Below are 123,926 nucleotides of genomic sequence, written 5' to 3'. Positions count from 1 at the left end.
ATGCCCCAGCTGTGAAACTAATGCAACCAGTATTTACTGTAAACTTACAGTCAAACATTTTACAGTGTACAGGAGGCACTTTAAACTTGATATTCCTGCTGAGGTGTCCTGCTAAACAGCTGAGCTGGGGCTGCTGCTGCAGGTATCATATTATCTCATTCTAACCCCAAATTAAAAATATTGATTTATTTGCTATACGCCAGCCTCCCACCATCTCTACGGAGAGGCTAAACTGGGAGAGTAGGTGTGATTGATGAACTGGTGCACCTCACCCTATGGTGAGGATGCATATGGCCGTCAGTTTGGAAACATGCAGCCTGGTCCCGCTGACTACCAGCTGGACCAACGCCTGTCCCTCAGTCGGGGCTGCAAGCATAGAAATCCAGAGCAGAGCAGCGGGGAAAGAAAAACAGATGGTTGAAGAAGGATGTATAGAGCGCGAGGGTGTCCGGCTGATGATGGGTGAGATGGTGACGAAGCATTATGGAGAAGGATAGAGTCATTTGTAATGGTGGCATCCAGTGACACTGATTCTCAACAAGACTTGACCTTGACCTCATGGAGCCTGTTGGACTATTTAGAAAGGCAGGCTGCTGTTTGACTTATGTTGAAGCGCTTCCTCTTCTACAGCATTCATCAGTGTCGAGAGGTACCAATCAGAGTCTGTGTTTGGGTTGTAGGAAGACACTCCTTATGACACTTTATCTGTAAGACAACCTTAAAATACGGCCTTCTTGTTTTTGTTAGATTAGAATTGTGCACCAATATTATTACAACATACACCCAAACAAACCTGTACTCACAGGCAAAAACAAAGCCTACAAGATGAACACTGCGCCCTCAATCTCTCCCCCTGGGGACAAGGGCTGCTCTGTCTTGCAGTCGTCACAAGTGATTAAGGGATTAGCTAAGGAAAAGAGGGGGAAATATTCCTGTAGGGAGTATAAACAGGCCCAGGGCAAAACAAACACATTACGGGAGCACAAGTGTTTACTCCCTCTGACTGATTACCTGCTACGTCCTCACCATGGCGGAGCATAATGAATTTGCTGTTTGCTCTTTAGGTGTAAACAGGCAACGCTCCCAAATAAAAACATCTTTTTTTTGGTTTTAGAGGTGAAGTCTAAAGGGGCAGTTGAGGGCTCTGGTAAATGGATGACAAGGAATCATTCAGCATGCGTGCAGTGTTTGCTCCTTTTATCTCTACATTTCAAAAATAAAGTCTAAATATTTGCCATCTCTGATGAATGTATTTTTCGGCTTTCATTTCCTATTCGGTTTCTTCTGTTGGTGACAATGATTTTTTGAGCTTATAATTTAAAACGCATGGGTTTTCTCATTTAAACCACATTTTGTTTAACTAATGCTTGCATATTTTACTTGACAAGTGTCCAAACTCTTCTTTGTTGAACTCGTCAGTATGAGCCTATGCGTTTCAAAATGAGTATTTGCAGCTGGTTAGCTTAGCTCAGCACAAAGACTGGAAAGAGGGGGAAACAGCTCGCCAAGCTCTGTCTAAAGGTCACAAAATCTGCCTACCAGCACCTCTACAGCTCACTAATTAACACATTATATCTTGTTTGTTTCATTTAATCCATATAAAAAAAGGGTAAAAAAGTAAGTAGAAATCACAACTTTTTGCAACAAGCTAGCTGTTTACACCTGTTTCCTGTTTGTATGCCAAGCTAAGCTAACTGGCTGCTGGCTGTAGCCTTGTATTTAGTGGATAGATATGAGAGTAGCGTCAGTAGTAGGGAAGCACATTTTCACCTTGCGTTTTTTACTCTAATTTGGACGGTTTGTGGAGTTCTAGTTGAGACAGCCAATGTCCCAACTGTACAGACGTTATCTGTAAGTTAGCAACTAGCCATCACTGGACACCGACCATGTCTGTCAGAACTCACCAGAAACTCTGGTTATTTCCTTTTTCCTCTCATCTCTGTATGTTTATGAAACAGATTCATAAAGGCCTGGGATATTAAACTATTAGGCTACTGTTAGCATCATTATGTATTGCATAGAACTGTCTAATGGTATGGTTTAATGTGCTATTTCTTGTGCTTTTTGTTTCACATATCCAATTCAAGAGACAAAAGACAAAACTGATCATCAGGACAATCTTTTCCAACCGCTCCCCTTTAAAGAAAATACAAAGCGAGTAATGGTAATTTCCTCATGCTATTTACTCCGGAACCACTGCTTCTTCACCCCAGCAGATAAACATCACACAGGAAACAGATAATCACAGCTGGAGGGACTGTGAACCGGCCCTGCCTTCACAGAAATAGCACACTCATGGTATTAATATCAACATTGAAGCCCAGCAACCTAAAATCCGGAGACATCACACACCAAATCAAATCCACCCTGGTTTGTGGAACATCCGCAAGGGTGTCACATCCTCATTCTGCTCAGGAAGATCAGAAATATAACTCTAAATAAAAGCTTGATGATTGTTTGGGTTTGTCGCTGAATTAAGATGGAAGATAATGAGGGTTTGTTATGTTATGGTTCCTGTTAAACCACACACACAATAATTACTGTAAAATGGCTTGAATAGTGGTTAAAAGGGTCAGTGGATTGCATTGTTTTAGAAAGGAAAACACAGATTGTGAAAATTGTAGAAGGAAAATAAAAGTCTAACTAGTTAAATGACCTTAGAGGCTTTTCTACTGATGCTACTCCCTAAAATAAATTCTATTTATACAACTCAAAGCATTTTCTTACCTGAGAAAAGTCTTTAAACTTCTTCTGATTCTTAATCTGAATTGTTCTACTTCAGTTTGCTTCCGTCACATCTATTAAACTTTGGGCCAACGTGATGTAAACACGATGACAGGAAATGTATTTTACACCATGTAATGTATGTTATCTAATTTGCAAACAAAGCAGTTTGATGTTTTTATCATGCAACATCATATTAAGACGGGGGTAAACAAATAATTATATTTGTTTTGTAATTAGTTGGTTGAAGCTGTAGAACTATAGAGTGCTACTTTCTGCAAGACACATAATTGTGTTTCTAGTTTTCTCTGACTGTTTTCTATGACTTGGCAGATGTTTTATATTGATTTAACTTGACATTAATCTGGATAACATAACAAAAGAATGGGCAAGATTAATGGAAAATATGAATCAGAGGGACAAGTATTGTTATTGGAAATATGTGATGACTGTGTTTCACATTGAAAACAGCAGTTGACGGTCCTCCGGCAAGTGTTTCTTGAGGGTGACATTGTTTGAGGCTCAGAGTCCAACATGCCTGTTTACACGTCCACAGATACATCTCTGACAGGTGTGAAATTCGTTTTTGTCCATGTGGCTCAACAGAGAATAAATCTGCAGTGACGTGAGGTGATAACAGCGATTTTAATCTAAAACAAGCAGTGTGTGCCCAGCTCAACGTCCAGCCAAATCCTCTCTTTCTCACAAGCAGGGAATCTGGCAGAGAAATGTAGTCTGTTCGTCACTGGAAGGGCATGATGATGGCAGCCAGGGCCACTTCCTGGCACCCTTCTCCCTGATGGCTATCTGCCCAGGACAAAAAAAAATCCCATTTTGTGCTTGGGACAGTTAAAACAGGACACCATGATGGTTATGCTCAGATGGAAGACATTAGGATAGAGTGTATGAGAGTGTTTTCATAGAGTGCATGTGATGCTGTAACAGGCCTTGAAATGGCTTTTCTACCATCGCCATTCTTCCTGACACTTCAACTAGCCCATTTCTTTCAATCTCACTCCTTTTCCTAATTTTTAAGTTGTGTTGATGCTTGATAAAGCCTGCCACTTCCCTTCCAAATGTTATCCTTTGATTCTGTGGGGTTTGTTAATTAAGAACCAGTCTCCCCATTCACAAGAAAGTCCAAAACATAACATTCACCAGCGAAGAACTATGTAGACAAACTGCAAATGTAGGTTCCTTCCGGTTAATGAAGTTGGAGGAACCCTGAGATGATTTTTCAAATCGAGGAGGGTAGCAGGAACTTGATTCACATCCAAACACCACCGTGAGAAACAGTGATCAGAGCAAAGGGCTCAAGTGTTTGACGCACTCCCCTCACTTCCTCTCATTCCTACCTTGCAATAAAAAGTCATCTGAGGTGGGATTGCCTACGCAGACTATTTCTGTCTTCCAGCCTTCATGACATCCTGTATCCCTTTTCCTCGCTGATTTTCCCCCTACAGGTTTGCATGTTTGTTTGTGTGTATTGGAAGCAGGCCTTTAATCATGTCATTTTTCTTGTCGTCTATGTGGGCACATGAAAGAGACTGTGCCAGGGTGTGTTTATATATATATACATGTGCGAAAACGTGCGTGCAAGCATCGAGGATGGGACAGGTCGACAGGACGTGACTCACTCGGCCACAACAAAACCCAGCAACATTTATATCCCAAAACAAGCCTCGTTCACATCTTGAATTGCTTGCATTCGTGTCAGTCCGGTTTGGCCACTAGAGCAGGCTGTCAGGGCGAAACACGGCGCTGCATCCAAACATGGTCCAGACGCAGCAGAGAGCCTCACCATCTGTCAAATAAAGCTCTGGGACACGGTTTCACCACGGCGACGTGCACAGACCTATGGATGGCCTACAGATGTGCAGGCTGCTGCAGCTGCAGTGACAAATAATAGAGGCAGTGGAAGACGTGTTAGGAGGAAGTGCTTTGTACCAATACTGTGGGAAAGTGTATCATGTTACCTTTGTTTCAGGTGAATTATGTTCCAGATAGTCTCTATCATTTTGTAAAATGGATGTTCCTACAGAGCTTTAATCAACACTGTTCACATGCACAGCTGCCATGATCATTACTGACTCAGTGGTGGGCGGGTACTGTGAGACACACTGGGAACATTACAACAGAATTAATGTTCATTATGAAAGAGATAAAACCACAAAGCCAGTGGTTCCCAACCATACCGACAGCCCAGCGAGATGAACTCAATATGTGGAGATATTTTCCTCATCAAATCATAATTTCTAGTTTTTCAAATTTGTTGATCTTTCTGCTTACCCCCTGGCAACTGCAGGAGAAGCCCTGGTTGGTAATCACTGACCTAAGCCATCTCCATCAAGAGAAGAGTAAGTTAATTAAAAAGTTGTCACTTACAGTATTTTAAATAGTTAAGTTAATATTATATTACTGTGAAATTATTTGATATTTTCAGTCCCCTAAATGCTCCATTTCCCACCTGACCTCTTGTGTCTGCTTTACCAGCTTTAGTGTTATTCACACTACTATAATTCATGTGTGTAATGACATTTGTTATCAAACATGTAAGAAGAGTGTGATTTATTAAATGACAAAGGACAAAGCAAAACAGAAGTAAAACAGGGTCAAGGGTGCCTCTTGCCCTTTCTATCGTTTCCCCTACCTCCTCTGGTTTGGGAGCCTAGAAATGGGGTTTCCAGACCTGTCAACAGATGGGATCCAAGCCTCCCTAAATCCCGCAATGCCCCATGGCTCCCTGAACAGTCCTTAAAAACAAGTGTTTTCTCAAGAGTCACCAAAACATAAAGACAAAAGCCTGAGACGGATACAATTCAATCAAAAAGGCCCGACAGCTTTTCCAGGTGTTTTGAGCATGTGTTTTCATGTGGAGCACAAGGTCAAGGACTAAACGCTAAAGATTTATTTTTCATCAAAAACAGTGAAGCATTTAAACAAAACAAGATGTTACTGAAAGTGATAGAGAGGCAGCATAACTCAATGACAAAATGTTGATTAAATCATACATGTAATTAAAACAAGCAGGAGAGAATACATACATGTTACAATCACTCCTCAAGTATGATTGCTGATATGATTGCGTATAATTATGACCAACGTATTATAATCATGTGCATATGTAGAAGTTCATCAGCAAGAGATTCTGTCTTCATAACTCTTCAGGCCAACGACAGCGTAACATCTTGGTGACAGCAGGGGATCAAAGAGTTGCACCAGCGCAGAGAACGATAAATCCTTCTGCAGGACACGAAGACACACACCCAAAAACAATAAGAGACATTACAGCTGAATAAAAAACACATGGATGTAAAAATCTTGATTCTCTTCCCAGTTTGTGACCCCTGGCATCCTCTGCTGTATGTTCTCACTATGAAAGATTTCTCTATTGAATCTCCAGAGAAGAAACATCTGTGCAAATATTGTGTCAGGTGGACTCCTGTTCATGAGTAAAACAAGTTTGTCTTCCTTGATGGCTAGCTGTTTAGATTTACTGTAGGTCTGTAAGTCTTCAGTACGGCTGCATTCATACAATCTCTGCAGAATGGGAAGAACGGGAAACCCTCCCATTATTCCGACTGTTCACGCATTATTCCATGCTAATCAATTCAAATACACCATGAGCTCCTTAGCTAGGGAGGAGCTAGGAGTTCCTTAACAAGTGAAACCAGATACAAAGAGTGTTTAGCTGCTTGTAAATGAATTAGTGTTTATATTGATTTTCTGAACAATAATATGTTAATGCAGTTAATACAATGACGATACTAACATGCTGATGTTTAGCAGGTATGTTTATAATGTTCACCAATCTTTTTTTTTCTAACTTCTTCAACTATTGCTAATTAGCAGTTAGTACAGCAAGTACAGCTGAGGCTGATGGGAATGTCACACATGTTGACCTGATGATGGCGCTATATGGCAAGTTAAGGGGTTACCAAAGTTATGATTCACCCTCTGGAAACCATGAATGTCTGTACAAATCTGTCTTGGAAATCCATCCAATAGTTGCTTAGATATTTCAGTTTGGGCCAAAGTCGTGGACCGACTTACAGACCAACATCCTATCCCTAAAATCAGCATACACAACACTATTTTCCTTTATTGTTTGAGGAATAAAAACCTTTTGGTCCTTTGACCTTTCAGCAGACATCACGTCCACACAGAGACACAGTGGATGCATACATTGCTTAATAAGTGCATTATTGTTTGACTATATTAACACTGGAGCAAAGGACTCTACGGAAACATGCAGGGATCTACCGTATGTTTCTGGATAATAATCACAGCTCCTGCTCAGAACTTTAACAACCTGATCTGCATGTGTTTATATCCTGAACCTGCTTCAGCACACTTATCATCATATAGATCATATTCACACACATTCATCACCTCCTCTTGGTCCTCCTCTGCTCCTCCTCGAGGGAGATCCCTCAAAGCTGACCAGCGCTCTTGACGTTATACAGTTTGATTACATGACCCTATTAAGGAAGTCCATCTGACACACAGCCACACATGTAATCACAACTTCAAAGCTTTCGGCTTGTTCAAATCTCATCACAATGACTCAGGCTACAGATCAGCATGTTGTGTTTGGCTGCAGAAGCAAAAGACTTTAAATTGCAGGCTGGCTTTAATTTAGCCGACACCTATATTATTGTCAGTGGTCTGAATCAAAAAAAGGTTTCCAGATTTCAGCTGAGAGTTCTGCGTTCTTTGCTTTCATCATCTGGGAAGCAAATTCCAAATCCCAATCAACAAGCTGTACAAGCAAATTATAAAAGACGAGTCTGGCTGAAAAAGGAGAATAAGTGTGTCACACGGCTGCTGGTTAAAATCACTGTGAGTTACGGCTGCACTTGTTTCAGTGTTTGTACAGTTTGTGTGTTTCATTTTTATTTACTAGTTACTAGTTTACTGGTTTCAGCTGCTGAAATGTGAATATTTGCTGTTTTTCTTAGTTTCCTGTAATAGAAAATAGATTATCTTTGGTTTTGTACTGTTGGTCAGATAAAACCTGCAATTTGAAGACATCACCATGGACTCTGGGACTCTCTAATGGGCATTTTTACTATTTGCTGACATTCTATTGACCAAACGATTTATCTATTAATTGAGAAAATAAACTGCAGGTTACTAGGTCCTAAAAAAATCCGTAGTTGCAGCCCAAATTGAAAATGTTTGCCTAATATAGATTAATTTTGAGTATTCCGGGTTCGGCCAAAGGGGGTTTATGAGTTCACGGACAAGTCTGAGTCACATTTGAGTCGGTATGTTCTGAAGCATCGCGGGAGCAGAGCCACACCTCCACAATAAATGCATATTATTTTTACGATGAATGATTGATGAGACTGAAATGACTTTACCTGTTCTTTCAGGTAGCAGAGGCGATCGAGGAGAATTAGACCTTCAATACACGGAGCCAAGGCCACCTTCAGCTACACAAAGATGATGACATGAGAGAGGAAGGCTCTTTGCATTTATTTCATTTCATGTAAGTGTTTCCCACAGGGACCTTTCCATCTATCTGATACGAAACAGAACTTTTCTTGTAAGTTGTCCCATTTAGGCTACTCCCAAAACAACATCCTAAAACCCACCATGACTAGTGTCTCCCCAGTAGCTGGTGGTCGATCCCCAAAAACCATTTTACTGCTTTATGTCATGAAAGAAAATTGGTATGTTAGTTGACACCACAATTAGTGGCCTGAGCTGAAACCAGAGGCTGGTTTTCTTCCCAGTCTGTACAATCATTCCTGTATTACTTCCCCCCGCAGACGGTGATGATCTCACTTAATGGTCTATTTATTGGCATTATACATGTCACTTTACAGGAATGAAAATGTTTTACACAAAGTAAGGGTTTAAACAGGTTGTTGTGGCTGTAAAGTGTAGGATAAGGATTTAACACAAAGATGCTGTGAGGACATACCATATTAAAGGCATGCATCTCGCCCATTCGCGGTCTGTATGTGTCGTGGTAATCCTGGATGTCACTGTCAGAGAGCTGAAGAGAAAGAGGTTTCGTGCATGTGAGTCAGAATATGGCGGCTTTGAATGTGAATCCAGGGGAATAAACACGAGATGGAGCGAGATGGAGCAAGAAGGAGCGTGTGAAGACGAGTTGAAGCGGGAGAAGTGGAAGAAAAAGAGGTTTATGTCTCTTGGAGTTGTGAAGGACATAACACAGACAGAAATACGTAATCCTTATTCCCATGGATACACAGGGCAACCAGATGACAAAACCTCAACATCCTGGTGCCTGGCAACATCCTGAACCAAGAGATCAAGTATCTCAAGCACCTGTATAGTTTACTAACCTGACATGAACTGGAATAATTTCTAAATAAACACCAGCGAGGAAACATTTCCCCTCTAATTGTGCCAGAATCATGAGCATTTCTCCTACGGTTCTTTGTTTTTTTCTGTGTACTTTCCACAGTTTGTTTCTGGAAGGTGTAAGATGACTGTAATATTCTGGTCCTGACCTTTGATTCATCCAGCTCCAGTCTGCGTAGAGCTCGGCGAACATAGTCCACGAAAGATTTAGTCTTGGAGTAGACATTCCCGACTCGCTTCTCACTGCGGAGCGAACACACACACATTACATCATTTACTCAGAACATCTCATTTCTGCCCAATGAAATAAACAAGATTCACTCCTTTAGTTTCATGTTGTGTCTCCTGTTTTTTGTTTCACGTCTTAGCAACCAGAGCCAAACTGTTAAACGCTTCTAAAGGACTAAACAGTGATGAATAGGTGCTGCTTAGGGAAAAGTAATGGACATTCGATCCTGATCTGATGTTAGTCATTAAGCTGAAGGTCACGGAGCAGAGGGGACCAGGCAATGCTTTGATGGCGTCTGCACCGAGCACATTTGATAAAGGCTCTGCAGTATTTACTTCTATGATTCAGTTTATTTAGAGTGAGGAGAGCAATGACCCTCATCCGCCAGAGATCAGAAAATTCTGAGGAATTAGGAATGCAAAATAACAACAGTTACTCATGCTTGGAAAGTAAAGCATAACAAAGTGGACCAAGGCCAAACTGCAGTCTATTCTGCCTTTTCTGCATGTTCTTCACAGGGCTATATGAACAGAAAAGGTTCATTTCTACAGTACATTACGGGTATGATTGTTTATTTTTCTTATAACTATTTGGTTCAAAACTATCAAGAATCCACAAAAAACACTGAAAAAGGAAGCAGAAAAGCTGAATGCAGAAAAGTGACACACCAAGCCTTCAGTATCCTCTATGCCATTAAGTACCTGTATCTGTGCACATATTCAACATATTCCTTTTTTCACTTTTCGACATGCAACAACTCCCCTCCTTTTTTTCCAAATATAAGAAAAAAGTGAAAAATGCAACACAAAATTTCCTACAGCCCCAAATGACGTCTACAAATCGCTTGTTTAGTCCGACTTAATGTCCAAGACTCAGAGATATTGTATTTAGAATCACATTAACACATTTGAGAAGCTGGAACTCTGCAAATGTTTGTAATTTCTGCTTGAAATAAATTGATCAAATCAAAATTGTTCTTGATCATAATCGACCACTTTGTTTCAGCACTAAAGCTAAAACCTGGTCTACTGCAGAGTGCATGTGACTTTTGTTTGCAAGTCTTGGTTCGTTTGTAACATAAATAAACCAGAAACAAAAACTTTTTCTTGTTGAGAGAAAAGAAAAGAGCAGTAAGCGAGTTTTAATCCATCGACCTGCTACTGAAACATGGAGCTCTACCTCTTTTTCCGCAAAGCACGTGTGTTACTGTATGTGGACACTGAGAAAAATATTTAAGGTGCTAGAAGCTTGCTGTAATTTCTCATATTAAAGTGCTGCCAGATGTAAACTGCTGTTACCTTTTAAAGGAGCTGTAGTGATCCCTCAGAATAACATGAAGGACCGCCCGGTAAAACAGAGACTCCATCTGAATCTGTAGAAAAGGTCAAACTTCATTCAACAGAAAGCAGTTTACTGTGTTCTCCGTGTAAGAAGTTTGTTCCTCCCTTGTGATTCATCCAGCATGTGTGCGAATACTTGATGAATATTTCTGACTCTTTCAAAGCCTGATGCAGAACTAGCAAGCAATCAAGCCAGCCCCAGTTCCAACGAGTAATCAATCTTACCGTGATTGCATTAATATTTATAAACATTCCGTATTAATGGTGGTGTCGTGTATCAGCTGTGGCCCGCAGCACCGAGCTCTACTTTTCAAATAAACACGCTGTAGTCAATCACAAGACTTAAAACAATAGCAGAATTAATGGGCTGATTGTTTGAATGCATGCAGAAGATCTATGAGGAAGATAACGCAGACTTCAGTGATTATTTCTGGTTTGACATAATTTAAGGATTTGTTTTGATGGGTGTAAAGTTTAAAGACATTTAACTCCCATTCTTGTGCAATGATGACAATTCATTTATGATACAGATTACAATTAGCATGCATGCCTTTACTTACCCCTTGGCCGAGTGAAACTCTCTCAAGAGCCTGTTTTTTTTAGACAAAAGGTAAAACGTTAAGACAAAGTATTTCTTGGAAAACACACTCATTAAAGTATCACATGGCCTGCTTATAACCTACTGTAAATATCTTTTGTTACAGACTGACTGATCCTTGACAACAGCCACTACAGTCTGAGGATCTGAAGATGTTTATGTAGGAAAGATGCTGCTGTGCACATTTTTCGTGGTGTCCTCCGAACTCACCAAACAAGCAGACATCCGGGCGTTTCTGCCGCAGAACCAGGACTGGTCGCGGAGGTACTGACTCAGAGGGAAACCGCACGCACCGCGCAAACACTCTGTGAGGGAACACACAGAGATAATGAGGGTAAACTGACTGGGGGCTTTGCAAACAAGTGCAATCAGTGGGTACGAATTTTAAATATTTGCCAGGGAAATTGCAAGATAGCAGGAGAAGGAAACATTTGAGTTTTGATTTATCAAAGACAGAGAATTCCACCCTCTTCTTTTTAGTGACTGTCTAAGATCATCTAAACTGGACTTGAATGATTATTCAAATAATTTACGAGCAAGTTTATGTGTTCAACCAGGATCATAGCTTAGCATCAAGACTAAAAGTAGGGGATAACAGCTAGCCTGGCTCCGGAAAAAGGTGACAAATCACCTACCAGCACATTATATCTCTTTTCTTTAATCCATAGAAAAACCAAAGCGAATACACACACACACACACACACACACACACACACACAGATTCCCAGTGGGAGGGTACCGAGTGTGACTACTTGACAGCCTGCCATCCTTTTCGTGTCATTTCTAAAAGGGTCAGTGACTGAGGCCAAGGCCCAGTGAATCCAGAGGGAGACAGTCAAAAGAAGCAGTAATAATAACATGCGCAGCTGCGGCCGGCCGGGTTCTCACAAACCGCTCTCTGGACACGCTAACTCGTTAGCAATCAGGTTAGCTTCCCTTCTGCTCGGCACATGGCATGCTGACACAGGCCCCCCCGGAGGCAACTGAAGTGGACAAGCCTTTCCTCCTGTCCTCCTGAAGGGTAGATTACAGTACGTACACAGAGCTGTTTATAGTAGCTGGCCTCATGTTGGCCATAGAGTTCACATCTGAAGTGGCCACGTACACGCTCTGCCATTCAGAAGGACAAATATTTCTAATGTCCTGGTGTGCTGGTGTACACTTACAAATATTCTGTGAAGAGACACGCTGGCTCCAGACCACAGACGCCTGAATGTACTCATCTTAGAGCGGCCATCGTTGTGAGTAAACAGCATGAGATTGGAGTGCTGATTCCACATAAGGTACCAGACATGGATGATGCATTTAAGGAATTACTTCATTCCCAAATGAGCTGCTTACATAAATGTATAACTGCCTTCTATAATGAAGCTTTTCAGCTCTTTAGCTCTTTTTTAGGGTGAGGTAGGCCACCACAGGAGCTGGCCTGCATCCCAGACTACACTGTAAGGCCAACAGTGGATAGAAAGTGTGTGTGTGTATGAGCGCCTTTGTTCACTTCTCTGAAAGATCAAGCATGGAAAGGAGTGTTTTCAATCAGATGTCGTGATATCATTTTCCGCTCTTGGCTGAAGCTACGACGGGGCCCTGATGACGTGAGGGTCGAAGGTCATGCTGTTAACAAGAGATGACGCGATACTGTATCGACTGTAGCGAGGGCTCTTTCTTATAAATATGCAGAGGCTACAGTCACAGCATGAGGACACATGTAGACGATTTCATACCTCATAAACGAAGCAGTGAAGGAGCACGAAACGAGGATGATATCAGTCTATTATCCCGCATTTTGGCGCCTGAATCAACCTCCAAGGTGAGGCGGTTGTGGAGGATGATTCAGTGTGGAAGTCCAGGATAACTAAATAACAGCAAGCCCTACTAAACCAAGATTAAATACTACACACTAGTTGCACAATAAATCACATCAAATTGAGTCCCTGCTCAATTAAAAGGTCAAAAAACTTTCATTTTCAGCCGTCTTAAAATCCATAAATCCACTCTAATGGCTCAAACAGCGGCTTTCTGAGCTCAACTCAATCTCCAGAAGTGTAACTTGGCGGAGTCTCCAGACTCTCAGCGGAACATTTGACTTGTTTACTATAAAATATGAGTATAAGTGTTTATGTGGCTTTATGTGGGAAGATGATGTTTCATTTCAGATTGGATCAGAGTGATGAAGTGAACGCTGCAGGTGTCTGAGGTGGGATTAATGGAGAGAAAAAATGGAAGATCTGCATACAACGGAAACCATATGTTTTCAAAAGTGGGTGGAGTGTGTGTGTGTGTGTGTGTGTGTGTGGTTTACCCTGTCCAGGGTCAAACTCCTCAGACAGCAGGTGATAGCAGCAGCCCACGCTGCAGACTGCAGCCAGCTCCGGTTTAGCCACAAACATCCTCAGGGTGCTGGGAGCCAAGTCGCCACACGTGTGCAGGCCAACCATGACCGCGTCCTGGGATGCAGGGAAAGCACGCAGAGAGAACAGAAGAAGAGGAAGAGGAGGGGAGGGGTTGAGATCGATGGTGAAATTTATTGATGATGACGCGCTGCAGATTTGGCTCCTCAATAACATCCCACACTTGCTCCAGTAATGCAAACTCCAGCTGCTGTGACAGACGTGTAATTTCAGGAGCCGCTGTGGGAATCATGCTCTGCTACTATGCTGCACCAAAACCAAATCTATTTCCAACATTCACTTTTGGCTTCTTTTGACTTGTGGATTTGCTCACCTCCAGCTCGTTGATGAGCTCTCGGAGCTCTGTTTCCGCAGTAACGTAAGACGTGAGGGGTGAAAACACGGTGCTGGCGCCATCGGTTCTGTTCTGAGCTTTCCTCTCCAGGTTCTCCCTCTTCCTCCTCTCCCTCTCCTCTGCACTCAGTTGGTTGGGGGGAACTCTGGGGGATGTAGTGTGTATCACATCCACTGACAGGGCACTGAGGAAGAGCTCCTCTGTTTCTGGGTTTGGCCCTGCAGGGTTGACATCTGATAAGCCGATTAACACCTTCTCCTGCTCGTCCTCCCGTGACACAGCTCCAGCCCCATCACCATATAAAACCTCATCGTCTCCATTCATTCCAGGCTTTATTTCGATTAACTCCTGCTGAGGTGAATGTGTGGCCTCGCCCTGTGCCTTCACTGCCTTGCTGTGTTTCTGGTACGCCCTGGAGAACTTCTTTAGCTTCCTGTTCCTCTCCTGGGCTCCGTGGGTGTTGGTGGTGGAGGAGTCGATGCCGTAGACCCGGAGGCTGTACTGCAGAGACAGGAAGGAGCTCAGGTAGCCTTTTCCCGAGCCTACATCTATCACCTGGGCGGGAGAGAAAAGACGGAGGGAGAAATAAAATACAAAATGAGGTTACTTCGATAAAACTTCACGGTTCTATCAGAAATGCTTCTCTACCTGTTTGACTCCACAGCGCTGGGCCAGACAGGCCACCACCTCAGACATGGACTGGACCTCATGAGATTTCTTAGAATTCATGAACTCATCTGGCTCCAGCTCAGCGCCTGGGTTAGACAGAACAAAAAAAAGCATGTCATATCCATATTCATCAATTCCATAACAGCATCCGTTAAGGTTACGATTTACGCTGGACATTCCTGGACTATCCTTGGCTAGTTTCCTTCTCTCAGCATGAAACAATGTGCTCAGACCATCCATTTGTCCGCACCTATCTCTTCCCTGTTCTCTCTGAAGGTCTGCAGAAGCTCATCCCTGCTCATACTGACTCCAAGGCCTGGGAGAGAGTGGGCCTTGGCCGCCTGCAGCAGTTCACAGGTATCAACCAGCCGGTTTGTAACATTGCAAAACCCAAAGGTGGTCCTGGATTGCTCTGTTTAGGGAGACAGACACAGAAATAATGGTAAAGTTGCAAAAAGGATTTTCATGTAAATAGCAATTGTTTTATGTTGTTTCTCTGTGGTAGTGCTTTGTATTTAGTTCTGTGTGTATGGTAGATATTACAAATGTACACACTCATTCAAATTTTGCATATGTTGCATATGTGCTGGAGCTGATATCACTTAAAGTGTAAGGTCATCCAAAACTAACATTTTGTCTTGCTAACCCTTAGTGGTATCCAGCCATCCAGATAGTTTTGGTTTTATGCTGCATGCTGCCACCACAGTACAAAGGAGGGGAGTGCAATTTTGTTTGTGGCACTTTCAGCACTGAAAAATTACGTTTTAAAAATTCCACAGCAAGATGGATAAGCCACAGACCTCACTGTGAACAGTTTCCATTGAAACTACTTTCTGTTGAAGAAATAGTCCCCATGAAATTAAAGTGGCCTATCTCAAAAACTGGGCAAAGAGATTTTCTTTTCTTTTTGTATTTTGGGCGACTCTTTAAATAAGACACTTTCCCAAGCAATGCATTAAAAAAGATCTGACTAGAAAATAAGATAATCAATTAACTAACTGGAACAACTCCAGTTGCTGGGTTTTGAAAATGTCTTTTGGCTGCTGTTTATACTTTCCATTTGGTAATAATGCAATAATGAATGTTGTTAATCCATCTTACATCTTATAAACCTTTTATACAGTATATCTTATTAGAAAGTGGCACCCACGATGCTCCTCTACAAAGTTTCATATTTCTAAGGCATCTGTGTTCTTATTCCCCCAGACTGAATGTATTTACCTTCAGCCTTGGGTTCTGGCTCCCTCTGCTGGTCATTGCATGATGAGCTAATGGTTGACAAGACCTCCTGAGGTGGCACGGCAATGAACCGGTTCCACACGTCGTGAGTGTAAAACTCCACAGTGTGAGCATTGGCGATGCTCAGAGTGATAGACAGAAACCGCTTGACTTCATCTATTTGACGTTGGATTTCTGTGAGGCTGCATGAGGACGATATCATGTTAAAAAGCTCTCTAAAGAGGACCTGAGTGAAGCACGTAAGAAGTCGTCCACTGCTGATGTACGCCTAGGCATTAGCAGTCGCAAACACTGTTCGATGATTTGACAATTTATGCTGCAATTTTTTAAATAAAATATACGTTAGCGTATATACACCTCTTTCAGTGTGTACAAAAGACACACCCTAAATGCGTCTGTGTTAAATGAACCGATTCAGAAATTTACATTTTTTAAGACATTGGATGCTGCGTAATCGATTTTTCATGTCTGCCTGATGCCGTGTATACGTAATCACCCAGCGTCTGTACGGAAATGCCATGCAGCCCGAATCCCGCATGAGTGTTGTAAACATTTAACCTTTCCTGGTAAGATTTAGCTGAAATGGCACCGACAGATCAAAAAATGAAGAATAAGAAGTTTACAGCGAAAGATGGTAACTGGAAGAAATCAAAAAATAACCCACAGAGTATCAAGAAAAAGAGGAAATGGGTTCCCGAGCATAAAGTATTCGAAGGCAGTGTTAAAGAAGGTAAGTTTATGCTTAACACAGCTAATAGTTAGATTCTTGACGGTAGTTTGGTTAATTCACCCAGCTGTATTTAAAGAGAAAGACAGCCAACAATGGGGCACAGTCTATCGACACATCTATGAAATTCTATCTCTAGATAAACATGATGCCAAACTCAACTAAGAAATCCCTCAATTTAAAATTATATTTTGACGTGACGAATATTGATCGTAGTTTAAGCCTTTTTAAAGTTATTTTACAAAGTATCTGGGTCATCTAATAAATTCAGCATATGATGGTCCACCAAGCAACTCTCCATCTAAATAAAATATTGACTTAATATTTCATGGAATGCCTTTGTCTTCTATTTTCAGGTCAAGGGTTTGCTTTAAAGAGGAAGCAAAAAGTCCAACATGAGTACAACAAGCTGCTGCGGAAGGAGAAGAAGAACCCTGTGTCCAAACCGTTGTACACAGACAAGTACCCAGAACACCTCAGGCATCTGTACTTGGCCGAGGCAAAGCAACTGAAGGAGGAGGCCTGGAACAATAGAATGAACAGGAGCAGGCTAAGAATGAAAGTGCAGGAGAAAGGAGAAGAGATGGGCGAAAATGATGCTGCTGCACACCAGAGTGAAGCTGCTGATCCAGATCCAGAGGTTACTGGTGGATCTGAGCTGACAGATTCTGCCATGGGGAACCCTGAACCTACAGCAGCCTCAGAGAAAGAAAGGTGAGAAAACGTCTAGACTCGCAGCTCTAAAACATAATTCTCACATGAGGTGAGCAGTTTAGCCTGAATTTGTCAGATTTTTAGTGACTTAAAGTGATTGTATAAAGAAAAATACAAAAGATAACAATGTTACAGGAGTGCAATGCTAAATCAATGGAGTACTCTGACTAGTGGCGAGTGCAACATCTATTTATTCATCAGGTTATTGCCATATATTTTTAATTTTGATGTGCTGAAACTCCAAAATGTAAACTCTTTCAGAAACCACAGAACAAACCTTTTTAAGCTTGACAGCAATGCATTTTTATATCATCCACTGAGTTTTTAAGGTGTCATAAGTGGCTGTTTTCAATCTACAGACAGAAATCTATCAGTTTAAGTGGAAACATTAAAATAGCCTAAATTGGAGTGTAGTTTCATTATTTGTTTTATTCTTCTACTGTCAATTTTCAAGCAGATTGGGAAACACAGAGTAATACTGCCTTTTATAATATTTTCCAGTCTTCCAATGAGCAACCGCATGAGGAAAAAAATGCAAAAGAAGACGTCCTACCAGAAGACAAAAGAGGAATTTGAGAAAATCAAAGAAAAACGGAGAAATAAGAAAGAGGTTAAGTGTTTCTCTTTATTGTTAATAATTATTCTTGAAAAAATAAGGTCACCAATTTATTAATTTGTGACTGCAAATCAAATCTCAGTCTCAACTATCTACTGACAGGTTGTCTTATTCTTTTGTATTTTTTGTTTAATCCCAGGAATATGAGAAGAACAAGAAGCAGAGAGAAGAGGCCGTTCAGAAGTACAAACAGAAAAAGACTGAGACGTTTCAGATGCTGAGCAAAAAGACCAAGAAAGGACAACCCAATCTGAACCTCCAAATGGAGTATTTGCTTCAAAAGATCCAAGGAACTGGGAAATGACTCTCAAGTCATAGCGGATACCAGAAAATTCATGGGAAAATGGACCTTGACTGAATTTGACTGTGGTATTTATTATGTATTACGATTACCTGAGGACCATCAGGATTGTGCTTTTCACCCAAAAAACACTCTTTTCAGTGGTGTTTTATATGTAGAGTGGTAATCTAAAACCAGATTGCCTTTTTACTTCTGCATTGTGTTTTTCTTTCAGTATTTTGTGTATGAAAACCTATTGCTGTGGCCCATTTTAATCTCAGGCCACAAGAGGGCATTGTAAGATATGAAGAGATGGGAAAACATGCTCATATAAGACATTTTTAATCAATAAATATTAGAGTTTCCTGAACAGTCAACTAGTTTTGCTTTTATTAACCCTTAAAGATGACTCCAAAGTCTGTAATGTTCTGATTCAACTTTTAATGCTCAGCTGCAAGTAGCTACTTTTAAATTCCTGATAAAACTCCTGTCAGTAACGCATTAACATTCAAGATACAAGTGGTCTTGAGTCTGCCGTCGCCATAGTTACAGGCGATGTTAACACACATGTAGCCTGCATAAAGAGAGTTCAGGCTGCAACCCCCTCTCTCTCTCAGTGAGGGAGCAGCGTGTGGACGCAAGCTGCAAAGCCTCCGGCAGCTTCCTCATGACATCACATGGTTGCAGAGTGACTTCTCTAACATTCATCTGTGAGGCAAGACTTCCTAAACACAGAGCGCAATCACCGCTGAGAGCGGAAAAAAAGACTTCAGTTTCTTGTGCCTATCATTTGTAAAAGGTAAGACCTTTTCCTTCTGTTTCTGGTTTGTTTCAAGAAGGGATTTGTAGTTCTCTGCAAAGCATGTTAAAGCTGTGTATCTGGTTAAGATGGGAGCCAAGGTTGGTAGCAGAAGTTTTCCTATCCTTCATACTTAATATTTAGAATAGTGTAAGAGTTTATGACAGTAATGTTATACTACAGAGGAATTTATTTGTGTTCAAAAAGTCTTTTGAGGATACTAAGAGGAGCACAATGTATTTAATGTCCAATTTTCAGCCTTTAAGCATTTAAGCACTTTTGTTTGCTGAAAAGCTGAAACTCAACGAATAAAACCAACTTTTCCATCACAAGAGGTTAGTTGACTCATCTTGACTTCAAAATCCTGTATCTGCATCTCGAATTTCACTTGATGTTTGCCACTTATTTAGAATCTGACAAGGGTCATGAAGTTGTGATGAAAACAAGAAATGGCTGTGAGAGCACAGAGGTGGATACGTTGCAGCTCAGCTTCAGTTCAGCTGTGATTCTGCTTCTTACAGTCTTGCAGGCATTATGCTGTCATGTGTTCTGTACGACGGGGTATTAAGATAATCCTTTACACTGTGTTTACATACCTTTTGTGAGTCGCTTGTTCCTGGCTTATTAGAAAAGGGAAGTACTGTATAGTGGTAGCAAGTGTGGTACTGTTGCATTAATGTTCTGATCGCTTATGTAACGCAACATTTTCTGAAAAATGTCACCTTTCCCAATGCTTTGGTAAGAAGTACTGTATTTGTACTGTTTCCCTCCATCTCACAGGAGTCTGCAACCACTTTTGAGTGTATGCGTAGGCCACAAAGTTATCAGCGATCTCATCATCTGATGCTCCTTCCTGTCTATGTCGTCATGGCGACTGTGAGAGCCCCAGAGCACTGGATACAGGGCCAGTGAGGAGGCCTGATGTCTGATTCCACCCCTGACTGCCAGTGAAATACATGCTACTTACACGCCGTGCTGCTCAAGTGTCCTCAGACAGAGTCCCAGACATGGAGGAGGAGGGCAGGGTGAATGGCTTTGGACTGAACCCAGGGAGGAGGGGCTCAGACTGGGGTCGGATCGCCCTGCTGGACAAGACCAAGGAGTTCTTCCGGACCTGCGATGTGGAGGGCAAAGGCTTCATCACCCGCACAGATATGAGGGTTAGAGAAGGAGGCCGTGTGTGTGTGCGTGTTGTTGAAGTGTGTGTATTAGGCTGAAGCTGGGATGGAGTGACTAAGGTTAAGAGCTCATTTGGAAAGTCTGCACTCTATTGGAGATTTAAGCTGTCAAGTTTATCGGGAGAGATATTAATGACATGATTCTAGAGGTGCAACTAAGGATTATTTTTAAGATTAATCTGCTGGATACATTAGCAATTAATCTGTGAGAAATTTGTGAAAAATGCCAATCACAAGGTCTTGGAGCTCAAAGTGATGTCTTGAAAATGCTTTTATTTTGTAAACCCAAAGATATTAAAGTAATTGTCATATAAGACGACAAAAAGTAGAAATTATTCACATTTAGAGGCTGGAAGCAGCAAAGTTTTGGCATTTTTTCCTAATCAAAATGGTTGCCGTTGATTTTTCTGTCAATCAACTAATTGTTTCAACTCTACATGTTTTAGAGAGGTTTATTTCTCGCAGACAAAATCATTCTTTAATGTGTCACATTCTGTCTTTTAAAATGCATGCATGCCCTGCGGATGCATTAAGCCTCCATCAAGAAGAACAGCAGGTGAAGAGGACACACTCATACCTGTGGCATAATTTAGCATCCAGTGGTGCTGTAATGACAGTGAATGGCAAGCAGGAAACACTTAGTGTCATGGTTGCCGTTTTTGCTTTGAATCTTTTTTTTTTTTTTCATGTTATATCACCATTGTTAAAGAAGCCCTTCACCCACTCAACACACTCGAACAGCCGGTGAAGTGGCAGAGTAGCACCATTGATGGAAATGTTTATGAGTATAGGTTCAGGGTCACACACACACACACACATAAAATTTCACTGGCTGAAATGAAGAACACAGGCAGGACCAATACACACAAGCCTCTTCAAAGCGCTTACAATGTCGGAGCTGTGTTGTCAGTTAATTAGGATGGGGCCCTTGAGCATCACGCCTTTTGTTGCTGTTGTTTGTGTTGAGGGTTTCCAAGAAATCTCTGTACGGTGACGCATAAATCAGCCACTTTGTGCCAGTGTTTATTCTGCACTAGGTGTGCTTGAGTTATAACAATACATTGTGTGACCTTTATTGATTTAGATACTAGTTATACTGTCATAAAAGTTGCTTCATATTTACTTAAAGTTTCCAATTTAACTCCAAAACACGTCTATAGTCAACTGTCTATCTTGTTTCGTATTGCTGCTAATTCCTGTTCAGCTCAGCTCAGAATAACAGCATTTAAATGTCCTGTGTGTTTATGTTTTCCCGGCAGAGGCTCCACAGAGAGCTGCCTCTGTCTGCAGAGGAGCTGGAGGATGTGTTTGACTCTCTGGATAAAGATCGCACTGGTTACCTCACACTGGAGGCATTCTCCTCTGGATTCAGTAGGTTTCCTGCTGTCAGAGGCCTTTAGCTTGCTTCATACAGCTAATTCTGATCTGAGGTTTAAACAGCATTCTGTAAATCAAACCTGGAGAATGTAGCATGTATTAATAGAGATGAGTCATAAAGTCAGTGAACTGACTCAATAATGTCTATCTAAAGTTTGCTAACGTTAGCCACCTTAAGCTACTGGTCATACCTGACCAAGTAAGGCTGTTGCTGCAAAACCCCTGAGTGTATTGAGTGTGCTAAGTAGCTTAATTCCCTCACAAGTACAAGTGCTAAACAAGAAAGATGACAGACGATATGTTTTGGAAATATAAACCATAAAGCTAAAGCTAATATTCAGAGGCTGATCAGGTGTTGATCTAAAACTGCTGCTGCCACCCATTAATACATCCATGCTGCCACCCTGTGTGGGTTTATCTCAGGTCAGTTCCTGCATGGCCGGAGGATCTCTGTGGCTGATGACCAAAGTCAGACCCCCAGCCCTGTCTTTAGGGCCAAGGAAGCCCTTTATCAGAGCCAATGGGAAGCCAAGCTGTCAGGAGTTGAAGACGAGGAGGAGGGGCACTTCTGTATGCTGCTGGAAAGCCTGGGGGCCAGTAATGTGTTTGAGGAGTGAGTGGAATCACTGCAAAACCTTATACATATATACGTGTGCATGAAAACCAAAATCCATACCGAGAAAACCCTCAGTCATGGTTTAAATGTCCCTCTTTGTGTCTCCTCCTTTTCCCTCCCTCCAGTCCAGGCGAGGTGCGCAGTCTTTGGGCCCAGCTCAGGCGGGATGAGCCTCACCTCCTGTCCAACTTCGAGGAGTTCCTGGCCAGGGTCACCCACCAGATCAAAGAGGCCCACCAGGAGAAGAAGGAGATGGAGAGCGCCCTCCAGAGGTAGTAGGACAGGATACACATGTACTCATGGTTTAAAAAAAAAAAAAAAAGACTGAATTCCCTTCCAGGTGTAGTGTTTTACTCTTTTTATAAGCTTTTTCTTGCCTTTCGGTGTGAAAGATGAGGCCACATTCCTCAATTGGTTCCCACACAAGCGTCTAAGTACTGTACTTCATGTACCACGTAAAGCGAACTTTCATCTCTCTCATTAGCCACCTAAAGAATCAGTGACATAACGGTGGGCTTGTGTGTTTATGTTACTGCCCCATGCCGGGCCCACAGCCTGAGAGTGTTTGCATGGATTTTCCTTGAATTCTCTATAGAACAACCCCTTTATCCGTGTCAAATGACCACTAATCTGGAGGCACACTCTGAAGTTTGACCGCTTTCTGCTGGTGTGGAAATCCATTAATACTATGCCTGATGGGGACATGAAAAGCAGTAAGAAATATAGTATATTTTGGTCGATATATTTTTTATAGATTTACTGCCATGATATGCAGAGCAACATGTTTGAAGGTAACTTAAAATTGTAGGTGTCCGTGTACACAGAATATCAGTGTGATTTAGGCTGGATGGTAGTTTCCCCGTGGCACTGCATGGTACTGTGTAACAGCTTGTTATTCCTCTAGACTTTACTAATTGGCTGTTTGGGTCTTAGCAATTGTCAGAGGGAATGTAAATACCACTCAGTATTCTTTTGAAATTGAAGCTCAGTTGCTGTGTAAGTATTTACATGTAATTACAGATACAGAGGGAATAATACAACCTTAAGCTCAATCAGACAACAATGCCAATCTGTTCCTAGATATTATATTATCTGATTTACCATTAACCTTAATAATTGTAATGTCTCTAATATTAGGTGCTGTCCCTCTTTGCAGGAAGGCTGCAACACATGACAGTGAGATCCGTCACTTATATGAGGAGATGGAGGCGCAGATCAAAAACGAGAAAGACAGGCTGCTTCTAAAGGTACAAGAGCTCCAACACAAACCGGCCAAAGCAACAAAATGTCCTTTACAAAATGTTGACATTGTTTTGGCAAGATATTTAAACCAAAAGTGTGTTTTGCTGATTGTTACTTCACTTGGATGTTTGACCTTCACTGTGCAGAATGATGAATGAGCATTCAACATGAGTTTTCACATTCAAAAAGGTTTCTGTGTGCTCATCTTAAATCGGAGTTCATCACAACCAGTTTGGAAGCCGGTCGCGGCCCAGTATGCAACTTATACCAGTGTGGTGTGAAAATGACATTTGCATATTCATACAGTCTGGATTTTTTAATGAGGGATTTTAAGAATTTGTAACAGGGTAGATTGTTTATGAGACAAACTATATCAGACATGACCTATTATTCAAAGCAGAGTATATTTATATGTCTTGAAACATGTCTGGAGGGGATCTTTAATCATCAGCTCCTTCACCGTTTGACTCTTTAACCTTTTCTTCTTCTGACCATGCAGGACTCTGGGCGTCTGCAGTTGCGCAGCCAGGACCTGGAGCACCAACTGTTTTCAAAGGAGAAAGAGCTGGAACACCTTTTCCAGAAGCAGAAAAGGGTGAGTGCACATGTACAACAGTTACATTACAACAACATCCTTACACACACAACATTTAGAAATTAAACATTCCTATTTTAAGATATTAAGATGGAACATGAAAAGATAGATCCAAGACAGAATGCATGTGACCATGGTAAAGTGTAATTCTTATAGGGAGGGGTTTAAACAGCAGCCACACAGTCCTGTTCCCACTGTAGATATACTTTAAGTACACACACCTAGCATTAGTGCATTTCATTCCTGTGAGTACCGCCCCCCCCCCCTCCAGTTAGAGCTCCAGTGCAGTGAGCTGAGCAGTGAGAAGCAGGAGAGCCACGTGGAGAACGTCAAGCTGAAGATGACCAACGACGAGCTGTCCCGAGCGCTGGAGGGCACCAGCCAGGAGCTGGCGCTGGCCCAGGAGCAGCTGGCCATGCTGCAGGAGCAGGCCGCCCGGCTGCACCAGGAGAAAGAGATGTGGGTATACACACCTATTACACAAATTTAAGTAACAATCATTTAAGAGCGTTTTCTTACTACAGTTAATTCCCAACTATGTCCAAGATATGCCTAACCCTTACTTAGTCTAACATTAAGCTCTAACTTGAAAATAAGCTCATAAAGTGAGGAGGTCTCTAAGACAAACACCATGTTCTCACTTGTGCTTTTACTGATTGCTGAGTTTGTCATTCTGTCTTGTTTTTCAGGGAAATGTACAGAGTGACCGAGGGACTGCAGAGAGAGAAGCAAAGTCTCATGAAGCAGCTTGACCTCCTCAGGTGCTTGCATCTTTTTTTGGCTCCTGGTTCAATCCTAATTGGCAAATCTCACAAATTAATTATAAAAGGATTTAAGACTCAGGTGCTTTTCAGTGCATTCTTCTTCCACAGCAGATTCCATCTTTCTCACTCACTTCTCTTTTCAATCTTCCCAGAGAGATGAACAAACATTTAAAAGACGAGCGAGACATATGCTGCGGCGTAGTGAGTATACATTTTGATCTAACTGCATTGCAGCAGCTACCTACTCATGGCATTACCTGACTGACGAAAAACCTCTAACACAAACATACGTCCCCTTTGTTTAAATAAGCCTCGAACCTCACTCAGAAAGAAGCAGAAGCAGAGAGCTGGCCTCGCCAACATATTTGATGACACCAGCCAGCCGGCAAAAAGGTGATTCATTTGTCTTCCAAGTACTCTCTTTAACACAAATCATCTCTGTCAGACTGTGCCCTGTGTGGCGAATTTTAGTGTGATGTGAAAATCATGCATCAAAGGAGGAAAAACAGAGGATATCTGATTCTTTACACTTACAACAATCAACTAAATTAACATTTTAGACTAAAATCAGAAACATTTGAGTGCTTTGGCCTCCAGATTTTCATCAGTCAAGTGAATTGATCCGGTATATCCTCTGTTTCTCCTCTGTTTTTTAAAGAGCCCCACTGTTGGTGGACGGGTCCTACCAGTCTCTGGAGGCCTTGCCTATAGAGCACCTTCAAATCGTGTTTGTTGCTTCCTCCTCCTGTAGTGAGGATGACACCACCACCACCACCACCACCACCCCCACCCCCTCCGCCACCACCGTTACCACCCCTGCATGCCAACAACGGCCTGCAGCGAAGAAAAACTCTGGCTTAGCCAATGGTTACGCCAACCCTGCTCCACCCAAAGTGCACGATGTGAAGGCAAAGGCCAAAAAATCATCCGGCAAGATGGCTGCCAGCAAGAGAGCGACGGGGAAAGACAGAGAAAGAGCAAAGAAAGTTGAAACTGAGAAGAAGAGAGGGGTAGAAGACGAGGTCTTGGACGCCCCTCCCGATGGGTGGCCCCTCCGTCGAGTCATCTCCATTGAGGAGGACCACCTGCCCCACCTCCTCCATGGAGGGCCTCAACCTTTACTGCATCAGCTCAGTGAGGAGGAAGACGAGGTGGACGATGAGGAGGAAGAGGAAGCTCAGAGTGACATTGAAACAAGTGTTGTCATGGCAGTTGACCTCTCTGCCCCGCCCTCCAGTCAGCGTCTAGTCGCTGTGTCGGCAGGAGCTTCCCCGGCAAGGAAATCCGGCTTTACCCGCACGAAAAAGATGTCCATGTCTCCAAGAGGACAGCCTGTTGGGAAGGAGACCCAGCTAGTACGTCCACAGCTCTGAAGCTGCAAATATGTTTTTCAACAAAAATATGTTATTACCTGCGGAGAGGTTACTACAGTCAATGAACCAGATAAAACGAACCAGATTACCATTCATTTCTTTGCCTGTGTTTCATCTTCTTCAGAGGGTAAAAGAAGGAGCCCTGCTGGCCCCAGACCGCCTCTTTAAAGTGGTCCTGGTTGGCAACTCGAGTGTAGGCAAGACGTCCCTGCTACGCTCTTTCTGTGAAGGCCGTTTCCACCCTTCTACAACGGCTACTGTGGGTGAGAAGACAAACACTGTAGTAATGTTGTATCGTATGTACAAAAGTGTCCGAGGCTGTTTTGAAGGAATTCAAATGGCACGTGTGTGTGTGTGTGTGTGCTTGTGGATGCTAACACAGAAGATCGGAGGCTTAGCATCACATGAAAGGGCTTGTGAAGTCACACTGCCTGTCTAAGAGCCCTGGCACACATTGTACTGCAGATTTATGTCACTTCTGATGAATATTTCTCCATGCTTTCATCTTTCACAACCCTCAATCCAGCCTTGTTGTCTCCACTTTGTTCCCCCCTCTCTCCTCACAGTCAGTATCACACCTCGCTACGCCCCCTAGTGGTTGTTGCTCTGTCAGAAAACAATGAATATATTCAAATTTAAATTCAGTATGAGAAATACAGCCACATACTTTATCATTCAAACAATGAAACAAAAATATTAAAAATGATTGATATATCCTGGTTATATTAAGTTGATCTTTGTTGTGTCTCGTGTCTCAGGTATTGACTACAGTGTGAAGACACTAACGCTGGACAACATGCAGGTAGCCATGCAGCTTTGGGACACAGCAGGTCAAGAGAGGTGAGTTTATATTTATTTTTTTAGATACTGAACAACCTAAAAGAAATAATATATAAGAAAGTGAAGTCAAAATCAACATATAATCAATAAATGTAATATTTTAATTATCATTAATTATTGTTTACCAATACATACATAGAATGTAATGTCTAGACAGTGTTTTTGGACATAGTTTTGCAGTATTATGCCAGTACCTTAAAGTATTTATGTAATTCCAGGTAAAACTGAAGTACACTGTAATAGACACTGTAATATTAATAAGTACATTTGAAGCGCATCATTATTTTTGGTGCTAAATTAAGTGCTTGAAAATATATTAAAAATATGTTTCACTGTACTACTTTAAAGGGTAGTCCTCTAGCAGTACTAATATACTAATAAACACTACAAAGCAACACATAATATTATTTATTTAATTATTATTTAATGTGTATTGTTTAAAATTTGATTAGTTGAAATACAAGCACAATTAAAGGGGGAAAAGTATGCTGAATGGATTGAATGGAGAAAATCACTTTTGTGGTCTTTTCAACACAATATTACAGTAGTAGTATTTAGGTGGCCTTCAAATACATAATACTAGTTGTGGTGTATAGTAGGTCAATGTGGTGAACAGTCAAACTCTGTCATTGACACAGGTATCGCAGCATAACCAAGCAGTTCTTTCGCAAGGCAGACGGTGTGGTGGTGATGTACGACGTCACAGTGGAGGAGAGCTTCAAGGCTGTGCAGCCTTGGCTCACCAATGTCCAGGTCTGACCTTTGACCCCAGGAAGTCCTCTGCGATTCTTGCTGTCTTCATGTGTAGAGTTGGGAGATTATAGCGATTTATTTATCAAACACTGACCCCTTGTTTTATTTTACTTGATGCTTTTCAATATTTTCAGGTTGATATAATATGTAGTCTTCCTTACTCCACTACTCCTATGAGCCTTAAAGGAGTTTTAAATGTATTATTTTTCAAAACGTAAATGTTATGATTTACATCTGTGGTTTTCCTACTGTGACATGTCAGAATGTCTATACTAAATCAATGGGCTACTCTTTGTCAGGAAGCAGCCGGAGAAGGGATCCCCGTCCTCCTTTTGGGCAACAAAATGGACATGGATGGAGACAGAGAGGTGTCATTCAAAGAGGCTGAGCAACTGGCTTATGTGAGTTAAATTCAATTTTATGTGATCAATGAGGCAGTTCCATATTCATTCTAGTAAAGAAATGTCTGCAACGCCTCTGAAACTACTCGTGTTGTTGATTCTAGACATCTTTTCAGTGTTGACAGTTAAAGTTCTGGTCATGACTTGGATTTGTTGAATTTCTTGACTCTCTGTGCATAACCCTGAGCAGGAGAACAAGGTGATGTTCTTCGAGGTCAGTGCCTACACTGCCAAGAATGTGACAGAGTCCCTGACTCACCTGGCCAGGTAAGATCAAGGCTGTGAATCAAAAGTGTGTAATATAATAATGGCTGTCAAGGAGCGAACCGTGCAGACACCAGTCATCGGATGCATGATGAAATTACTGGGCCTTTTGTTCTTATTACCTTTTGTCAGGAAATTGGTCATGCAGTGTCCTCTCTCTGTCTCTGTCTTTACTCAGAGTGTTAATGGAACAGGAAGACAGGGTGAGAGACACAACAGTCATCCTCAGTGCTCAGCCCATAAAGAAGAAAGCCTGCTGCAAGTGAAGTGCATACTCAATTTACTGAGTTCTTTCTGGACATTGGATTTGCAGTGTTTTAAAACAATGCAATGAAATAATTCTTGGACCTTTTATCATAGAATGAAAATGTGTCTTCATTTTGACCCAGAAATGCGTGTTCAAGTGGACATGAAGGAGTGTGTCGCCCGTGTGAACGTGAAACCTACTGTCAAGCTTAAATGATGTGGCTCAGAGGAAGAGCTTGTCTAAAGTAAAAAAAACAATAAGGTGCTGCATCATTTCCTGCCAAATCAGAGTAGTGCTGTGTGTAAGATTTAAAATAGAAACATATTCTGTATTATAATTACTTTCAATAACATACCGTAGCTTTTTCATAACTGAATATTAGCTTTCGAGTCTTAATTTCTAGTGTAGCATATGATGTTGTAGTTGTATGTTGAAGCTAAAACTGAAATAAATGATTTGGAATTCAGTAAAATAGTTGTTTTAAATGAAAATCATGAGAGAAAATCCGACTTGGTTCTTTGACATTTTATTCGTCATCGTGTTCATCTTTTCTTTTTTCCCATATTCTTTGTTTGTCTGATCTCCAAAACAAAGTGGTACATGACATATTGCATCTGTGTTTGTTACTGTTCTGAGGCATTGTTCTGTTTTATTCCGGCACCAAAGTACAGTTGCTCTGAATTATCCTCAATTAAAGAAATAAACGAATTACATTTCACATCTTTCTGAAATCAATTAAGCAAAAAACGTCCACATGCAAATAATAAATAATAAAATAAAATACAATTGATTACTGTACCCTCTATACAATTATACAGTGCATAATAAATCTTAACAAATGACTAAAGGAAAAACAGATAATGACTGTCCTGTAACCCTCTTAACATCACGCAGATCAAAGCTTTTCAATTAGCTGCACTAACAATATAAAGACTCATAAATGCTTTTCTTTTTATACTCAAAGTGATAACATTTCCAGAAACTAGTGAGAGAAAAAAAAAATCAAGTTCGTTTAGGATGTTACATTCAACGACGTGCCCCAGTCGATCAAGTTGGTACAGGTGATGGCACTATTGCTGATCGAAACCTATTCTGATGACATCACTTAGGTGCTGGCATGATGGCATCCTCTCAGATGCGTCTGGTCGCCCTCGCTGGCCAACTGGAATGCTTGTTGGAGAGCCTGTGCCCACCCCCTCCTCTCCAAGTGGGTCCCGAAGGGCTGAGGGTAGTTGGTTGGTTGGTTGTTGCTCCTAACGCATTTTATAGTCGTGGGAGATGGCGGCCTCACAGAGTTGTCCTTTAAAGTCTAGCTCCAGGGTGAACTCCAGGTCACGCTACAAAAGATATAACCAAGGAATTAATAGCAGAAATATCCAAAATCCACTTTGTATAACAGTAGCCGATCAGAAGCTTCACACAAAATAAACATTGCACTTAGGTATTTAAATGCAGTGGTGGAATTTAACTTTAACTTTATTTTTAAATACATTTACTGGCATGCTGAACTTATAAACAAAATTGAGGTACTTTTACTTGAGTATTTTCATTTCATAATACTTAATACTTCTACTCCACTCATCTTCAGAGACAGATACTGTAATTTTTATTTTCTATTATATTTGTCTGAGAGCTGTAGGTACTAGTTACTTTAAAAATAAAGATGTTACATGTAAAACACATAACAAGCTTATAAAACAGTTTTGTAAATTAAACTGTTCCCAGTCTTTGTGCTAAGCTAAGCTGACCGGTTGCTGGCCTTATATTTAATGGACAGATATGAGGGTGGTATGAGTCTTTTCATCTAAATCTCTGCCAGCAAGCAAATAAGGCTATTTCCCAAAAAGTCGAACTTCTCCATGACTGTTTAGATCTAAACTATTGAGAACTTCGAGGTGTGGAGTCTTACCACATTCTTCTCATTGGGCCTGACAGCAACACTGCCAAAGATCTCCTCTCCCTTCTTGACAGTTAAGTAGTCCTCTAAGTAAAACACTGTCTGTTTCCAGTGTGTGCTGGCAGCATCTGGAGCTGAGGTAGAGGAAAGGAGGGGTGGAAGGGAGGAATATATGTGACATGAGTAAGAGGGAGACAGGAAAAGGAATGAAAAGGAACATGATAGAGTAGAAAGAAGATAAGGTGTGAGGAGGTAAAAGAGGTAAAGCAGAAAAGAGAGGGAATGCAGAAAGACAGGAAGGAAAGTGTGAGAAATTATGACATTTACAAAAAAGTACAGGTTCCAATGGGCACTGTGCTCCCTTGGGCATGTTAACATGGGAGAAATTTAATAGCAAAGCGGCTGAAAGTTACCCAGTGGGAGAAATACAGAGGCTGATATGAGAGAACTCCTTCAGTGATGCTCAGCCTCAGGCCCAACAGACTCAGCCAAACATAGAACCTCCTCTACACAATATTATGTAAGCACTGGATGCATGATGCATTAACATAAGCTTACATAACAGCTTAGCTACTCTCTTTATACTAGGCATCCTCAATGCCACATTACCAGAAGTGCTAGGTGAGTCCTTCGGCGCAAACACCGGGTCGGCTCATGTAACACCAGCAGAGTGTAGCCAAGAGCTAAGACGCTGAAGAGTAGTAGCTTCTTTTTTTAATGGACATCGATTTACTGCTCAAAAATGATTGAGCTCAACAATTTCAAAAGAATCTTGGAATACTTGCTGGATATTTCTCTGTAGGGTTGGCTGTAGTATAAAAACTGAACCTTTTTTCCCCTTTCCTTCTTTTTTATTATATGTGTATGTATGTGACTTAATGTCTGAGTGAACATATAATGAAAATTTGATTCAAATATTTGAATAATAAAACTTAAGTATAAAAATAAAATAAAAGTAATTTTTAAATGTTTCCTTTGCCTCCATTGTATCAGGGTGGAGGCAGAAATCTCAGAGACAGATGGGTGAACAGACACTCGAAGGTTGGCACAGTAAAAAATAAACAAAAAAGTATGAAGAAATTACTAACCAGTGGAGAAACCAGTCTTCTTGTGACACTTGGTGAACTCGATGTTGAAGTAGGTGACCAAGGCGTGGACGTAATCGTTGCGCTGGATCTGCAGACAGAAGGCTGAGGTGAAGGACAGGTCCTCTGGCTTCACAGTGTAGATGTCCACTTCCTGAAAAAAAGGTAAAGGATCATTTATTTTGTTTTATTTTATAAAGATATGCATTCAAGAGATGTGATTTTTTGATTCATGAAATGTCACATCACAGTAAAACGGCACACCACATGTACAAGCACAGACACACACAAGTTGTCACCCCCACTTGCCATCCCTCACACACATGCGGCACATGTATATGTCAGTCCCTCTTGATTATTCACCATGATTATTGTGTATGTGTGTGTGAAAGCCCACAGGTTGAATCACGGCTGGCAAACGAAGCCTGCTCACAGTACACATGCTGTGTGGGTGTCCTCCCTCAAGTCTACAAGGGAGGGAGGCTGTGTGTGTGTGTGTGTGTGTGTGTGTGTGTGTGTGTGTGTGTGTGTGTGAGCGAACACAGCGTCTGTGTGATTGCTCGCGTCTATATCAAGCACTGCCTTATTAATGTGGCCACAAATTTAAGCTTCACATTTTGTTACCTGGCAGGCATCACAGCGGGTCCAAAATAGGAGCGGAGCAGGTGTGTCTCTGCTTTGCATGTAGATGATGTTGTATTTAGGAGGACGGGGGGTGGTTTTGCACTGCAACCTGTTCATCTTGCCCAGCCTATTGGGCTATGGATCGCTCGGCCATGTGGCGTCAGCATGACAGATTGTGATTTAACACCTCTGTCCTTTCCAATGATACAAGGCCAGTATCATATACAGCAAATTGTAGGAGGAGAGAAAAAAAAGTCCCTGGGAGCGACTTTGTAATTTTAGCGTGTGAGGAATGAGTGGCAGTTTGAATTAAGACGGGGTGAAGTGCCTGGCAGTGGGGTGGGGGGGGGGGGGGGGGGGGGGGTAAGCCCTGAATACATACATGTGAAAGAGATACAGACAGTGAGAATTAAGTTTTAGACCAACATGTCTCTAACTATGTAGTAACCACCCTGCCACCTAACACATAAATCACCTTTTTGAACACAAAAGGAGAGTTGGTGCTTATTTGAGTGATGGGGAGCCCATTTCATTCCCACTGGTGACTCAGTGCCTGCTCTTGTGTGACATTTCACCATCACACAAGCGGGAGAGACGGAGTGAAACCTCCCTATTTGCTCTATAACTAGTGAGGCCTGACATTGTTTAAATCTAGAGAATGTGACAGAGGATGAATGAGGATGATATGAGACAAAAAAAGAAGAAAGAGGAATAGAGATATCGGATAGAAAAAAACACTCAAAATAGACAAAAAAAAACATGATACGCTGCAGAGAGAGGGGACCGTGGAAGAGGAAAAGCAATGAATAGAAAGGTAGAGGCAGAGGGGACAAACAAAAAAGCTATCACCTCCCTGAATGCTCTTATCCTCTGTTCATTTGTGAGATGAAAGACAAGCCACTGTTGTATCTTCAAGCAAGACAACAGAGCTGCAGACTATTACAGCTCTTCAGAAACCTCTATAATGTACTAGAAAATCGTCTGAGCAGACAGGGAATGTTCAGAGGCTCTGATCGGATTGACAGCTGGCTCTGACTTTTATTTAGGAATTCACATAGAACCGTAGATGAAAAACCTTGCAAGGTATAAAACAATATGGCATGAAAGACAAATGCTGGAGATATGTTTACACTCACTTCATCATGCATGTGTTCGTATACAAGGACGTAGACTGACCTTTAGGAGGCAGGCGTTAGTCACCACCTGCTTGGGATCTACCACATCCACCAGAGGCTCCTTGATGGCCACATTGCGAATGCAGCTCATGTCAAACCCATACACGTTTTCCCACCCTGAGCATACACAGACATAAACGTCTAAAGTACATATGTATACACATGCACACAGTATGTTTTTCAGAATTTTAACTTCTTGAATTTTCATACACTTGCGGAGCTCCGTTCCTGCCAAGCTCTCAGCGCACTCACACACACACACACACACACACACACACACACACACAAAGAAAAGTAGCAGAGAAAATAAAACAAACGCTTAACCCTGCCAGGAAAAATAGTCCCGTGCTCATGCTGTCTTTCTGTCTATCCAGCCCCTATGTGGAGAAAGACAAGCCCTCCTGAAAATAGACTCCGGCCTCCTCCGCCTCCTCCACTATGTCTGGCAGGCTTTTTTATTATAATTTGGGCTGAAAACACACCAAGCTGGCTTTCCCTCCCCCATTCCCTCTGTCCCTCCACTCCACCTTGCTTTGTCAGGGAGCCAAACACTAAGTCTGAACGATGAGAAGGTGGAATATGCCACCGACGCAGAGGGAAACTAAAAATAAGAGCGCGAGGGTTTGGGTAGACGGAATTCTTTTGGGATTTATGTGAAAGTATGTACTTTTATCTGCATGTCTAGATGCAATAGAACAGCGAAGGCCACCTGTGCAGTAAAAAGAAACTCAGTAGGAGTTATTAACCCAGATTCTGTGTCTAAGTACAAGTGTGAATGGCACCTTTAATATTGGTGCCTTGATCTGGATCACAATGTTAAGCTCAGCACTCCTGCTGTGATAGCTATTTGAACACAAATACAACAGAAACTGTAGGACAAAGGCACCTCACTGGAATACTTTGGTACTACTTTCTAATAAGGCATATGTTACACAGGGTTTCTATGTTTGAACTAATGGCTTTATTAATGGTTAAGAAATACTTTTTATTCGTTTATACGTCAGTAACAAGCCATTTGTACATATCATTTGGGTTGCCAGGATGTAAAAAAAACAACATTTTGGCTGTTTTTCGACCACTCCTACAAAAGGACTGCTGACCAAAATCCTTTTATAAATATGTTATTAACACTTCAAACCCACACCTGGTGGGTTATTGTGGTAGAGATACTCTTTATTATTGATTTACTAACATTATTAACTGCAGACCTGATGGCTCATTAAACTGTGACAAATCCATGACCTTTTATTAATGACTTACTCATTTCTCACTGCAGTAATACATCAGCCAAACAGATTTTTAACAACCTGGCAACCCAAATGTTAATGGGTTTATGCTGGTCAGTAATCCTTAAAGCTGCTCTAATTAATATTTTTATATTAACAATGGATTAAATGACCTTGTGTAACATAAAATGGTCACTCATAATGATGAACCCACCTGACTCTGCAGTCCGCCTCAGCTCTCAGAGCGTTTTAGAGTCTTTCAGCTCATTGTTTTGGTTTTACTGCCCGCAACTTTTTACCTAACCCTAACCCGTTTTAAATTAGTCTTACTGATAATATGTCAGCTGTCCCCAAGTGGCCACAATATCAATTAATGCAAGTTTAATAAAATATCTGTTAATACTGATAAATCTTGTAGCTACAGTTTTTTTGAAGAATGCCTTATTAGAAATGTCTAACTTGAGTTTTATTTTACTTCATCGGCACAGTGGTCATTAATTATGCACTGCACAGCTGAAAGGGAAACAGAGAGAGACAGAGACAGAAGAAAGCAATGGCTTAGCAAAAACCTGAGAGAAAAAGCTAACAAATGTGCCATAATTACTCACAATGTATCTTGAAGTCCTTGTACTGCCTGTCTTCGATGGCTACCACATAGAGAGCTGCTCTGTCAGGGAACATCAGGCCTCCAGGTTTCTGAATACAAGAAAAGCTTCAGGAATCATCTCACACACACGCAAAGGCCATCCATCACCTTTATTGTTCGCACACCTGGCGTGTAATATAAGATCACATGTGCCGAGTTTAAAGCCAGCAGGCAGCTACTGAGGTTGGAAACCAGATCATTCATGTATGACCTCAGCAGCTGAGCAGCAGACGCAAGCACACAAGCGTACTGTACAGTAAATCCTCTACTTTGTCACTGTCTGGTGTGTTTATGTGTCAAAGCCTTATTTGTCCAGCCAGCTACGCACACACACTAAGCCCAGCCCTCCCCAAGCCTCCAGCAGCACCATCATACCAGCCACTTGTCCCTGGCGAAGATGACGGTGTTGAGCATGGACTCGTAGAAGAGGCAATAGCCCATCCACTCTGAGATGATAATGTCCACCTTCTCCACAGGCAGCTCCACCTCCTCCACTTTGCCCTTGAAGATGGTAATGACTGTGGTGTGGAGAGCCACAAAACAGCAGGCAACAAATTACTTCACGGCATCTTCATCACATTAATGTAAATCGGACAATGACTCTATTCTCAGATGACATTGTTTTTATGCCTTGGGATTGCTGTAAATTAGTACAGCTTAATTACTACGCTCATCGCATGACTCACTGTTTTGTGCATGAATTTGGTTTGTCTTGTTTTCTGTTTTCCATTCTGGCTCTTTGACCCACGATATGGAGATACTAGGAGATGGATTTTAAAAAGGAAAACACTGCCTCAGAACTATCAAAGTGAAATAGATGTAATACGATAGGGAGTTCAGTATTATCATACACAAAAATAAACTGGATTTTTACTTGATTGTGTAGAGTAAGTGGAAACTAGCTTAAAAAGGAAAAATGTGCAATATGCTCTACAGGTCTCTGGAGGGTCCTGTTATCTATGATTGCTTCTGCCTGTACTCCTTTTCAGGCCAACTTGATTAGACCCATGAAAAAAATGTATGTATGTATACTGCAGAATTATCTATATTACTAAAAAGAGAAAAACCTTATAAAAAAAACATATTGTCTCTGCACGGGTGTTCGTACATACAGTCACAGGTAATGCATATAGTGTGCAGATACTTTCTTTGTAATCTAGCTCATTCTTAACCTTCGACACCTTAAAGGTGCAGGAATTGCATTTAGCTAATGCAATTACAGGTAATATCACTGTGTTTTTGTACTTTTTTTATTCCTAATTAATAACCAGTATTGCATCTAATTTGCTTGGATGATTATTATTTGCTGTGAATATAAAGGATGAAACAAAAACCAGCCTAACATCAAATGTGCAGGTTATGAAACCCACCATCTGTTGCCAGTCCATCTGTGAACTTCAGGGTGGCATTTTACAATGGTAATCAGCACCACTGAGGGGATTCTGATTGATGGCACAGATTATGGTTATTTGACATCAGAGGCGAGCTGCCAGTTAACCATCAGAACTGTGACTAATATTGTCGGGTGTGACGGTAATGATGGAAATATGCAGATTTTTCATGCTACTTCTAATCCAGATGTCATCGCACTGTTCTCCATTCAGACAGATGGATATAAGATATATGGTAGTAATGGAAAACCACTTCAGCTTACCATTGTGTAGGTGATTTGACTTGATGATCTTCTCTGAATATTCGGATATACTTGAACATTCAATCTGTAGACACAAGGACAAAACCACAGATGTTCTCTCAACATGAAACTGGTGAATGTTTGTTGCAATATCTACATTGTTTATAGGTCATCTTTTCATAACAAACACTTTTCATTATTTTAATAATTCATACAAATATCTTATATTTCTTAGTTGAAAAAAAACTATTATTTCCTCGTCAATGACCAGCAATGGTGTTAGCTACCGTTTTCCCTTCCCATGCACAGTAGGTTAACCTTTGGAGTAATATCGTAAGGACAAATTTAATCAAACCCTTCTAATCCATCTAAACAGTAATGTCCCTGACCGCTCATCTCAGACCCTGTGCAGCAAGAAAACTAATACATCATTCTGCTCTCCCATCCATGAGTGTAATACAGTATATGAATCATACATAACTGTGGGAGACACCGCCAGTAATGTATAACCTGTGACTTACAGCCCTGCTCTAAGCGGGGCCAGATGTCTCTTATTGCCCCTGTGCGTAAGATTGTCTGAGAGAGATTACCAATTTCTGGATCGAACACAAGAAACTGGCCCTTAAGATGAATTTTTAAAAAGTACTGGGTATGTGTGTGCATGATTTGGGGAAGGACAGGCTACGGGTGAGAGATAACGTGGCAGCAGAGCCAGATCCAGATACCATATTAATTTGGACACTGAAAGGGTGTGAGAGTATTTGTCTGGGGTCAAAGGGTGTATCTATCCATCTCACCCCATACACGTGTTTGGCACCGGCATTGGCAGCAAACATGGAGAGGATTCCCGTGCCACTACCAACGTCCAGGACGATTTTGTCTTTGAACACATGCTTGTTGTGGTACATGGCGTTCCGGTAGGTCAGCGTCCGCACCTCGTCTTTCAGCATCTCCTGTTTAAATTAGAGATTAAACTGAGAGTTCATAGCTGCGACACAAAATTATTTTTGCAGTCTTGAATAACATGCAAACCACTGCAGTTTCTAACTGTTTTTAACAGTGTGATTCATAAAAATGCTCAAAGGAATACATAATACACATAATGTTACATAATGAACATACAAATGTGTATACATTATGCTAAACGCAGGCAGTGGCATATCCTCCTCAGCCTGTGAATACATTATTTATTCATGTCTAATGAGGTAGATATGGCAGTATTTAGGCCAAAAGCCTCTGTGACAGTGGCAGAGCTTCTTGAAATAGACAGGAGTACAACACAAAGCCTTTGGGGAGCGCCTGATATCCATCTCCCGGAGCCCATTCACACATCCCACTTTCCGTCCTTCTTGCCTTGCACTCCTCTAATCAGGACACTCTCTTTGTCTGCAAGCAGACAAAAACCTGACCCACATGCTAAATATGGACACTATTTAAAAAGGTCTATATGTCCCCAAACTTTTCCACCACCACTCCTTCACAGATCAAGGTCATTAGCTAGGGTACAGCTCTACAGTCTTATTTAGCAGTTCACTGTAGATGACTACTATGACAACTTTCTGTTTCCACACAAGATATCATTCTTAAAACAAAGTTTGGTTGTTTGTAGGTGGACTGTTGCATCTGAGATGTTTTGGAGAATTTGGGGGAATAATTAGGTTACAATTTGATATTGAATAAAGTGCCTCCTTTTTCTTTTTTTATAAGAGGTGCTTTTAGCAGTGTTTTAATCATGTTTGATTTCATACTTTGTTAAAACTCTTGTTGTTGCTTGGGTTTAAACTCAGTCATAAATAAAATATCATCTATGCCAGAAGATTTGGATCACTACCAAAATCAATCTGTCCATGGAAAGTGTTAAATCAGCCACAGTTTTTGACATATCCTGCTGACAAAAAGCCAGACTAACAGGGATGAAACTCTTTGGCAAGTTAAAGAGCATCAGGTTAGACAGAACAGGAAGCATCTGGTGTCATTCTTTCACCCTGGCCATACCAAGCTGCCGTTTGTCAGCCTGGCCTTCCTACCTCATGGATGCCAAAGTGGGCATAAGAGTCGAAGTAGTAGTCCCGTGATGTCATCTCCTCTGGGCTGATGAACTTGGCAATCTTGCCTCGGCCAGGACAGCTGGCCAGGGCCGCTACATGAGGCGTATGGGGGATGCAGGGCACATGGTGGGTAGTAGGCACTGGTTTAGGCAGTGGGGAGGGCTGGGCTGACTGAGAGAGTGGGGACGTGACAGGCTGTTGCCGCTGTTAAGGAGGAATAAGAAAGAAAAGGGGGAGAGTTGTATCAGGGTTTAAAAATTACAGACAAGAAGAGTCTAAAGCAAAGGGTTTTTTGAGGATTGCGTTTCAGGAAAGGCAATAGTGGACCTGCCTATAGGTTAATAAGGGGCTGATAAAGGCAAAAGGGAGTCATACAATAAGCAGTGAAACATTCATAAAAACCTATAGTCGTTGTCATTACACAGACTAAGAGAATGTTCCGTTTCAGCACCAAGGACAGCGGACATAGCCACGTTCAATACGTCCGTGAATCCAAAGCTGATCATTTAACCCAACTGCAAATCTTCTGCATGCATAATCACTATTATTGCAATTACAGCGGTCTACTTAGATCACCTATAACATCTGCAGGATTCACTTTGCCTTAGCTTGCACGCCATCACAGTGCAACATTGATTCTAAATGCGGTTGCGATGATGAGAAGAAAAACAGATGTAGCCCTACACATAATATCCAAGTCAAATGTGATGTCACCATGAAAATAACCACGCTGAGATTGTCCCGGACCCGCTGTTACCGGGTGCAGGACACCACAAGGTCCCTACCTCCGAGCTGTCCGCCTCCGCCATCTTCCGCCGTAGCAGCAAACAACGCGACGAATGCCTCAGTCCCATGAGAGCCGGCGAGATTTAGGCTACAACTCTTTTAAGTGTGCGGAGGATCTGAATTCTTAACAGAAACGTGTCAAAAATAACACTAAGCCACCGAATGTATGGCTGGAATACGTGTAAAGATGAAAGTCATAATAAGAAACGTGTAGGTATCACAGTTTCGACCAAATTAGATCCATTCCCCGGGAAAAGTTGTTAAATGCATGTGCGCGAGGTGAAATGTACAGTTATCCATACTGTAAATGTGATACAGGTTGTTTTAGTGGGAGGACTCAGGATGGCAGAGTCGTCTATTGGCTGGAGAGACTCTGCTGCGACTAAAAGGTTGCAGGTTTGATCCCAGCAGGAGTCAACGTGTCCGTCAAAACCCGGGCGCCCCGTTTAGGTGTCCTCGTGCAAGACCTTGAAGCACTACCTGCTCGCTCATTTGAAATCTCTGGGTAAGAGTATCCGGGAAAACGTAAAGTGTCACCCACAACCAAAAAAGGCACCCAGTTGCGCTCTAGACACAAAACTCCACACCAGAAAACGCGTCTTCTCCTCTACTTCACTTGGAAACACTTGCCATCTCCCAGCATTAGTACACGCAGACTGAAAGTCCAGCAGTTCCTGTCTTCGCGTGCCCTGTGGAAAGTCCTTTGCGTAATCCCGAGGGGGTTACCCGGAGAGAAAGTTAAAAGGAGGTTCAAACTGTGAGCGTGCAATGCCGTTACACACGAGCCCCTCGGATGACATGAAACGAATCGTGACAATAATATTGCAATAAAAAAATGTCACAAAAAAAAGGAGTAAACCTCTGCTTCTCAAATACAGCTGCCTCCTCACAGACTTTCCCACAGAAGCAGAAACCCAGCAGCTCTCCGGCAACCAATGAGCCTCTCAGTCGCTCGCTTATATAACATAGGTGTTTAATGTGTTGGGAAGAAATAACAGACTACGATATGTTACTTTAGTCCCTTTGGTAATATCGTTTCTTGAACTACGGCTAAATAAAGTAGAGGCAATGACATTTACAGGTTCCAGTAGCCCATTACTGACCATTTCCGGTGATATATATATATATATATATATATATATATATATATTAATATTTTAATTAAATGCAGTCACAGGTGTACAGTTAAGTTACACAGTCGCTAGTTCCTCAGTGGTTTAGAATGCAACTCAGCCAATCAGAATCGAGGACCAGTGTTCCAGAATTATGTGGCCATTAAAAGAACCAATGAGCTTCTAAGATACATTTTTATTAATATTCCATTTACATTGTTATCTGAAGGGAGTTTAACAAGTTTGTCTTTCAGTCATGTTGTTACAGAAACCTATTTGTGGCACTATTTTTGTATTTTTGAGTATTTCTATTCTATTATGCTCTATTCTCCCACTGTACAACGTTTCAGTTGGAAATATTGTACTTTTTACTCTACTACATTTATGTATCATTTTAATATTTGATGCATTGTTACAGATTAGCCAGCAGTATATTAAGTAAAATTATCGCTCCACTTCAACCAACTGCAACATTAAATACTGCTTATATATTAATGCAACAATAATAATGATCCAAAAATATAATGTATAAAACACGGACAGTGGCCATTCTGCATAATGAGAACTTTTACTTTTGTTGCTAAATATTTTACGTAAGCAAAATTATGTAGTACTGCAATACCTTCATTTGTGATCAAGTATTTTTATATTGTGTGTTGTTGCTACCCAAACCTTAAAGAAAATATAAACTTACCTTGACCCCCCAAAAGTTTAATAAATAGCTCAGGTTTGATTGGATACTCACACTTATGACAGGAAAATTCAAATGATAGCTTAAAGAAATATACTTGTTATTGAGAACTTGTTGAACCTCTATCACAAAAATTCCCTTCTTCACTCCTCTCTGTGGGTTGGAACGATGAAGCATCATTCAGTCTTTCTTCATTCCAATCAGTGAAGCAACAACAGGTGCTTTTCATTGGCTGCTAAAGGCAAAAACACCTACTGTGTCATCACTGATTGTGGTGTGGCTCTGAGTACAACATGCTTGCATTTTGAATCCATAGACAGCGTCATGATTGGCCATTTTAACACTTTTTCCAGGAGTCTTTCCTTATTCACTGATTACACATGCAGCTGACACTCATCTCTCTTGTAGTGAGAGACATCACTAAAAGAAAAAAAAGGTATGTCTCAAACTTAAGACATGATCGGAGGATTTTTGATTCCAATTTCCTCACCTGAGAACATAAAAGGAATATACTCTCTGACAAAATATGCAAGTGTATTAATGTGATTTTAAATTCACACGATATTCACATCCACACTGTATACCGCCTTCCTCCTGGAAAACATGTCAAAATATCTCCTACTTCAGGACGTTTGATTTCCATACTCTATGGTGTACTGTTGATATCTGCATCTGCACCTCTTTCATTACTTACCCGCTCACTCATTTCATACTGTATCAAAGGATTCAGTAGTAAGCTACAAAACATTACAAGATATTCCTCACTGAAGAGAAATGGGCTCGTGTCCCATTAATGAAATCCAAATACAATGAAACACACCAGGTTTTAGTCACAGTTATGGATGAGCTCCATCAGTGGTGCTTAAGAACATTGGCCCACGCATCACACTCGAGGATAATGTGTGCATCCACTCTATCACACACACAAATCAGTGTGGGGGCAGGAGCACATAGGCAGGAGTCAGGAGTGAAAGCAGTGGGTAGACCACTATTGACTGACTTACAAGCCTCGCAAAGCAGGTAACATGTATTCTGTTGAGTTCCCTTATACACCTAAATTGTTAAAAACTGCAAGGAGCCAGGGCTCACCTAGACTGACTTCTAGCGGTGGCCTTGTAGTTAGATGCAGTTTAGGTTCGTCCTTGTGCAAAACACTGCACCTGCTATCCACTGCAAGTCACGCGGTCATGGCTGCTCTTGTGCTGTAATCACTCTAATAGTGAAATGTATACAGGCACTATATTGGTCTAAAAGAGTACATAACTGAAGCAAAAAAATGGCAATATCTATGGGCACTTTACAATGTCCAATGTAATTTCAAAACGGCACAGGGAGGGAGTCAGAGTCCTTTTCACTCGGAAGCTATTACACTCATGTTATGTTACATTTCTGAGTTACACCACATCACACACTCAAGAGTTGTTCAAATGCTTTACAGCTAGTTTAATATTGTGACTGAGCTTCTAGGTAGGAATGATACAAGGAAATCAGTCTAGATGTGTCGTTTATTCAGGACCATTTATAAAATGAACAAAAGCTCTTCATTTCAAGCCACAGTGAATTACAAGAAACCAGCAAAATGGAGAATTCTCATTACTGTCCCTCCATTTTACAGAAATGTTACAATTTACTGCATATAATCTTGTTTAACATTGAAAATATGCATGAACAGAATATCTTAACAAATGAACATTACATCATGTTAAATGACATTGATAACCCCATCCACTGTAATGCAACAGGATCTGACAAAATAACATTTGTATCATCATCTACACATACAGTGTAGAGAGGGGAACAGAATACCACTGATGCAGTGTCATACTTCTACAAGGATACAAAATCAAAATATCAAAGAGGCTAGTTTGATTACCAATATAACATTTGGAGGTGGCTCTTAATACTTTAAACAAATCTGCTTAAAGTATTAATAGAGACCAATGTTGTTTTTTCCGTGGTCGTTCAAGAAAAACCAAAGAGGAACAAACTCAGTGTGTTTGAGGTACAGGGGTTATGATGATAGGGGCGGAGTTTGTTCCATCCATGTTGCCTTGAAGGCTGAAGTATGGGAACAGTTTCTCTGTAAAGTGGTGGCCAGTGAAAGAATAGATATGGGATTTAGAATTCACATCATAGAAAGAAACTGCTCCCTTATTATAGTCTACAAAGATGCCCACCTTCTGAAGCTTTTCTGTCCATATGATTTTATTATCTGATTTTGAAGATGCTCTATGTATACCATTATCATCAGACACAATGGCCCAGTAACCATTTTTAACTGACTGAACTAAGTACGTCTCAACAGACTCTCTGACCACTCCAACAATCCAGTCAGTCTTTCCTTTCACCTGCACCTCATAGTAAAACTTCCCTGTTGTGAACCCCTCCTTTGCCAAAACCTCCTCAGATATTTCAAATCTCTTTGGATTGTAGGGAAGATTCTCTTGTGTGTCTCCAGCTACCACTTGTTTTCCATCCTGGCTTATGACAAGTGAGCAATATGCTGTGTCAGGGTCAAAAGTCAAGTCCACCGCATATTCTCTCATTCTTTTCATTTTGGTCTCAGGAAGCTCTTCCATCAGCTGGTCAGCTCTCTGTTTCAGCAGGGTCACAGCACGTCTGACTGCCCCAAAAGACAGATCACAGTGAACACCAATGTTGGCCCAGTCCTTGTTTAAAGGAGAGCTCAAGCTTGGGAAGCTCTGGACAAAATGATGGTGATCCTCAGACTGTGACAGCTGCTCCAGCTGGCTGCTTCTGCTTTCAAGCTCAGTGACTTCCATCCTCAGGTCTGTGAGAAAGTCTTCAGCTTTTTGCTTTGTTGCTCTGTACCTCTCCTCAATCACCTCAACAAGCTCAGCCTGGCTTCTCTGGATGGAGATGATCAAGTCAGTGAAGACCTGCACACTGGCTTCTTTCTCTTTCTCAGCTCCATCAACTGAGTCTTCAATCTCAGCTATCTTCTCGGACCGTGATTGTATCATCTTTTGGATATTTGCCATTGACTCATCTTTTTTTGCCATCACTGCTTCATATTCTTCCTCAAGTGGGACAACATTGTGACTCTTGTGATTGGTTTTGATACACAAGACACAAATACAGGCCTGGTCAGTCCTGCAGTACAGTTCTGTTATCTTGCTGTGCGTCTCACAGATTCTGGCATCAAGATTATTCACAGGGGGTAATAATGTGTGGCTCTTGAGACCAGCGACTCTCTGATGTGGCTCAAGGTGCATTTCACAGAAAGACACTAGGCACATCAGGCAAGACTTAACAGCCTTTTCCTTTATCTCAGAGCAGATATCACAAAGAATGTCAGCTGTTTCAGCAAGTTGTGGGTCTGGAGTTGAGGCTTTGACTTGAACTAACATCTTAAACTCAGCAGCTAACCCAGACACGATTGTGTTGACTTGGAGTTCAGGTCTTGGACAAAATATCCTTTTGCATAATGGACACAGGCAAATGTCACTGCTGTCCCAATACTTGAGGATACATGCACTGCAGAAGTTGTGTCCACACGGTGTTGATACTGGCTCAGTGAACACATCCAGACAGATAGAACACAGGAACTTCTCCTCTGACAGTAGACAGCTGGCAGTTGCCATATCTGGACAAGAATGAATAAGTAAAAACACAATTAAAACTAAATGGGATTGATAATCTGTTGAAACAGTGTATTCTATTCTGACATATGTGAGACAAGAAACACATGGAGGAAAGGTAATGATTGAACTATATATTTCTTACCTGTAAAGTAGCAAGTTTTAAAAGAAGATGCGCAAAAAAGATCAAAACAAGCCACCCTTAGCGTTTGTAAAGTTGTCCTGTAAGTTTCCTCGTTGAGTTTCGTTTCAGCATGGTGACGTAGGCAAGGGCTCCTCCTCTGCTCTGTAATTATGGGCTACACTTCCTGGTAATATTTAACTCTTTCGACTCCATTCACATGAGGTGTTTGTAAAGTACCAGGTTTATTAATGCCAAATATCACCCCCAAATGTTATGTTAGTTACTTAGAGTTAATTTGTACATATCCACAAATTATAATCGTCATGTATAGATTTTTGACATTGCAACTGCAAAGATGTAATTTATCCACAGGGAACTATTTTATCTCAACTGCTGAGATAAAATAGGAGAAGGGAAGAATTTGTCATAAATAACATCAGCATGCTAACATGCTCACAATGACAAAGCTAAAATGTTGATGTTTAGCGGGTATAATGTTGGTCACGTTCGCCATCTTAGCTTAGTGTGTTAGCATTCTTACATTTGCTAATTAGCACTAAATGGTCATAAAACAAATTAAAAATTTGCCCTGATGATGGTGCAAGATGAAAAGTGAGGGATCACCATAGTATTACAATTCATCCTGAGAGGGACATGAGTGTCTGTAGCAAATTTCAAGGCAATCCATTGTTGCTAAGATATTTCTGTCTGGACTAAAGTGGTGGGCCAATCAACTGCCTGATCGACTGATCGGCTGACATTGTAGTACACACACCTGTTCCACTCTTGCGTCACACAAATCTCCTATCTTTCCTATAGCACTCTAGGATTTATTATCTTTTTGATGGACCACTTGTGAAACTGTCTGCTTATCACTTTCTCACCTTAAACCTGGATAACCCATCTCAGTGTCCTCAGTTCTCTGTCAACCTATTGACTTTCTCCTGTTGATTTGAGACTTGACTCTCCCCAGAAATCCCATACACAGGTTCCCATCACAGCTAATGTTTCTCTAGTTCTTTACATTTATGGTTGTGCTTTGAGATAGGAAGAGCTGCTCTGAGATTTCACTGTGGCAATTTCCTGCTTCACCTGTAAAACAGGCTTGTGGTTCATGTCCAAGAAGTTCTCTGGATCTCCTATAAGAGTATTATCAGTTCTTCCTGGCTTTTCCTAATCCAGCAAACAAAAGAGAGACAGCATGGTCTGAAAATTCTCTATTTCTTGATAAGATTCTTGTAGTCTGTTATCTCTTTTGAGATTACGCATCATCCGCCTGAATTGTGCTGTAGATATCTTTGTCATCTCTTCCCGACTTGTAAAACTAGAACTGTGCTCTCTGTGAAGAGGCCAGTCTGTCATGGGGCTTCCAGGTGAGTCTGACCACAAGAGGTCAGGCACGACAAGCAGGAGCTGAGTGGCTGAAACTTTGCTCCATTGCACTTTTACAGGACACACCAGGGAGTTGAACCTCTGGTCAATACGAAACTACACAAAACTACAGATTGAACTATACAAACAAAACATATAATATTCTTCAAAACAATATTAATTCCCTGTGTACTTTAGTTTCAATTATAAAATATAAATGTTTCTATTTACCCATTACTTTCACACATTCTAACCAATTGCCATCTTCTCTGTGCACAATTTTCACTATGGGACAAACACCCAGCTGTCTACCTAATGAGACAGGCACACATCCAGGAAAACAGATGTTAAAACTTGGCAAATATAATGTGAAATTCAAATGAATGCATCCACAACACTGCAGCAGCAGGTGTGCAATTTGTGTCTCTATCTTTACACACGTACCTCTTTTCTCTTTCTCACTTCTCACTCATACAACCACACATGCACACACCAATGCACATCATGTTTGCTTTCCCCTTAACCAGTTTGTGTTTGGCATGCATACTCAGTCATGCCCTGCTCCTACCCCCCTGTGGGAGAAAGCATTAGAGGGCTTAGCAGGCTACAAAGCATGAGAGGCGATAAACTAACTACAGCAGAATGAGACTGGACGCTAGGCATAGAAATTAGCTGGCTTTCAGGGAAGCATTTCTGTTTGTTCTACCATGTGTCACCTATGCAAATATGAGGAGATGGAAAACAGCCATGCTCCAAATTCCTAACCACAGAACGATGATATCCTGTAGTTTCACGTTCTGGTTGGATGATGTTTACTTGGGAAAACTTCACCTGATGGATGACATCCTCTGCTAAGTAATTTTGTTTTGGTAGACTGATTGTCGCCAGTCCAGGTGACCACTGCAGAGTTCCTTCCCCTGCAGCCATCATCTACTCCTAATAGCTTGCAAGCTTATTGAATTACTGAGGTGGAAAAAGAGGCAAATACGTAGTGAAGGGTCTGTTATGGTCAGAGAGGAAGTCTTGCTGTGATGAAGAATTATGATTACATAAAAAATTCACTGAGCACATTGGTCAGGCAGGGTTGTGAAGCAAAAGAGGGACAGCCACCAGTTACTTTATTTAGAAGTTATTATTGGCTTTCATGTCATTAAATTGTATATGCAGGTACCACAAAAAATACAATCATGAGTTATTATTTGTAGAGAGTTTGGTGTCCTTATTTCAGCTTGCTTTTCTTTTTCTTTCTCTTTTTCTCATATAAATTTAAGTCTTGTGGGTTTCGTGTATTGTTGCATTTCTTTCGTGATTAAATGAGTCTAGACAGTCAAATTGATGTCAGTCTGCTCACTGCTGAGATACCAAATGACCATCTCTCCCTTTGGGGTCACAAAGGCGCTCTGTTCATGAACTTCTTTGCATAATGAAGAGCAATTTGAAAATTGATTGTTTCTCTTACTGGCTTGACTGGAATTCATAATGAGATGTATCCAAGTTAACGGCAAGGACTTCTACTGTACATTTATTTATAGACATTCATTTATGCACACACTGGCCTTGCAAAAAAAGCCTACACACTAAGTTTGAGGCTATGTTCACTGTAGTTTGTGCTTTCTTTCTCTCTTTCTCTTTGTTTATTCATGTACAACTCATTGTGAAATTCTTCAGGGGTTATGTGGTTACATTGTAACCAGGCACGGTGGTATTCAGCCTATCTTGTTGTTAAGGGTAGCAGCTCCACTTCCTTCTCTGTCACTCCACATTGTGACCCTCTCCACAAGTTCGCTCTGCGCTGCCTTCACTGACAGTCAGAAATATAACAATGATCGTAAAATAAAAGGGAATAAACAATATTATTATGTTTTCAGCATTTTACCTAATACATATAAGATAAGCTTATATCTATACATTTACAATTAATGCACAGTAGTTAAGAAATAGTTCTTTCAACATTTATTTGACACTTCAAGTATCTGAATTTATATTTTTTTTATATCCACAAAATATTCATCAATTTCTATGTCTATTTACATTAAGTTGTTGTGCGTGTGTGGTGTGTGAGTGGGAAATTTGAAGCTGCATCTCTCTGTTATGCTATTATTTCTGAGCAACCGGAGCGTAAACGTGCCATAATGCTCATCAGTGTCAAAAAAACAAGCTGCACCCAAAGGCAGCATCCGCACGAACCTGCTGTCGGACACCCCGAGAGCAACAAGCTTGACTGGACGAAACGCTCACTGCTGCAGTGCCGTACACTCTGATTTAACGGGATCAGCAACAAAACGAGCTCATTTATCGTCACTATACGTCGTTCTGGTGAGTATGTTCTCGGCTATGAAACGAAAACGTTAGTTTGTCGATGTAACAGTAAGATAAGTCGGTTAAACTTTGTCCTGCGCATCAACGACGCAGGTGGAGGGATGTTTCTTTCAGGATGCTCGAGTCTACACCCCCATACTGAAAAGGGGAGGCAAGAAAGTTAGTCTTGAACCGCAAAGGACATATGTTCGCTTGACTTATACGCTGCTTGGAAGGACACCTACACTGGTCAAAGTCCGAAATCTACGGGGCAGGACATATCATCCCTGGAAGAAACCATTTTAGTAACGTTAGCTAGGTAACTAACTGACGATGCCATTTAACGCATCTGGACGTGCAACGGTCATTTAATAGTTAATAGTGGGAAACCGCTAGCTTAGGTGCTGTTAGCTAAATCACTAACCACATTGACAAGAAGTGCCTGTTTAAACGACTTTATTTAAACAGCAAATTGAAAAACAGCATGCCGTCTCTCGGCCAGTATGAGAGTATTAGTTAAACTGCATGTTTGTTTCCTAAACGATAGATAAAACCTTAAGTGGTGACTTTGTTTCGCGCATTAATATTTAAAGTGTGGCCACAGGTGAGTTAATCAGGTGAAGAAAGGGCGGGGACTATACTGTAACCTAGCTGTCTTATAGTCAACTCTAGTATGTATTCGTGTGAAGTCCTGTATAATATATTTTATGTATTATTTCGTTTTATTTCTTTCATAATATCCACTTTAGTCAAAATGCTACAGTAATTTGGCTTTTAATCTGCATGGTTTGTGATCCTAGAAGTATTGAGTAGCTATTACATTATTAGAGTTGGTTCACCCAAATTACCACAATCAAATAAACATTTCCTCTTACTTACCTCTATTTAGCCATGATGGCTTGGTTTATGTGCTAAGGTCTAGAGATAGCAATCTGAGGTGTCTGCTTTCACTCCATTACAGTCGTAGTGAATAAAGTGTCCTTTGGGGTGCTCACAGCATTGACATTCAAAATAACAACCTTGTAATGCGTTTTTCCAGAAACGGTGCCCCAATAGTGTAAATAATTCACAGAATGCACTGAGAAGAACAGTATAATAAGTTCTACTACTTCTTTAAGAAATAGTCCATGTAAAAAAAACTGAGGTCTGGATTATCCAGAGCAATGGGAACAAACTTTACGGAAAGAGATTACATTGTTAATTGTTTCTCTTAATGCTGTGAACACGCCAAATTAAACTCTATTCACTTCCATTGTACTTGGTTGAAGGCAGATACAGTACTCAAAACCATGGATGAACCAACCCTTTTTAACAAGGCCACTAGGTTGTTTATGGACCATACTGAAGTTTAGACCTGGTCAAGTATCATTAGTAATAATCTGACACATTTGTCCCAGACCAATATGACCTATCCTGACTATTTTAGACTGTTGTTAGACATACTTGTGGTCAACAAACCTGCACTATTTCCTTTGGTGCTATCCACTGCGAGGTACTGTGCAGATCAATTGTGTGGGTCTAAGTGCTTCCCACCCCATGGCCCTTTTATTTACAGATCTGAAACTGTGCGCTCAATTAATGATTCAGGTTTATGGTCTGTTCTGTGTCATGAATAATTTAAAGATGTGGTTTGTGGAACAAGAGGAGGTGACATTGTGAACTTGGATCCTGCATCACTTAGCAACTAGTAAGATGTACCCCAATGGAAATCTTGATAATAATTAAAGTATAACAGAAGGAGTTTCAGTTAGAAAATATGAATTAAAGGTTGCAGTGTAGTGACAGAAATGTGACTTTAACTTGTTAGTATGATTCAAGTTTTTTAGTCGTACTCAAAGGCCCTTTGAGACTGTTACTTGACACTGCTGTGTGATCAGCTGGGAGTTATGTGCAGATAGGAGTACAAATGTGAGAACACTACTTGAGTAATTATATTTGTAGCTTATTTGGCTCGGCAAAGCATGCAAACTGTAAATGCTGAAAAGGGAATGTGAAATTACTTCTGAGATATTGCTTTTGTTGTGACATTTGATAGGCAGCTGTTTCCCTTTGGCAAACACAATCACTCAGATTACTCTCACTAGCTGTGGCACACATTTTATGCAGAGCTGTCAAATGACAATAAGCTGTGCCTTGACATGAGTAGGTTTATTTTGCCTGGCTAATTTGGGCCACTTCAGTTACCTGACAGTACTACAGTGTGTTAGCTGTGTTATCCTTTTATTCCATTTCATTTTAATTTCCCTGAGATTAAGACTATTGTATTTGCGTTGCAGAAGCAAAATTTGAGTATTATCAGTAGGAAAGTAATTCAATTTGTGACTGCACATTGGGGTCATATGCACAATATACACTTGCAATTTATTTATAAGGCTCAGCATTCATCTACAGCCTTGCAGTATCAAACTCTATTACATCTGAGACAATATTTTTCTGTCTTTTCTGAGCAGTATCTATATAGGTAAAATTTTAAGTTTTGTTATTGTGAAAGCTTTTTAAGCATGGATTAATTATATTTTTGCTGTCAAATGTTGTATTTCCCATTATCACTGAGAAAAAAACCTGCACTTTCAGAGTTGAACTGGAGGAAGGAAGATGTCGGCAGTTTATAAAGATGACCAGGAGGACTGGCTGACTGTGTGTCTCAAGTACCTGCTCTTTGTTTTCAACTTTCTCTTCTGGGTAAGTGAGAGCTGTAAATGTACTCCTCTGCCTACACTCACAAAACCTTACAGGAAAAACCCTTACTATGGTTACGCTTTGTCCTCTGTTTACTCATAATTACTCGCAATGTGATGCTCATACAGCATTAAATAAGCTCTAAATTAATTCATTAAGTCATGTTTTTAATATTGTGTAATTAGAGCTAATTTTCACTAGAGATGTTTAGTAAATGGGGAATCATAATTTTGTGCTATAAGACACAGTAAAGATGCTTCATTGTTCCTTTAAAAGTGCAGGTGTAGAGGTGTTAAAGGGAAGGAGCCATTTAGAGAGGATTCAGGAGAGTTCTGATTCTAAAATGGCTAAACTATGGACTCGGCCCAAAGTGAGTCATAGATTATTTAGGGCTTGTTGATGTGGAACAGTGTGTCAAACCTGCTCTCTGGCACCACACTTTATGATACTGCAATTCGCTGCTAAAAGTGTATGCTCTTACAGTTACTGTGCAGGGTGTCTGGGGTCACTTTGAAACATTTCCAAAGTCTGAGGCAAAGAGATTATTATGTGTAGAGAGAGAGACAGAGAGAGAGGTATCTGTGTGTGGGAGAGGTTAAAGAGAGAAAAGGGATCAAGCTCAATCATCAGGTTTGGGTTAATTCTCTGTCACTACCTTAAAACTCATCTCTCGAGGAAACGAATTGTCTCCCTCTCCTCCTTGGAACCACACGCATATTTCCTTTTCTTCACGACTGCATCATTACAACATCCGTCAGTCAAAGAGCAATACAGCATAGCTAGTCATCTTGCAAAATATCAAATATATCCACTTTGATACGGATGCAGTGGATTGGATTAATGCATCCCCATCCCCATTCTGTGAGGGATTTAAGGGATTATCTTGTTAAAAACAATATAAAAGTCCTAAATATGCTATAGTTTGGCAGGAGTCATCTCCCTCTAGGCCCTGTATGTATCAAAGTGGTGCCTCCTTGTGTTGTTGTGAGTTTGTGGATCTTGCTTTTGACGGAAATGGAATGGGAGGATGAAGGGGAGAGACTCAGTGAGGCATTTCCTATCCGTGCGCCTTTTGAAACTGATGAGAGGAACAGATCTGGACACCACCCTTGGTCTGTTATCCAGGATTGTTTGTAAGGAAGTGGTCATTATGCCCTGACTTGACCTCTAAAGTCCCACTGCTCCTATGGCTGTTATTCTTTATGCCTGGCCACTTCTCTCTGTTGTTCTTTCTATTTCCTCTCTTTTCTTTCTACCCTATCTTATGCCCCTTCTCACTCCCTCCCACTGTTCTCTCATGTTGTTGCATTTCTTGACTCATCTAATAGCATTGAACTCACTTCCTATGTGTCACCTCCTGTCCTGTAAAGTGCTGTACTTTTTGGTCTTTTATTTATCTTTCTTTAAGATTGAATTGACATGACACGCTCAGTGTTTTCACAGTTTCCTTTCTCTGTTCAAGTCACCCGTATCTCCTCTTTCTGTGTTTTCTGACTCATACCGTTTCACCATGCTATTATTGTGCCTTTATCATGTCTTTTCACCTTTTCTTTCTTCTTTGAAACCTTTTGCTACACCCATATCAGTTTTATAGTATCTCTTTACCTTTTATACTCTTAATATCTTTTTTACTCCACCACCTCCTCTCTCTCTCTCCCCTTCTCTTCCAGGTGGGTGGAGCAGCTGTTTTGGGTGTAGGAGTCTGGACACTGGTGGAGAAGAGTGACTACTTGAGTCTGCTGGCCTCCAGCACTTTTGCTGTCTCTGCATATATCCTCATCCTGGCCGGCGGCCTGGTGGTGGTTACAGGCTTCTTGGGCTGTTGTGCTGTCATCCGGGAGCAAAGAAGCTGTCTGTCTATGGTGAGACAGGGGACCCATGGAGGGGGTTTCTATTGAGGTCCCGGTTTGTTGTTGTGAAGGTGTGGGATATATGGTATAGCATGTATGTGAATTTTAACAGGTTAAGAAGAGTTAACAGCTAACTGCTTCTCCATTTTCTACATTGCATGGTGTGACAACAATCAACAACACACTCAAAAATCAAGCAGATTTCAAAAGCACCCTGGCAGCTATACTGAATTTTGTCACTTCTTCAATGTGAACACACTGGATACTCAAAATGGCAAGTTAATGTAAAACAAACTACCACTCATGGACTGAAGGGGTCTCCAGAGTCATATCACTTATAGAAGCTTTTAAGATATATATATATATATATATATATATATATATAGAGAAAGGCTGGCGATTGCTTATGTTGTACATGTTTGAAATACTGCAACCATACTGTCTCTTAATTTGAATGATCATGCAGGCAACAATGCTGATGGTCGAGGCTACTTGTTAGTGGTCCTAGTTTGTCATGTCTACAGTGAGAAGATAGATTCTCGCCCACATATACGCAAATGTTCGCTTTCTCTGCACAACTACATAACAACTATGCAACAACATAACATGGAACTCATCCATTCTCTCCCTGGTCTAAGGTCTATCACTGGATGCTGACAAATGGCTCTGACAGGACCCTTACTGTCCTCATTATTTTACAGAGACAGGGCCCAGTGGGAGAGAAGCAGGCGGGAGGTGAACGTTCACTGCCGCAGGACTATTTATAGGTCTATCTGTTGATGGAGGGAGCAATAGGAAAAAGAAACAGGCTTGCAGGAATGAAGAGGTAGATATGTAGAGGATTTAGTCTGTGGTACATGGAATATCAACTGTATTGATGTGCTATTTATAGATTAGTTTTGGGAGGTTAATGAGTGATGCTAGCATGTAAGTGTGTGTGTAAAGAAGAGATGAAGTTAGCATTTTAAGTGGGAAGCAGGCAAATGGAGAATTGAGTGCTTTTGGAAATCTTGTAACCAGAGATACAGAGCAGGCTGTGTTTCTGCATGACATAATTACTGTGATAACTGCAAAACAGAAGAGGACGTTTGCTTAAGTGTCATATATTAATTCAGTGAGATCGTTGCTTCCCGCCGGCTATTTGTTTTTTACCAGTAGTTCGCCATCGCTTTGTTTCCCGCATCGTGCAGGATGGGTTGTAACATCTGTCTCTCCATAATGGTCTTGAGTGAAGCAACGCTGTTGTTGCTGTCAAACTGTTGTGTCCTGCCCTGTGACAGGTGGGCGCAATTAGTTGTATTGTTTGTGTGGGTATATGAACCATTTTATGAACAGTCAAAAGTTTGTGCTTGTGTTATTTTAGCCTGAGTAAGCTGTAGTCTTGATGTTGCTCATTCTGAGCATTTTAATGTGTGGGCAATCTGTTCGCTACACAGTTTACATAACTATGCTCTGCATTTCAGTACGCACAATAGTGCTTATCATTAAGGATGAAGCTTACAATTAGAGCCACCAGTGTTTACTTTTCTTTGACAGTTTTGTTTCTAGCTGCTGAGGTATTGATTTTTAGTCGTAGTTGATTACACTTATCTGATGTCTGATTCATTATATTCCTTCGTAAATATTTAAATCACCTTAATTTTGTTTTTGCTAAGATTGTGTTTTAAAGTTAATTATGATACATAATAGAGCTGGTTTCAAGCAGCTTGGAGACCTCTTTAAAAGATGCCCGAGAGAAATCTGATTCTACGGCCTGTCAAATTGATTTGTGGTGTCTCTTTTTGTGCAGCATTGCCATCTGTGTTAGATGTGACAGATGCAGCACAATGACAGTTGATGGAAGTTTTTATTGAGCTGTCACGATTGTGAGCAACTTTCTCAAATGAGTTATGTCAGCATACTACTCTGTCCTCTTTCTCATCCACAGTACTTCTTCTGCCTGCTGTTGATCTTCTTGATTGAACTGGTGGCTGGAGTACTGGCTTATGTCTATTACCAGAGGGTAAGTTATCACTACTTATTGTTATTTAGCTGTAGTTTGGAATGGTGCTCTATCCAAGCTGCCAAAGCAAATTCAGCAGTACCAAAATGCTAATTATAGACATAACACACTTGCTGCATTTACACTTCTTTAAATAGCTGTAGCTGAATGATTATCACTGCATTTAACTGCACGCCACAGTGGTCACTTGAAGGCTTTTTAAGGTTTGCTCACTCACATTGTTTTTGGTTTACTTACTATCTGTCGACCTTCTGTTGTGCTCATACTGAACTGGAAGAAAGAGTTAAAAACCTTAATGTTCTGTCCAGATGATGATCATCATCATCATCAGACCAATCTGCTGTGATGTGTCTTGTGTAAAATACATTTAGGATGCAGACAGGTAGGCAGTGAGGATGTTTTGTTAAGAGAATGTTTTAATTGCTTTTTAGGTTTGAGTGTTACAGATTGTGTTGGCCCTCTGGGTGTGTGTTGAAGAGCAGCACTAAAAGCTTTGCGGTGAAGACACTTTTGAACATACTCAATTTTCAAGATCGCAATTACTAGGGAAATAAGGAGGAAAATAAAAAGATCCTTGAAAGTATTAGAGATAATTATTTCTGAAAAATCCCTGTAATGCAATAATTTGGCAGTTTTTTCTTCTTTTTGTGTAGTCTCAACTGGATGCTTTCTCTGCATTTGTGGCATCTTAGGACTCAAAATGTTCAGACTTGATTTTTATGCATTTTCATAATGCACACTGAGGCTGCAGCTGATGGCTGGCTACAATCTCAGGTTTCCACTGTGCTTCAGCCACTTTACAGTCACGTCTAAGTGCAGTTAGCTTATACATCTCAGGGCATCAGGTGATTATGTTGAGATGGGAGACCCTCTTGATTACCATCTCAGAATAGTCGATCTGTGATCAGAAACTGAACAGTTGCTATGCAGGGACACAGGGCATCATTACGTACTTTAAGCATGTTAGCAATGTCATGCGCCTACTAATGAATCTGTATGGATACCCCTATTTATTTGCTGTGTTGTCTTGGCTCGTGTGACCCCTGAGTGATTTTTAGAGCAATCATCGGACTTAAATTCAGTTTTTTCCTCATTTTTTTTCCCTGTGTGCAAAGGTATCCCAGTGATCTTTGTTTCGTCTCATAGGACATGGATGATGATGAGTCACTGGAGGATCTACAGTGGATCTTTTTGCTTTACTTTTTTGCTGTTCTTCCTTTTTATCCGTGAATGTGGGTTGTTACTGTTTGCCACCTGCACTGAGCATTATGTTCAGTGTCTGGAGTTTATCTAACACACAGTTCTAAGGATCTTGTTATCCACAAACATCTGCCTGTCAGTCAGCTAGGACTGCAAAGAGCACCATGCTGTCTGCGGGCAAGCTCAGAGATTTATTTATCTATTTATTTATGAAAGGCTATATTTAAAGTTTATTTTTTGTTGTTCATCTGTCTTTTCAATCCAAGCATAGCACTTACAGATGCATGGGAGTTTCTACCTGTCTATCTTGCCGTAATCCTCACACTTTTTCACTTCTGTCAGGCTTATCACTTCAACACACTTCAGCACACTCCTCTTCTGTATGTATTTGATGTGTTCCATGTGTAATAATAAATGAAGCAGCTTGTGGGTACAAAACAAATGTTCTTATTTCCGATAAATACCCTCCCCCCCCCAATCTTCTCTGTCTCAGTCACAATGTTTTTTCACTGTGTGAGTCTCCTGTCTCTCTTTGTTCCTCATTTCCAGCTGAGTGAGGAGCTGAAGCAGCATCTCAACCAGACTATGACAGAGAATTACGCCCAGCCAGGGAAAGAGGCTATCACATTAGCTGTGGACAGACTACAACAGGACGTATGGACTATATTCACAAAAGCATCTTTATTTGGTTTATGTAAGATTATATGCTGCACCTTTCTTCAGCCAGCACGGTCAAGTATAGTCGCACTTTGTTATAAAGACTTTTTCCATGACTTAGCCTGCAGCTACCATATGTGAAATAGGTTTAAATTATGCTGAAATTCAGCAGAAGAAATTGCTCACAGCTCTGTGTTATCCATTGGGGGTTTTCTCAAAGTATTGTTCCAAAAATGACTAGTGGAAAAGCCAGAGCTACTGTAGAGTGATTTTGTCCAAGTCCCTGAAAGGAAGGAATGCCACTCCCTTCAGCTGCAAAAATTGTCAAAGTTTACAGAATACTCATTTGAGGAAGTGGTTTGAGACAAATAAATTGAGTTAAACCTTAAAAACTGGCGTAGTTATTATGAAAAGAAGAGGGATTTGTGTTTTTCTAACAGTGCGTAACATCATGAAACCAAACCCTTTGCTTTCCCCTTTCTGCCTCTCCAGTTCAAGTGCTGTGGCAGCAATAACTCCCATGATTGGATGGTGAGTACATACATTTCATCAAAGCCGGCAGAAGGCAGGGTGGTGCCCGACAGCTGCTGTAAGACCATCACCCCTCATTGTGGCAAGAGAGACCACCCCTCCAACATCTACAAGGTGGAGGTCAGTGGACTACACGCCTCTGGAAAATAGAAATTCTAAATGACAAGCACCACATCACATGTTCACTGGACATTGCTTGCCACCATAAGACATTATCACTAGAGTACCTTTGAGATGTTCCCATTCCCTGATCTTTCCCTTCTTGAACTAAAATAATGAAAGAAACAGAGAAAACACTGTAGTTTGAAACCTTTCTCTGATAAAACGAGCTCTCTGGAAATTAATAAAAGATGAGGTTTTGAATGCTTATCCGTGCTGCTTAGGTGAAGTTTTTCCAGCTTCTTGTGTCAGACCCTTCAGTTCCCCCAGTTATTGCTCACAGTGCACTGCTTAGCACTGCCAAAAACATATCCACATAATATCACATACCATGGATGATGAATATTTAGTGTTTTTTGTAGGTTTGGGATGAAAAAATAACGTGCAGATAAAAAAATAAAAAGGTAAAGATGGCGTATACCGGCTTTAGTAAATCATTTTCCCTGTTTTCTTGTTCGCTGCAACAGTTTGGAAATTAGCCATGAGCAGTGCAAGCCTAATGGCTGTCTTTATAATGATATGTATAAGTCATTTTAACTGTGAGCCTTTGATTCTGTAGGGTGGTTGCATCACTAAGCTGGAGCAGTTTCTGGCCGACCACCTGTTGGTCATTGGTGCTGTGGGAATAGGAGTGGCTTGTCTGCAGGTAAGTAAAATATGATGCGTAGTTCAGGTAGTTGTTGAAGAAGCAGAGTACTTTTCTGCCGTCTTCATCCTGAGTAAACTGTAATCTATATAAGCCCAGTTATTATTGTATCAAAAATGAGATGCTGCTTTTACCTTTGTGAATGAACGGCGGCCCTTTGTTGAATAAAACCTTACGAAACCCAGACAGATGGGTTTTAGTCTTTCCATTACTGAAAATGTACCATCGCAGGTCAGCAACCTCTAAATGGACACTTCTTTTCATCTTGCCCTGGTTGCTCACTCATCATTATCTGATTTTGTTTTTTCCTGTTATTTGATTTGGCCCAGTCTGAGGTGGACTCAAGCTTTTAAGCTTTTAAGCCTTACAGAGGCCAAGGAGGCATACAGGCTTATTTACAATTCTGTGCTGGCCTATGGTCCTCTTATAGCTCAGCACCACCTCTTTGTAAATTAAATTGACCAAACAAACAAACCTCCATTGATTGTTCCAAGTGGTATTTGTAAACCTGATATGCTTTTTAATGCCACCATTTTACATACTGTTTACAAGCCACATGGGAACTGAGAATAAGGCCAGAAGTTCTCTATCGAAATAATCAAGGCTTGCAACAGAAAAGGATGAGAAATCACCACTCTGTGATCTCTTGCTTAAGGCAGGTAACTGTTTATGTAATCCCCAAATAATCTGAAGGGATTATGCTCAACATATAGATGAGGCGCTGAATATATAGAACAAACCTGGAGAAATGGATGTGCCACGTGAGCTGGGTTAGTGTGATTTCGCACTTTTTAATCCAAGCATAGGTTTGCTTTCCTTTTGAACTGTAGGCTTTCTGTATGTCTTGTCTTTGTCAACTGTTCACATCTGTCTTCACACTCTTGTCTCTGGTTAGACTGAAATAACGTAGATTTGTTTAAATTCATGTTAACTCAGACTAGCTGTAGTTTTCGTCTTTATGGCATGTGTATTTTATGTACCTGTCTATGGTGAATATCAGTGTCCTTATGTCTGTGTGTGGTGTCACCGTAGCTGGCCGGGGCAGTCTTGACAGCCTGCTTTATCTATCTGCTCTATAAAGAAGAAGAAGAGGACTTCGGTACTTTGTGATTTAGCTCAGGCGCATCTTTGTGGTTTAATCAACTGGATAGACAAGGTTGGAGGGCATTGTGGAAATTTGATACTGCATGTTTGTCCTTGTGTGACCGTCTGCTCTGTGTTAAACGTGAAGTCTGTGGGCGACGTGTATACTAAATTAACATATTTATGTTCTTACATGACCTTTTGCTGAGTGTGAAGCATGCAGCTGCCTGGCTTTGGCTGTATATTGCAGATTGTTGCTCTGCATGTTGTAATGATGGGCTGTTATGGCTGATAAAGATGTGATAAAGGTCAAACACATCATGAGAATGGCTTGATTAATCAAAACGTAACTGCTTTTGCACAATGATGTTATTAGTAAGAGTCATGTTCTGTATTTTTATACAGTGGTGCCTCATTCTATAAAGAAAAACACCTACAGTGAAATGTGTAATTACCCTATATACCAAGGTTTTGCTCTATATCCCTAATGGCAGTTTATTTTAAATTCAAACGTTAACATCAGGCTTCACTATATATTTGTAGGAAGATGGTAACTAGGTGTGGGGATGGATTTGGTATGCAATTTGTAGATAATTATATTTTATCCTGGTATTAACAGAAGGTGCTATCAGTAGTAATTACCTTACCTAACTTTGAATGATTTCTTTTGTCAAATTACTAAAATTGAAAGAAGAGGTAGTGAACTGTACACTTATGTTCTTTTTTTTTTTTTCTCTCCTCCTAGTACATTACTATTCAGAAAAGGCCTTGTTATTGCTATAGTTACTTAAAATCTAAAGTGGACTTGGCTATCATGAACAATGAGTTGAATACTGAATAGTGATTCAAAGAATAGTGATTGACTGGAACTCTGTTTGGGGTTCCCAGATATACAATTTTAAGACAACTGCCATCCAACCAGAAATAACTATTCTCTCTCTCTCTTTTATTATTTTTTTTACACTGTTACATCATTGTGTTTTTGTATCAATATCCCCTGTCTTCTCAAATTAGGCTCTTTTAGAGGCTGTTTTCCTTTGTTTTCTTTTCCTGTCATCGTTCTCTCAGCCAAAATGTTGTGCTTCTACATATCCGTCACTGGTGGTGGTGGAGAAGGAAAAAAAAACAACAGAAACTTGTCTGAAGGGAGATTGTGATGAGTCAATACACAATGCTGACTCGCTCGATAAGGCTTTCTCAGAGGGCTTTTAGAGACTCAAAGATTGAATCTGGGCCCTTGCCTGTTTATCCATCAAGTCTGGCAGGCCCAGTGGCTTAGGTCAATATCCACTCCTGCTGTGCTCTAGTTTTTGGACCTTTTCTATAGTACTGTACAGTATAGTGGTTCTGTAAATCATGTCTTGTAGAATCTATAAGGTTCTGCATACATCTGAGCTTACCCTGGTGCCAAGAGATTACAGCATCAGATCATGTGTCTTTATAAATGTAGAAACCTCCAAATGAACATGGTTTTGTTTAATAAGACCTGATATTGGAAATTATTAATTATTATTATTTAGGTGTTAAAAACCTGACCCCTTTTTTCTTTTAATTTTTTGTAATTTCCCTTATTGCATCAACACCAGCTGAAGCATGCAGTTACATGGTTGGAGACTTTTGAACCCACAGTCCAGCAATAAAGCTTTTTTCTGGGTTAAAACTATTTTTGTCAGGGACATCGCAAGTAGAGTGTAACTTTGTGTAAGTGTAAATTATGATTTTTGTCACCAGATTATTTAGAGTTGAGTTCTCTAAATCTTGTTGACCCCACCCCCAGTGCTTCAGTTTGTATATGCTTGTGCAAGCCTGTGCACGCACATGTTGCTGTAGTAATGGCTGCTTGACTCCTGACATCCCCGTAGTAACCAGCTACATACTTTCCAGCAGTCTCTAACCTCATCACCTTTAACCCCTCTCTACCCCCACAGTCAATAGCATTCAAGCTTCCTGCAGTCTTCCATGGTGACTGAGTAGCGCTTTTTGACCTAACACGTCCTGTTTTCAGATCTGTGGGATGGTGTTCACCAGCTGCTTGTACAGAAGGATCAAGATGGACCCTTACTGAGCACACCCGTCTCCCAACACACCACCTCAACAGGCAGATGGAACAATGACCTACTGACGCCTACACTGCAACCTCTGAATCTTGAACTCTGACCTGGTGATCTAAGCTAAGTGCACAGATGCGTTCCAGGTCCATCGCAGTCAGATACAAAGTGTGTCATTGACCAACCAGGCTGATTTTTGGTTCCTCTTGTGCAGAATTGTACTCATGTTAACAATGTACTTTAATCTAGGCTTATACATTTCTGATACCTGATTGTGATCTGGGCCAACAGGAACACATGTCTGTTTGCATCATTGCCTTGGCTTAGATGCATGCTTTAGTTTGAGCAGGACAAAAAAAGGGACATAATGTACTCATAATGCATTCTACTCTGTTCAGCTAAGGATGATCCAAATTGATTCATCATGTTCTCACTGTGCAGAGATTTATGTTTTTTGACCATTCCAGTACTTGAGTAAGGACACAGTGTACACTGGTGTCGCCGTTAATGAAGAAAGGTAATTAATGGTTGTATCTTTTGCGAACACAATGTGCCTCTTTCATAATTCTGCTGGTAAATGATTATGTTTTCATTCTGTGCCTGAAATCTTTCAAAGGGAGCTGAATTAATTGATAAACGGCAAATGAAATCTAGTTTACTATTTTTGTATTTCTAGTTATGTCTATATTTCTGAGCACTGAATGTTGAACTGTAGGATACTTAATTAACTGAACACCGGTGATAACACCCACATGTATGGCTACAAACATCACGATGTTCCCAGACAGTCTAATAAGTAAAAGAAAAAGTGAAAGTCATTTTCTCAAATGGTTGCCAGATCCCTGAATTTATAACTCCACCTAGTGGTTGGCACTGGTTATATACTATACTGTGTGTGATATTATAACTACATTATATGCTGCACTTTGTTATGATACCATACTATGAAATTCAGACATTCTCACATCAAAGTCAGCTCTTTATCTTAGTGTGTGACACTGAAGATGCATCATTCATTTATCATTAACACACATAAACACACATTGCCTTCTGTGAATGTTAGACTTATTACTTTCCCTCACACTGAGTTTTCATTCTCTATAGTGACTTCTGTGAGAGCCAAAGAAAGCTGTTGTTTTTACTGCTTAATCAATCACTTGCCATCCCTTCCCCCATAGCTATTACGTATAGAACAATGAGTGGCCTTGTTGCCACTACACTGTAGGGGTGGTTGTGGGTGGGATGATGGTAAAACTTTGACATGTGCTCCAACTAGTGACTGTGCTATTCAAAATATTGATATGAAACTCATAAATAAATATTTAAATATTGTTGCATTAAGAAATTGCATTCTGTTAATGAAAGACAAATATTTAAGAGTTGTCTTACACCGCCAGCTGTGATGCCATGATTGCCGTTTGGCAGTGTTCTAGTTGATGAGATTATGATCATTTGGGCATTATGGCAAATTAAGGCAGTTTATTTATCAAGGCCAGAATCACAAGTTTGTCCCAGAGGGCTTTACAATTTGTACAGCATATGACATTTCTCCATGTCCCCACATATTTGAGGGCTTGGTCAGCTGGAGTAGTAAACCACTAGAGGGAGACAAAGATTTTTCATTTGCAGTGGTACAGGCTTGGCTGAATCTCGTTCATCATGTCAAATAATCCTGCTGTTTTACTGAAGCTGACCCAACAGACAGTTTGGTCTCACCTGATGCTCAAAGTAACTTTCCCTGATGGCAGAGGGTCCTCTTACCTGATTGTCTTGCAGTGTCACGTTTGTAAAGATTCAATTTTGACATATCTGATCTGTTCAGGGCCTCCAACCAAATAGAATAGGAACAAACATGTTTTACATAATCTGTGTCTTGTTGTGTTTTGATACATGTGAGAACCAAACCCTACTATGTTACTTACTGTAGTATGCAAGCAAAAAGTCATTTACAGCCACTGTTTCATCCAAGTCTTTTTAAATCTGTCTCTTTGTATTTACTCTGTGCACATTAGTGTCAAAGTCTTGCAAGACAATGTAAGCTGCCGTGAGATCTCAGGTTGTGATTGTTCACATTATCATGACGTGTGTGCTTCAGTAAGAGAACATTGTGAAAACACTTGTTTCGTGTGGGGTCTCCCACAATTTCACATCGGAAAATGTTGTTGGCTTACCAGTTCAAACCACATTTATTCATGATGCAGGGCTTGTGCAGTTTTGTGTGGTTTTAGGGTCTTGTTGAGGCAAAGTCTTCCTATATCAAACACTATGCAATGCACATAGATGGTGCATTATTATTTGTGCTATATTGTTGCCATATGACCTAACTATTTGTCTTTGAAGCACGACTTTTTGCTTTTTCTTTGTTTCCCCACAGCTCCAGATTACTTATGAGACACTGTCGGTTCAGAGCGATCTATCATTGTCACCCATTTAGGAAAAGGGCAAAAAGTTTGAAACGAGTTTGGATGTTCTCCAACATTTTGGCTTCAGCGAGTCTTTAGAGTCTGTCAGTCCCTTTGTCTTCATCAGCTAAAGGAGGATGGCTCTCATTTCCTGCAGACGATTCACATATTACGATGCAGAAGAAGGGCACAATGATACTGACAAGATAGAAACACACACACACAACTCAGATGCTGCACACATTAGCATGCGGTTTACACCCTTCGCCAGAAGAGACCCATGAGGGAGAATTAGGAGCAGCTGGAGATTCACCATTCCCATATGTTGAGGCCTCTTTGCATCACAAGCACACACACACAACTTACACCCTCCATCCTCATCACATTGTTGCCGTAGGGGCGATATGCCAATGGGACAGCTCAAAAGTTACCAAAGAACACATGTTGCAATGTCGTTTATCTGTCGGCTGTGAATGTTGTTTGCATATGCAGAGATAAGGTATAATACACATGAATACCTGCAGGTTTACTCAAGGGAATATGTTTGTTCTCATTCCTGAAATGTCTGTGGATTAATGCATTTAAGTTATGTGTTTTCTGGGTGAGTTATGGGTTTTCTGTGTCTATAAGGCATTTGCTGAGCTCATGTAAAACGTATTCTGGCATAACACAAGCTATTGTCTCAGTAAGTGCACCTGTGTTTAATATGTGCAGAAATACTTAAGGCCTCAGTTGTGGTGAAAGAATAGCACAGTGACTTTAGCATAATAGATGTGTGGGAAAGGACTTCTGAAACAAATGTTTTGCTGAATGTAACAAGCCTGAAGGTACACAAGTCTGGTTAAGGATGATTCAAACCACTTCTGTCTACATGTCTACGATAAGATCAGGAGGACATTAAGTGTCTTGTCCTGATCTTAAACTAGGATTACATCAGTGTCCATGGAGTCGTCTTTGTCTGGCCATTGTTGCTGACTGACAATTTATAATGTGAAATATAGTGATTCAACTCCAGGCTCGGTTTGTTCCAGAGCAGAACCAGTTCTTTATCAGATCTGGTTTCTAAATCTACGTTTACCTTCATACTCTGCCTCGCCGGCCTGCAACACATTAGCTCTGGCCATAAATGTGTTTGACAGATTTCTACAGGGATCAAAGGCGTAGGGAAGGAGATGGCGTGTGTAGATAACTTCAGCACTGGACGTCAAGGCTTAGGAACCTGAAGACCAGCACGCCAACATAAATCGAAACCTAATATCTGCCCTTGTTGAGTAAAAAATACTTTTATTTGGCATCTAGAAATGAGTGTAGGTACCAACATAGACATAAGCTACTTCCAGGAATGTTTTATTTCACATTTTATTACTTATTTCTTATCCACCTCTTTTGTGTTCATTCATGGTATTTTGTGATTGTTATGGGTGATTTTGCTCCTGTGACAGTACAGTTTCCCTTCTGGATTAATAAAGTACTTTATCCATCTATCCATCCATCCATCCATCCATCTATCTACCTATCCATCTATGTGCAGTATGTGTGGAGGTGCCTTTAGTTGCAAAAGTCTCAAGGCGCTTGAAAAGTGCTCAAATGCATTTTATCAGAAGGAAATCCCTTAACTTCTCCCTGGAAATACAACAGATCTTTTCCCCAACAAGTTAGTGTGTCACTAGTTAACTTCTTCCTATGTATTTCTTGGTAGGGTTTCTGGTGGGTTGTGAGATGATTAACACTTAAAGGCGGGGAACCACTGTCTTAAAGTAGACTGTGTTTTGGGCTGTGTTTGCCTTGAATAACAAATCTACTCTTCCATTACACAAAGTTAAGATGAATGCAGATTGCTCAGCTCACTTCAGCTCTACTTGAGCTCCCCCATGTTGCCCAAATGACATAGACGGCGCCTAGCATAAACCCAGGTTCTGGAACTTATGGGGGATGTCGCATTATGTCCATATAGTCTGTGGAAGGAAGACATGGCAGCTTTAGATTTTACAGTTTGACAGTACTGATAAAACTAACTACTCTTTTTTTTTTTTTTTTCAGCCATGCTAGCAGCGTGGATCTAGGGATGGCAATGTCAATGTGTGTGTTGGTTTGTCGACCACTTTTGTCCAGACTGAAATATTAATAACAATAATATACAACAATTTTGTTCAGACATTTTTGTTCCCATCAGGATGGAGCCTGATGACTTTGGTGATCCTTAAACATCTAGCGCCATCATCGTGTCAAAATTTTAATTTGTTCATTACCTGCAAAGCTAATGGCATTCTCGTCAGCCTCAGCTGTACTTTGTGTTTAATGCTTTTTCTCAAATGTTTGCATGCTAACATGCTAAAGTAAGACGGTGATTAAATGACCATATTTAAGACTGATATGATGTTGCAGTATTTAAACACAGCTATAACATGTCACCTCATGATTTGAAATGAGGGCTACGAGTGCATACCCCACACCCCTAAATGTTTCCCCCTCGCTTCCCAGTACCCCCTCAGTTGAGAAAGCTGTGGTTTCTGAGGTATGTGTATGTGTGTGTTTCACAGTGTGTGTGGGAGGGTCTTTGTCCATGGGAGAATGAGTTTAGATGGAAACAAACTTCAGAAAGTGTTTCAAGACAGCGTTTCAAAAGCCTGCTGTCTGATAATGATGATGAGCGTCATGTTGATGAGGGTGTTGATTGATACCAAACAGATGGCGGGGTGGTCGCAAGGTTACACAGCCACATTGTGATGTATTGCACTTCCAGTACAGGTACCACAGTGGTACCTGGTGATACAGCGATAAAGCAGGAATTTGTATAGAAATGGAAATGTGAGAGTGATGCCAGTGTGAGTGATGTCCTATTTTGTATTTGACCCACATCAACCACTTTGATAAATAGTGACAGTTAAATCAGCATGCTTACATAATCTAGGTTTGTGTATCAGTGTGTTTGTGCAACAGCCATTCTTTGTACTGGATAGATTGTGATTTGTGGTATGTGATCAGATTTGCTTACACTACGGTTGTGCTCGTTTTCCCAGCGTGAGTCAAAGAGAAGTGTCTGTTGGGTCAAAAGAATGTGTTTCAAAGTGATGGATGTGGTGTTGCTTATATGTGGTAAAGCGGGCCAACAAGGCTATGGAGTTTCATGCTTCAAGTATGTCAGGAGCGCTGGACTTTAACATGGCATTCACTGATGGTGTCGTTACACTGTAATTTATATGGGCTGAGTGGTGTTTCTGTTTAAAGCGACGGTTGGAGTCTGTAAACTTTTACAAGCTGGCTGTAGTCTGTCTCTGCACCCTAAGCTTATGATTGTTCTGTGAGTTGGTTAGCGTACGCAACGAAAAGCTACACTCTCAGCTTTGTAGTGTTTTGTGTATAAAAAAAACTCTTAAAAAGGGAAAAAACTTCAACTAAACATAAACTGCAACAACCTGTTTGCAAAAATACAATTTTATTATAAGAAAACAGTTGGTGTGTATGCTTACAACTGACGCACATATGCAGTTTTGTGTTTGCTTGTGAGAACTCCAGATGATACCAATAATATCTACCCTTCCGGTCAATGAAGAACATATCATAACAGTCTTTCAGAAACGGAGGAGCAGCGGCGTTGGTTTAAAAACAGAGCTGTGAGCTGGAAAGGATACGACTTTTGTATAAAAACAGATTAGTCTGTCAACCTGTGTTTGTTTATCCTCCAAGATGAATAGAAGAGGAAGAAGCGGATATGATATTTGGAGGGAAAGTTATCATGCACACAAGGGGGGCGCAGGAAGAAAATAGCGTGAGAGGAAGTTTGTGCTTCTCCCTGTGAGATTGATGGCATGGAGGAGAGCATGGGAGCGACCTTGACTTGGTCATGAGAGTGGCGTGAGCTCTGAAACAGAAAAAGAGGGAGCGATTGTAATCAGTAAACAGGCTCCCGAGTGCCCTTTAGGAAGTAAACACTTAAACGTGAGGCGCTGTGCCATTACAGCGCATGGCCTTGAGAGGTAAGATAGAGGCAGTGAAGACAGATGGCAAATTGGTTGAAAGGGAGGGGAAAGATGTTTGGACTTTGAAAAGGCACAACATTCAATAGAGAATTTAGACTAAATGAGCACAGGCATCATACTGTGATGAACATTCTTTGTTTCAGAAAGCAGACTCATTTGCTAAATGCTGTTTTTGCATAACTAGAGGCAACCTGTGAAACAATTTCCCAAAGATTCCTGCTAAGTTTATCAATTTCATTCTATAGTAAACAGCACTTTAAAACTTTTTACTGAGACTGGACTTTTTTGGCCTGGTCACACATGTCACATCATCACAATCTCATATTAATTGCCTTTTAAAAGAAAGAATTCACTGAATCTCTTTTGCCAAGATTTCAGCTTTTAATATAACGTATGTGGTAGCAGTAGCCAACAAGGCTTGAAATGTATTCTATGTCTAAATCAGGTCACTTAGTTCTAATTTGACTGACAAATCTCTTAGTTTAAGGTTTTTGACGTGTAAAATTTTAACCTATTATCAACCCTAATGCAGATGTGCATTACAGCAATGCAGCGTGTTGTAACATCTCTCCCAACAATTTGTCTTCTCCAACTTCTCCAGCATCTGTCATCGCTCATATCAGTCATTACTGCCTACATCCTGTGGTCCTTTGCTTAAAATACCTCTGATACAGTCAGAAGAATGTAAACCAAGCACATGGATCTCCTCATGCCGTGGCTCACCAGGAAATTATGTGTTTACAAAAACGAATATTCTAATTGACAGTTTCACGGCAGCGGTGCACTTGAGGTATTTATCTTTGTCTCAGCCTTGATATGAATATAATTTTGACATTTATGAAGCTGTAATGCAACTTTGGAAACATAAACAGTGCATGGTATTTCATGGGAGTGTGATACTGTTGAAGCCTCACCCTTAATTTTATTCTCTGCGGACAGAAAGGTGCGTGTCAGGCCTTAAGGTGTGCAGCTGTGGGAGCTTCACAGTCTTTACATCTGGATATCCTTTTAACACTGGCTGGGATGAAACGTGTCTCATTAAATCAGTGAACATGATTTTGATTTTGAATGTTGTAGTTGTCGGTACCTGTGGCTCCTGCGTCCCATCTGTGAAACACAATAAGATGATTGCAAGCTGTTGTAATTTATAAACAAAGATAGCTTCAGGTTCAGGGTTTTCAAGTAGCACTCCTATAGGAACAAACTCCCCAGCATGCCTGTATGAAGAAACTCAGTACTGTATACCCCTGTTATCATGAGCTTTGAGTTTACCCACCTGGCAATTTGGCTAGAAAAAAATGAATGGGCTTACCTTCAATTGCATGCACAATTAAATCCTGCAAATGTGAGTGAAATCTGCACTGCCAACACTCTACTAGTGATCCTAAAACAACATTATATGTCCTGCCAGTGATTTCAGTCTGGGATTAAATAAAGAGTGGTGGTTCCTCAGGCTGGTTTGTCAATTAACTTGGTTTAAAGCATTAAATACCCATTCTTTACTCACTTTTTGATAGTTTAGAAAATGTACATGGGATAAAGAAAGTGTATGAAACGCAAGCAAAATAGAAAACAGAGGCATAGAAAAAGGCTTGCTTACCTTCACTGTGTATATTGAAGATCTGATTCAAACGGTAAAAGGGACCTGCAATGTAAAATGCACTAACCGCAAATAAAAAGCTCCCAGAAGCTTTTGTGGTGAGTGGGGAGGTCAGAGCCTATAGCCGCCAAAGGTCAACTCCGTATATATTCTGTATTTAATTAAATACATCCACATACTGTATATCCAGACATATTGTGTAATAGCTCACTGTAGTTTTTGTTACATTTTATGTGAACATCATAGTGTGAAAATATAGTCTCGGCTTTCATGCCTAAATGGAGACGATCCTTATAAAAGCAAAGATCTTTGAAAGTTGACTCTTCTTTTTGGTTTTCCCTCTCAGGTGATTTGAGTTCTAAGCTACACGGGCAAAAGATTTATTGGTGACAGTTTGAACTTTGAGTGTGGTTTGGTGTTCAGACAGCTCAGCAGACATTGGTAAACTGTTTCTTCTGTGTGGCAAGGAAAGTTTCACCAATACTGTGACCGCAAGTGTGTGTGTGTGTCTGTCTGTCTGTGTGTGTAAAGGAAACTCTGGATGACTCTAAACTATTGTACAGACACTCAAACACATAGAGACACAGTTCTTCTCCTCTGCCAGAGTAGGATCCATGCTACACGTAACATAGTGTTAAGAGTCTGTCTGTCTCTGACACACATGCCTCACATTACTCCTGGCGTCTTCCTTGCTTTTCATAGTGAGTTGTATACGTTTGTGTGTGTGTGTGGTTCCAGGCTTATCTATTTACATGTGTTTGCATGAGAGTTGTACCCCATGAGAATCCAATTAGCTTCAGTAATACTTACCCTAAAGTGCTGGCTAGAGTCAGCATTAAACATTAAAATAACAGGATAGGAACGAAGTACAATGAGGATGTTACCTACATGTGATTCTCCTTTTGTCCACCAGATGGACTCGGTGCTTTAAATGGCCATTTTGGCACTCAGCAGGCAGGCATCCCTTTTTCACTCCCCCCTTGTTAGAAGTGTAAACCTTCAACTTGGACTGTGTGCCGATGGGTGTGATGATGGTGTGCATCAATGGCAAACATATGAACCGTGTTCAGCAGTCCTCAGTAAAACAAGAACATGCAAAACATTGTGTGCCTTGTGTGAAATTAGGAACTGTTTGTTCCTTGTGTGTTTCTTATTGTTGTGTTCTGGTATTTATTGTGCTCATTTATGGTGCTCATAGAATGCTGTGTAGCAATTGAAAATAGTCTTGTGGTTATGAATAAGTAATTGTGTTTTTTTTAACACATAGAACAAACACAGAAACAGATGCAGGGGGCAAGTTCACATGGGCACTAAAACAATCACCATGGAGACCAGGATTTAAGTGTGTGTGCTTTGTGTGGTAAGCACATGCGTGTGCAGGCTCATGTGTGATGTTTCGCAAAAGCTGACCCGACGTCTATTACAGAAGTGTCTCTCTGCGTAAGGACGAACATGCCTCCATTTGGTGAGCTAAATCAACCATGTCCGTCTCTGGCCAACTGGTGTTGTGTGATGATAGAAGAACACTGGCGAGGAGAAAAACAGGGTAGGTGTTAGTGATCATCACGCAAGCATAGAAATGGGATCTGAAGGCAGAATTGTCTTTATGAATAGAAACAGCCTTGCAAAAGCTCCTCTGAATGAATTCCTTAATCCTGCTATTTGACCACTACTTCTATATCAAACGTCTAACAAACACGCCTAAGATACAATCTGGGAATCCTATCACAACAAAAATGATTGCCTCTCCCAGACACTTATTGACACGCTTCCATTTTAATTCATTATAACCACTGTGTGCCTCTTGAGACAAAGAGTGTCACAGCCTGCTGCAGATTTCTGCCAGTGCTCATTATGCAATCCTAAGCTTTGATAATTCCTCCAGTGCACCGTTTAATTAGAAACACATGGCCCTGAGATCGCAGAGGAGTACAGAGCTTCTAATGTCTATACAGCCTGCGCCATGAGTAATTGTTTCTCCCTCGCTTAGTGCCGAGCCATTTTTTAACCTGCTGACAGCCAGCAAGCAGGAGGAGGGGAGGAGGAGGAAGGAGAGAAAATTAGAGGGATGTGAGATAAGAATTAGTCCATATCTGAATTTTTATTGTTACTTTTTGGCTATAGTGCAAGGTTAGGAAAGGATGTGGGGAGATGTGAGAAACAGAAGCAAAGGCTTTAGATGAGGAGGCCAGTTATATCTTTTTCCTTTTTTCGTTCTTTCCTCTTAGCCGGGAGTTGTTAAGAGTGAGGGGGGTCCCAGGTGAGCTGGAGACCAATGCTGACATCATGACAGGACACTTCATCAAAGCCTGCGGAGGCTGTTTGGATACCTGCCCAGGCTGAGGGAGAACTGTTATAGCCTCTCCTATATACTACCTGGCAGCGCAGGAACTTTAGCGGATATTGAGATTGTGATAGGTCATGTCGTGTGTGTGTGTGTGAGAGAGAGCGAAAGATAAAGTGCTGTCTTTTTTTTTTTTTTCTCTGACCAATTGAGGACATCTTGTAGACATATAATCTTTTTACATTACTTGTCACCCCTTTCGCTCTTTGTCTGGAATAATTGAGTTGTTGCCATGGATATATTACTTTTTGCCTCTTCTTACTTTTTGAGTATGTGTTTTTCTCAAAAAGCTTCCTGAGTCACACACAATTGACAGAAAATTGTTTACATTCATCATTTAGGCCATTTATCAAGCAAAAAAGCCAAGTATTTATTGATTCCAGCCATCTACTGCTTTTCTCTGTTTTGTATGATTGTAAATTGAATATTTTTATATATATATATATATATATATATATATATATATATATAATCAGTAGCTGCAGTGCTAGATGACATTATTGAACTGAATGACTGTAACATGACCATGTTCTTTACCATAATTTCACACATTTCCTTCGAGGCGTCAATGGGTAACACTGAGGGCACAAGCTTCTATTCTTGGGGAGCGGATTTCTACTTGTCATTCATCCTTGTGTCGAACTTTGCCACGCTGTGTTCCACGCCTATCTCCTCTTTGTCAGATGTCAGTCATTCCTGGCCAGCGGGCGCTACCCTGCTGGGTGGTGTGTAAGCCGAACTCAAATACTCACAGCTGTTCGCAGCCGTTTTAGATGGAAAGATGGAGGGAGAGGAAAGAGGGAGGAGAGCGGAACTTGAGTCGTGAAGTCGATCAGCTTCTCAAAAGTCGCAGTAAACTCCCTCTCCCTCTTCCTGTCTCTCTCTGTGCTCTGTCCAGAATAACCATTAGGCCGCTGTGGTTGGAGTCCCAGCTCACATGACTCAAATCCTCCTCTGCGGGAGCTAACTGTTTGGCACCTTTCACTTGTGGGTTGGTGATGTCACGGATCCGAGTGGCCCCTCGTTGTCATCGGGAGCCGGACTCCGGGCTGATGTCACAAAACTGGCGTTGTCGTGAGCTCGAGCCGCTGACGGACAGCTTGGTGTGTTTGTATGGCACAGATGGTTGGGGAAGGGAGAGGAGGGGGGACTTGGGTGCCAGCATGGAAGGTGGCAAAGACGCGTCTTATCAAGTGGTGCCACATGCGGGCTCTGATGCGCCATTGTGACAGGACGTTTTTCTCCCTTTCATCTAATTTTGTCTCCTATTGTCTATTCTTTCCACGTTGTTCCTCTCCGCCTCATTCTTTAAAGTCATTAATTAATTTTTCTTTGGCCTGTGCCTCTTTTTTGCTCACTCTTGCCTGTTCTTTGTCTTTCTCTCTTTGTCTTCCTCTCTCTCTCGCTATCTTTTCTCTATCTCTTTCAATTTGCCAGCATGTTTGTCGCGGTTTATCTAAGTCTCTCATCAGTGCTCTCTTTAGCTCTTTCCTGCACTGTCTCCTCCATTTCTAATTGGAATGCTTTTAAATCCCTCTCTTTGTTCTTCTCTTGGTTCCTCATGTGTTGTTTCCCTCTCTCCCTCTTTCCATCTCTCTATCCCTCCCGTTATTCTTTGTCTCCGATTGTGTCTTTTTCCCCTTTGTGTGCTCTGACAGGCCTCTTCCTCTCATTGATAGTGATGGCAGGCTCAACCCCACTCCATAATGCTGCTGATATTTTTCCCACTGGAGACCCCACTGTTGCTGCTGCTGCTGCACTCCCCTGCATCCATTAAAAAAAATGGACAGAGACACCCCTCCTTCCTCCCTCCCAATCCATACTTCTCTGTTTCCTCTAGCTCTGCCAAGCTTCTACTGGTCAGCAGGGGAGCAGTTCAACAAGACTGGTTTGTTTTGGAGAGTCACAGGGCCCTGGCCTCATAGAGATTAATGCTTAGACAGACTGGGATGACATTTATGAGGCATGGACTGGAGTAAAGGATAGAAGAAGGGGAAATAGCATTGGGTAATGGTGTTGGATCAAATGTGACTGTTTGCCGAGACACACTACTACTTCAGAAAGAGGGAGAATGAGGGCTAAAGTGTGTTTGCAGGACAGATAAAGAGGCCACTTCTATGCGTAAAATGAAGTCCTCACCCAAGATTAAGTCACCATGACAGCGAGCCATCCTTGCATTTGCCACCTCAGCAACATTCACTGACATGCTAGTGGTCATTTTGATTGATGGAGACAAACTCCGAGCCAGCCGAGTGTTAAAGTAACTTAATCAAATAATTCATTTCTCAGCTATTTGCCCAGAGTAACCATTAATACATGTATTGACATAGCCTGCAGTTAGAAGTGATCACTGCACTTGAACATACATATACACGGCAGTCATGAATGCATCCATAAATGTCTCCAATTATATCCGCCTGCCGCAGAATGATGAATACTGCTCAATGGCTGTAAAATGGTGTTTACTCTATTCTGCACTCTAACATGCACAACACAGTGCTACAAAGGGTTCTAGGGGAGAAGTTATCAATATCGAGCCAAATTAGAATGGATCTGAGAGGGATTAGAACATGCACCCTGCGCTCTTGCCGCGCCGAGCTCCATCACTCTTCCTGTGATCAATGGGGCTGAGGCAGTGTAGCCAAGCTGCTATCCATTCTCATTACTGACACCACTGTCCACTGCTGTTGCTCCTCGTTGTCCGCCAGAGGCTGAGAGCAAGAGAGAGAGAGGCTGTCAGAAGCATTGTTGGAGTGGATTTGCAATAGTGTTGAAGGTAGGCTTTAAGTTGACATGTTCTTCGCAATGGAATTAGTGTTTTTAGCGTGCGGCCTTTGGCTGAACTTAAGATGTGTCTTCTGCAAGTATTGATGAACCTGTGCAGCTGTGTTTGCAGGAGCATCGCTGTTGATAAAACCCTTGTCTCTGTTACAGTACATTCCTTTTTAGGACACATTCTCATCGTCTGTCCATTTCAAAATGTATGGTAATGCACTAAGCATTACCCACGGCTGCTGAAGGCCTCTATGAATCTGTAGTCTCAATCTATAAAAAAGTCTTTATGTTATTGTTGCACAGAATCTGCAACACTATTTACATTAAAAGGAGTGCTGGAAAACTAAAGCAAGCATGAAGGACAGGGCATGCAATTCCATCTTAAACATGCAAGGAGCATGAATGGCATGACTTCAGTGGCCTTTTGTGCTTCCCCAGTGAAGTCCTGTGGAGTTCAGATTATCATCAGCCCCTTTATAACAAACATTCCTTCTTCTTTGAAGTTGTCTGAAGTAAGCAGAGTCCCGCTGATTAAATTCAGTTTCCCAGCGATTTCATGAAGTCAGCTATGTCATATAGTTAGTAATATCTTATGATGTACGCATGCATGCATGCACAGTCACATACACACATACATTTGTGTATGTGCACAAACAACTAACCACATACAGAACAGGAACGTATGGATATACATTCACAACACAAAAGGCTTTGTACAATGAGCCTATATGTACGTGTGCCTGCAGATGTTCAGATGCAGACAAGACACAAGTGTTTGCACACACATGCGCTCACAGCTATGTAGCCTGGTCTGTTGACTCTCAATAACTGAGCTCCTGTAGGGGAACATGCCAGAACATACGATATATCTTGTCATGTCTTAATTCAATTATTGTGGAATTCTAAGTATCCGTGCTTGTTTGTCTTGGATGAGTTACATATTCATCACAATTATGTCAACTAAAATCCCCACTCAGCTTTCTACAAACAGCATCATTGTGAGTTGGAAGCCTTTCGGGGCAAGAGGGATCAGGGTAATTAGATTGAAAGGGTAAATTATTTTTTTTACTAACACATCAGAGTGCTGTTGTCATGTATGAAGCTAATTGTTTTGGGGGCAAGGGACGTACTGCTTGGGCACAAGAAGCCTTTTGTTCTGTGTTGTCTTGCGTAGTCAAAAACAGAGCTCTTTAAACAGCCAGAGACATTTGATTTGAGTTTAAGAGTACTAGTGTGACATATGGCATGGTCCTTAGGGCTTTGTGGGTAATTCAGACATGCCAGAGACTATGGGAATCGCCAATCAGGAATGTTCAACACTGACATATCGTTTCTCTGCAGAAGTTTTTTCCTAGTTAGGGTAGCATACTCTTGCGCAGCAGACATATATACTGTATGTTAGAGTGACCTTTGAAGCGCCACTTGTGTGGTGATTCATATCTTGTCCGTGTTGCACCTGTGAATAAGGCCAATATCATTACTCACCCAAGAGAAAAAGGAAGTAATGAAATCCTGCATCTGGACCATTCTAGCAAAACAAAGCACTGAGCCTGCTGCATGTACATAATATCATACTGTGTTGTCATGTAAATATTTCCAAATATTCCGACAGTATTCCTCTTTTATTAATCCCAAGTGAATTATCATGACTGAGAACCGGCCACAGAGGTAACAACGAGCATGAAAGGTGATATTGATTTTGATGAATGCCAAATGAGCGCCGCTGGAAATGGGAGCAATTTCACAAGAGCTGGGGGCTGCATTAAAGCAGAATGTGTCTCTGGTTTCAACCAGTGTTCATTTGGGAAGTGCTGCATTCGATTCATTTGTCATTTGGTGGCGGAGCATTCCTCCGTCATAGCTGACGGGTGTGACAGTAATGTAGACTGTAGCTGCTAATAGGACCGCCGGGACTTTCCTCTGTGTGCAACATCAATCAGGGTCCTCAGCATGCTCACTCAAATGGCCCTCCTCACTCACTCAACACATAGCAGATGTCCCAGTCTGATCTTCCAGCATACGTATAAATAATGCCAAATGCATGCTAATGACGTCGTTCTGTTGCTTTGACAAAACAAATCCCCATCATGGCTACAAATGGCTGCAAGGTGTTGGGCGTGTTCTTGCATCTTGTTCATTGCTGTTTAACAAGAATTCTGTGTTTTTTCTGTAATGACATTTGTCTGGTCGAAATAAAACTCTCCACAGGACCGAAGTTGACAACAATTACTGATATTAGTGTTTTATTACAAGAAGTAGTAGTTCACAACACTGGTTTTTGTTTAATTATTGGTTGAGTGCATTTGCTTAGAGATGAAATGTGTATGGTATGCACCTTGCTATATTGTGAGCAAGTATGGTCAGATCCTGCGACTTGTCATTCTCCATCTCTGACTTCCTGTCATCTCTTTACCATCTGCACCGTTACTGCAAAAGTTGTCTTGGGCTTCATCTGTTTCTGTTTCACAATAAAAGCATTACAGTGGTTTGCCTGTGAAAGGCTTTTTAACTGTATCAACAGTTACTTTTCTACTTTTCTACCAACAGTTTCTGTTTACATTAATTGTTACCCACCAAAATGCAGTCTCAATCCTTGAGGTCAAACAAACGTATTGAATGCCTTTCTATCCTGTTATAAGAGTGTACAAATCTTGTTATCTGATTGTTGAAATTAATTGGTACATATTGACAGTTATTTCAAATAGCTCACAGTGAATAACAAACAAAAAACATCTTAAATGGCAGATTCATGCTTAAGGGTTGGATGCATTTGTCTCTGTGGTGCAGCACGTATCCCGCCTTGGCTCACCTTACTGCATTGCTCCACCAAAGGACAGGGTCAGTGTGTGGTGGTCCCAAGGGTCCCTGTAAGCTATAAAATGACTCACCTTCACAAAGGATGCCACAAGTTATTCGGAGTTAGTCGAGATATCACTTTATTCTTTCCCTTTTACCTTGTCCCTCTGGCCAGGTGCTGAATCGACACACCAGTGTCTGTTGGAGCGGAGCATCGATCCCTCCCCCAGTCAGCATGTCCTCGGGGGGGAAGGAGAGAGGGAAGAGAGCGATATGCTTAGAGCAGCATAGCCCCTCTTGTACTAAAAATGCTGAGACAGAGAGGAGATGCGCTGATCTGTGTAAGATACACTCCTGAACACTGCATGATGGACGCGATAGACTGTAACCTTTTGGCAAAGTTTCAAGGTGTTAGGTACATTAGTGTGAACATCTTGTCGCAGTTATAATCTTTGTATGGAGGGCACAAAGCCTTTATGACAGTCCAAACAGCTGCATCCTGCTGCCCTTCCTACTCACTCAAGGATTCTGTGACTTATTTTAACACTACCTGTTCACCGCGTTGAATCACAGATTCTTTTCCTGTACACGTACTGTTCTGTCACCTCAGCGCTTCAAGAACAAGACAGTCCTTTTGTCTAAGTGTACCTGCTCATTTCCTCCATTTCCACGGTGACACTGGATTAAAGGCCCACGATTTCCCCGCTGCCATCGTTTCTACCCCCCTTCACCCAGACAGGGAGGACTTTTTGTAGTTTGTCCCCTCCCCCTAGAGGCTGTAATCACCCTGAGAATGGGGTAATTAGGGCCACTGTAGGGTAATTACCAGAGCTTGAGTTGTTTAATTACGGCCCTCTCTGGTGCTGTCTGATGCCAGTGACAGTGGAGGTTCCACTCACTGATGGAGTGATTTCATCCTCTTGACTGCAGCAGCATGTGAGGTACAGAGAGAAAGGAGACACTGTGATAGAATGAGTGGGCGTGAGTGGGAGGGACCGCAGGAGTTACATTGAGAGGGAGAGTGAGAGGTATGGGCAAAAAGCAAAAGATCTGGGGTTGATAAATGTATGTGTCAACAATAGTGAGGGGAGGCAATGGATAACAAAGCAAAGCAGAGTTCTTTTCTGAACAGGAGTGTTCCTTTGTGAGATGTATTTCTCCCGGGTTGTTTTCTGTTGGTATTGGTTGCTATTTTTTATTATTCTTCGCATGATTTATTAAATCCCCTCATGACTGTGCAACATCAGTAAAATAAGGGAGAATAGCTGAGATAGTGCACTGCTTTGTCTCAGATTACTTCCATATAGTGCTAAAACGATTTATTACATTCATTGATAAATCTATTGACAGAAGAAACTCAAATCAACAGCAATTTTGATAATTGAGAAGCTGGTTTTAGCCTCTCAAAGTGAGAAGTTTCTCTGATTTATATTGTTCAATAAATATCAAGCAATTTGAAGTCACCTTGGGTTCCGGCATGGTCTGATTGGTGTTTTTCACTTTCACTGGGCATTTTCTGTCATTTTATTGATGAACATTATATTTTATTGACAGTAAATCGATTAGGAAGATAAATTGATAATGAAAATAATAATTTGTTGCAACCCTACTTCCACGTACTTGATGTAAACATTAGACATATCTGAATGGTTAACATTTATAATTGCCATGGTGATGGAAGTGAGTTGGTGGAGCTCACACATATATGTTTTAGATTTGTTTTGAAAGAAGTATTATTTGGCCTCATGTCGTGGAATTTGAAATGTGTCCCTGTAATTCATTCTGGTGGCCACTTTCAAGCACAAACAGCAGGGGGCAGCATGACAAACAGGTGTCTGATTGGCAGCGCAACAGGTTTCTGTTTAAAGAATCGCACATGAACATGACTGAGAAAACAATTGCCTGCCTTTAGTCTCTTCGGACGGGCCTTGACGCGTTTGGACGGCCATCTTTGACTTCAACAGTGAAGGACCTGTTGGACCTGAAGATTTGTGGGGCAAAGGGCAAGGGGTCATTCCCCAAACTAGGGGAAAGGAATTCACCCAGGCGGCCGGACATTCCCTGAACTGGAAAGATGACTCTGTCTGCTCACTGTCTCAGACCAATCTCAAAATAGTACACGGTGAGACGTTTCCCGCCACCTACAGACCATAATTCTAAAATTCTAACCAGACTTGGATTAATACACATGATTAAAACCATGTCCTAACATTTTGACCAAAAGCACAAGGTTCACCAACCAGAAGGCTGCATAACAGTTTTTTATTTAGCTGGAATTTAGTATTGAGCTGGTTGGAATTCAGTTTAGCCTCAGCCAACATTTCAGTCCAACATGGTCAGCAATTGAAAGGATCTGCTGGACGCATGCATGTTTACTAAACATCAACCTCTCCAATTTTTTATGAGTGAGAGCCTCTTTGATGGTGCGACCGGTTAAATCTTTGTTCGGACTCCAACAAGTTGCATGTGAGCTGTGTTTGTATTTCCACTGTACCAGAGACCCTCGTAACTCCAAACACCAGATGAAGATGTAAGGACAGAAAATATGTCCTGCCAGATGTGTTGATTGACAGTGGCCCTTTGACCTTTTGAACCTTGACCTTCTTCCCCCAAAGTTTAGTTGCATTGACCCCCTTCTTGGGAGACCCATAGGTATTTTTGTGTTGGTTGTAGGAAGGGTTCATTGAAGCAGCATTTTAGTTCAAGTCATCCCAGCCCCTCAGCAGCAGGTTGTAACTCTCCTCGTTGCGTTTGAATGACAGACATATGTTTCGTATACTGATCTTCAAACAGATGAGTTACAGTTATTGGGAACGCTGAAGATGTGACCTACTATCATTCTCTAAGATATTTGGCAGGATGCTCGACAGATGTTACAGCATGACAGTGGACATCCGTCGGGTATGGATGGTGATAGATGATCCGGCTGATGACGCGCAGTAATGCAGGGAATCACCTCTGCTAGAAGACAAGGATGACTGATTGTGGCACCTTATGGTAGAAACCACAAGACCTTAAACCCATGACCTGTTCAATATCTCACTGAGCTTTTATTTGTTGTCACTGAGTGTATATTAACACTCTGTGAATGTCAGTCAGGTGGAACCGTCCGTCATATGAGTGTAAAAGGAGGAGACACCAAAGGCTCGTTGGGAAGTGCTATTTTCAGATGGCCTCGCCCTCCCTGATGGTTACGACGCTGGGTCGGATGGACCCCCTCAAACATCTTTGACACTCTGCACTCACTATCTCTGTCACCAAGTCTGCTAATGTTTCTTCTAGGATGCAGAGACATTACAGTTTGTTCCCAGGTACATTCAAGAGTAATTTTTAGATTTTGTTCACACAGTGTTCAGGTTTATTTCGGAGTGAGGATACAGGAGCTTTGTAGACAACATTTTGGTCTGGGCTCAACAAGCTCTTTCTTGTGAGGGCCCATCCATATGTTTTGGATTATCTCTGATGTGTTTCCCATGCGTGGCACCCTTTCATAAATTAATGACGGTGCAGGAATTGTTGATTTTGAATTTTATTTACTCCCTTTGCTCTGTAAAAGCATTAATCACAAGAGTAAAAGAGCTATTTGTTTGCTGTTACTTTGCTTTGATTGGCTGAGCATTGATTGCTCAACATATAATTAGTTGCTTCCAGCATAATTACTCTCAGTGTTGAAGTTCCCATACAGAAATAACTCTACTGTATTTAGAACACATCCCCTTTGCCAACATGTTTGCTGCTTACGTATGGTCACCTGGCAGATTTCTCCCAGTTCAATAACGCCTTGCTGTCTCATGGGATTTATTTTTAAACAAAATATGCCGCTTTTGAAACATTTTCAAAGCATTTAAAAGAAGAAGAAAACTTCGTATCAGTGACCTTCCTCAGTTCCAGCTATCTCCTGCATCCGCCTGTGAGTCTTCTCTCCAATTAGTGAGAGAAAAACAACCTAACTCAGAGAACTGAGACAAATTCAATCATAGAGTGAAAAAAAAGCAGCCACGGCGTTTGATCTCTGCAGGCAACAGTATAAAGAAACCTTCCCTGAAATGTGTTATCTTTAGAATAGACTGCAGCCTCACCTCCTCCACCTCAGTGACCTTGTCATTTGGCTCTCCATCTTATCAGAGGAGGGAATGATGTCAGCACTCATCCCTTTTCACCATAACAAGGAGTGAAACCAGACTCTCCTGCAGCCAGTCAGTTAGAAATAATTAAAGTGGAGGCTCAGTGATTTAACAGGAGACCACAGATCAATAATAGCCTGTAGTACGAAGACTGAAAATGCTGGGTAGGTTTTTGCAGAAAATAAAAGTAAAATAAAAAGCCCTCTCCGTGGATTCTGATGTGTTTCCAGCGTCACATGAGGGTCGGTGTAATACAGTTGGCTGCCAAAGTCTGGTTTTTAATTGGCTCCCTTGTGTTGATCATTGGACTGTTCTCTCCTGGACCCCTGAAGTAGCAGTACAGTGCTACTGCCTTTGCTGCCTATTAGAACTGACAGTTTAGCATCCATCACTTAATGTCTACAATTTCTCATTCTCCTGTCTCGGAGAGAACTCAGACACTTGTTCGGCTTCTCTAGTTTCTCTTGTTATTTCTGCTTTGTTGTCCTTTTTGTTTAGGCTGTATGGATGTATGCAGAATAGCATTAACCCTGTCCTCTAGTGTGTGTCAATCAACACAGTGCCTGTCCTTTGTGCATCACGTCACTTTTACCGAGCTCCTTTAGCTGAGATGAAAAAGCCATCTGACCCCTTTTAAAGTGGAGCTCCGCTTGCAGCCCTGTGATCGCTCTACCATTTGTGCCCTTCCCCATGGTTTGGGTTTGCCCCCACATTTCATGGCTTCAGACACTCTCACTGAGATCAAACTCCCAAAGTCCAGACCCCTTGCTGGGACTCCCTCTGAAAGTGCTAATGACCCTGTTTGTCTGAGGAGAAACCAGCTCTTCTTCTCTTGTGTCTGCCCTGCCCCCAACTCCGTTCTTATTTTATAGTGATTGCTTTGCCACTTGTGCCCCACTTGTACGACCTTAACTGCCTTAAGGGGGGAGGATGGTTGAACTTTCACTGTAGGTCAGTGTCTTTGGTGGGAGAATAGTGCTGGTCTTGTTTTGTGGGGAACAGACGAGGCAAACACCTGCTGACTTGCTGATGACACAGGTGTTGACATGTCAGTGAACACGCCACATAGTGTAGATTGCTATATTAATACTTGTTAGGCATACAGCTTCGGATTTAGAACGTTTTTACTGTGTCAGTTTGATAAACCCGCAAGGACAAAATACTGTCAGTAAGAGGACTATTAAATGTTAACGTCAGTGCTGGCCGCATGTTCACAGCCTGAAAATAAATCAAAAATTCTGTGTAAATCCATCCTAAATCACAACATGACAAAGGACCAGCTGTATCATTTCCATCTGGCCATGTTTCAATAACACAAACTATGTAAGGAATCTGATATGAGAGCTGTGGCTGTGTATCCGGTGTTTTGCAGTGATGCGTCTTTCCTCTATGTCAGCGGTTAGGATCGCAGAGAGATCATCTGAACTCTGATGATGCTTTCCTGGGCTCAGACCAACTCTACATTATCCATGAGACTTGAATTTGCCGCTCCCCACCCCCTCTGCTTGAGGCCTCACATTACCATGAGCCCACAAAGTAATTTGTAGACAGATAATTTCAATGACCTCTGACAGCAACTACACATTGTTGGCTGTTGTCCTTGTTTGGCAGAATTGCTCTCAGGGGTTCAGCTCGTCGCTAGTTTTGGGGAAGCTGGCAAGAGTGTCTGTGGTAGCCCAATTAGTGGTTTTGGCTGATGGGGCAGGGGATCAGTGAGTTAGTGGAGCACAATAATGTGCTTTATGTTTCAACATCTACAAAGATACAAGATAAAGACACATTTTAAAATGTAATTTGTGCTTATTTTCATTGTGCTTTGTGCTTCATGAGGAGACACAGTATGTCCAGCAGGCTCAGTGCGGCTGGATGCCACGAAAATCTCCTGCTCAGATAGCAGAAACAGAGAAGCCAGAATCAACTGAGAACTCAGCCTGAGTTCATGCATCAATCACTTGTGCAGATGCTGTTTATTTTTTCAGGTTTAATCCTTGATGCTGGGGTTTGACTGTGGACTTCTCACCCTTTTAGAAACACATGTGGACTCCTTAAAGGGTACCTTATCAACTCCAACCCAGAATGTAAACTATGAAGGGCAGCTTGAACTAGAAATGTGAAAAACAATCCTATCAGACCTTTCAATAACTAGTAATTAATATAACAACATGGCAATGCACTGATCCTGTATAGGGCTGCTGGACCTCTCTTTCCTTTTGGGACAATGTTCTGACAGTTCTGATCACATGTACATTGTTTACCTTCAGAAGCTCATCTGTTGGATTCAATGGTAGAGATGATGACATGCTCTCATTTATAGTCTGACAGATATTTCTAGGCTATTGTTATATCCATTTAACCAATAACCTCATAACATTTTTGTGGACCTTTTTATTTGTGGGGTAGAGCTGCTCTTGAAAAGCCAGCCATTTCTTTTTTATCACTCTCTCAACATAGTTAGGCAGTCACACAGTGGTCAGTATAAACTTGTAATACATCCACAATGAGCAATTTTCAGAACAGAATGGAATGGGAAAAATCAGAAAGCCAGTGACTGGAATACTTCTTGGCAGACGTCTTGATTTTGTAGCAAAAGGCCACTTGTGAATGAGTCAAACCCACTTTCGGTGGGGGGTTCATTACTGCTCCGGTACCTGTGAGAAAACCACTCACTGTACTCCCAAGTCTCCAGTCTGATTAGTCAAGGGTTTGGGGTAAGCTCTCCGAATGCTTGTGGTTTTCATTTTAAAGCCTTGACATGCATCCAAATAATCTTGTGGCAGCCCCAGAATAACTTCTCCGCCTGGTGAAATCTGGTATGTGAAGCAGAGACGTCCAGTGGTTGATTTCATGCCCATCGTGTGATTAACCAATCACAGTCAGTGATGAGCCATGGGAAAAGTAAACACTTTCTTCTATACAACAACGGAACTTCTAAGAGCCAAACCTTTAGATGGTTTCCTCCTGTCAGGTTGTGTTTAATCGAATTCCAGGCACAAATTATGTTGACATTGTGATTAATTTATGCTAGATGAAAAGTTGACCTTTAACAGGTTCAGGTTGGTGCTATTTTTAAACTGGAAAATATGAACAGAGCTTTTGTTCCGACATCTATTATTACCTAGAAATTATCTGTTGGATTTGCAAAAGCAACAAAAACAAAGCCATGAAAAGTACAAAAAAACAGACACTTTCATTAGCCCCTGAAAGCAGCTTGCTGCCTTTTATACTTTTCCTGCTGTTGTTGGAGGATACCAATTAGGTGGGATCAAGACCATATAACGTAATAAATATTTACACAAAACCACACAAAAGGATGAACAGAAAGCAAATAAATTTCACTTATAAACCTATGAAGATTTGCAGGGCAAACATTCTTACATATTACTAAGAATAAGTGTTTAGAGAAAGCTTCTGCAGAGCCTCTGTGCTGGTCCCCTTCTTTGGCCCTCTGAAAACTTATAAAAGTGAATAAATGAACAAACAGACACATTAAAAGCATTGAAGTCACCTCAGTATTTGTGGTTATGGATTGTTATGTATACAAATATAATATACAGTATATTATAAACATCTCCCAACTCTATTTTATGAGTTTAATAGTTAGTAATGATTCTGTTAATCAAATATAAAAACACGCTGTCTTCTTGTGCTAGTTCTTCATCGCTCTGAGCAGCGGCGAGCCCCCATCACAGCTGGAATCGATACAATTTTCCGAGGAATGCGATGCATGAATAGATAATTACAGTCACTGTGGCACAGGGAGAACGGCAATGAGTTGCGAACGCTCCGTAATTACTCTTCAGCATGTGAAAATAAGTGCCTGCAGTGCCGATTCCAGTGCTGCGAGTGTTGGTATTAAAAGGAGCTGATAATGCCTGCAGAGTCACCGCTAGCTGTGAAACAAAACTAGGTTACGGACTTAAAATGTAAGGAAGAGCTGCTGAGGTGACAATACTGTATTCCAATACAATATGGAGTGAAAGCAACACTGAGACAACATTTTTAATTGTACTAATTCGTTCCTGCTCCGTGCTTCAGTCTATTTTTATGTTTTACTCCATGTGTCCCGGGGTCAAATGCAGTATTGTTTGTTTTATCCGCTTTAAGCCCAAGATGGTGAGAGCTTTTTGTGTTTGCTCTTTGCTTGAATACAAAATTGGTGCATCCTCGTTTGACCACCCTCCATCCTCCAGTAGGGGTGATTCAGGGGTGAGGGATGAGGCAGGACTGAACAATGTGCCATTAGTCATGAAAACCCCCCATGTGTAACCAACCATCGGTGGTATTAGAGAAAGCAGTTATTGGCAATTTTGTGATTAGGCTGCTCAGCATCGATGCCATGTATCTGTTTTGTTTTACACATGAGGGAAAGAGAGGACGTCAGCTCATCACACGAGTCTGATTTTGTCCCAGTGTTTTCATGATGCAACCCGTTAACTTGAGCATGACGGCCAAGTGCAGCCACAGGAATCCATTACAGAGGAGGAGAGGCTGGTTTTAGCCGTGGCTCTATGATGCATTGATGAAAAATAACCTTTTAGAAGCCATGCGTGTTATCCTCTGGGACTGACTCCACGCCTCCATTGTGTGTGTGCTGGATATTGTTAGGAAGAAAGACTCAAAGCTCAATTTTGTGCTTGAATTGTTTTTCTTCGGCGGAGCCAGTCTTTCCTGTAGGTATATGGGTTCACTCTCCAGCTATAGAGGCCCTTGTTGTCGTGTAGTGGCTGTTTTGTAGCCGCACAGCAATATAACAGATCTCCTGTGGGACACTGATTGAGTTTGAAATAGGGCAGGTTAGCCCTGAGGTATCTGAACAGGTTTAATGGACCTGCAGGAGTCCCCTGAGGGCGACGCTGGCTAGTAAGGGTTGCAGCGGGGTCATGTTTATTCAGTGAATCTTGGAGTGTGCCGAAAACCACGTGGCTCCTCCTTGTCCCCTTTACCCTATTCACCTATTCTGTGTCTCCAGCGTTTACTGGCCGTGAGCCGGGCTCAGGTCACATCTGGATGCAGTTCCCCTTTAAGCTGACGCTGAAAAATCCTACTGAAATTCTTCAGCCTGCGGGAAGCTGAGATTTTAATATAACCAAAATGGAAGGAAGATGAAATTGTAAAATGGAACTGCTGTTTTATTTTCTTTCTTTTTTTCAGGCGACCATGGTGTCTGTCAGCCTTAAGCGATTGCTTGTACTGTACGCTGTCAAATCTGTGGATTTAGACAAATGTGACATATTTATATGGTTATTCGTAGTCTTGTGGGATTAGGCGGAGGGAGCGCAGTTTCATATATGAGGCCTGTTTAAAATGGGCAGTCACATTTCATTAAATCCAACCAGATTTTGGAGTACCTGCCAATAGTTAACTACACTCTTTGTGAGTGATGCAATGGGGAAACAGACCGTGCACATGACAAGCATAGTATGGCACCGATTGTATGTACGTTTGACTAGTTTTCTATGCAGCGCTCTGGACTGTGGCTACAATAAGAGCAGTGTATGATCCTTGCTGAAGGCTTGGCGCTTGTCAGCAATGTAAGGCCAACCACGACCTAGGCCGTTAGCTTCACATTTTATCAATAGTTGGAAGAGAAGTGGGCTCAAAAAAAGGGAATGTGTTCACCATTAAAAATCTGAAACACTCCATTCACCATGAAGTTAGTGGTAACTTGCATGGTTTACCGTTCCTCCATTCAATTTTATATTTTGCACAGGTTTGTGTCAGTAACAGAAATAATGTGTAAAAATACACCTGACTCATGAGGTATAAATGAAAATAGACATATTTCATTTTAAACTTTAACAAATGACTGTATACTGTAAAATAATACTGTAACTGTATTGGTATTAGTTTGCTTGTAATGTCACATATTTCACTGGAAAAAAGATGAGAGAACACACGTTGAGATTTCACTCAGTGAAGGTTATTGCACTCAGCTTTATTAAAGGTTATCACATATCAAATGTACTGGGAGAGTATACTCAGTATTTTTATTTAAGGATCTAAAGTATAATCTTACTATTAAAGTTTTGTTCAGTTTATATTCTGTCTAAATACAGCTCTAGTCCACCCTATTGTAAACCGGCTATGTTTTTACACAAGGCTTGATTCTCAGTCAGATTTATTTAGAGTTATCTCATTAACTGGTTATTTTGTGCTCCCAGTAGGTCAAACTGATATTGTTGCCAAGTTACAATGACTCCAAGTCTCACAGAAGCCTATGGCTGCTCAGTTGGCTCACACGTAGACTGAGTTAAATTGCTTGTGAAAGCTGTTCATTTGCATTGATGGGCTGTGAACTTCCTCTCACCCTCGGACTGCAGAGCTAAAGAATATAACTCCCTTTGACTTCAAATAAAGGTATTGACTTAAGGTGAAAATCCCTCTAATATAGAAAAGAATATATGCTGACACCTGTCATGTCCTGTAACACTGAGTGCTGAGCGACCAAAGAATATGAAATGTGTATTCACAGATGCTGTCTCTCCAAAAAGAGGTGTTGATTTGCGATTGTTCTTCGGGCACTTTAGTTTGTGTGTGTGTATGTACTAAGACATATGCATCTCATCAGTTTCAGATGTTGACCATGAATGTGTGTGTGTGTGTGTGTTTTTGTGTATGTAGGTGTGCACTCATGCAACTGTATAATTCAGAGACACCAGCGGTCAAACCCCAGTAGTCTACTGGGATTTGCGAGGTATCATATTCTGGTTTCGTGATCCGGTGTAAAACAGTGACTGACCCAGCAAGACAGCGGAAAAATCAAAACCAGCTGGGAGCCGTCAGTCACTGTTTACTGATATTTATCTGTGACTCACAGTGATTACATGAACGCTATCAAGGAATCGTGAGCTGGTGATGGAGAACGAGTCAGTGAGAGAAAAGTATCCGACAGGAAAGATTTGGTGAAATAAATGGTGAGGGAAAAGGAAATAGGGGAGCAGAGAGTGCAGGAGAGGGGAAGTATCAGAGATGATAGAGGCGATACGCTCAGTTCACCCAAATTATCACTGAGATTTCTACCACAATCCAAATACAATGGATAAAACAGGATATTTTTTTCTGTAAAGACACTTTGCTATTAAAATTCAACTTTTTTTTTTTCAATGCTTTGAGCTATGACAATGGCGCACAATCTGTACAAATATAGAATATTTTATTAACACTGACATGAGCAAGGGGTTTCGCTCAGTACTTAGGATTATGAAAATGGGCAAAATAGGCTTGACCATCTCAGACACACCAATATAGGTGCAAGTGTCATATTATAAATAATACATGAAAATACTACAGAGCAGCATACACTTGAAAAAAAATATAACAAGTAAAGTAAAAGTAATAATAAATAAAATGAATCAAATAAAATAAAATGAGACAAATAATACATGTAATAGAAAAAATAAGAAATAATCTTTTTGCTATTTGGCCCTTTAATAATACAGCTAGCACATCTACTGTTGCTCACATTAACTACAGGCTTGAGGACACAGCAGTAAACCTTTGATAGGAAGCATCAAGGAGCTGAAGTTGCATGCTGGGATACCTTATCCACATGCCTCCTCAGCCTCACCCTCTCATCAGATCATGGGCACCGAGGTCAGGGGTCCGGGATCAGACCCCCACCCCCCTCCCCTTTCTTCTTCCCTGTCCTGTCCAGACCTCAAAGTTATCAGCTCTGTCAGATTCACAGACAGTGGAGGTCTGGGACCCTCTTCCTGACCTGCCCATCAGCTCCCAGAGGAATTCCACTAATGAGGCACTATGGGGAACAGATGCAGAGAGGGCAGCCTGGGCAAAAACAACCTGCCACAGTCACTTAATGATCACACACAAGGTTATGTCACAGAGGCTTTCAGGATGGCTTGTTTGCGTGTGTTTGTATATATGTGAATGCGATAGAGTATTTATATTTTTGTGAATCTTCATGCCATGTGTGCGACTAAATCTAAACTAAACATTATTTACTCAACACAATGTGAGTTGTTATTCTCTTTGATGAGTCATTTGATTCATTTATTTTTTTCTCCTCTTTCATACGTCACAAACTAACATTTTATTCAGCCTGTCTCAATCCTTGTCTTCAAGGGGGGTGCTGAAGGCATATGTGGCCACACGGTACATTCATTACCAATGGCTTTCATTTCTGTACATATCAGGCAGGAGAGATGCCCTCATCATCTGGTATGTAATTTCAGGAAGGGCTGTGCCCTCCAGAACACTCTATCCATCCTTCCCGAAGAGATCAAGCGGTTTATTATTACAGTACGGAAGTAATATCAGATGCGATGTGTCCACACGGCAAGAATAATGCTCGAATCACACATGATAACTGTGACCCCGTGCTCATGCACTCCGCCTGCCCTTGGGAAATGGGCTCATTCTGACTCTGCAAGGTTTCAGGCCTCGACTTCAATCATTGCTGTAAATGTTAGGACATGTTTGTGTTTGTGCAATTGCCTGGTGTATACTCCAATGCCCTGTGTTGTTTGCGTCAATTGTGGTTGGATAGGATTAAAGGGCCAGTTCATAAAAACAAGAGGAGGCTGCCAAGAGCAAACAAGAGAATGAAAGGAGTGGAATCTGTGCCAAGTACTTACAGACTGTAAGGAGTCTGAAGTTAACTACATAAGAAGTTAAACTCTTATGTAATTAACATAGTTTAGCTTTATTTCTGTCTTCTTGGTCAGTCATCTTCTTGATCAGTATTTATTGTAATGAAGTATGACGGCACTGATATCAAATGTGTTTTCTTATTTTAATAGGATCACTGTGTATCAAGGGAATGTGGAGGAGGGGAGGAGTTAGTTTCATAATGGGAGGGAGGCGGTATATCTGCTCCAGATGTGTGTTGACACACTGTCAAGTTGTTTGATCAGGTACCATGAGGCCCGTCCCCTCTTTCTGTCTGTCTGCATCTCTTTTGGTCTCACACTCTCACTTGTCTGCTCTCACCTTCATCCTTTCCTCTCATGCCACCTTTTCCTGTTTTACCTTCTGTCATCTTCTCCCAGTGAGAAACTTTACATGTCCCCCTCACAAACTCTGTTTTTTCGGCCATTCCCAAAAGAGACAGATGATCCAGACAATGGAAATGAGCACATACCAGCTGTTGGTAGCGATCAGCTCACGCTTACCTCAGTCCCAGATCGGACCACAGATTAAATCCAAAACAGAGACCCGTGCTTACTGCATCTGGATGCTGATTCCTTTTCATGAGATTCTGAATCGCTTTTGGCACAGCATCAGCAGAGGCCCCTCTTTCATGTACATATTGAGATTTATGTAGTTCCAGCACATGATAAAAGTTGATTTATAGACTTCGGCAGGTACAGAATGTGAAATACGGATCAGGGTTGGCTTCAGAAATATCACATTATTTGGTCTTTTAATTGTCTTTCTTCACTATTCCCAAATCTATTTTAACTGGACAGCGTTTTTTACTTGAATTAAAGAAAATACATTTGCTTTTTATGACATTTTATTCTTATTAAAGCACACAAATTAGCTTGGCACTGAAAAACTTTACAGCTTTCAAATATATATATAAAGTTTAAAATTACTCTCTGAATATTTCCACAACTTATCTGTTTCTCCCTTAACAGCACGGTTTATGTGTCTAGACACATTTATAATGGTTTGCAGTACCTTCCATTTACAGCTAGCATTAGCACTTTCCTGGTAGGAAACAATGAGTTGAAATGCCAACTCAACAGTGTGGCACAATGAAATCTGCCCAAAACAACTGGGCCCACCCAAATCTACACAGTTTAACAATGTGAAAATAAGAATGCAACAGAGAAGGTGCTCTGTAGGTCCAGCGTTGCTTAGTGCTAAAGGTCTTTAAATGTCTCAGGGGAAAACATGAGCACATTGAGAGTAAGGAGTAAGGCTTGATAGGAGCTCAATGAGACACATTTTGTGATTGTGGTTTAACTTGCACAAACATGAGGAGTTCCCCCTGATTAGCCTCCTGCAAAATCCCTGGACGTTACGGGAGCGAGACCTCGATGACTGACAACCTTCTCAAGCTGCCCAATCAGCACAATTGAATTGGGACTTGGCAAGTCTTTACAGATTTTTAACAGCCCTGTAATCATATCGATTGGCCTCCAGGTCTGAGGGTCTACATTGATTGAGTCGTAAATAAGAGGCATGTCTTGGTGAGAGGGATTAAACAACAAACGGCTACTGAATTTGAGCGTTTGAAGAGGGCGGGTGAAATCGCCATGAACTTTGTGGAAGATTGACCCGAGGGCTGGAGTTGACCGACTTTAAAACTATAATCTCCGTACTGAGGTGCTGTTGGGGTCGACTCCTTGATTGAATAATCGAAGATGCACCGGGAGGAAATGAGGGAATCAGTTTCAAGGGATTGGGTTATCTAAGTAGAAAATTACACTATTGATTTTCATTAAAGCGCCTTGCTGCGTGTAAGAGTGAATTCTTTTTCTCTTTGTATTTGTTGCTCTCTGTCTGTTTTTCCTGTGGTTTATAGTTTGGCAAGATAGTATGGAAGCAAATAAATGCCATAAAGATTTGAGTCTTAGTGACTGAATTGTGAACTTTAATTGCTACTGCAAACTTAATGTTGAAATTTGAATACCACTGAATTAATAAGATCGAAATATTTATATATAGTCTTTTTGACTGTGTATGGTTTCAATTACTCACTTTGTTTCCAGTTTCAAGTGTTGCAATTTCAAGGTTTTCTTTTCACCTCAAATTCATATAGAAAACATAGAAAATGTAATTCAGACTCCTAAACTCAACTTCATTATCTGAGCTACTAAGGCTGAGCAATCCAGCTTGAAGGAAATCAATCTGTCCTGTCAGTTTATGTTCTGTCAGTCATATGATCCAAGAAAGAGAAGTTCAGATGAATGATTGGAAACCTCGGACAGTTGAAATTTCTATCTGAATTTGTGCTATTATTTCAGTGATATTTAAATTTCAACATTAAGTACAAAGTAGTGGTTAAATTCACCATCAGGAATTCAGTTGCTTATAAAATTCCTATTATTACGGCCGTTCTTTGCTTCCACAGTCAGTGCCCATCAATCCAGCCACACAGGTGAAAGCAGTGTGGTCCGCTATAAGAAAAAAAGGTACACAAGGAATTTCAGAACCCCTCTTTGTAAAACTCTCCTGTCAGAGAACGTTATCAGACTGCCTGCTTTGGTTTCTAATCTTCAAAGGCTTGACTTGCATTCCTTTGTGTTTTTTGAGAATATTTTGTGTCTGCAAACGTTCCCACCTCTGTGTCCGGTGTCACGTTTCTGTCCATTATCAAACCTCCCTCGTAGCTGAGCATGAATGATGGGACAGTGCTAATGCAAGGTTGTTCATACTGGAACTCTGGTGGAGGAGCCAGATCAAATCTCACCACGTCATAGACGGCACACATTAGAGTCTTGAAATGTCTTCATTGTACTATTGGACAGATTATTATCAAAGACACGCTCATAAGATAAAGAGCTATTACAAATACAATGTGCCCTCTGTGTTTTTGCCCGCCTGGAAAGCTCTCCTTTAAAACCAATATCAGTTTCACAGAAAGTTCACTTGCGTGATTTTGATCCAGCGCTAGAGGGACGGTTGCAGCTGAAGGTTATAAAGAGTTTTTTGGTGAAATTTATATTTCAGCAACTAAGATTTCATCCTGTATGGGATGTTTTGGACAGAGGAATAAAGCCTTTTATGTGCTTTACCTCTAACCTCTATAACCTTTTGCAAAGTGTTACCTCAGAGGACTTCAAATACCAATAATTGAACTTAAGTCAAAGTGATAGACCTCTTCAGCGGAATGATGAAACAGCACCTTCTGACCTATGGTGATTGTTCAAGCCGTTCTCTGTTTTACAAGTGCAGCAGGATGTAAGTCATAATGTCAGGTTCCCTAAGCCGGGGTCCATGTATCTTCCGCTACACATGAACCTTCCCCTCTCAAACCCGTTGACCTCTGCACTAATACAGGTAACACCGTGGTAATACTGGTATTGAGGCAGCTTTGGTTGTAGGTATTGAGAGGAGAGCAAGGCAAACAGAAAAGTGCTTGGCTGGGGCATGGGAATCAATGGCTAGGTGGACAGAAGGCCAATGCAATCAGGGAGCAGAATGAAGCAGACTCAAAGCCTGCTGAGCCAGCACCAGTGCACAGAGAGAGAGAGTCATTTAGAACTGGGTGCCTTCTACTTGTCCTCTGGGCAGCAAACACTCTCCAGCAAACACAACAAAGCTTACACGCATTACAAGCAGCACTACAAGCATTACATTTTCTCCCACAGTTAATCTCCATCACGCACATGCACCCTAACGCAAGCACACACTCTCCTCTCTTCACTCAAACCATAGCCTGGCTGTATTTATTGATAAGAGCCCCTGAGACAGAGATGGATGGATTCCATTTAGATTTCAATGCAGTTTTATTTGAGGAGAAAAAATGGCTGCAGCAGGAAAAGAATTACGTTTTTTTCATAAATTAATGTGTGTGCTGATAAATGAGGAAAACATTAAGGTATTTGCAGGTTGAGGTCATTTCTGTCCTTCTAAGCATGTGTGCATGTGTGTTTGTTTGCATGCTGCTAGCATACGTTTGTGTGGTGCTGTGCATGTTTATGTGTTTGCATGTGTGGAGCATTCTGCAGAGGCTTGTTAAAAGTGGTGACAGAATTCTGCTGGATTTCAAGGTTCACTTATAAACATCAGCCCATGGATGTTTTGCAGCTGCGCCTCCCTGCCTCGGCGCAAAAACAGTGTTTCAAAATGGGAAATCTGAACATAAGTGCCTGACGGGGAGATTTGCATCATATAAGGCCTCAAACTTTGATTTTCTGTGGGAGCTTTTGCTTAAGGGTGGTCCAGTCGAATGCAGTGAGGTCACTACTTTCATTCATTTCCAATGAAAGCATGGGTGGTGTGGTTATTGTAGACCACAGACAGTAGTAGTTACAGTAAAATCAGTCAAAGACTAAACAGGTCTCACTGCAGAACAGGCAAAATGGCCAATGCAAGCTCCTCTGGTTGGAATAATACCGACTGTTTTCTTTGTGAGATCTCTACTGGCTGGCCAACGTGCTGGCATGCTGTTTTCCTGTTAAATCTCGGTTGAGGTCTCTGTCCTCTGGCTCCATTGTATACTCAGCCTCATCTGTGAGCACAGTGGGAGTTTTTCATAAGCCCTGTGTACACTGCTGAGGTTCTGTGTGTGCATGAGTACGTGACCTTAAAAATTTGCATGCGCAAGGAGAATTATGTATTTGTGCGTGTTGCAGGCCAAAGCCTGACCCTGTGCAGGAAGAGCCATTGTTGTTTTGACATTTTCTGCGGAAATTGGAATTTATGAGAAAAAGTCTAAAGTGAGATAACCTATAGTGATATCAAGAATCTGACTCTAATTTTAACCCAAATGACATTTCCCTCACACTTGACACTTTAGATTTTTCATTCAACCTTTTATACTGTTTGTAATCCTGTTATGATATTTTTCCCCCTAGCAGGATATTGGAAAAAAGCACCGAATCAATTAATTGATAAGATTTTGGTGGTATTTAGAAAAACAAAACTGTCCAAATATTATTCCGTATTTTGAGATACTGTTTGCAGTGTCAATAAATCATTTTAACTTAAAGGGATACTTAAAAGGAATACTTTTTGGTGCTTAAGTATTGGAACTGTATGTTGAGTAGTGAATCCATTGAAAGAGGTTTTGTTCTCTCTCAGGGAAAGAAAATAGAAAAATGCAAGAAATCCAAGGCCCTTTTATTAATGTCATATTCAAATAAATCATCTGCTTCTGTCATTGAATTGACACCATCTATGCTCAGTGCCAGTATATTTGCTGCTAAGAGATATTTTCTTGAACAACTGTTTTGAGGTTTTAAAAGTGAACTTAAATGTGCTTATGTTCAAAATTAGCTTATACAGTATTTACTGCCTGTTACCATTTATGAAATGAAAATGTTCTTTCCATGATGTCATCAAAATCGTCCTCTGTATGTATGTTGATGACACACATGGAAACGTGGCTTTCGTGTGTATATTTTAGCAGAACATGGTTTCACGAATTGAGACTGTTGTTTATATGGCTGATTAGAACAATATAATACTGAATAGGGAATAAGGTCTCAGTAGAGGTTTTAGTAGCAGACTCTTAAAGTGTGTTGGCTGAGTTGCATCGGCTGTGAGTGAGTGTGTGTGTGAGAGAGAGCGTGTGTGAGCATGCAGGGTTAGATGACCGACTGGGCAGCGTGAAAGCACATTGTGGTAACTCCACTCAGGTCAAACTCTCTCCAGGGACTGGAAGTGGAAAGTGAATGCTGCCAGTATGGACACTGGGCTATGACAACTGCTCTCAGCAACATCTCATCTGACAGACCTATTAGTACTGACGCCAACACACATGCACAGAAACGGTGGACAGACACAAGAGTATAAACATAGAGTACAGTTGGGAGAAGCCGCGCTTTAAGACAAAGTATAAGGAAAAACTTTGACATCTGTCCTTTCTGCATAACTGTCACATACACACAGTAGGCATGAGAGAACACAAATCACCAGTGTGCAGTGAAGGGCACATTTCATATGGTGCCTCCTTGAACACATCACAAACCCTTGGACCACAGGGTGAAAGACATTTGTGTTTAATTTCCGTTCACGTACTATTTGCCAACGACCGTGTCTTCCCCACACAGAGGAAATTGAAACAACTGCGATTATTCAGAACATAATTATTTTCAATTAATGACATTGAGAATGGTCACTCTTGGATGAGGTGTAATTGGGTTTCATAAAGACAGCATAAATTAAGAAATACCTTGTTACCTAGGTAGTTTGTTAAAATAGCCTGTGGCACTTTGAAATCTTGGTTTTACCCAACACACTTCTTTTCACATGGAGGGAGAAGTGTTTGGCAGCGCTGGCCAAGGATTAGACAAGTTCTAGCCCTTTTGCATTTCCTCTGCCCTCATTTGATCGCTTTCAACAGGCGTCCCTCTAATGACTTCAATCACATAATGTGCTGCCAAAGCAAGAAAGAACCCAGTGCCCCATTTAAATTATTTATGGCACAATCAAGAAACATAAAATGGGGAAGAGACTGTCACAACCTCACACATAGATTAAATGATGCAAGCCGTTTGTAGATTTCTTTTCAAAGTGGCTTGATTTTGTTTGTGCTCAAGCCTCTTTTAAAGCCTCTGAGTGAAGTTGCATTTGTTAATGTGAAGTTCTTTGTGGATTAGAACTTGGATCTTGGTTATTTATGCAGACTTTCAGTTGTTTATTGAATGTTTACTGCTAAGTATTTGATTAATGCGCTCAGTTTCCTGTTATTCATATTTTGTTTGTGTTGTATCTTTGATGGCGTGTGTCAGATTTCATTCCAGCGCGAGCCATTCAGCCATTCAGCCATTCGTGTACGTTTGCGTAGTCCTGCACTGCATGATCAGAGGTCTTGATTTGTGCCGCTTCGCCCTCAATCATCTATTCCAGCTTTGATTCGTCTGGCTGATGTCGTTGCTCAGACACCCAGGTGTTTCTCATCAGTTCCATAAGAGGGAGTTTACTGCTCACCTAACCCTTTCCATACGTAGAGGTGCACTTTTTCCTCTGCTCGGGTTTCAGCTTACTGGCACTGATGAACCTTTAGACCTGGAGTTTGTTAGGGCTTCAGAAAGAAATCCACCATAGAAGTAGGAGCTGTTGAGAGTTGTTGCGATCTGTTAGTTTGTAATGAGTCCTGTCCTTCTCCACTCACTGACTTCTCTGTAGTCTCTCGCACAGCTACTGCTTCATGGTTCACGTGACTCTGCGAAACCATACTGCAGCTAACTACAGTAGTCAGTTACTATATTTGTAAAAATGAAATAGTTCTCATATATCAAACATGGTTCTTGCCAAACCTTTTTTTGTCACAGAATTGCTGCAGTATGCCTTTGCTAATATTGCATAGATGTACATTAGACAACTAAATAGCAGTCACCACTAGATTTAACGCCACTTTTGAATGTAATGACTAAAATTATTTGATTGAAAGTACTTTTAGGTACCCCAATAATGTAGCTATTATCACTGAAGGTGAGCTTCAGTAAACTGGTCTTGTTTTCTAGATACAGATGAATTTAGAAACCCAAACAAAGTTGTATTTCTAAAATAATATATCTAACATCAATTCTCATATCATTTTAATGTTAGTTTGTAGCACTTACCGGGTGTACTTTTTTTTTTACTCTGGCGCAATTTTGAGCTATAGTAGCTGATTTCTCAGTTGCTGCCATATTTAAGACATATTATCTCTTTTATTATTATCATTCCTTATATGATTACCATGGTTCTTTTCCCAACCAGATATCACGTCATTAAATCTGTTTTTTATATCAGAACATTGTCTTTATGACAATCCATCCTGGGCTCTGTATCCTTATTTCTGTCACATGTTATGAGACTGAATTAATCTGCCATGTGTTATAATGGTTAGCAGACACCTGTCAGTATAACACCACTCGGTATTGTGAGAGAGGGCATTCAGCCTTCACAGGGGCCACTGGCCAGTGCTTCAAGCTATTACAAAGCCTGGCTGAATTCACGCCTCTCTGTTTAACAGCCCTTGGCCCCACTTTTAGGAAATTGGGCCCGTCCTTTTCATTGGTGCACCTGGAACAATTTTATTTGGAGCGGCTGGAAATATTCAAGGTGCAAGAAAAGGGGACATTTGTGGAGCCGTGGTGGAATGAGTCTCTTGGCTTATATTGTCCCGAGCAATGCCAGAGCACTTTCTTTCATTACTTCCCCAAACAGAAATGATTTCCTGTTCTTCAGTTTGGTTGTTACACTGATGGGGTGAATAGTTCTGAAAAGGCTGGACATTGTTTAGCTGCTGTGGGAGAGTTTTCTTTTTTGGGGCAGTCATTTATGTAAGACAACTGTTTCATGCAGGTCATCCCCGGGTGAGATTTTGTGCTCATCTTTTGTTACAGTGATGTGAATCCAAGATGTCAGGTTTTGACATATTCTCTTCCTCCAATGTAATCTGTTTTGCTGAGTGAAGAAAGCATTTTTGGATATATTCTGTTCCTATTATCCTCGTCCCTTTCCCTGTTCCCAAATCACATCAAGAACCTTAAGCAGTTTCTTACCCTACCGTGTTACTCATTTTATTCTTTCCTTTAATTGTACCAAACATACTTCTTCAAAAACCTCAAACTCGCCAAGAAATGGCATGGCCCGAAACAAGCGCTGTATTTGCACACACACACACACACACACACACTCACACAAAAACACACTCACGCACACATCTGGTTTCAGTTTCAAATGCCTTTCCTTATATATTTTCCCCGATCATCCTCACACACACAATAGTCTTTTTATCCCTTTCTTTATCCCTTTCTAAATCTGGCTCTGCTCGACCACAGCCACCGCGTCCAAATAGGGCAATGAATCGCAACATGTCATCAGCATAATTAAGCCATTTAGTACAGAGAGCTGAATGTGTCATGCATTTCATACGATGCCTACCATTTCCTCATATAGATCAGGTGAAGTATTTTAGTTGCTCTTTATGAAAGGCAGGGAGGAAAATAAAGTCTTCAGTGGCTATGGCATTTCACAAAAGGCAATTACCATCAATCATGTCGAATTCTGTGTCAAGGTGGCCTGGAGTTGATTCCTGTACTTCAGGGACAGCGTTTTGACAATGACATAGGATCCTCGATTGGCTACAAGCAGGAACGTAGAAGATGGAAGATCCTATTGGACCTAATGGGGGCCGTGGTCTGAAATGTAATGCATGGCCATTGACTATCATTATGCCCTTGAAAAGCCAATAAACTGCTGTAGGACACAGGCCATTATATGTCATTAGAACCCAGCTCATACCCTTCATCTAAACACATTGAATTATACTGTACCCTTTAGCAACTAGCATAGTCTCTTTGGGAACATAAGGGTGCTTTTCAGTAAAAGAGGGTCAGCAAATGACATCACATATAGGCAGGGAGACAAATGCATATAAGCTTTTTACTTTTTTCGGTGATGTTTGCACTAAATGTCCTGTCAACATAACCACAACTAGCTCTCCTTCACTAACCACCTCCTCTTTCTCATTTATCATTTTCCACTTGACACTGCTGTATTGTACGCACGTGGAATGACTGCACACATATAATAATCAAGTCCAAATATCGTCCTGCGAGTGTTTATACTCCCAGTGAAGGGAATTGACAGATCCCACTTCTGTTTTTCCCGCCCTTGGCACAGAGCATTCCACAGCACTGCAGAGGTGTTGGCTAATTAGGCACCTGACCCTTTAGGTCAAAGGTTGCCAGTGCACCCAGCCTCAGGGGGACCCAGTGATATTTAACGGAGTTTTGATTGTGGATACTTAAAACAGAGAAAATACCCGAAAAATATCCTCAAGGCTCGACAGGCCGCCTTAAGTGCATTACCTGGGTCACATAATGACAGGTGATGGGTATCAAGATGGAGCTGTTGTGTTTTTTTGACCCCTGCTGCTCTGCTCCCTCAAAGCTCTCAGGTACAGAAAACAATCTGTTGTTGATGATGCAAGAGGAAAGGGGGAGTCCTTCAACAGATGACCTGAAATAGTTGCTTCTGGCTCACATTCCCTGCCTTGACTGGAGAGGCCCAGGGGACAAAGGGGATAATGGCTTAACATAGCACCTACGTCCTAATCATAGTCTCTCCTCCTCCTTTAATGGGCTTCAACTGTTTATTTCAACATATAAAAATGGAACCCTATCACTAGATAACAATGTCAATTTTCTTTTTTTCACACAACTAACTATGGTAGGCACATATGCAGTTTACAATGATAACAGTGGCAGATATACTACTCAAAAGTTGAAGTCATAAATTAAACAAAAGGTCCTTGATTTCAGACAGAGAGAGGAGGCAAAGCCACGCTTGTCATTTCTAGCCAGCGAACTTCCATTTTGCTGTCTGAAAAGACAACCGTTAGCGTTACTGCTGAAGGTAGTTTTTGATTTTCGAAAGGCAAAAAAAAAACATGACCCTCCAAACTCTTTTTATACAAATTATTTTGGGACAAATATGTAAGAAATACTGCTGGTGAACTCAGAGTCCTAGGGTTCATAGAAACATCTCACCTCTAAAGACCCGACCAAACATAGACAGTGATAGAGTGAGAGAGAAAACAGGTGTGACAAAGTGGAAAAATCCTACAACCATGGAAACCTCATTTACAAGCTCTGGCCTCTTCATTATCTCTGCCTATATATCTTCCCCACTTTTTTGACAGGTGATAGCTGATATGCAGAAATCCATAACATTCCTTCCCACTCATCTCCCACTGTATCTTTACTACTCGCCACCCAGGTGGAATATATAGCTGTACATATTGGAGGTCTTTGAGTACTCTCTCTCTCCTTTGCCCCAAGGGTGTTTGGACATAGTGCAGATGACCTGCGGCACCATTAAACTCACCAAGACTTCAAAAGCCACGTTCAGGTGCACTGTATGAAAGTGCAAGCTATGATTTACGCCTGTCCTGATGCATGTGGCTTTTGGGGTGTTAACTGTGACATTCAAATAATTGTGTTCTTTTCTTAACTTAACCTTTGGCTCACTAAATAACAAAAGACTGATGTATCTCTGTAGAGCGAAACTGGGGCTGATTTGAATTGTCTCGCTGTACTGTAGCTTGGATGTAACAGTTCACGGTGTGCATCCACAGCTTTGGTGGTGGTAGTGGTGTTTTTTTGTGGGAGAAAAAACAAGTCCCAGTCGCCTTTGCAGTGCTGCTGCATCCTTGATAAGTGTCCTTGTGTCGTTGCTGCAGCCAGTCTTTCTGTGGTGGCCGCAGTGCAGTACATTGTCTTATTTTCCTTTGGTTGCAGAATGTGTCTGGCCATTGTCCTTCCAGTTAATTAATCCTCTGACATAAAAACAAAATGAGAACAAAGTGAAAAATTGCGGCCGAAAGCAATCAGCCGGACTTAAAAGGCTCTTCATGTAATGCATTATTATTTACATTATTAATGACTCTATAAGTTGATTGCAATATTAAATTTGTCACCACTGATTATCATTTGCAGACCATAAATGTGTTTTGCCCCTGTTCTGTACTGTTACCCTGGGGTTTGCCTCCCACTGTTTCTAAATCCATGTTTTAAACAGTGGTGTTATTGCACAGTGAGCAGGAGCAGCAGGAGGTTTACAGAGGGTGTAAAGCATTAGGAGGCCACACAGACAGTAATAAGTCTGCTCCATCCTGACTGATAGCTCCATTTTATTACAACAGCCAGAGAGTGCTAGAGACCCCTCGAGGGACACATACCTTTCTGCATGATGGATGAAGATTTTAGTCGCAACATAACCCCTGTTCGCTTTGGGGGGAAAGTTTCTCACTTTTGTTGAATAATATTTTTGAACAAAAGTATTTGGCAAATGTGTGAACAATGAAGGTGTGAGTGGAAAGTTCAAGCTGATAAGATATTGAGGTTTTGGGGGAGACAGGTTTCACAGGGTTATTTGTTTCCTCTCCGTTCCGCCGAGGATTCGAGTGAATGAGCTCCACTGGGCACAGAGGCCGAGCAGTTAGGAAGTTTGGAAAGTGTGAAAGTAAGTTGAAGGTGCTAAGTTGTCAACCAGCCATCAGGCAGCAGGGTGGATGTAATGAGCTGAGAGTGTGTGTGTGTGTGTGTGTGTGTGTGAGAGAGTGTGAGTGCTTTTGAGAGAGCTAAAAAGAAAGAGGTATTTTTGATTGTGTGTGAATACTTGGATGTGTGTGTTACAGAGTGGTCATTTCTTTTCCTTTTCCTCTTCTCTCCTCTTTCCTTCTACATCCTTTACACGCACATACATCTGGTCACACAGTTCACTCTGACACCCATTTTAATGAGAAGAGAACAAAATAGCTCACCAAAGACTGCAGATTTATCAAGCCTGACTAGTTTACACAGGCTTTGTTAGCTCACTAATCTCTGCAAATACAGGATCAATGAACATTATTACAAGTCACGCAAGTCATGAAGTTCATTTCCTGATTGCTTACAGTGGCCTACTGCATATACATCATTGCCAGAAAGGCCATCTTTCTATAGAGGTGGGTCGTATGATTGTTTTTGAGGTCCTTGAATGGAGGTCACTGCTGGTGTTGGAGTGCAGCTTTGCATATCGACTCCGGAGAATGTTTGAAAACATGACTTATTGATTCATATTAGGTCGTTAGGTTTATAAAAGTCCAGCGCTGATGGATGGCGGTGCTTGGCTCAAAAACATGTCGGGCTGCCTGATGGATGTTTGGCCTGGGCAACATGTCAGTATTGATAGGCAGGGATGAAGGGATTCTGTGCTAAAACGTGTGTGTATTGATTGGTTGATGCAGATGAACCCTGTGCGAGGGTCAGAGCGGGCTCTCGGGGGGGCCGTGGATTTGTTGGTGTGAATGTCAAACAAGGTTGGATCCAGTCATTCTGCAACACGTGTGTTTAGGAAGGGCTGGGGGCTGTGTGTGTTAGTGTAGCATTGCACCATAGATGTGTGTTGACACTCAGCATGCACATCAGGGTTTCTTCATGTGTTTCTGCTGTGAGCACAAAATTGCCTAATTTCCTAAAACGTTTTCTACCACATACTGTATGGGATTCTATGGTCAGTGCCAAAACTGTGTGGTAAACATACGCAATGAATGTAATTGCATGGCTATTAGTCCTATGGCATATAGCCATACCAAGATAGATTTGCAGAGAGATTTTTTCAGACAGTTGTATTTACTGTATTTCAAATGTAATCTAAATTGAACCACTAAAATCCATCTAAAGTTGCATTATTCTCGTAGTTTATAGATTGTCAGTAAAGTGGTAAGCCTCACAATTTTCAAACCAATGTTTCTAACTTTGCTTATGTTGGCAAAAAACACAAAAACAATAGGTAGAAGTGAAAATGATAGATGCTGTCAGGGAAACTAAATAAAAGAGGGGAAAAACAAGACCAGAGGGGACTTTTCATTTAAGTGCTGAAGGCATTTGTCCTTGACTTCTGCAGACAGCTTGGATTGTTCCCTGATTCATGAGCATTTCGAGTTGAAATGGGCATGCCTCTTGTCAGTAGGAAGGCTGACACTTTCATTTGGTAAAATGGTCAAATGTTTGGCTTAGGAAACATATATTTTGTTGCTACAGGGAATGCAGAAATTATGTCAAATGAAGCTCAATAAAATTCTTTAAGACGTATACAATCAGCCCTGGCAAATACATTTTCGTATGGAGAGAAGTTAGTCTGGTGACAAATGCATGTCTCATTGTCCACAAAAGATTTACTAACGTGTATGGCAATTTGTAAGTAATTTGTGGTGTTCACAAATGCATTTTCCAATCCACAAACAAATACCAACCAATTCACTAAATTTGACGTTGCCAAAATGAAAGCCAGATGACGCTGGAATATAAAAATACTTACTTGGATATTGCCAGATCAAAAGTAGACGAGCCATTGTATGTTTTGCAAAAATGCCTTTCCCACTTTGAAATTGCACATAAATGTGCTGAAAAGGCTGACGTCCGAATTTTTGAAAAGAGTCTCAGAACTTCAACCCTATACACACATGTCAGGTGATCCATATACACACATTAAACAATCTGGAAATAAATGCAAAAAAATATTTCATTTATATGCACAGCAAGCTTTTCAAAAGGAAATTTTGTTAATGAACTTAACAACAAGTTGGAAATGTATATGTAGAATACTGACTCAAGTCTGGTTGTATTTATTTGGAAATGCTTGGTATAGGTCTGTGGGTTGGAAAATGCTTGCATTGTGAACATACACATTTGTAACTCCTGCTCTAATCTGTGGATTGTGAAACATGTATATGTGAAACAACCAGTATTACTAAAATGTCTTTGTGTTGAATTTCATATGTTTAATGGATTCTCTGAAAGCTCAGTTTGAGCAGTTTTAAATGTAGTTCTCTAATCTTGTAATGGCCATGGAGGAGGGAACACCTGTCGCTCCCGTCCATCGCTATCAAGGTTTGCACATCTTGAGTGCGGTGTAGATTTCCTCTGATATTTGTTCAGTAATTGCTAACAGAGTAATTTTGGTTACTAATGTTACGGTTATTGTGTTAGTTTTGTTACTATATGGCAATTAATCTTATCTGGACAATCCTCTAGACGCAGCTCTGTCAGATATCGTCATTTGATCCTGGTGATCTCACAGTCCGACCTGTCGCCGCCTGATAGCAAAGGTTAAAAATCTTTCCAATGAATACAGTTCCTGTTTGGATAGTATGTACAACATTCCCTGGTGGTTTGGATAATATTGTGACAGTCTGTGTTTGTGAAAATAGCCAGACTGGACTGGACCTGATCCCGCTCTTTCTTAGATCACACTGATTATTTTTCTCTTCAAGCTCTCTTTTGTCTTAGGAAACTTTAAATAGCTCTGAGTCACGTCCTCACTGTGTGTGGACCTGACCTACAAACATGGACTGTGTCATATTTAATGCATCTGGTTGTGACGGTGAGTTAACCCTTCAACTTGGCTCCACTCTCCGCCTTTGCATACTATTTCATTTTCCAAAGAGAGAGAGAGGGAGAAAGTGCAGTGTGGTGTACCTCTCTCATCCTCACACCTGCACCCACTGTAGAGAAGACAAGGAGGGAGGCAGAGAGAAAAGCAGCGGTGGATCACATGTCTTCATGGCTGTCCAACAGTAAATTAAAACGAGGAGCAATTTCCTGAGGCACAATTAGCAGAAAATTGGTCCTGTCTGTTGGAGTGACTCCACCGGGAGGAGGGAGAGGTGGTGGGGGCTGTTGCTGAGCGAGAGAGAGAGAAAGTAAACTCTGCACACACATTACAGTGTGTGAACTAGAAATAGTGTGAGACAGTAAACCATGTTGAATTGACAAACAAAAATAGATTGATAGAATGAGCAAGGTTAAACAGATGCAAACATGGAAAATATGTGAGAAATTGTGGCATAATCTAGGAACTCATGCATGTACATTAGCATTGGTCATTTTGGAAAGATCTGTCATTAGGGACGCAGTTGAATCTCTTCTTGTCTCTTTTCAGCTGGGAATAAAAAACAACCTCAGTTCTGTCCCTTCCAGCTCTCCATCGTCACTCATACTTTGTTTCCATATTGTTAAACTCACATTTTATTTCTTCTCATTGACATGAGATTTCTGTTGCTGTTATTATGCAAAAAAACATGCATAAAATAGCTTTAATTAATATAATCTGGCAAAATGAATATGATGAGTGATCACTTAGTGTTTTACAGTAGCTCTACTGCCACACAGCACCCAATGGTGTCTGAGGCATACGTCGTCATTTTCCCTTTTATCCAGGCTAAAATACGAAGCTGGCGTTTTAAGATGTGTTCATTCTGCAGAGCGTTTTCGAAAAACCACCCAACCAGCTTAGTCAAAATAGAGAGAAAAGGTCTCTTATCATTCTGTCATCTAGCATTAGATTTCTATCAAGACGTATTTACTGTTGCAAATTAGTAGTATGTAAACATAATTTATAGGAGACAGGATTGGCAAGGCCTGTAAGCAAATAGAAAGAAATATGTGAGGAGAAAGAATGCAGTAAATTAGGACTCAAAGTGCGATCAGAGCCATTGAGAAGCTGTAATTACTTTTACTCACAACGCAACAAACACTTCCACTCTTCTTTCAACCAATTTCCACTTTTGTGCGAGACAAAAGTCAAGTATGTTTTCATTCAAATCACAGAACAACCACATAACTAATGAGGCGAAATGTTTGAGTGGAAATCTGCTGAACTTTAATTTAACCATAATAGAGAATTGATAACAGAGGCAGTATAGTGATGGATGTGGGTTTTTGGATTAGGTCCAGTGCCTCCACAAGTAATACTCTGCATGTGCTCTCCAAAATCAATTCACACACATTTTGCCCCCGGGGTCTTTGGCTATTGATGACGGTGATGATGGACTTGGGTAGACACAGGACTCATGCAGGGAGGGAACTGGGTCAATGTCTGTCCTGGTTCGGAATCGACCCATCTCGGGTGCCCGTCACTCTGTGTTAATGAAAGTCCCTGATCAATCTCTGTGCACAGCCCTGTCACTGCAACAGAACTCATCAACCCAGATAAAGTCATCTTTGATGGAATTACTGTTCTTGCTCTGGTAATTAAGTAAACATTTATTTGAGCTTTTTCTCTGCTAGGGTCCAAGGCCGTAATTCTCGTCATAAATCTTGCCATCCATCTCTTTTTCCATACTAAAACACACTTTGGTGGTAAATCTTTTCGTCACAGAGGTTGAAAAACATCTCATGAAAAACACCAATTATGCATGACCTAATCGAGGCAAAGAGATAAATTACTTAAACTGCTGACAGACTAACAACTAACAATGCTGCTTGGATCAAGCCTCTATATAGCTATATTTCTGTCAAAACAGTCTAAAATTGCATTTTTCATCGATGATTGCATGTTGCATGACTGTGATTTATATATTTTAAATCACTTTTAGCGTCCCCACTCAAAATCTGTAAACCATTATTCTCATTTGAATAAGACTGAGATTAAAACAAAATGAATGTACATTTAATCTAATAAGACGGCTGTTTACTGCTGAATTTGGGTCTAGTTAGTGTTGATTAAAATGAGCTGTTCTCTTTGGACACCAAAGTTTCAAGAGACAAGAATAGCTTCTGCTCTGAGGACCTGAATCACCCTCTTGGTTCATTCATCCTCTTCCTTTAAATTAAATAAATGATGGCCTGTCCCTATTAATGAATTTCATCATATCAAAAAATCATCCCAATCCTCTCTAGACTAAATTATCATGTTCTCCTAGAATCAGAGCCCGTCGTGGTGGCCCAAAAGGAGCGAAGAAAATGTACGTACGTATTCAATCCCAGAAAACTAAAAATCATCATCCTTAAATCCGTAAGTAGTTTAAAAAAACAACAGCCTTTAGTCACATGGAGGGTAGGTTGAGGAAATGTCTGCAAGTCAAGCCGTGTTTGACTTTGGTAAACTCAAATACTGATTCCACTGAGACACATCCAAAACTAATCATGCACACATTAAACATACTTGTTTCTAACATCAGAGTGTGTTAGTGTTCTGTTTTGTCACACTGTGAATGTAGGACAAAATCTTTAATGAGCCTGCGTCTCTGTGGGTCCAACAAAGAGACTAGGACATGGCGATCCAGTATTGTCTGCTTCCCTGTTGTTCCCTGCTGATAAGATTCAACTCTGTGTCTACTCATCCATCTAATTATCTGTCTACCTGCCTGCCTCTGTCCATCGCCACCCTCCTCTATTGTTATTCACTCCAGGCAGGACAAACATGACTTGCTGACCTCCGGCCATTAGAGACCTTTCAAGCAAAAAGAAAACTGTGACCCTTTTTACCTGTAGCGCTCAGGGTCATTGAACGCCACTGTTTCAATGCAACATGCCATTATATCATTTGAAAAGAGGATAATGGCCGTTTGCTCTTGCCAAGTTTCATTGCCTCAACCCAACCTGAACTATGGCGTCCAAGAAGACAAAAGCAAGATAACCTCAACTGAAACCAATTGAAAACGTACCTTCCCTGAAACATCTCTGAATGTAAGGACAGAGCTTCTCCTGCACTTGGGGGTTAATATATAATCACACACTCAAGAGTTTCTTCCAAGATCTCAAAGACACAGAGGGAGCTTGACCTGGATTTTTGTAAAGCTCTAACTCCGGGCGACAGTCGTACTATTCAGGGATATCAAGTCTTATCATCTTCTCCTTTTTTTCTAAGTAGGATCGCTTACTTTCGTAAAAGCTCTGGCTTGTAACAAAAGGCTTTATTCTCTTGGTGATTGAGGTGCGGCTTTATGCTATAGCCCTTGATGCATAGGAAGGTAATTTCATGGCTCCTTCCTGCAGACACGAATCAGACACAGCGCTCTATTATCAAGCCCTGGATATTAGGCTCCTAGGTAGAGGATAGAGTGGAGGGGATATTAAGCCTCAAAGTGTGTGTATGTGTGTGCGAGAGAGTTGGAGACAGAGCCAGAGTGGTCTTCATGAAGCAATAGAGAGGGAATGGCAGTGGGGTGGGGTGGGTGGGGGGCTTGACGTTTCTGTGCATGATGTATCACGTTGCCGACTGTGTGGCTGCTGCCATCACATCAAAGAACAAAGGGGTGTTTATGTCAAGCCTGACTGATTTAGTTTTTATTAATGTCTTACCTCCCTTACTCCCCCACTAACATCAGCTTCCACACATCACTCCCCTTCCCCCATTATATTAACTCCAAACGTTGCTTTGGAGACCACACTGATTTATTTTGCATTTGTCTCCCACCCTTCAACACACACACACACACACATGCACACACACACAAACTGTGCAGGGCTCTTGCCCGACTCAGCTGGGGCCTCCCTGAAACGTGCCATGTATTCTCCCAGAGTGGATGAAGCGCACAGGCAGACATTCATTCCCACTTGAGTTCCTTCTCCCCCCGAGCCATTTACACAGTGGAAAAGGTTAATTGCTTGAAACACCAGCGGTGTTATTTCAGCTGAATCCAGAAGCATTGGATTTGATATTAAACAGACAAGAGATTACTGTGATGATAACAAACTGTGTGCCAAGAGATTATTTGCACATGCGAATGGGATGGTCTAATTCTTGGGATACGTTATGGAGGTAGCTTTAAAAGGAAAGACACAAATAATGAAGCTAAGACTCCTGTTTTCTTTTTGTTTTTTTAAACAGCCACGCAGCAGCCATGGTACAGTAAAACCAAGTACAAAAATAGAGATAATAAGAATTCAAAGCAGTTCTAAAGTTGTTAAATCATTTTCAGTTGAATCTGCCTTTACTCTCAGCTGTCCTCACCCATGAGTGATGGCTCCATGTGCAGAGAGCTGTGCTAATCCCTTATGGCCACATTGTGCACAGTATCGTCACCCCAGGAAGACCATTAGCATCATAGCTGTGGGTGATCGGTTTCTGTAACTCGGGGTCATTGCTGAGTTTACTTTGAGGTAGCCGGAGCCTGGAACAAAGAAAGATGTGGATCAAAGTGAGGATTTTAGAGACAGACAGACAGACATAGACAGATGGGGATTAACTGAAAGATACATTTGACTCGACAAAGCGGAAACATTTTGTTGTGAAAGAAAGACCCAAACTACAAAACTTTGACATGATTTACTAATTCAGTAGTGCAATGGCTGGCATTACACAATACCATTTCTGACCTATCAAAATGAAATAATGAATGAAAACATTAAAATTAGTTACCAAACACTCTAAAACCAGTAACTGATCTAATGTAAATTTTAAAGACAAAGTACCACACAAGCTGAGATTCAACCAAACACGACTGAAATTTGTGAAATAAAATAGATAATAATAATTTCATATCATGAAATTTACATAACAAGACTTCTACAGCCATGCTAGCACCTCTGTGAGGCTGATCTTAGCAAGTATAATGTTTACCATGTTCACCACCTTAGTTTAGTGTGTTCACATGCTAACATTTGTTAATTAGCACCAAACACAACGTGCAGCTGAGGATGATGGGAATGTCATATGTGAGGAAAAATCCGGGGATCACGAAAGTTTGTAATATTCCTCATCTGGGAACCATGATACAAGATTGCAGTCTGGACCAAAGTGTGGAACCGGGCCAATAGACCATCAATGCCATCCATGCTGCTAGAATGCCTAACAAATTAATGAGAAATCCAATATTATAATCAGCCTCATAGATACATTACAAACACCCCAAAAGTGTCCTTTAAATGTTAATTATTTATATTCAATGTATTTTTATATTCAAGCCTTTGAGTATTTACATCTTATCATTATGTTTAATTAAACCCAAGATTGTAATTGCTGGCACAACTGCCTGCTGCCTCGCCTCATGAATTAGAGTTATTTCCTCTGCATTCAGCTTAATCAGTTGTATGCTCAAAGGAAAAAAACATTCTGTGTATGTGTGTGTGATTCTGTGAATGCTCAAACACATTAGTTGTAAGTGGCGTCAGGGAGGCTAGCATCGTCAAACAAATTACACAAAGAGAGGTAGCCTGTGCGCTCAAACACGTTACAGCGATTGAGCTTGAGAGGTAGAGTGTGGCATTCTTTAAACACACCGTGTTTGGGGAGAAGTGGCATATTCAAACACATGGATAAGAGAGGGGGGTCGTGTAGCAAAATGCATTACAGAGCCGGAGAGGTTGACGGAGTGCAACATTTCTAAACACATTATGCTGGAGCGGCGATGGCATGCTTAAACAGAGTGTTGATGGAGAGTGGAGAGGGGGGAGGGGTCAAGAGAGTTTCTGTTTTATTTCGGTAAGGTGTGTGTGCTTTGTCTGCCCATTAGAGTGCTGACTGAGTTTTGACATCAGCTCAACCTGGGTACACAAACGTACCAGAGTGATTCGTCTCACCTAAAGCACACTTGAGGGTGTATTGGCACACACATACGTGCACATAGACATGGATGCATATGTGAATAAAGTCACAAATTGACACACACACCCTGTCTTTCTTGTTTTGTTAAACTTGAGACGTCCAATAAAACCAGCATGTAGAATCACTCCCAGAACTACACTCCTGACCCCGCCGATAAAGCCCGTCATGAAAGATTAAGCTCAGATCCAGCAAAACACTTCAAGACATGTTCCCCCATACTTTATCTTGGCACTGTGTCCAGCCCAATTAACCTTACAAGCAGGCCTTTTTTCACGTTGCCAACTCTGAAGCAGCAGGGGTTCCTCATCCATGGCATTTTTCTTCGCCTGGCAACAGAACACCTTGAACAATACAGAAAAAACGTGAAAAATGCTGTCTTCCACTCTTCTGCTGCTCTGGCAGCTCGAATCTTTTCAATTAGCCAGGTTGACTTTGCAAGGCTAATTAAGTCCTCATCCTTGATGAGCTGTCTGACTTCTCCTCCAAGCCTCTTACTGGGGGCTTACAGCCCCGCAGGGGCCACCGGCCAGACGGATTGTTGTCCAGCTGGAATGGGATTAGCAGCCCGCCAGGGGCCTGAGGCCCACAGTCCCTGAGCTTTTGTTTGAATGTGAAGTGTCGAGTTGGAAGGGGTGAAGCAGGGAGAGAGGATTGAGGTAATCCCCTCCTCTTCAGGACTGCTCCCCAGAGGAGCGAATCCCTAGTAAACCACTGAACACTGTAGACCACCAACCACCATCAGAGCCACTGTTTACCCATCACAGCCCAGCAGGTAGAACGCCAAAGAAGAAGACTCCCCTGCCCTGACAGAAATGAATGTATGTTCTGAAGGATAATGTCCAATGACTGTAATCCAAACATGTTGTTCCCTGGTCAAGCGTAACATATAGGAGTTGTCTGGCAGGATTAGAGGCTTCACACTGTGTAGCAGCAGGTTGTGAAACCCACCTAGTCCACTGGGATTGTTGTCGCCCCCAGTACAGCTAGATTATTTATACGATTAACCAACTGCCAATCTCAATAATTTAACTATTGGCAGGAAAACATGAATTAGCAAACCCATACAAAAACTTGAAATCTGGAAAAAGAGTCCCTGAGTACTTATTAAAAATGAATAAGAGCTGTAGACTCTTTACTTTTTAGACTTAATTTGCGCAAACATGTTGGCCAAAAGTGAACAATGTCTATGTTACATATCAAATGATTCTTATGAATAAATAACTGAATGTAAGAAAAGATTAAATGATGCTGACTCTCTCTCTCGCACTCAAACACACCTGTGGTATGCAGGTGGTATTAGACATGTTCTTGCTGTAGAGTGTATACAGTATGATTTTACAGCGTTGGTGTAGATAATAATACATGATTCAATAGGTAGGCATTTTGTCAAAGGACGCGTCTTGTTTTGTAATGTAGGTTTTGCCTACATTTTTCCCCTGACAACTGTTGTTTTAAGGTAATCCCACATATAGAAAATGAAGACATGTTAATCACAAATAGCTTAGCTGCGGAGGCTAAACTTGTCAGGTTTGCAAAATCCTGTAACAAAGAACACAGTGAGTGGTTTGTTTTAAAAACCTCCACCCTTTTTAAAGGATTAGGGGAGGGAGAAAAGCTGAATTCTGTAAATTGTCAGGTTAGTCGCTGCAAAATCAGGTTTTACAAGTTCAAACCAGTATGTATTTGCTGCCTGGGGGTGAATGAGGTGTTCATAAGTAGAAATCCCTATTAGTCAGCTAATTTGTTTCATTTGTTTTGCGAAGGCGCCTTGGAGGAACACCATATTATTTTGTATTGTTTGTATTTCTGATGCACTGTACACTGAAAGGCTCAGCTAGTGGTGTGACCTCTCCTCTCTCATGGTGCACCTGTGCCTGTGAGTCAGCCTCAGCACTGAGCCAACACCAACAGGCTGTCTTTCATCGCAGTATGACAGAAGCCCGTGAGATTAGAGCAGAATCCACCAAAAACAACCACACTGAACTGAGGGATAATCCAGAGCCCAAACATCAGAGGGAAACTGGAGGACACTGCTTCATCTATCATCCAACAAGAATCCACCCAGAGGAAAAACACAGGGACGAGATGCACCGCTATTGTCCAACCTCGCTGGCACAGGAAAAACAGGATGTGATGAGTTTCTATGCCTGAGGTGACTGGTGAACTGTGCCACCAGCCTTGAAACTTGTGATGCTATATGGAGCAAACAGTGGCTGCATTTATACTCGTTCACAAAGAAGTTCTCGTTTTTGTCTTTTGCCTCATTGGAGAGCAGACGTGTGTAAAAAAGTTGGCAGCTTTATCAGTGAGATGAGCATTGAAATGAAGACTTCAGGCTTCAGGGCATTTTTTTAAAGTTTGGTGTGGCTGAAGGAAAAGCTAATTTGAACAGTGTACCATTATGTACCATTCACTGCTCAGGTGACTGATGTGGTTTTTACGCTGTCAGTACTCTACATCTTATTTTACAGCCATCACAAAGGTTTTAGTTCAAAGGCAGGATTCAATGCCAGAACATATGCAATACAGCTGTTTGAGACATTTAATACATCAGTATCATCTTAATCTTTCCTTTTTATCATCAACCAACACCTCACCACCCACACACACATAGCCCTCCTACTAATGTACAGTACAGTATCTTGTTGGCTCTTTCCTTATTTAAATGCAAGATGGCCAGAGTACAGTGAGTCTCTATGTCATTGCATGTGTGTGTGTCTGTGTGTGTTTGAGAATGCGTGTTGCGAGCTTTGCCCAGTTCTCACCAGCAGGACCAGAGGCTGTTTTTATAGCTGCATTTCTTGCGTCAGTTCTCCGAGACGTCAGGACTGACGGGTCAGAGAAAAGAAGCCTTGGACTGAAGAGGAATGAGACTGATCCTTTGCCAGACAGCCTCAGCTGGGGGCCACCATCCAAATGATTTTTCCAACAAGTCCCCGCCCCCACAAAAAAACCTCCACCGTCCACCCACTGTCCACCCTCCCCACATTCATTTCTGGACGTGCACTGATAACAGAATTTCCGGGGAACTGTCCAAACAGACTGCCCTGTGTTGCTATGTGCGCTGTGTGCTGTGTTTTGGATATGCCGCAAATCGGGATTACTCCATTAGATGGGTATCGGTTGCTGCTGCCTTGTCAGCATTTTAACAGGGAAAAGAAAGTCCCCATTTGTGATGTTGAGTAGTGGAACAAACCACAGCTCGATATTTGTCCTGTAAATTGATTGTGTTTCTGTCTTCTCTCCTAAATTGCCAGATGCAAGGCTGTTGAATCTGGATTTTTATGCTTGAGCTCCGGATATTTTTTTTCAGGCCCCAGATGGACTGTGTTGTGCCGGTCGAACAGAGCATACAAATGACACACTGACTTATTTATTTTAACAAGGCTCGTTGTACAGACACAAACTGCTGACATTTATATTCCCTTCTTCCTCTTTCTCTCATCCTCTCTGTCTTTCTTGTTTTCTCTGGTCAAAAGAAGAGTCCTCAAAAGTCAGCATCACGGTCATTCCTCCTCATCTCTGAATAGTCTTTTTTTTTTTCTAACTCATGGAGACGTTCTTTGAAGACATTTATTATGAGATAATAATAAGATATAAGACCAAGTAAAGAGTAATGGGGTGTTTCATTTGCCATAATGAAACCTAATCACCCTGTGGACAGTGCTTTGAATCCATCTGTCCAGTGGTTTTAATAGTCCAAGTTGAGCCGTGGAACAGAATGACTCTCGGTCTGCAGGCTGTCAGGGAAAGCAGTTGAAGGAAGGGATTCCTTTACATCTTAAAGGATTCAAGTGTGTGGATGATGATGAGATGAGTGTTTGGAAGTCCTACTTTTTTCCCCTTGGGAAAAGAGGCATTTTGACAGATGCTGGTGAATCCTTTAAGAGAATTCTCAATGGGATTTGTTAGTAGGAAATGAAACTATCCATTCTGCTATAGTTGTACTGTAGCGCACAACTACAGTCCCGTTTTAAGGCCTGGTCTAGCAAGCCGTCTTGACAGGGCCGACCTGGCGTGTCAAAAATGGAGGAAGCATTGTAACTTATTAGCTTTGTTGCACCATTCGCTTTTATTTAACCTCCTTCTGTTGAATATAAACTGCTCCACAAAAGAGGAATGGACAGACAGTTATGAGACAGAAAACAATGTTACAAATATGTCCGTTGAATAAACTATTTGAACTTATTGTCCTGTTAGTGGTTAGTGGTCGGCCTTTAGACTTCAGTTTGCACTACATGAATGAAGGAGATGAATGTACACAGGCGTCTTGTTAAATATAGTGAGAGAAATATGGCTAGACAGCATAAATTCACATTAATTAATTAATTAATTAATTAATTCTTAGTGGTATAATTATCTCTTCTTTTCTGGACAGCACTTACCTCAACATATAACTCGTCTATAGTGTACAGGCAAAGTTTGCTGTTTAGTATCTGCCTGCCTGCCTGCCTGTTATTTGCCAAGCAAGTGTGAAAGATAATTGGTCACCTAGGAGGTTTTAATGGAGCTGCTTTGATGGAGTCATTTAGTTGCACCGCTTTGCATTTCATCACTTCTGTCTGTCAATTATACTTGATTTACAAGGTGTCTTAGGGACAGCGAATGTGAAGCATCAATTTGTAAGTGGGTGATTGCACTAGAGAGAGAGGAGATGGCAGGATATATCATTCATTAACATGGCAGGATGTCCTTCAATTATCCCTTGTCGAATTGGAGTGAGTCATTTCAGTCATTACTCTTATTAGGAACGACCTCTCCCAGGTATATGGTGAGAGTCTGCATGAGCTTGTGTGACTTATAAAAGAAGGTACATAACCACCTCAGACTTTTCCAGAGCCATTGTGCTTTTGTACAGGTGGGACTCATCGCTCACCATACCGGCCTGTCAGAAGTCTGTTTACACAGATGGTTTGTATTCACCCAGGGCACTATATGAATCCTGTAAAGCTAGCAGAATACGAGGACTTTGTCTGCATAGAGTAATGAATAGAGAGTACATGACAGTTTTGTTCTCAGGGTTACATGACGAGGGGTCTCGTAAAAAGTTAAAGGCGACAGACATGAACCACTTTCCCAGACAGACTGGGGCACAAAGGTTGCCTGAAGTTCTCCAAGGTTGCATTATGAGCCCTGATAAATTTGAACTGATAATATTGTGGTAATGGCTTCGGGAGAGGGCTGGGACAATAAATAAAAGAAGGTAATTACGTTGTTAGAAATGGGAGCCATAACTCTGTTTCAGGGTACGGTCTTTTATCTGGAGGAAAAACAGGGTTAAGTAATGAGAGGTGATGAAGTTTGGTGCCAGTCGAGCAAGACCGCCGGTTATCTCCAATGAGTTTCTTCTTTTGATAAAACGCAGAAATGTTTTCCCTCGGCGTGGAAGTGTTAGCCTGTTCACACAGCTGGGGCAAATCACCGTGGAATATGTGGAAATATGTGGCGACGGAGTCCCCCACATGCCACAACACATCTACTATATTAAAAGGAGACATTCACCAACCAAGCTAAAATACATAATGTTACTTTCAGATAGCTTTCACTGGAATCATATGGTAGTGATCAGTCTTGGACTCGCTTCTCAAAAAATGTATTGTTCTCATTCATCATTTCAGGAGGAATATTATCCCTTGTTATTTCCTGGAAGCAGTGATTTATCGTACTTTTTACTTATACACCACAAATTGGAAAGCGCTTCTTCTCCTACTCCTAAAAATGAGGACAACTCAGCTACCTCTCCTCTCTTTCCCTTTGAATGATCAGCGATAAAAATGAAATGTAATAGTGTAGAAATTCAATACTCCATTCATCCTAGAATAGAAGGAGTAGAAATACTTCCACAGTGAGAAGAGAGGTAAAGTGTCTCTGTTCTTACTCATCTATGCTTTACATTAGGTCAAGCAGCTAATGATAAGAAGTGTGAGAAGTAATGATAGTAATGATTATTGAGTAAATAGACAATGTTATTGTGAGTCATAGTCCCAAGGTCCCAATTGACTTGGATTGGACATTCTGCAGTGTGAATGCAGTTGGACTGTCTCTCTACCTCTCCTTATTTAACACACATATTCTTGGAAGCGAATGTGAGCCATATTAAATCTGACTCCTCTGCCAAGCGGTAATGCATGTGCCAGCGCTTAGTTTTATATGTTTCACAAGCGTGTAAATATTTAATACAAGAGCGGGATGGAGTGCTGTGTCACTGTTCCTGCCCTGTCAGCCATACAGACGTATACAGAGAAATTTCCTCCTGACAGGAGAAATTTATGAAGTCTCATTCTTAACCGTATTTCGTCGCAGTCGGATTCTTGGATCATGTGACACAGACATGGATATACAAGCTGTTTATGGTTACAGAAGATGTTAGTTGGTATAGATGTTGATACCTAACTTGATATGTATGAAACATGATGGTGACAGCATTCCAAACTTGGGATGTGTGTATGGGGGGTCTGTTTGGTATTTTGTTACTGTATACTGTGTGCTTACAAAGGCTGGTGGGAGTTCAAATGCATTTTTTGGTCTCGCAGCATTTTCCAGTCATATTTTTGAAACCACAGGTCTTGGACATTGCAATCCCATTTCATTTTTTACTCAGCTTGAAATCTTAATCTGTTGACGAGCTGAATGCTTGTGCAGGACTAAAACAAATCATCAAAAATGAATTAACAACTAGGTCAAATGGTCAAACCATGTCTGTTACAGTAAAAGTCCTGATTCATCCATCCACACTCACTAACTGATGGGGGCGGTAATGCAGGATTTCATGATTATGAATTGCCATCAGACTAAAAGCGGAGAAAGAAGAAATATATTTGCTGCTATTTCAGTGTGGGCGACAGTAAGAAAATATGTGAAACTAAATTGGCATTTTCATCTGAATTAGTGAGGACATGGCATAAATAAGGTAATAATGCTTTTAGTCTCATTATCACTTCCCCACCTTAACAAAACCTTGCTGCTCAATTAGGTTACACTTTAATTTCAGCAACCAAGCACAGAAGCTAATGCTCTTTGAGAGATCTCTCACTGGCCCTGTTCACTTTGACTGTGGGTTTAGATGGGAGACAGGGGTGAGGTAAAGCAGATTTCTCCGAGGCCTATAAGCTCCCTGATTTGGCCATATAGAGGGAAATATGAGCTTCTCCACTGTTGTCTCAGCCCAACCCCGGTTTTAAGTCCTCCCCCAGCAAACCTCCTTTCACAAATGGTGTGTTTTTTTGCATTTACATATACATACAATTTAAAGGGGTCCTTCAGGTCTTGGATTAGTCCAAGCCCCCCTCACTTCAAGATTTCTATTGGTCCTTTCCGCATCAGTGGTGCCTCATGATGAGCTTCCTTTGGACTCAAACGAGTTAGAAGTCTTTCATCTCAGAGTTGGAAGTCGCTCAGTCATTCATGTGTAACATTGTACTTGTTGTTCAGCTGCTCTGATTTAAAAAGCCTGTTGGTTTACATGTAGTGTATATTATTATTATTATTATTATTATTATTATTATTATTATTATTATATTATTGACTTCAGGAGAAGAGATTACACCCCTGCACTGGACATGGTTATGTTGCTCAACAAGTGCACACCAGCTGATGTCAGAAAAAACAACTCCTCCGTCCTCCTCCCCCACGCGAACGTCAGCAGTGAGTCTCGGCAGGAAATGATCAGATTTTATGAATCAGTGTTACGTTTCAGTCAAATTTCCTCCCTTCCTGTAAACGGTTCCTGCTCTGCCTTGTACCACCGTCATCTTATGAGCAGAGAGGATACATCTGTGTGAGGCTGAGCTCCACGGGAGACTTCCGTCACCAGAAGATGGATGGATATGTATCAGCAATGAATAAATACACCCAACAACTTCCCTTCATCCCTCCCTCATTGCAACAGATGTTACAGCTCGGTAGTGTTTTCTCTCCCGTGGTGCAATGTGTTTCCACTTTTGTTTATTTATCCTCTCATTCCCGTACTTGTCTTGAGTGGATGCGGAAACTGGATGTGCACGCATGGAACTGCGTGTATGCGTGTGTAGGTGGAAGGCCTCGCTAAAAGAGATTACCCAAGCTCCGTCATGCACTCGATGGGGTTGCGTGACCCCATTGTAAACCTGGAGGATGACCTCTGACCTTTTGAGAAGCGATGAAATGGAGGGAAACCTCCCATTTCCCTCCGCCGGGGTTTGGAGGCTCTTCTGGTGTAGAGAAAGCATTGTTAATGAGCAACCGCCACGTTTGTTTGAAGAGTACGTGTAGGGCAAAAAGAGCACATAAGAGCAGAAACAGGTGTCAGCACTTGACTGGACAGATGATGAAATAGGGGGGTGATTTTTCTTTTTTTGTGATAGTGAAGATTTTAGTTATATTGAGGTCAAAGTATGTTTCTTTAATCACATAACCGCTAGACTTTTTTTCTATCACACGTCTTTTCTGTTAAAATTATCTCTTTGTCTGGATTTTAGAAATATTAGATACCCTAGTTTGGCACTTTCACACGCTAACGGAGAAGAACTTTCAGGCTTCATGTACTTTGATATATAGCTTATTGTACAGCTCTCGCAAAGACAGACAGGTTTACAGAGTTACAATAATGATTGCCTACACAGATGTTTTTTTCTTTTTTGTTCCTTTCCCATGCCTTCACATTCAGGTAAATGTTTAATTTTAACACACCGCTTGCTCAACTGGTAATATATTTGGTGATCTTCCTTTTTTACAGTCAAATGTGTGTGATGAAACAGTCCAGATTTGCTCAGTTATCCCCTTAACTGATGTTCCTCCTCTTGTCCTCCCTTTTCTAATAAATGTTGCCAATATAACTCACCCATGTGCTGATATTTTACAGTTTAACTTTCCTCACCTGTCTTCTGTTACTGCAACTTTTATGGTGTCATATGATCATGGGTACCCCCCCCCCCCCCCCCCAACATGTGCATACCTGTGCACACAAAAACACACTCACTCTACTTTCTTTGCCTCAGCCTGTCAGATAAGCAGCTTTAGGGACTTGGTTAGCAGTTCACCACCGGACAAAAGGAAATGCTGCTCTGTCATAACACCCATGGCTTGCTACTGTTCTTCCTCTGTCCCTCCACCCATCTTTCCTGACTATCTCTCACCTTTTCCTCATCGTGTTTCCTGGACATGTCATTTGCTGAGTAAGGGGTTGCTGCGTGACCTCCCGTAACTTGGAGTAGAAGGTTGTGTTTGGGAACAGGAAGTGAATAGGAAATAGAACTCCTGTGGCATAAAGGAAGTGATGGCTGTTCGTACCATGAACTTCGTATGTCATTTATCGGAACAGCGATTAGTTATTCTGCGCTAGCAGTGGCAATGGCCTCAGGAACGTTGGGTTAGTTGGGCGTGTGCTAAAGAGAGGGAAAGGTCAAAGGGCAGTGTGTGCGAAGTTCAGGGTGGGACATTTCCGATGTTCTCTGTAAAACGGACATCTGGGGTCATGTTACCATAATCATTTTCTCTAACACACACACATATACACAGAACATTAACAGCGCTTCACATACCAACGGATGAAGATACACCATCATATCAGTAACAGCACCTTGACACTCGCCACACACACGGACCTGTTTGACGCCTATCCCCTATCCACTGTGTCCTCATAAGCAGGGTGTCTCGTGTCCTCTTCTATTTTTACCGGCAGGCGCTGAAAGCCTCTGGAAGCTCCTTGTCAATGGGCATCTCATTCCACCGCCAACGGCGTGTCACCATTTATTAAGTCGTCATTACTCAGGGCCACTCCGGCTGCTGCGATGCCGGGGGGTGTCTCAAATAGATCGGCAAGGATAGGTCGGACTGTTGCTGCACTCCCTAAAGGGCAACCCATAAAGGCGTGTTCCAGCACGTCTCACTCTGCCGCTGAAGATCGATGCAGGTAGCCAGGCTGCCATTAGTTTGGCTAATGCAGATAAATGGGAGGAAGGTGGCTGATCAGGGCAGAGGAGAGAGACAGAGGTCGATGGAGAGAGGCTGAGTGTTAGACGAGGGTACTTTCATGTGTCTGTCCACACATCTTTTTGTTTTGGGTAAACAGCTAAAAAGGCTGTTTAGACTAAAGGGGTGATGAGATACGAGGACGTGGACGCCACGGGTTGTGGAAGTGAATGCACAATGGACGGCATGGATGCATGTAGGCACACATCAAGATTAATTCAGAACAACTTAAACAGATGAAAGGAGTAAAGAGGTGCATTCGCTGTCACGCACACACAATGTAAAATTCTTAGATTCTTAAATTCTTAAAGGGGAACATCAGTCTGTGTACAGGTCTTGGAGAGTACTACTGCACATGTGAAAAGCCTTTTGTGGCATAACACACCCACATCTCCGACCAAACTGTTGGTGGTAGAGTTGCATTGTGGGTAATGTACAGTATGTGCCAGGTTTTGGAAGTCAAGGAAGAAGAAAGCATGGAAGGAAAAAGACGTTATCTCTGGTTCTTCTGGATCGACTTTATTTTTTTGTCCATCGTGAGTCTGACAATGATATAGGAGTACAGTGCTAACACTTACATGCTAAATCCACTAATCTATCATATCACCATAATAAAGGCTCAACAACTTAAAGAACAAGTGGGTTGTTTATTACAATTTGGGTCTTATTTTAAAGGATTAAGCCATGATTGCTGAGATCTGGGAACATGGCGACATGGCTAAAAAGTCAGAAACATTAGCAATTAGACAGTCAGACAGTTTGTAAACAAGTCAGTTGTTTAGCCAGATTATCTAAACCACTTTGTCTAGAGGTGAACCCGAAGGAAAATACACCGGAAATGTCAGTATAATCCCTCTTCACACAGGAAAACTACAGTAAGTATAGTCAGTCAAAGGAAAATCGGTCTATAAACTGTGATGGATATTTATGGACAGTTTGGATAATAATTTTACTGTTTGCCTTGAGTTTCTCTTCCAGATAACTTTGGCTAAACAAGGGGTTTAACAAGGGTTTCTAGCCCTGTCTGACCTATTGTCAATGACGCTGTGTTTCCAGATGTCAGCAGTTAACTCGGAGTGTACAATGTTATTTGTACCAATAGGAATGATGACTGAAACTACAAAAATTTGATCCAAGTTGTAATAAACTGGAGTTATTCTTTAAACATGGTGGACCTTTAAGGAGACAGACGCCCCACCTGCTTTGGCATGCTAACTTTTCTTGTACTTTTTCCGGAAATTATGTAGGACACCAACAGCCATGTCTAAAAAAAAGTTAAGGACATCTAATTTTATAGAACACACAAACACACACAAAATGCCAGATCAGATATGCTTTACAATGCAGCAACAATAGTTTCACCACACAAAGCACCGGTGGGTGTGCTGGAATATGAGGGTACCCTTATATCACATGCACAGACACGCTCACTATACCAGCCCAATTTTCAGGTTGTTTTCTTTTAGTGTCTCGAGGTGTGTGAGTTGACACATCAGCACCCCTGTTTATCAAAGCTTTTATCACCTCACCACTGCAATGTCACCCTCTGAGAGGAAGCAGGAGATTCCCACTCACACACACACACACACACACACACACACACACACACACACCTGCAGGGGCTAGCGGGGGTTGAAGGGGGGGTGTTGTTGTTGACCTGCCTTGCTGATGTGAATGACTTAAACAGATACAGGATCCGTCTCAGACTATACAGGTTAACTACCGGCATGTGTTCCCTTCAACCGTCAGACACACATTTAAAAGCTATACTCTCTGTGGGACAATTGTGACTTGTAATTTATGCACAATATCCCCCATAGCTCTCTGAGAAATATGTTAATGAATATTCTGAACTCAAAAGAAAACAAATGCGGTAAATTTATATGAACGTAATTCAAACAAGAAACAGACCTTTGTAAGTAAAATTCTTTACAATCTACTTTGTTGAAGGCGGGGCTTGGAGTATACATGATATGGCTGTTATAGAAATTAGACACTGTTTCTCTCAACTTTTCCCAGGGCTGGAACTGTTTTTCTTCATCTATGTCATGTCGTTCGATTCTTGCTAACTCCCAAACCCACTTCAAGTTTCAACCGAAAGATCCTGAAAAACTCATAAATATGAGCTGCAATGCATTTCAAATTTAAAGAGCTAATGTGGATTATTCTTCATTGGCCTTTCTATATTTCCTGAAATCTTGTTGAACAAATAATCAAACATCATTACCTCGTGCTGAAACAGCTGCAGAAAGTGAGATGATGAAAAGGCTGTAACATATAAATTCCTCCTGTCAAAATCCTGAAGACACAATGTAAAAAACACTCCTGCTCTCACATATAATGTTTTATTCCAACAACATGTCTGTTCTGGTGCTGTTTCTAAAACAAAATCTAACAAATCAGTCTCAACGTTTAAGCCAACATGGATGAAAAATCCTTCAAGTGCTAAAAATTATTTTAAACTTTAAACAAAAGTTTAACGTCTACAGTTCCATGACAACTGGCCAAACACTTTCCACATTTTTTACCATCAAATGATGTAAACCAGAAAAATGGCTCCTGTAACTTTAGGGACATGGTATCGATGCACACCAAATCACACTAAGGTGCACAGCAAAATACCGGAGGACATTTGAGTAATCTTGGTTGTCTAAAATAATTGAGCCAGTC

At 41.2% G+C, this 123,926-nt stretch overlaps 6 protein-coding genes across 7 annotated transcripts; 3 read left to right on the top strand and 3 right to left on the bottom strand.

Moving 5' to 3' along the window:
* Positions 1-5,772: 5,772 nt before the first annotated feature.
* On the bottom strand, positions 5,773-16,100 carry mettl25 (methyltransferase like 25). Its single transcript, XM_070929155.1, has 12 exons — positions 15,866-16,100; positions 14,895-15,056; positions 14,624-14,730; positions 13,955-14,530; positions 13,533-13,677; positions 11,441-11,535; positions 11,193-11,222; positions 10,591-10,664; positions 9,213-9,306; positions 8,657-8,731; positions 8,091-8,162; positions 5,773-5,967 (listed from the first exon to the last, which is right to left on the bottom strand). The coding sequence occupies exons 1-12, from the start codon at positions 16,083-16,085 to the stop codon at positions 5,860-5,862; spliced, it is 1,758 nt and encodes a 585-aa protein (XP_070785256.1). The 5' UTR covers positions 16,086-16,100; the 3' UTR covers positions 5,773-5,859.
* Positions 16,101-16,400: 300 nt separating this feature from the next.
* Positions 16,401-19,328, top strand: ccdc59 (coiled-coil domain containing 59). Its single transcript, XM_070929147.1, has 4 exons — positions 16,401-16,613; positions 16,967-17,324; positions 17,826-17,934; positions 18,080-19,328. The coding sequence occupies exons 1-4, from the start codon at positions 16,466-16,468 to the stop codon at positions 18,242-18,244; spliced, it is 780 nt and encodes a 259-aa protein (XP_070785248.1). The 5' UTR covers positions 16,401-16,465; the 3' UTR covers positions 18,245-19,328.
* Positions 19,329-20,026: 698 nt separating this feature from the next.
* Positions 20,027-29,380, top strand: cracr2ab (calcium release activated channel regulator 2Ab). The gene is made up of 17 exons (XM_070929012.1): positions 20,027-20,179; positions 21,457-21,568; positions 21,998-22,187; positions 22,316-22,462; positions 23,347-23,437; positions 23,932-24,027; positions 24,299-24,486; positions 24,717-24,788; positions 24,944-24,992; positions 25,102-25,184; positions 25,450-26,146; positions 26,289-26,427; positions 26,923-27,004; positions 27,643-27,757; positions 28,057-28,158; positions 28,349-28,425; positions 28,601-29,380. The coding sequence occupies exons 1-17, from the start codon at positions 20,027-20,029 to the stop codon at positions 28,686-28,688; spliced, it is 2,481 nt and encodes an 826-aa protein (XP_070785113.1). The 3' UTR covers positions 28,689-29,380.
* A 542-nt stretch (positions 29,381-29,922) lies between these two features.
* prmt8b (protein arginine methyltransferase 8b) lies at positions 29,923-39,866 on the bottom strand. The gene is made up of 10 exons (XM_070929007.1): positions 39,789-39,866; positions 38,983-39,207; positions 37,753-37,908; positions 36,977-37,040; positions 35,698-35,840; positions 35,285-35,372; positions 33,452-33,567; positions 31,655-31,805; positions 30,579-30,700; positions 29,923-30,006 (listed from the first exon to the last, which is right to left on the bottom strand). Exons 1-10 carry the CDS (start codon positions 39,855-39,857, stop codon positions 29,923-29,925), a joined length of 1,218 nt encoding a protein of 405 aa, XP_070785108.1. The 5' UTR covers positions 39,858-39,866.
* Positions 39,867-43,089: 3,223 nt separating this feature from the next.
* LOC139305068 (E3 ubiquitin-protein ligase TRIM39-like) lies at positions 43,090-45,384 on the bottom strand. Its single transcript, XM_070929009.1, has 2 exons — positions 45,340-45,384; positions 43,090-45,199 (listed from the first exon to the last, which is right to left on the bottom strand). Exon 2 carries the CDS (start codon positions 45,195-45,197, stop codon positions 43,581-43,583), a length of 1,617 nt encoding a protein of 538 aa, XP_070785110.1. The 5' UTR covers positions 45,198-45,199; positions 45,340-45,384; the 3' UTR covers positions 43,090-43,580.
* Positions 45,385-48,892: 3,508 nt separating this feature from the next.
* Positions 48,893-63,151, top strand: tspan11 (tetraspanin 11). Of its 2 annotated transcripts, XM_070928855.1 has the most exons (9): positions 48,893-49,005; positions 51,562-51,669; positions 53,337-53,528; positions 55,444-55,518; positions 57,268-57,372; positions 57,868-58,026; positions 58,625-58,711; positions 59,744-59,867; positions 61,800-63,151. In XM_070928855.1, the coding sequence occupies exons 2-8, from the start codon at positions 51,583-51,585 to the stop codon at positions 59,819-59,821; spliced, it is 783 nt and encodes a 260-aa protein (XP_070784956.1). In that variant the 5' UTR covers positions 48,893-49,005; positions 51,562-51,582; the 3' UTR covers positions 59,822-59,867; positions 61,800-63,151. The 2 variants fall into 2 exon arrangements, with proteins under 2 accessions (XP_070784956.1, XP_070784957.1); XM_070928856.1 differs by lacking the exon at positions 59,744-59,867.
* Positions 63,152-123,926: the final 60,775 nt, after the last annotated feature.

The sequence above is a fragment of the Enoplosus armatus genome, chromosome 22 (genome assembly GCF_043641665.1).
Source record: "Enoplosus armatus isolate fEnoArm2 chromosome 22, fEnoArm2.hap1, whole genome shotgun sequence".
NCBI lineage: Eukaryota > Metazoa > Chordata > Actinopteri > Centrarchiformes > Enoplosidae > Enoplosus > Enoplosus armatus.
This window is presented reverse-complemented; position numbering and strand designations above follow the sequence as displayed.

Excerpts from the sequence above, each read along its gene's own strand:
- mettl25 (XM_070929155.1), bottom strand. The coding sequence starts at position 16,085 with ATGATATCGTCCTCATGCAGCCTCACAGAAATCCAACGTCAAATAGAT. Across the intron at positions 14,731-14,894 it reads AGAGAACAGGGAAGAGATAG|GCGCTGAGCTGGAGCCAGAT; the intron begins GTGCGGACAAAT and ends TGTCTAACCCAG. Across the intron at positions 11,536-13,532 it reads GGAGTTTGACCCTGGACAGG|AGTGTTTGCGCGGTGCGTGC; the intron begins GTAAACCACACA and ends GTTCCCTCACAG.
- ccdc59 (XM_070929147.1), top strand. The coding sequence starts at position 16,466 with ATGGCACCGACAGATCAAAAAATGAAGAATAAGAAGTTTACAGCGAAA. Across the intron at positions 16,614-16,966 it reads CGAAGGCAGTGTTAAAGAAG|GTCAAGGGTTTGCTTTAAAG; the intron begins GTAAGTTTATGC and ends TTCTATTTTCAG. Across the intron at positions 17,325-17,825 it reads GCAGCCTCAGAGAAAGAAAG|TCTTCCAATGAGCAACCGCA; the intron begins GTGAGAAAACGT and ends AATATTTTCCAG.
- cracr2ab (XM_070929012.1), top strand. The coding sequence starts at position 20,027 with ATGGAGGAGGAGGGCAGGGTGAATGGCTTTGGACTGAACCCAGGGAGG. Across the intron at positions 24,487-24,716 it reads CTGCACCAGGAGAAAGAGAT|GGAAATGTACAGAGTGACCG; the intron begins GTGGGTATACAC and ends CTTGTTTTTCAG. Across the intron at positions 28,426-28,600 it reads TCCCTGACTCACCTGGCCAG|AGTGTTAATGGAACAGGAAG; the intron begins GTAAGATCAAGG and ends GTCTTTACTCAG.
- prmt8b (XM_070929007.1), bottom strand. The coding sequence starts at position 39,857 with ATGGGACTGAGGCATTCGTCGCGTTGTTTGCTGCTACGGCGGAAGATG. Across the intron at positions 39,208-39,788 it reads CGGAGGCGGACAGCTCGGAG|CGGCAACAGCCTGTCACGTC; the intron begins GTAGGGACCTTG and ends CCTCCTTAACAG. Across the intron at positions 37,041-37,752 it reads GTGCCAAACACGTGTATGGG|ATTGAATGTTCAAGTATATC; the intron begins GTGAGATGGATA and ends TTGTGTCTACAG.
- LOC139305068 (XM_070929009.1), bottom strand. The coding sequence starts at position 45,197 with ATGGCAACTGCCAGCTGTCTACTGTCAGAGGAGAAGTTCCTGTGTTCT.
- tspan11 (XM_070928855.1), top strand. The coding sequence starts at position 51,583 with ATGTCGGCAGTTTATAAAGATGACCAGGAGGACTGGCTGACTGTGTGT. Across the intron at positions 51,670-53,336 it reads TTTTCAACTTTCTCTTCTGG|GTGGGTGGAGCAGCTGTTTT; the intron begins GTAAGTGAGAGC and ends CTTCTCTTCCAG. Across the intron at positions 55,519-57,267 it reads CTTATGTCTATTACCAGAGG|CTGAGTGAGGAGCTGAAGCA; the intron begins GTAAGTTATCAC and ends CCTCATTTCCAG.